General features: G+C 40.8%; 2 protein-coding genes across 3 annotated transcripts; both read left to right on the forward strand.

Moving 5' to 3' along the window:
* Window positions 1-3,111: 3,111 nt before the first annotated feature.
* Window positions 3,112-44,180, forward strand: MTMR12 (myotubularin related protein 12). Its single transcript, XM_070935964.1, has 16 exons — window positions 3,112-3,198; window positions 11,261-11,315; window positions 12,231-12,367; window positions 12,895-12,967; window positions 15,261-15,391; window positions 17,500-17,593; window positions 18,583-18,706; window positions 19,932-20,007; window positions 22,248-22,354; window positions 24,926-25,050; window positions 25,601-25,679; window positions 26,124-26,194; window positions 29,829-30,001; window positions 34,214-34,381; window positions 41,004-41,165; window positions 41,486-44,180. The coding sequence occupies exons 1-16, from the start codon at window positions 3,127-3,129 to the stop codon at window positions 42,059-42,061; spliced, it is 2,223 nt and encodes a 740-aa protein (XP_070792065.1). The 5' UTR covers window positions 3,112-3,126; the 3' UTR covers window positions 42,062-44,180.
* Window positions 44,181-52,014: 7,834 nt separating this feature from the next.
* Window positions 52,015-87,057, forward strand: GOLPH3 (golgi phosphoprotein 3). Of its 2 annotated transcripts, XR_011600089.1 has the most exons (5): window positions 52,015-52,508; window positions 69,645-69,776; window positions 74,654-74,768; window positions 82,490-83,049; window positions 86,942-87,057. XR_011600089.1 is itself a non-coding variant. In XM_070938914.1 (4 exons), exons 1-4 carry the CDS (start codon window positions 52,272-52,274, stop codon window positions 82,912-82,914), a joined length of 909 nt encoding a protein of 302 aa, XP_070795015.1. In that variant the 5' UTR covers window positions 52,015-52,271; the 3' UTR covers window positions 82,915-84,455. The 2 variants fall into 2 exon arrangements, 1 of the variants encoding a protein (XP_070795015.1); XM_070938914.1 differs by lacking the exon at window positions 86,942-87,057 and having other exon boundaries at window positions 82,490-84,455.
* Window positions 87,058-144,179: the final 57,122 nt, after the last annotated feature.

A 144,179-nucleotide genomic window follows, 5' to 3' on the forward strand; every position in this document is an offset into this window, starting at 1 on the left:
AAAGCTTATGTATAAATTTAGATCAAGTAAAGCTTTTTAGCATTTATCTCTTGCATTTTTCACCCCCTCCAATCCCACTTTAAGTGAGAAGTTCTTTAGGAACAAAAGTTATTTATTTATGCTTATTCTGGTGTTGAGTCATGGCAACTGAACTTCTTTTCCTGTTGGTTAGAAACATTTCGCTGCTTATTGTAAACCAACAAGAAAAGGAAGTCCAATTGTCGCGATTCAACTTCCAGACAAGTCTACCAGGATGACTGAGAATCTTCATTGATATATTTTTGCTTAGGTTGTAGTGTCAAGCACAGTACAGAAGGAAAGAAGACCACTTTCTAGGATATCTAACTCTGCCTTCTGCACATGGTTTGCTGGGTTATTGGCTGGGTTATAATGAAATAGATTGCTATCTGCTGAAAAGAGGTGCGGAATAAAGCCTCCCACACATATATCAGTAGATTGCTCTGGCTAGTGATGTATATATTCATACTGTATATAAAAAAAGGACTAGCCTTGAAGTTTTGAATGTGAAGGCCTAAAAATTACGGTAGATTGCAGTTCTATGCAGCCTTGACTGGGAATAAGTTCCACTGAATGAAGTGGGACGTCTCAGTAAACACAAACAAGATTAAGCTGCAATTATACATAGATACAAAATTTTAAAACTTGAATGAGACTTCATTTTCTTCAAAAAACTCAAATACAGGATTATCAACATTTTAGAATTGGGAAATAATGGTGCAAACATTTACTAAATACATATGGACCTACTGTATTGATTACATTTTTTTCTATACTTTAAAAAATCTACAACACATTCAAGATGGGTGCCTTACAAATCTGTACTGTTTTTATTAGTTTAATTGCTGAAGAAATTGGTTCACATACGCTTATATAGATCAAAAGCAAATAAATTATTGCAGGGCTTAGGACAACATGTGAATCAGTTTTCAAATCTTTTAAAACTTTAAATCTCTTTTAAGTCCCAGTCAGCATAACCAGTGATTACGCGGGATGTAATCCAAAATATCTGGGAAGCACCAGATTTCATCAATGATCCATTATGCAATGTTGAAACAGTACTGGAATTGTTTATTTGTACTACAGAACAAACAAAATGTTAGCATGCTTGTTTAACCAAGCAATAATTCAATGTTAGAGACATTGTTCCTAAATTCCAGTGGAATTAGAACACAATTTTCACTTGGATCTAACAATCATATCAGTGAAAAAACATTTTCTTTTGTTAACAATGGCGTGAACTGGCTGCTATCTAGCTAGAAGCAGCTGTTTCACTGGCCTTGCTGGGTCATTTAATATTTAAGCCATATTGAGATATCACTACTGCTTTCTTCCAGGAAATACTGCATTTCTATTAAGCTATAGTTGAGACAGAAAATAAGTTACTGGATTTAGAAACCTCAAGCAACCATTTTCCAAGTCCCCAAACTCCTGAATTTTTAAAAAGGGAAAGCTTTTTGCACATATATTGATGAACGACTTCAACTATTTTAAGAGTCAGCCCAGTGACCCCTTATTTAGACGAAGTTTTATAATTACTATTACCATCAGAGCTATTTGGAAATCAATTGTAAGAGGACTCAAAGAGCACTACTCCTGCCAAGGAATCAGTTATTTCAAGCCCTCTAGAGCTTATTATGCAATAATGAAAAAGCTGCTGGTAAAACAATCATTCCATCTGGACTGTCAGAATTGTTAGGATATTTCCTCCAGTCAGGAAAGCTAACATTTGCTGCAAGATTGCATTTTTAAGGGGGTAAGCAAAAGGAGAGAGGCAACAGTGGTGGAATTCACACCCTACCATAGGCCAAAGTGCCCTAGTGTTTCTGCAAACTCAGCCAACTGTGGGTTATTTGTTAAACCATGGTTAAGACTAGATGTGCACATTAATTCACGGGGAACGTTGCATGTCCATGGGAGTTTCATTCAGATACTGAAGAAGCTTCTTGGATGAGAAATGAAACATTTTCAAGGAAAAAAAGTCCAGTTGTCTTTTGGAAAAGCACCTTTGAGACAATCATGATCTGGATGACTAAGAATCTCCATAGACATTCAGATTCTGAAGAAACTTATAACACCGACACACAAGCACCAAAAAAAAAAAGCACTCAAAAATGAAAGTAAAAAATAATACGTGTTACTGTGTTGGTTCTGGTAAGTCTCCCTGGATATAATCAGCTGGTCTTTAGTGAAATAATTTTCATTATAGTCCAGTCCCAAAGATAAGAATGATTTCCATGTGTCAGCAATAAATGGGATAATCATCACTGGTTTAATTTAGGAAGCAAGTATGCTTTGAACCAGTGGTGAAATCTGTGGGCGTGGCTTGATGGGCGTGGCAGGGGAAGGATACTGCAAAATCCCCATTCCCTCCCCACTCCTGGGGAGGATACTGCAAAATCTCCATTCCCACCCCACTCCAGGGGAAAGATACTACAAAATCTCCATTCCCACCCCACTCCAGGGGAAGGATACTGCAAAATCTCCATTCCCACCCTACTCCTGGGGGAACGATACTGGAAAAAAAGGAACTTCATTTGACCGCATAGTTTACATCGAGATATATATATCGGGCAATCAATTCAAAGTCCAAACTTCCAGCAGAAAAAAAAAGGAGAAGAAGCCAATCAGAGAGCCGCAGAGGCTTTTGCTTCTCTGATTGGACAAAATGACCATCAATCGGAGTTCGTTCTTGAGGCTGTGATTGGTTCCTCTTCTCGCTTTTCCCAACCTTCCAGGATCAGAGCGTAAGCGCCCCCCCCCCCCCATCCTTCATTGCCTCGCGGCCTAGGCGGTCCACCGCCTTGATTGAAGGCGCGCCAGCCCAATGGCGTCGCTGCCTCCGGGGCCCTTCCTCCAGAAATGGGGAGGATCGGGGAGGGGCCGCCGCGAGGCGCGCGGGAGAACAGGCAGAGGCCCGTCGCGGCGATGGGAGGGATCAACTACTTGAGACGGAACAGGGCGGCGTTGGCGGAGGCGGAGGATGTGGAGTCCTCCTGGGAGGAGCTGCCGACACCGCCGACGACGTTGCCGACGCCCCTGCCCGCCGGCACCGGCTGGAGCAGCAGCAGCAGCAGGGCCGCCGGGGGGACTTCGTGGGGGCAAGCCATGCTGGGCGCCGGGGTGGGCGCGGGGGCTAAGCCGGCCAAGCCCTCCTTCGTCTCCTACATCAGCCCTGAGGTGAGGCTTTTGGGGGGGGGGGACAGGCGCGCGCACACGCGCGTTCCGAAGAGTTCCCGCGAGACCGGCGGGCGAAGGCGGCTCAGTCCCCGGGTTTCCTCTCGGGTGGCGCCGGGGCTTCGTCGTCCTGTGAGGGAGGGTGAAAAAAAAAACAAACCCAAAACTTGGCTGCTTTGTGGGCGAGGGGTGCCGTCGTTCCAGCCCCGCCCGCCTCCCCATCCCTAGTCTAGGAAATGGGATCCCTCTTCCTTACTCAAGGGAGCCTTGAGGGGTTTTTTTTGAGGGGTGTGTGTGAGGAAATGGGGTCAAGACCCCTATAAAAAGCATTTTACTCTTGGCAACCGGCGGCGTCCTCCTCTCTCGTTGACGAAACCCTCGGGAGGAAGAGGGGACTTAAACGGGTTTGTGGGGGGGGCAGATTTAAATGTCAAAAAGGGGTGGGGTGGGGGCTTAGGGCGCTGCCAAAACAGGGGATAAAGGGTGCCGTTTTCCCGTCTTTCCCTTTTATTTATTGATTTCTTTCGTCAAGCACGTATTTTATGACAGATACAAGTGTAAACTTAATTATAAATACATGAAAAGGATACGAGGAAAAGAAAACATTACCATCTCATTACCTGAGAGGGTAAAAACGTGGGAAGAAGTTGGATGTGACCCTTTTGAGAGCTGCATGCCACCAAATTTCGTTTTCATGGACTGCCGATTAGTGTAACATCCAAAGTGACAATAAAGTTACTATGTTCTATTCTGTGTGAGAAACGGTATCCCTCTGCTCTTCCCCCTTCCCGGGTGCATCTCTCTCTCTCTCTTTCTCTCTCTCTGAAGGAGCGCAAATTGCCCTTGTCTGGAAGCACCTGCTTCCTCAGGAAAAGCATGCGGTTTTTATATACTTTAATCAGTGTATTATTATGGGATGGGTTTACAGCCAAGCCCGTGTTTTGAGTTTAATTTTAAAAGCTAAAAGGTGTAGGGATGCTGCGGGGTAAGGAAGAAAAAGTAAGTTTGAAGAGAAGGTTTGTTTGTTTATTTATTTATTTAATTTGTATACCGCCCTTCTCCAACAGGACTCAGGGCGGTGAACAGCCATGGTAAAACATAACATATAAAATTTAAAAGCAATTTAAAAACATTAAATAATTTGGCTATCCAATTAAAACAACCTGAGTTAAAACCAATTACAAATTATAAATTAAACTCTTTAGTTTAAACTCTGCTTCAGTTTCAGTTCTTTCAGGAATAAAATTGTGGAAAGCTGTGTCCAGAATTAAAAAAGCAATACTTGGGTGAAGTTATTTCTGGGCATAAGAGTTTCTCCCCCCCACCTTCCAAAAGGATCTTTAAATGCTTCCATTGTACATCGTAGGATTGAACAGGCGGGTGTCTTAATTAATATTTAAGGTGCTATAAGACTCGCTGTAGGTAAGTAGACTAAAAGTGAAACTGCAGTGCTGCAAAGTAAATGTGCCACATTTTAAAAATTGTTATCTTTGTTGCGGTTGTGCTAAGGTCTGTGCCTGCATTCTCCAAAGCCCACTTCAATAAGTTCACTTGAGATTTTAGTAAGCAAATACAGATACACTGTCCTAAGCATTTTCTTCTGGTTATCTGGTGACAATCCTAGTTTACTTTAGATAAAATAGCATAGGGAATCCTAAGTACCATTGGAGTCTGCAAGACTGTATGAGATAGCTTACTCCCCTTGGAGAATCTCTTTTTTCTACTGTAACGTAAATTAACATGAAGAACATTCTAAGAGAGAGATACGTTCCAAAGTATTTTCATTTTTAGACGGTTGCATCATGACAGCTTCCATTAATAACATCAATGTTATGAAAAGCAAATTTCTTACATATTGCTTAACAAAATTGGTTGTATGTGAAAATGTGGGCATTGTAAAAAAAAAATTGTTGATTGGCATTGGGCATGTTGACATAATGGGCTAATCTGCAGCTCAAGGGAAGCAGTTCATTTTGCAGTGCCTGACCAGGTCAGTGCTTCCTGTTTGTTGTTTTCCTGGGAGTTAAGATTTTGGATCCCTCAGGGATAAGTAAATAAAAAGAAACTTATATTTTCTTCAACTCCATTGTGTCCCTGTTTTACTTCCTATATATGAGCTGTAGAGTGTGGAGAATACAGAGGACCTGAAAAGATTGTAAGGATAGTACTTCCTTTCATAAGCACTTGTTTTGGGAGGGGGGGGTGTCCAAAAATATCAAGATAGTGGACATGATTGAAGCACAACTCCTTTTTACATAAATGCAAGGTTTGTGATATGTTTTAAAAAAGATTATCACCTGCATGCTTGTACCTGCTTTTTTGACGCCTCATTCCCTCGTGGATACCTTTTGAGTAGCTTCCTGTTCTATATTGTAGAGCTGGTCTGGACAAAAGAGGGAGCTCAGATTATAAAAGTTAACTTGTTTTAAACTTTGGCTTTAAAAAAACTAGATAATGAATTGTAGTTTAATTGTGGCTTGATCCAGCATCCACGTCTAGATGCATCATATCCATTTATTATGTAGATTAGCAGATCACATGAACAACTGAGAACTGTCGTTTATCAAAAATGGTAGTTAGTTTTGAGACCATCTTATTGGTTTCAAGCACATTTGTTAAACTGGTAGCCATTTATTATTTTAAAAACTGAAATTAGGAGAAATATACCTTTCTACTTTTGAGGTTTGCCATTTATAAATCATATTTACCTAAAAATTTTCATTCTTGGTTCTACTAAAAATGAAGGGGGTTGGAAACGGTGTACTTAAAGTATACATTGCAATATTTCTAATGAATGGTGAAACAAGAAGTGGTAATTTGTCACAGAGCCAGATTGTCAACATTTGGCCAGAATATGAACAAAGGCTGATATAGTGAATGTGTTGGATGATCTAGTCATTGTATGTAGGATGTAAATAATGGCATTGGTTATGCTCACATGACACTCCCATAATTAAATATACCATAGTTTACTCAAGTCAGTTTTTTGGATTTGTGTGACTCACTGAACCATAAACTTTCAGGCAACATGAAGTTGGCTGGCTATGTTCAGTATATCATAATGAGAACACTGTTTTTTGTGGACTCTTTCTTACAGGTTTCTATCCTTTGGTTAGAAATAAAGTAATTGCTGGATCACTAGCAAATTAATTTTTTGTTGGAACAATTAAATTAGCACAACTAAAATCGCTTTGTTTGGATTTTGACCATAAGCTTCTAGTTATCTTAAGATGCTGGCTGTAGTAGGAAGGAAGCTGGAATACAGTGTGATACACAGTGAAGATACATAATCTGCCAATAAACTCATAAGAAAAAATTAGGATATTAGATTATTTGGTATAAAGGAAGAAGCCATTGAAAGCCCAAAATGGGTTTGCTCCTTTATAGCTTTTTTATTAATGCTTGAAGAGAAAATTGCAACTCTGTTCAGAATGTTCTGATTACTTGAATTGGTAATGGTGTAACTAGGAGGATTTTTGGTTAGTAACTTAATAATTATAACTGAGTCTGTGCACATACAGGGAACATCCTGTTGTGGACAGTTGAAATATCATTAAACTGATTCTGGAAACTTAAATCCTAGATGCAACTAACAAATGCAACACGTTATATTTGAAGATGGATACTGTTAATGAAACTGAGAAGTCCTTGGTGCTCTCTGAGCTTGGTTGTTCTCGTGCAGTTACATTATCCAGCTAGGTAACATCTTCAATTCTAAAAGAGAATGGGGTTCTCTATTTTTATATACAGTAAGTTGCCCTGTGAGTGTTGGTGGAGGGTGATGTTTTTTCTTGGTAGGTGCCTGATTGGGCTGTTTACTGCTTGTTTGTTTGTCTGATATTAATCCAAGTGTGAATCTTTGCTTATTTGGGTATAATTGCTGGCCAGGAGGTATTCTGGTCTTTGTTTCCTTTATAGCTTTTTTTATTGTCTCTTTTGAATGGTATGCAAATATTTATGTGCCTGTTGATGGCTGATTTGTGAGTCCCAAGCTTTCCCAAGCATTTTTTGGATTTAGCTTGATCTAGATGCTCACAGATTTTCCAGTTGATATTATGGTTAAATCAGTCTACGTGTTGTGAAATTAAGGGATTTTCATAATCTCTTCTGACAGTTATGTTCTGCTAGTACTCTACTTTTCTGTTGTTAAAAAAAAATTCACTTTACAGTATTACATTTCAAAAAGAGATAAAATGCAAAGTAACAAAAATGGAGGGGTTCAGAAGGGGGGAAATCAAGAAGAAAAATAAGCGAAAAAATGGAAAAAAGAAATACAGAAATATTTCTGCTATTCTTCTGCTTGTCGGTATAGTACTGTAACTGTTTCTTAATAAAGATACTTGAACTTGCCCTTCAGGCCAGTTCCATACTGGTTATACTTGTTTTTTAGTTTCATTATTCCAGCCTTCCTAGAGAGAGACATAACGTAAGTTGAACAATCTGAATTTCATATTTTAAAGTATTATAATGCAGGATGGATTTGATTTAAATCAAGTTGATTTAAATCACAATTTAAATCATGATTTAAATCACTAGTAAAAAGGCTTGATTTAAATCAACTCGATTTAAATCATAATTTTTAAAGAACAACTGTCATCTCTGCTACTCCTTTGACCCACTGTTGACTCACCGATAGTCCCAGTGTTGCAGAATATACAGCCTCATGCTACATAATTAAGCTCCATTTCATGCTGAATAAACTAAATTATTTATGTATCTTAAATAGAAAACTATCTTACGATAGATTTTTACCCCAAAAGTTTTTTATTAAAATAAATTCAATAAAAATAAAAAAAATCCGATTTAAATTTAAAAAAATCTGATTTTTTTTATTTTTTAAAAAAAATCATTGATTTTTATCCACCCTGTTATAATGTGATATTCAAATTGTCTAAATTCTCAGCATCAACATTTAGTATGTGAATTTCTTTAAAGCTTAATCCATTATGGAAGGCAGAGTATTTGGTAAAATAAATTTAGATGGAATTCTCTAATGCTAAGCATAACATTAGTTGTTGCAAAGATAATGTACAAATTTCATTTAAGGAAATGGTAAAAGCATTGGTAAAATGGTAAAATTAAAAAGCTTTGGGGAGCTTGTATTTTTCTCTGGAAAAAAAATATTGAGAACATTAGTGTCCTTTATTTTTTCACAATACAAAACTTGCTGGTATGCAACATTCATGGTTAACTCTGTTTATATTTGGCTGGATTCCTGTTGACAGTTGTCAAAACATTTTTGATGCAAAACGCAACAACCTTTAAAACAAATTAGCTCCTTTCTCTAAGGTTAAAAGGAACAGTCAGTACTGAGATTGTTATGTATTGACCTTAAACATTTATTCATGACATAAATCCAATTCCTGATAACGCATCATTAGTATAAGTATAAATGCCAATATAAGGGACATGGTGGCTCAGTGGCTAAGACGCTGAGCTTCTTGAGCTTCTGCCAACCTAGCAGTTCGAAAGCATGTAAAAAATGCAAGTAAAAAAATAGGGACTACCTTTGGTGGGAAGGTAACAGCGTTCTGTGCGCCTTTGGTGTTTAGTCATGCCAGCCACATGACCACAGAGACATCTTTGGACAGCGCTGGGTCTTCAGCTTTGAAACGGAGATGAACACCACCCCCTAGAGTCGGGAATGACTAGCACATATGTGCAAGGGGAACCTTTACCTTTATTAAATGACAGTAAAATTGTAAGTGGGAGAAATAAATCTGTGCATGGTGTTTCTTTTCTCATTTAGATCATATTGGTTGATATAACAACTTTTAGTTAACCTGAAATATGTAATGAAGGTGCATTGATTTGTTTTCTTGGTTATGCAGACTTTAGGTTGTTATAAGTTTAGACTAAATGTTAAGACTATCTTGTTTGAACTGACATTTGGTGTGGGTGATGGATCTAGAATGAATTTATAATGTAGAAATGGGTTTGCTTTTTTTTTTCATTAACCATCTTGAGCCATTTGAAGAATGCTGAGCGAACTATTTAGAGATTTATATTAGAATGACAGAAATATCACTGTAAACATGAGGTTTATAACTAAATGTTCTGATTGCTGAGGGGTTGAAAGCCAGGTTCAGGGAGCTTGTAACAGCTTGTAACAGCTTGTCCCAATAGAGCAGGAGCCTTGTGGATTGGGCTTTTGCTTTGTGGCTAGTATTGCTGGGATTTCATTCTCCTCTCCCATTCCTGCAAGAGACTAAAAGGAAGAGAACAAAAGCTGGAGGGATGAGTGGTGGCAACAACGTGCCTTCTGGGCAACATCTGCCGATTGCTATTGCATTGTGCAGGACTGATGGCAGCAGCATCAATACACTGTTAGGTAAGTTGAGAATAGAAAAGGAAATTGCAGAAAGAAAGAAAAATTCAGATGAGATCTGAAAAACAAATATAAGAACTAGTAAGCTAATTATTGAAATGATTGAGATTGTTTTGCTTGGAGAGTGGAAGGTTTGAAACTCTGAATATTAGGGCTCTGCAAAGCAACCATAGGGATCTTTACAAAGGATGCTGGTGAAAGCAAAATGCCCTTAAAATATCAAATAAGCCACATCATCTAGGTGACTCGGCCCAGGTGCTTTGTGTCTGATTGGAAAATGGGCTGGATCTGGCTGGGATTTGCTGAGAAAAATCTATTGCATTTTTATATTTCTATGGCAGAGGTGGGGAACAATAGCTTGAAAACTTAATTGAAAGTCTTCCTCCTGGTTGTGTGAACCAAAATGGAACTACTTGGAATCAACTAAAATTCTAGAAGCTGTGATTTTGTTTCCCACTTAATTTGTAGGGAGTCAAATCAATAATTTGTCAGTCTGGTGGCATAGAAGTTTAATACCACATAGCTCCCAGCGACCGGTAAGATCCCATAGAGTCGGTCTCCGGGTCCCGTCAGCTAAACAATGTCGGCTGGCGGGCTCGTGGGGGAGGGCCTTCTCTGTGGCTGCCCCGGCTCTCTGGAACCAATTACCTCCTGAGGTCCGGACCGCCCCCACCCTATTGGCCTTCCGCAAAGCGGTGAAGACCTGGCTCTTCCGGCAGGCCTGGGGCCGTTGATCTCGTTATAATGATCTTGCGAGACTCGGCCACGAATTGGAGTGCATGTGTTTTAACGTTTTTAAAGTTTTAATGTTTTTCTTTTTAACATTTTTTATGGGATTGTTCACATTGTTTTATTCTTTGTTGTAAGCCGCCCAGAGTTCCTTGGGAGTTGGGCGACATAGAAATGCAAATAAATAAATAAATAAATAAATAAATAAATAAATAAATAAATAAATAAATAAATAAATAAATAAATAAATAATAAATAAATTAAATAATAAAGTTTTGATTGCCAGGATTTCTCCCAAATCTGCAAGGACAGGTCTTTCCTAATATTGTTAAGCATCAGATAAAATAGGAAACAATCAAATAAGCTGACTTTGTATAAATATACAAAAGTATGAAGGCTATTGCTTAACGCATTGTAAGCCGCCCTGAGTCTCTGGAGAAGGGCGGCATATAAATTAAAGCAAGCAAAAAAAAAAAAAACTTGGGGCCTTCAGCATACAAGACACATTTTCAGACATTAGAAACCCTTAATTATAATCCTTCTTTTCACCATCAAAACCATGTTTTGCTAGTTCGTTAGGTTTGATTAATGTAATATGTTATATACTAGGTGCTGTGCTTTTCTTGAGTACTTTAGGGCATCATAATGCCTCCCAATGCTTTCTTAACACTAGTTAAAGATTATTAGCAATTTTATTGTTCTTGTTTGGGTTGTGAGCTTTGTTTTCTTTCTTTTAATATTTAATACTAAAAGGAGAGCAGAGGATAGTACATATCAGCAGTAGATTATGGTAACTTTCTTGTAATGGTAATCTGTGCTGTTGCTCTATGCTTATAATTCTCCACATTTTTGTTAAATTGGTTTTAGTTACTGTATAACTTTGGTAAATGTTTTCTACATGCCAATGTAACATAGCAGAAATAATTTGCCTTCAAAGTATGTTTTCAGTCTATTGAATATGTAACTTTTTACTTAAGAACTGAACTAATGCAGTGTCCTTTCTTTTAGGAAGTATATGTGAGGCAACCCATAGAAAAAGAAGTGGAACCTCACTTGTTACCAGGTAATGCTAAAGAAATAATATTGCACAACATTGGATGCTATAGTTGTGCATTACATGATACAATTTAGTAGATGATCTAAATTCCAAGGAATATACGTAAACAAATGAACTAAATACAAATATTTGTATTATTATTATTATTATTGTTATTATCATCTCTTTTATTCATTAAATATGAAACTCAATCAACTGAACATTTAAAAATGTATCACAAATACCATTGATTGGTGATAATGGTTGATACTGGTTGCTTCCAGTATCCTAGGTATCAACCAAGTATCTTCTTAAAATGTATGATGTTCCAAGTAGCTCAGGTTTTTTGCAGTTCTGCTGGTGTCATTGCAGGAAGCTGCAATTTCTTGATGTATTTTATAAAATTCTTGGACATGGTACCAAGTGCCCCGATGACAGTCGGTATCACTGTTACATGTTTCATCCATAATCGTGTAGTTTCGATGGCCAAGTTGCGATATTTCGTGGTTTTTTTCCAGTTGTTGTTGTTATTGTACTTTTCAATTTCTGTAACTTAAAAACTCTCCTTGCTTTAAAAAGATACATGGTGTTACTTTGAAAAATGAACCTATTTGCTTTATATCTATAAAAATAATATAGACTATTGGTTAAATGGATGCCAGGGCAGAAGAGAGGTTCCTTTTTATAATACAGTCCTAATTTAGACGTATTGTACATAATTTCCTTAGAATGTTGTTTTTTATTTCATATTAAGGCTGATTGTGCCCTGTGTTTAACTCTGATCTGATAGTACAGTTTAAAGTGAACAAGTATTTCTCCAGTTTAGAGCAATAACTACCAAAATCCCTTTAATTATGTAGCTCATGTTATATCTACAGTGATAGCATTTGAGCAACTTGGAATTTGAGAATCTAAGTTCATTGCAAATTTTACTTCCATTAGGTGAACTGGTGCTTTGTGAAGCAAACATGGTTCTGAAATTTGTACAAGACGATGGATCAAATCGTGGCACTTTTGGAAAACTTATTTGCACAAACTTCAAGATTTCATTCCTTGGAGAAGAATCCACTTTAGAGGAAGTAAGTGATCAAAGTTAGTTTTTGTCTGCTTTGTGGGCAAATTCTCTCTGTTACATGATGGTTATGTACTTTTTATCTCAGTAATGAATTGGGCATGATGTTTTATAAAAGAATATTGGAAAGTTAAGCTATTGCTCTCTATATAATGCATTTAGTACAATTTTACATCTTATAATTTTGAATGTGTAATCTATTTAAAGACTTTAAGGACGTTTTTGGCAGAAAGTGAAAATATTAAATCCCTGGCAAATTAGAATATTACTTGTGAAAAATAACAGGGTTGGTTTTGGCACAGTTCTGGGAAGGATTAGAATCTTTAAAGAAAAAAAAACCTGTGGTTAAGATTCAGCCGTATTTGGTAATGTTGATGAAATATTCTATTTCATTAGTTCTTAGATGTTTAATACTCTAAAATAAAAAGAGCTAATTAACTTTTTGAATGTATGTTCTATTGTATTGATAGTAAAAGAGAAATCTTATTAAATTGTGTTCTATTAAGCAAATGTTAAAGCATTTTCCTCTTCTAGGAACCGCAGTTCAAAAATAAAATCTTGGAAGAAAATGACATAACCCTTCAATGTGTAGATCAACTTTATGGAGGTAGGTTAGCATTAATAATTGCTTTATCTTAATTACTACACTTGGTTATCAGAAATACATGTTCAGTTTTGTCAAACGTGGGCAATTTAGATATTTTTTAAATTTAATGTTAAATATTTTAATTACATTTTTAATTACAAAATGATGCATATTTGTGATGTAACACATGCAAAGTGAAGAAGAATAAGAAATAATAAGCAAAATCACATTTGGATATAAAAGCAAAGTCTAATTAAATCTAATGTACAGCACTACATTCTCTATACTTCTCCATTCTTACAAAACCTGCTTCTTTCCATTGTGGACTGTATGGGAGATGAGATTCCTGGAGATAATTTGGCTCTGAACCACCCAGAGTGTTTAACAGCGTTGTGAGATCCTTGAATTGCCTTCGAAAGCAAACTCTGATATACTATGATGTACAGGTAGTCCTCAGCTTAAGTGTTGTTTAGTAATTGTTTGAAGTTATAATGGCACTGAAAAAAGTGACTGACAACCAGTTTTCACACTTATGATCATTGCAGAGTGCCCATAATCAAGGGATCAAAATTCAAGTACTTGGCAGTACTTGGAATGTATTTATGACAGTTCCATTGTTCCCAACTCATGTGATCACCATTTATAGCTTGCCCAGTGGCTTCCAACAAACAAAATCAACTGGGAAAGCCAGATTCGCTGAACAACCACACAATTCACTTAACAACTGCAATGATTTGCTTAACTGTAGCAAAAAACATCATAAAATTGGGCACAAGTCATTTAACAACTATCTTGGTTAGCAGTGGAAATTTTGGGCTCCGTTGTGATCGTAAGTCGAGGACTACCTGTACTTGGAAAGGAACAACTCATTATCTGCCCTGATATATTTTTGGCCAGGTGGTTTTCAGATTATTGTCATTGCCTCCTCTGCAAAGACCATATTGCACTAACCCAGCCTTGAGGTTAGCACTGCATGCATGAGTCAACAAAAACAAAAGACTTTCTGTTCTAGTTAAAATTAAATTGAGCAGTAAATTCTCGTGAAGCACGAATTCAAGTATTATTTAAATCTTCAGAAATACAAATATTTGAGGGGTAAAGTTTGGGTATTGTTTGTATTTTCAACAAGAATTGCAGGAGGTAAAGAAGGTAAATTGCAGGTGGTGATTAGGCTAATAGTACCAAAGTAAGGTTGCATTAGCAACAGCCCAAGCACAGATCTGCACATCAATTCTCTTAAATAATATGTTCTTTCACTCATTATGAAACTGTATATATCAGCATTTTAAATTTTTAAATGGTTCTCTAGTCTCTTAAGCAAATTGAAAAAAATGTTTCCCAGTTTCTCATTATGATGGCTATAAATTTAGGAATATTTTTTGGGGCAGGAAGATCTAAGTTTTCAGAGGCCCCATCACTTTTGATAGATGGGGAAAAACTTGCCCCCGTTGATAGGGCTCGCAACTTGGGTGTCCTCCTGGATGCTCGGCTGTCCCTAGAAGACCATCTAACGGCCGTGACCAGGGGGGCCTTCGCACAGGTTCACCTGGTGCGCCAGTTGCGCCCTTTCCTGGACCGAGATGACCTTCGCACAGTCACTCATGCCCTGATTACTTTCCGCTTGGATTACTGCAATTCCCTCTACATGGGCCTGCCCCTGAAATGCACCCGGAGACTCCAGCTGATCCAGAATGCAGCCGCATGGGTTGTTACGGGAGCCCCTCGTTACTCCCATATAATACCCCTCCTGCGTGAGCTACACTGGTTACCAGTGGTTCTCCGGGTCCGCTTCAAGGTGCTAGTTCTCACCTATAAGGCCGTACATTACTTAGGTCCGGGATATTTGCAGGATCTTCTCCTGCCTGCCTCTCATCGTCCTGTTCGCTCACATAGGGCCGCTCTCCTCAGGGTTCCGATGGCGAGCCAATGTCGTCTTGCTATGCCCAGGGGTAGGGCGTTCTCTGTGGGTGCTCCCATCCTCTGGAATGAATTATCTACCGAGCTCCGGACGGCTCCTGATCTCCGTTCCTTCCTTCCGTCGGGACCTGAAGACTTGGCTATTCAAACAAATAGGCTGACTCTGATTCCGGGCTTTATTATTTACTATTAATTAGTTATTTGGTTTAAAATGGGATTTTATTGTACTTGTTTCTTAACTTCAGGGTGTTCACCGCCCTGAGTCCTTCGGGAGAATGGCGGCATATAAATACATGTAATAAATAAATAAATAAATAAGTTTACTGATTTGCTGGATAAATAGTGGTAAGTTGCTTACCTGAATAAATGTTAAAACTAACCTATGTTTTCCTTACAGTTTATGATGAGAAAAAGAAACTTTTAAGTGGTCAATTGAGAAAATATCCAGAAACAATAATAATCTACTGCAAAGACCTTAGAGTGTTTCACTTCTGTTTAAGATATACAAAGGAAGAAGAAGTTAAAAGGGTAATTATGGCCTTACCTATTTCCTTTTTTAAAAACAAAAACCTTTGGAATATGACTAAACATCCACGAAGAGCACTCATGTTACAACTGAATTATATTTTTTAAGAAGGTCCGAAAATTAAATAAGAAAGAAAGTCCTGCCTTGTTGAAGCATCTTTGTCTAGTTGTGGCTTAGCCATGTTTTCAGTTAATCACAAAATACTCAACTATAAACCATTGGTTTACAATCTGGATCCCAAATTAATGGCAAACAAAACCCATTATAAATTAGCACACATTTGAATCCACTTTTTGCCTTCATTCACCTTCATTTGTGAATCCACTTTTGCCTAAAATACCTATACATTTCAGTATAAGGAATAGAGTATATCCTAATTGCTGGATTCCATTTACAAATTAATTGTGCCATGTGAATATTTCTCATTTGATTTAACATACAGTGAAGAAAAATAGGGCGTTGTATGGCGTTGATTTCATAACTATTCCTTAATTTTTTTTTAAATGAGGAATTTTAACTCTGTATAATATGTTATGCTTTTAGGTCCTGTGGCTATTAATAAGTCTTCGGGCTCTGGGTATGATTTGGTTTGAACTCTTACCTGAGTGTTAGAAACCTATTGCAGTTTTGCAGGTTACGTTGACCTAGTTATACCTTCTTTGGTTGTTTAGTTTATTTAGTTTATTTGATTTGTATCCCGCCCTACTCCCGAAGGACTCAGGGCGGTGAACAGCCACAAGATAAAAACACATAAATACAAAATTTAAAAACAGAATAAAACCGAATTAAATAGTTTGGCCAAAGATAGATTTAAAAACACCCCAATAAATTAAAAACAAAATTTGTGTTTTAAAAGGGAAAAAGGGAAAAATTAGGCCAGGCCAGCTTGATGGAATAAAAAGGTTTAAGAGCGCGGCGGAAGGTGCGTAGATCCGGGATCTTCCGTATCTCCGGGGGGAGCTCATTCCAGATAGTAGGTGCCCCCACAGAGAAGGCTCTCCCCCTGGGGGCCGCCAGTCGACATTGTTTGGCCAACGGCACCCGGAGGAAGCCCCTCTCTGAGAGCATACCAGCCGGTGGGAGGCTACTGGTGGCAGCAGGCGGTCCTGTAGATAACCAGGTCCTAAGCCATGGAGCGCTCTAAAGGTGGTAACCAAGACCTTGAAGCGCACACGGAAGACCACCGGGAGCCAGTGCAGCTCGCGCAGGAGAGGTGTTACATGGGAACGCCATGTCGCTCCCATAACCACCCGTGCGGCCGCACTCTGCGCCAGTTGGAACCTCCGGGTGCTCCTCAAAGGGAGCCCCATGTAGAGAGCGTTGCAGTAGTTGTTATGTTTGCTAAGAATAAAGAGAGAGGCTATGAACAAAGATGTAGGAAATGTATGGCCAAATCGTGAAGCTGTGAACACTCTCAATCTTCTCCAAACCTCCTTTTCATAAAAATCATTACCCTTATAACTAGAGATAGCATTAAAGAAGAATCAATTGGAGTCCTAATCTTCAGCCGCCTCATTCATTCATTCCTTTAACCTGATTTCTAGAACTTTCTGCATATGTTTCCATCTGCTATTGTCCTGACTTAATTGTTAACTCCAACACAATTCTACCTACTGACAAATAGCTATGCAGGCCACATGTGAGATTTGTATCCTTTGTACTACAGTATGCTAGACAGCATCTCCTAGTCAGATATTTTAATGCTAATGAGCCATGGTGGCGTAGTGGTTAGAATGCAGTACTGCAGGCTGTTTCTGCTGACTGCCAATAACCTGCAGTTTGGTAGTGCAAATCTCACCAGGCTCAGTCTTCCATTCTTCTGAGGTTGGTAAAATGTGGACCCAGATTGTTGGGAGCAATATGCTGACTTCTGTAAACCGCTTAGAGAGGGCTGTGAAGCATTGTGAAACGGTTTATAACTCAAAGTGCTGTTGCTATTGGTAATAGGGGAAGTCCATATACAGTATTTCAATAGAATTTATATTTAGCCTTTTGAGGTATATATGGTCACTTTAGGAAATTCTTCAGTCTAGGAAAGTTGGAAGGTATTCGGTTCTTCTAACTAACATGAATGACTTACAAATATGATGATTTCTTGTTCCTTTCTTAGATTGTCAGTGGCATAGTTCATCAAACACAGACCCCTAAGCTATTTAAACGCTTGTTTCTGTTCTCTTATGCATCAGCTGCCCCAAATGATTTAGGTAAGCATGCACAATATATCTGCCTTACTATTTTGATTCTAGATAACTATTGTCTTGACAAACTTTCTTTTTTTTAAAAAAAGTTTTTATTAATAATTCAAATTTAAAAAACAATGGACATGGTTTGACATCTCCAGTTACTAACATTTCTGTCTAATCAAATTAATAAATAATATATTCCTTAATCTATACACAAATTTACATATATCTTACTTCATTACATGTCAAGCATACTACATAATTCCTCCTAAACAACTATATCCAATAAATTATATCACACATACAAGTTCAGTATACATTGACATATATATTTCTAGACATTCACTACACCTTCCTTTTGGCATTCTTCCTCTTGTATAACCATTCATAAAATTTAGTCCAGATGTCATAATATGTTGATTCACTTTTATTTTTGAGTTCCAAAGTGAGTCTGTCCATTTCTGCACAATTGAAGATTTTACATAACACTTCTTCTTTTGAAGGTGTTTCTTTACTCTTCCATTTTTTAGCAAATGTTATTCTTGCAGCTGTTAATATATGTAATATTAGGTAGGTTATATTTTTATTATATTTATCATCTTTGACAAACTTTCTTTAAAACAGGCTTGGTAATACTGTTGAGAAATAGATTGTATAATAGCTGCTCATGTTTGATCAAGAGGTGAGCTTCAACAGATTCCTGTAAAAGACTCATCAATATTCTGTATGTAGGAATTTGATTAAAAAATGGCACTGCTACTTCTGTTAAAAATGAAAATATATGCATCCCCTATTAATTATGGTGAATGTGAAACATCTCAGAATGGTAATCGCTCCTTCTAAAATCAAAGCCTACATTAGAATTGTAAAAAAAAAAAAAAAAAACCCAGTGTGTTTATCCTACTAAAAAGCATCTTTCACAAAATCTTGTCAGCTTTTTGGTTAAGATGCAAAATCCATTTGAAAAGTTCAAAATTGTTCCGTCTAAAAAAAAAATTATATTTTAACAGAGAAAGCGAATCAAGTAGTATGGTTTGATTCTATTAAAGACTGGCGTCAAGAATTGGAGCGGACCAAAGGAAATCTAAAATACAAAGCAGTGAGTGCTAATGAAGATTATAAAGTCTCTAAAAAGTAAGAACTCATTGCTTTTTTAAAATTAACATTGTCGACCAAACAATCCATAACTCAAATTGGTTTCCATTTTATGTCTCTTGTCTTCCCTGCTCCCCTGCTCTGCATTCACCTTGCCAACCCTCACAAATCTTCCTTCCGCTGCTGACGAAGCGTGTCCAGATATGGCTGCACCATATCTTCTTCCCAAGGCAACTTGTCCTTCTCGCAATGCTTCAGAAGACTTCTGAGGCCTTCTAAATCCCCACAAGAAGGCTGTACCTACTGTTATCTACATTCTGTGGGCTGTTCTCATGATGTTTCAGAAGGCCTTAGAAGCTTTCCAAAGCATTGGAAGTATAGTGAATGACTGGCACAGCCTTCTTTGGCCTCAGAAGCATCACAAGCAGCCTCAGAAAGAAGGCCTGGCGTAATTCAAGGAGTACCTGTGTTATAAATTAAAATATGAGCAAGTAGATACAGGTTCATGAAATTAACTGTGATGAGTAGATGATAGATTCTAAACTCTTATTTATTTATTGGTTCAATTTATATGCCGCCCTTTTCCGGAGACTCAGGGCGTCTTACAATGCATTAAGCAATAGCCTTCATACTTTTGTATATACCTGCTTAGTAGGGCTTTCGGGGGCCCCCAAGCGGTGTTCTTTTTTATACAAAGTCAGCTTATTGCCCCCACAAACCAGGTCCTCATTTTACCTACCTCGAAAGGATGGAAGGCTGAGTCAACTTTGAGCCTGGTGAGATTTGAACTTGCAGTAATTGCAGGCAGCTGGTATTACTTAAAGCACTCAACAGTGCTTTAGTCTGCTGCGCCACCAAGGCTCTTGTACAGAAATAAAATACATTTTCTTTAGTTCAAGATTCATGATAACTTTTGCTCCTATTTTTCACCATGTTCAAAGGTTGCTTCTGTTACAGGATAATCCATTAGGATAATAATTACAGGATAATCCATTAGGTACCCTACTTATGATAGCCACTGGCTCCCTAGAAAGAATGAGGAATATAAAGCTAGATTTCTATTTAATAGAAAGTTTGAACCCAAGAAAATATAAGATGTGGGCTGCAGTCTTTATTGCCACAAGACAACCAACTGTTTGAAATGACTTCAATCCTCTCTGTACAATAAAAATTCCTAACTAACTGAGCTGTACTGAGAAGCCCCAACTGAGAAATAAGTCTGAACAACTTGCAGATTTTAATTAGTTAAATTAATATTTCTCAGGTTGCCCGCCTATTTTGTTGTTCCAATGGCTGTTTCTGAAGAAAGCATTTTGCAGTATCAAGGAAGAGGAATTCCAGTGAGTATATTTGTTGACAAGTTTGAACAAGGTTTTAGTAAAGATATACACATGTATATTGTATTACACTGTATTACATATGCATATAAATATGCATACACATGTATATACTGTATATATGCACACAAATATATATGGCTTTCTTTATTACTACTAAATGGGTAACATCAAATGAATGCAATTTAATAATATAGTCTTAGCACAGTCAGAAATAAGCAGCTGGTCTCACATATTTATGTAGCTTGATGTATTGTTTGCTTCTGGGAAGTAGGATTAATGCATAAATACAGTTAATAGATCAGTTGAAATAGTCCTTTGATTTGGATGAGTGGAAATGAACTTTGTACTTCTTTTTTCTTTCTTTTTTTGGGGGGGGGCAAATTACCCCTTTTCAGAATAGAACCAATAACCTGATTCAAATTGAGTTTCCAGTTCCAATTTAGCAAACTATAGCTCTGCTTTAGTGTTCTGATACCGTGTTTCCCCAAAAATAAGACCTTGTCTTATATTTTTTTGAACCCTGAAATAAGCGCTTGGCCTTATTGCCATGCGCTTAAAAGCCCGATTGGGCTTATTATCAGGGGATGTCTTATTTTGGGGGAAACAGGGTACATGTAGAGTCAGCTTTGTGTAGGGAGATGGGAATATATCCTAGTTCTACCCCGTTTTGTTTTCCTAGCATGAGTGTTGCTTACCTCTAGGATTTATTTTGTATTACACTCACTATGGTTCATGCAGCAAAGCTATGAATGTGTGATGCGACAAGAAGTTTTACCGTTAGGCCTCTTTGTCGCAGAACCTAGCACTGATATGGACTGAAAGAGAAGGACCGATCCAGGTCACCCAGCTGGCTTCTGCCCCTAAGAAGGACTAGAAATTGGGTTTTCCTGCCCCTAGCCTAACAGCTTAACTGCTACATAGTACTAGCTTTCCTAACAACCCCATTCATTTATATTGATCATATTTATTTCCCATGAACCAATGAAACCATCCCATGGTATCTAGCAGTATCATATAAAAGATACTATGAATAAAAGCCCTGCTAATAACCCCCCAAAATATTGAAATGTAATAATTATTTCATTTACAAATAAGAAATAAGGGATAGAAACTCCTCTCCAAAAGGCATAAAACCCAGACAGCCATCTTCAAATCACACTTGAATATATGTTTTAATTTCTTTTTAAAACAGATTAAGGAGGAGATAATTAGAATTTCTAAAGGGAGTGAAATTTTACAGGCTGATATTGCTAAGAAAATCCTTGCTCCAGTTGTTAGCTAAATGGGCTTTCTTCTGGGTTGGCACACTTAGAAACTCTAGTGATGTTGCATGTGTTAGAAGAAAACAAAGTGTTGGATGAGTGATATCTGTCATTTAGAAACCAGTTTTTTATAGAAATAGTTTGAATTGCTAAAGAAAAGCATATATGCTATATAAACATTTTTCTTCATAAAGGCTGATATTGTAGGAGAGTCATGCTAGCTTATAATGGCAAAAATCCGGAAGAATCCGGAAGCCCCTTTTCCAACCAACACAATTTATTAAAAGGCATACATTTTTGTGAATTGCCCTCCTTTCATCTGATGCATAGAATACTAGATTTAAATTGGGGTGAGATGAAGGGGAAAGGGAGGGGAAGGTGGGTTGATTATGCAAATGCAGGGTACATATGAGACAGGTTACAAGTACCTTATTAATTAACAATTTTAATATTTAAAACCCCCTTGTTTGTTGAAACCGTCTGAGATTGCCCGAAACATTTTGATTTATGCCAGTCCAGCAATTTCTTATTCAACGATGCTTTTAAAATTCCCTTTTTTCAAAACAAAAAGTATGACAGAAAACTTAGCTACTGTTACACAGTTATATATTGATTCTTTTTTTTTTCATTTTAAAAACAAGCTTTATTTAACATAAAAAGATAAAATATCATATCAAATACATACAAAATACAGAATTTATATATTGATTCTTGATGCAAGTAGAAAATCCAGATAGGGTACATGGCTAAATCTAATGGGGAAAAAGCATGGGATCATATTAAGTTAATCCAAATTGTTGTTTGAAGGATTATCCAAACTGTTTCATCCACCTTCACATTAAGTGCTCTGTGGGGCACTGAATTTCATGCATGGTGAGTGGAATACTCTTAACTTGTGTTGTATGACGCCTCTACTACTCCATAACAGAATGAATGTTTCTCATACATAACCAAACCACATGTAAATATCTACTGCAGATTTGGTGTTGGTCTTGCCATAGTGGCACTGCTGTCCTCAAGATGTCAACTTTTGTCAAAGAACAAGATGACAACACTTCCCAACTGCACAAACTATTCTTGGATGGGTAAATAATAGTTCTGTTTCAACTTAGTACATTTGCATTGTCAGCTGCACTAACTCTATGAATACTTAATTCCCAATGGCAAGCTGTCATTTTCTTTCCCATTGATAATATACTAGACATTTGTCCTTTCTGTGGATCACTATTCTGGGTAGTCTGGCACTTTTCTGGAAGCAAATATGAACACAAGCCCTGTGGGGTGTTCTGAATGCTGCAGAAGACTGCTAGACTATTTGTGGAATAACTGGATCAATCTGGTCACGGAAATTTCTCTAGGATTTCCTCTTTCAGGAACTGCAAATTTTGAACAACCTTATAATGTATATTTAATTCCCCATTACTTTAAATCACAGACTCTTGGGCAGTATTTTATTTTTATTTATTTATTAATTTTATTTCTATACCGCCCTTCTCCCGAAGGACTCAAGGCGGTGTACAGCCTGATTAAAAGCACAAAGACAGACAAAATTTAAAAATAATTAAAATTATTAAATAATTGGCTCAATTATAAAACCCCCAATTTTAAAATCCCATATTTAAAACCAGTTAAAATCTTTACATTGATAGCCCGGCCTGGGGGAACAACAAGGTTTTGAGGGCATAGCGAAATACACGGAGATCGGAGATCTTATGCATTTCTGGGGGCAGTTCATTCCAAAGGGCAGGGGCTCCCACACAGAAGGCCCTTCCCCTGGGTGTCGCCAGCCGACATAATTTGACCGATGGCACCCTGAGGAGACCCTCTCTGTGGGAGCGGACTGGCCGGTGGGAGGCTACTGGTGGCAGAAGACGGTCTCGAAGGTACCCAGGTCCAATGCCATGGAGTGCTTTAAAGGTGGCAACCAACACCTTGAATTGCACCCGGAAGACCACTGGGAGCCAGTGCAGCTCGCACAGGAGGGGTGTCACGTGGGCACAACGAATTGCGCCCAGAACCACCCGCGCAGCTGCATTCTGGACCAGTTGGAGCCCCCGGGTGCTTTTCAAGGGGAGCCCCATGTAGAGAGCATTACAGTAGTCCAGTCGGGAGGTGACAAGGGCGTGAGTGACTGTGCACAAGGCATCGCAATCCAGAAAGGGCTGCAACTGGCGAATCAGGCGAACCTGATAAAAAGCCCCCCTGGCCACGGCCGTCATATGTTCTTCTAAAGACAGCCGTGGGTCCAGAGGACACCCAGATTGCGAGCCCTCTCTCTGGGGGGCAAAGACTCCCCCCCCCAATAGTCAGCGATGGCACCAGCTGACTATATCGCGACGCCTGGAACCACAGCCACTCAGTCTTGGAGGGGTTGAGTCTGAGCCTATTTCTCCCCATCCAGACCCGCACAGCCTCCAGGCAGCGAGACATCACATCAAGGGCATCGTTGGGGTGGTCTGGGGTGGAGATGTACAGCTGAGTATCATCAGCGTACAGATTGACTCTCACCCCAAAACCACGGATGATCTCATCCAGCAGCTTCACATAAATGTTGAACAGAAGGGACGAGAGGACCGACCCCTGCGGCACTCCCCATGTGAGGCGCCTCGAAGTCGACCTCTGCCCCCCTGTCAACACAAACTGCGAGCGGTCGGAGAGGAAGGAGGAGAACCACCACAAAACGGTGCCCCCTATTCCTAACCCCCTCAACCACTGCAGCATGATACCATGGTCGATGGTATCAAAAGCCGCTGAGAGATCTAACAGGACTAGGACAGAGGAACAACCCCTGTCCCAAGCCCTCCAGAGATCATCCACCAACGCGACCAATGCCGTTTCTGTGTTGTACCCCTGCCTGAAGCCCGACTGGTACGGGTCCAGATAGATAGCTTCATCCAGGTGCCTGGGCAGTTGTCGTGCCACCACACTCTCAACAACCTTCACCACAAAACGAAGGTTGGAGACCGGACGGTAGTTGGCTAATTCATCCGGGTCCAGGGAAGGCTTCTTGAGGAGGGGCCTCATCACCACCTCTTTCAAGGCAGCAGGAAAGGCACCCTCACTCAGAGAAGCACTTATAATCCCCTGGAGCCAGCCTCGTGTAACCTCCCGGGAGGCCAGTACCAACCAGGAGGAACACGGGTCCAATAAACATGTGGCGGCACTAATCCTACCCAGAACCCTGTCCACATCCTCGATTAATACATTTATCAAACTTATACAACACTCCAAAAAGTAATAACACAGTTCAATAAATGGCAGCTGCAAGAAAGATGTCGGAACTGTAACAATAGTTTATATAGCAAATATTTTCTATTACAAATTCTCTGCTATTCATATATGCTTAATATTTCAGGAAGGTTTAAGTTTCTTCACAATAAGATATACTTTTCTCTATAACAATGCAGAGAAGGAGGTCAGGAAGATTGGCACCCACAGATTCTTTGTTATTTGCAATAAACTTGTATGCTAGCTAAAGAATCCCAGAAACAGAAATATTGTTGCCCTACCCTAGGATTGTATAAAATTAGTGAAATTTGATAATCTCACCATTTTTGTCCCAAAAGTTACTATTCTGCCCTTTTGATGCCAAATAAAGAAGTCTCCATTTAATGCATTCTACTGTGTTCTGAATGTTGTTAATCTGTTCTATTTAGAATGTATAAAACAATTGATAAGCCTCCATATGAAGCCTTGAAAACTGAAGACCTTTCAAGCAGCCTTCCACCTTTGCAAGAAATCCAAGTTGCATATACTAAATTTAAACAGCTGTTTTTAATAGGTATGTAGAAATCACAAGGAAAATTACATTTTACAACTCTAATGTGGAAAAAAGGCATGAAATCTAAAACTGCTAATTACTATTGATACTTGAAAGGCTTGTTTTTAAAGCTGCAGATGCATATTATATCTTAAACCAGGAATCAATGGATCATTTTTCAAGAGAGCCAGATTTTTTTGTCGTCTTTGCTTTTTACTGCTTTTTAAAATTACTTTGGAAGTACATTTTGCAGTAAGAACTGATTAAGAATTAATACTTATCAGTCTTTCAGGGTTTTTTTTATTGTTTAGAGGAGTTTCTACTTCAACTTTATATCAGAAGATTTTCTTAGTCTACTGATTGGTATAAAAATTCAGTTATAGTATGCCTTTCTATAGCTGACCATTCTTTTGAATTGTATTGTTGAAACATTATTTAAATGCAGAGTAAAACAATAAATCCTATACTTTGACTACTTGGGTTGTGCTGATGCAAAAATACATTTGAGAATATAACACAATCATTGGTATTTATTTAAATAGCTAAAATTATTATCTTGTGTTTTTTTCAGATAACAGTGCAGAATTCTGGGATACTGATGTAAAATGGTTTTCACTGTTAGAAAGTACAAATTGGCTAGAAATCATAAGGTAGGTTAACTTCCTAAGTTGTGTTATCTAGATATACTTAGGAAAGCTTAAGCAAACCATCTAGCCTTTAAGATAATACAAGACAACATGATGTATCCTCAAATTTTAACTTCAACAAATTTCATTTTGAGATACTGGCATTTATCCAAGATTCTTGAGCTTCTGCTGGCTGCTGGCAATTTGGCAGTTCGAATCTTACCAGGCTCAAGGTTGACTCAGCCTTCCATCCTTCCGAGATTGGTAAAATGAGGACCAGATTGTTGGGGGCAATAGACTGTAAACTCTGTAAACCACTTAGAGAAGACTGTAAAGCACTGTGAAGCGGTATATAAGTCTAAGTGCTATTGCTATCATGATCCCACTTGATTCCAAAACAGAAATATGACTTTCCAATTCAACTTTCCAGGGATATACTAAAGCTCTAATTTGTCCATGTTCTTGCAGGCGATGTCTGAGAAAAACAATAGATATTATTGAATTGCTTGAAGTACAGAGCACAAATGTTCTTCTTCAAGGTAAGTTCAAGAAAGCATACTTCCCCCTTTCCAGTCAATTATAAGTAGATGAAATAAAATAAAATAAAATAAAATATAGTTCCTTAATCTTTTATTCATGAATTGCTTACCATGTAAATATGTTTAAAACAACTTAAACTTGACAGTTTTCTGACCTTGCTTGTGTATAACCTCAAACTGAAAATTTATTTGAAGAAGCAGAATAGTTCAAAACATACTGCTGAGTCAATGTTCACTTAATTCCTAAAAAATATTCAGAACATCAGTCTTTCAAATTGTATTACGTAATTTCCGCATGCTGCATACATGAAACACAGTCTAACTGTACTTCAAGTATAGCCTGGAATATCCTTCCTCCTCTGAATTATTCAGAGGTAAACCAATATACACATTATCCAAATGGAACTATTTTAGGATGCTTACAGAGGTACTTGAAAATAATTTGCTATGTTTGACAGAAATTTCTAAATTATAAAGCAGCCCTCTTGGGGTGTTAGCCACTCAGTTTTTTGCAGTTTGAACAGGCTATAAATCCATATGAATAAATATTAATCCCTTCTATTTCTAAGGAATAACACATGGGATGTAATTTCATTTTTTAAAAAAAGAAACAAGATTTTATTGTGTTAACTGAAAGATACGCAAATCATTTTTACAAGTAGGTGAATGGTGAACTTGTAGTGATGCATGAAGAATTAAGCTTGTAACATGAATTGTGACAATTGTTAATAAGCTAACCTTTTCTTAAAAATTGATTGGGTCACTACTTGTCTTGTAGATTATTAACTACATCCACTCACATCTTTTGTGTTTCATTGGATAATGTAACTATTTTTCCTGCATGGATGGGTGGGTGGGTGGGTAGGTAGGTAGATAGATTAGACAGACAGACAATTAAAAAATAATAATATACAATAATATGTGCTGCAAAATTAGCTCCAAATAGAAACTACTGTAATTTGTATAATGTGTAAGCACAACAGAAAGGTAGAGTAAAATTCAAGCTGTTACTTCATCTGGATCAGTTCATATCTGTGTTGTCTGTGTTGCATCTCATTTGCCACCAGTTCATTACTGAATCCAAAGTACAAGTTAAAATAAATAAAAATAAAATACAGGTAGCCCTCAGTTAACGACAGCAGTTGGAACTGGAATTACTATAGCTAAGTGGTTTGATCATAAAGCACGATGACATATGAACATGCCACTTAATGGCAGTTCTGGCACTACCGGTTGCCATCATTAAGAAAATCACTGTAAGTCATTAAGCAGGGACATCACATGGTCACTATTTGCAACCTCCCTGCCAGCTTCCCCACTATGCTTGCCAGAAGCTGGCAAAGAAGGCCACAAATGATGACTATGAGAAGCTTTGATGTAGTTGCCAGCTGGGCACCAGAGGACTGGGCATACGCACCACATGTTGAGACCCATCACAAGTTTGAACAGTCACTGAATGAATGGTCGTAACCAAGGACTACCTCTAGCTACAAAAGAAAATTGCCTTTTCAGTATTCAGTTTCTTAAAATTCTCATCCAAGAAGCTGAAGAAGGAGAGCTGAAGAAGCTTCTTGGATGAGAAGCGAAATGTCTTCAAAGATAAAAACCAGAAAGTCCACTTGCCTCTTGAAAAAGCACCTTTGGAAGTAGCATAAATGCTTGACCAATATACAACTGCAATGGAATTGAGCAATAATGCCCAATATCACTTTCTGGAAATGATCTTCCAAATAGAAGTATTATGTCTACTAAACTACTTCTTATACCCAACATAAACTTTAGAAGAATCTCTTGCTAGTTACATTCATTCTGGTTATAAGCCATAGGCTGGTTGGGTGTAATCCATTCCAAAAATATGCCTGAACCCTGATAGAACAGATCTGTTTAACCTGTTTTATCAAAGAGTGTCCAATCAACATCTGCCCACCTTTTGTTCTCTTGATCAGCTTAGCAAAGAAAAGTAGACAATTAATTACAATTATTTGTTTTAATTGCTTTCAAGCTTAGAGGGTTTTTTTCCCAGTGGAATTATGACTACTTGCAAGCAAGTTCTAACCATGTTCCACTATTACTCTTTTTGATTTTGAATAATTCATACTTTATCTATTAAGTTATATATTATAAATGAGGGTTAGAGAATTTGCATTCATTTTACAGAGCATGTCAAGTACTAGCATGCAGGAGTCCTAATGAGATTCCTTTCTTTCCCTCAGTTTCAGAATTCATTTACAGTTACATTAAATGCACAATTCTCTACATCAAGCTCTACATTTCTGCCAACATCATGTACACCTTTCTGTCAGTCACTTGCCTTAAGAACAGCATCAGTGTTTGAATATTGAAAGCCACTTTGAAAAGTTGATTGGCATGCCCTCAGAGAATACTTCTGTTGCTGTTATTCTAATGAAATTTTAAGATTTGTCAATAATACTCCCTCCTCTTATAAATGTGATTTTTTTTTTGCATCTGTCATTTCTTTGAGGAAAATTTATATTCAAACATTGAAAAAAAATGCATCGTGTCATCTTTTATTCTATTCCTAAAAGAGGATTAAGCCTATTTGTTTGATTAATCTTTCCCCCCCTAAATGTAATAGAAATAGAATAGTTAGGAAAGAAATGGGTTTAGTCACTCTTGAGGTGTTTGGGTCTGTATACATTTATACATGACTATAAATTTCTGACTAAGATACACCAAAGAGTTGTCCTATATTTTAAAACATGACCCTTCTAGCATGTTTCTTGGATTCTGGTTTAACACCTGCATCTGTCCTCTGTCTTATCTCCTTGTTTTCCTTTCAGTGAAGACCCTGTCTTCTGCTGTCCCATTTTTCTCCACCTGTGAGTAGTACGGTTGGCTAGCCTGCAGAGGGCTAGTTTAGATGGGTTGGTGTTTAGCATGTCAGTCTTGTAACTCAGCAGGATCAGAACTGGTACAACAAACTTGCTAAGCTCACTCATAATGCAGTTGTGAAATTTGATTTGTTTAATCCTGGCTTACTCTGTGAACTCAGTTGGCTTGGCTTCTGTGTAGGTCATAATTAAATGAACCATGTCTAGTGTGATGAGTGAACCCAGTTACTGGCTTTGATACTTATAAAGGTGTGCTTTTGGACAATACATTACCTTGCTTTTCCTGGAGTCCTGAAACTTGGTCCTGTATTATATTTTGTACCATATGCTTAACTAATCTGTTGTATAGGTTCTTCCACTGTGTTCATGCTCTCTCATTCTGATATAATGCCCAGTAATCTTCTTTGCTTTACACTGCGAAACTCTGCTTCAATGCATGCTGCTTTGGAATATATTTCTTTGGTTTATATGACCATAATCAACAGAGAAATGTTGAATGACATACAGTATTGGATAAATTGATAAATGCTGTGTTTCTGAGAAAGTAATACTATGTTATCTAAATCATTTGCTGCTCTGTATTAATTTTGATCTTTATCTGATTTTAATAGAATAGTACAGATTCAGGATGTTCAGTAAACCCATTACGAGTGCTAACATCCCACTCAGTAGCCATTAATGTTTGCCTGAAAGGGACTGTAATAACACAAACGTCCATTTAAAGTGGCCACAAACACTTTTCTCTCATCTGAAATAGTTCTATTTGTCTCTTTATTTTTTAGAAGAGAATGCGTCTGATCTCTGTTGTGTGATCTCCTGCTTGGTTCAAATTATGATGGATTCATACTGTAGAACAAAACAGGGATTTCAGAGCCTTATTCAGAAAGAATGGATCATGGGAGGACATGCTTTCTTGGATCGCTGTAACCATCTGCGGCAAAGTGATAAAGAAGAGGTATAACTCAAAGTTCTACAAAGATGTTCTGAGCAAAAATATGTCTAGGTAGGAAACTGAGAATCATGAAACTGGAAATGGTGGAGTCTCTGCCTCAATACATAGCTTGTCCAAAAATATGTCAGGGGCAAAAATATTTTAGTGAGGGAACAAGAAAGGCAGGCAAGGCTTTGTCAGCTTTGATCACACTAAGCCAGGGATGTCAAACTCAAAGCCCAGGGACCAGATCTGGTCCGCAGGATGCTTAGATCTGGCCTGTGGACCCACCCTGGAAACAACCCTCTGCCAGTGAAGGATCGGCCCGCGAAAACAGAGCTCAGGAGAGTTGTGTGCGGCCCTCCCGGGCTCCGTTTTGGACCGTGATGGCCCCCTGCAACCCTCTACCAGCGAAAATGAAACACGTGGCCCTCCTGAGCTCCGTTTTCACTGGCAGAGGGCTGCAGAAAGCCATTGTGGCCCAAAACAGAGCCTTGATGAGTGACATTGAGCTGGCCACACCCACCCTTGCCATGCCCCCCCTCCCAACCACCAGAGGTCAAACACAACCCTGATACGGCCCTCAATGAAATCAAGTTTGATACTCCTGCACTAAGCTTTTGGCCTTCAGGGCTTAAGAGATGTATAGCACAAGTAGGCAAGCCATACATGCAAGTGATATAAATTAATGTATTCATATAATACTCAGTAACATTTCAATTTTTAAAAAAAACTTCAAAAGCTATGAATAGGCCCACAGTTTTGGCTTTAAATATAAGTATGAAATCAAATGTCAGGGACATTACTCAGAGTTGTTTTTAATAACAGAAGTTAGGGAAATAGTTGTCTAATACCACTGGATTCAAGGCTGTCTCTGTGACGGGTAAACATACTGGTGCTTCTTTCTGAATTGCTGGAGTCTCCCTTTTCCTCCAAGAAGCATTAACTATTCTGTGGCTCCAACTCCCGTTTCTTTCTCTGGTTGCTTTAACCAGCCAGATGCAGCAAGATCTTAATGCCAGGGCTAGATCACAGAGAACTCTGTCCATTTCGTCAAGATCCAGAGACTCAGAAAACTCCCAGGTACATCACAATACATCACCCCATCCGATTTCTCCATCTTCAAATTTAGAGAATGTGAGTGATTAGCTGCAAATATTTGGCCAGGTAATCACTATGTACTCTAATGGGTTCTTCTTGCCCCTCCTTCCCTAAAAGACTCTAGGACATCTAAGTAGTGTATGTGAGTGACATTTTGCAGGTACTGTGTGAAATAATTCTGCTTTACCATAATTATTGCCATAGTTTCAAGCTTGTATCCATATCTGATTACACCTACTTCTCCTTCTCTGCTAGTATTGCTTCAGACATGTCTTCTTACTTTTTATTTCCTAGAGCAATTCATAGAATTAAGTAGGATTAATAGGCAGGGAGCAGCCACTTCTGCAGTGCTTGGCTTTCTCTGTTTCCCAGAATCTAACAAAGTACCCAGTAAAACTAGCCTTTAGATCTATCTTAAGAAAAATTTCCAGATATATCTGGATATCCTTTGTATCAGATTCTTAGGGCATCTAATCAACCCTACTTCTCCATGGAGGCTTGTACCTCTGTTGTCACAAGGAGTGGTCCACCAATTACAAACCACTGATGGAACAGGTCCCCAGAACCACATCATGTCTCAGGCCAGATTTAATACGTGGTTGGTTGAGGGGTGGGGCCAGAGAGAACCTGGGACAAGCCCATGGTTTTCCTAGGGTTGAAACTAATGCAGTAGGCAAAATCTGGCTGGACAAATTCAGATGACTGGCTAATGAGTAGGGTAAGGGGACCTGAAGTAGAAACTGGAACCAGATTTCTAATCTGCCCTTCCCTGAAATGGCTCACTGCTATCTCCATCCAGAATTCATTATCAGAAGTCAGCTTGAATTTATCAGTAACAAGTTTGGCCATATTGCCTTCTGTCAGTTTTGATTAAGGAATTTCTTTATCAGAACGTGTGGATGAAATATATCTTGATTTTAGCAAAATATCCATGACATTTTGATTGATAAACTAATTAAGCATAAACTGAATGGCATGACAGTTTAGCCATATGCAAAGATGCTCATGTATAGTTTCCCATTAAAATAGAAAGAGTTATTGAGTAGGATTCCACAAGATTCAGGCCAGGGTGTTATACTTCAAAATGCTTTTATGATAATTTGGATGAAGAGGTAAGAAAATCTCATCAGATTGGCAAATGATTTAGAATTGGATGGGACAGCTAATATCCTAAAAGTTAGAAATATCATTTAAAATGTAATCGTTTAGAAAATAAGTTGGAAAAAATTGGAATTAAATTTAACATGAACAAATACAGAGTTCTTCTCTTAGAAAACAAATCAAATGCAGAAGTAAAGAATCAGGTTCCTTGGTAATAATCTTTGTGAAAAGAAATATTGGAATAGTTTTTGATTGAAAGTTGAATGTGATCAATGTGATGCAAAAAATGTGGTTTTTATGTTCTGTCACTAGAATTGTAGTTTCCAAATAACGGGGAATAATAGTTCTACTTTGTTTGTCAGTGGTCAGACACAATCGTGACTGGTGTATCTGGTTTTCACTGTCAAACATAAAAGATTCATAGTAATTAACAGATATTCATAGTAATTAACAGATATGGAAAGACAGTGAGAATGATCAGGAAAGTAGAAATTAAGTAAAGGACTTATAAATGCTGTAGTCTTCTAGAGCGATTACTGGGCGGGTTGTGAAGAATTATCAGGCCCAGAGAATAAAGAATGACAAATGAAATCACTTCTAAGAAGAGATAGTCCTCATCCTATAACCACAAATTAGCTCAAAATTTCCATTGCTAAGCAAGGCAGTTACTAAGTGAGTTTTGCCCCATTTTGCAACCTTTTTTTGTCACCGTTGTTAAGCAAATCACTGCAGTTGTTAAGTGAATCATAGGGTTGTTAAGCGAATCTGGCATCTCATTGAGTTTCCTTGTTGGACGCTGGCTGGGAATATTGCAAATGGTGATCACATGACCCTGGGACAGTGCAATTGTCATAAATACACACCAGTTGCCAAGCTCCCAAATTTTTATCGTGACCCTGGGGATGCTGCAACGATTAAAAGTATGAAAAACACTTGTAAGTCACTTTTTTCAGTACCATTGTAAGTACGGCCACTAAAAAAATGGTTGTAAGTAGAGGACTACCTGTAATTTCTTTATTGTTGTTCACCTGTTTACAGAATCTTGCCAGACTAAGGCAATTATCAGCATAACTGTAGATATACTCTGAATTGCTAGGGAGTGGCTGTTCCAGTCCTTTTCATGCCTACCAGAGATTCCAAGCACTGCCGACTCCCTCCTGGGAGTTTAGAATATATTCCTCCAGAGGGATATATGATAGTATTTTTCATATACCTGAAATGATGTCACATGAATGGAATAATAAATATAAATTACAGAAAGGAAAATTCCTATTAAACGTTTGGGGAACTGTTTTAAACAAAACTCTTCCACCAATTATTCAGGCAAGAGGTGTTAAAATGAAGACTAGAGAGCTCTCGGTTGGAGAATTTTAATTTCCATTCATAATACTGGCCGAGGGATTGGATTAGATTGGATGGCCTAATTGGCTGTTTGTAACCTTTTCATTCTGAGATTCCAGCTATGCCTACAGGCCTTAAAATATTAAAACTCTTTCCCTAACTTATGCTTCTGACTAGAACTGCAGCTCCTTAATGACTTCAGGGCAAGAAGTGATAATAGAAAAAATAAGGATAGTTGCACGACTTGCCTTCATTTGAATGCCATGTAGTAAATGCAACTTACTAAAACTTAATAAAAGCAACTGTGGATCAATTATAACTTTTATGAGCATTTTTTTCTGTGAGATATTTAAAATGGCATAAAAGCAAATATTTATTAAAAAAAATAAAATTAAAAAATTAAAATGTCAGATTTATTATCTTGGCATGCAGTTAAAAAGTATTTTAAATACCGTTTTATAGGGCATTACTAGCATGAAATGGAGGGGTGAAATTCATTTGGTGGAAAGAGATTTTCTCTCCCCTCCCCCCATTTTTTTTTAGCAATGACCTTAGTAGTTCTTATGGAGGGATAGATCTTGATGTGATAGAAGCCTTATTAAGTCAAGTCTTGTTGAATGCAGCACTTCAACTATGGTGATCCTTTTACTGTATCTTGTACTGTTGTAGTTTCCTCATTTTTTTTTTTTATAGGCTCCAGTTTTCTTGCTCTTCCTGGACTGTATTTGGCAACTAGTTCAGCAATATCAACCAGCGTTTGAATTTACAGAAACGTACCTGACTGTTCTGTCTGACAGCCTTTACATCCCCATATTTAGCACCTTCTTCTTCAATTCTCAACACCAGAGAGATACCACTACGGTAAGAGGGAAATAATCTTGATTACCCAAATGCAGCAAATGGAAACAGTATTTTCATGGAAATAAATTGTTTTGGAAGTGGTTAAAAAAGGGCTAAAGGAGGACTGCCTAGTCGAAGGAATTGAATTAAAAATAAAAATGATTCAGTGATCTGGGATGAAACTGAAATGAAAGAATGGTGGAAGGACTATGTCCCAAGATTTGTATGGGAATATTATATTAACAAGTTAATAACATATTAATGAATGTAATTGATTGAATGTTGCAACCAAGTAGAGAAGATACCTGACTTATGACCACAATTGAGCCCAACATTTCTGTTGCTAAGTTAATTTGTTAAATGAATTTTGCCCCATTTTATGACCTTTCTTACCATAGTTGTTAAGCGAATCATTGCAGTTGTTAGTAACGTTGTTAGATGAATCTGGCTTCCCCATTGATTTTGCTCCTCAGAAGGTTGCAAAAGGTGATCCTGGGACCCTGCAGAAATGATTAATGAAATGGATGAAATTTACAGAATCCACACAAATTATGCACGTAGATATAATTTACCTAGAGAAGTGCATATTACATTTGTTAAAAAATCGATGCGTGATGAGATTCTTCATAGGACCAGAGAAGATCCACTAGAATTATGAGGAAGACAACTTGTGGTGCTTAAACAAGTCCCAAGAAGGGTAAGAGACTTAAGACGACCCTACCAAACGCTTACAGCAAAACTAACAAGGAAAAACCTAAATTTTCGGTGGCTGACTCCGGAAGGGATTATGGTATCTTGGGGAGAAAGAAGGTTGAGATTGAAAACGGTTGAGAAAATAGAAGAGTTTTATAGACAAAATTTTGGTACTGAGGTTGAATTGAAGGAAAGAGAAAGAAGGGAAGAAGGAGAACTAGGAGGACAGTCACCAAATAGGGGGGAATCCCAAATCAAGGAAAAAGAGAATGGGAAAGGAGAGAATGTGGACAATGGGAAAGACAACGATGGTGGACGCAAGGAATATAAAGAAGTCAGACAAACGAGGGCAACAAGACCTAAGTATAAGTAGTGGTTTTCAAGAAGAATTAGCAATTCTATCATTAAATGTTAATGGGTTAAATTTTCCAAGCAAAAGGAAAAACGTCTTTAGTAAACTGTATAAGACAAATGTGGATATAATAGTGTTGCAAGAGACACACATAAAAAAACAGCATCAGTATCTATTAAAATGCTCTAAGTTAGGAAAGATGTTCGTATCTTCATCACAACAGAAGAACGGGGGGAATTGTAATATATGTAAAAGAGGGTATTTTGGCCAAATAAATGTATAAGGATGAAGAGGACAGAATATTGATAATAGAATTAACTGTGGATGGGGAAAAACTGATGTTAGTTGGAATATACGCGCCAAATGAGGGCCAAAAACTATAAGAAACTTAGGAAAATTTTTATAAAATGTTTTATAGGTGGCATTTAGATCCTAAGAAATTGTCATGCATGTATCCTAATGTTCAACCAAAATGTTGGAGATGTGATTGTTTGGAAGCTACATATTATCATATATGGTGGACTTGCAAGAAAGTGAAGGCTTTCTGGATAAAAATTTGGTGGGTTATGCAAAATGTTTTGAAGAAAAAACTCCAATTCTCTCCTCAATGGTTTTTATTGGGCATAGTTAAAGGCTTTTCAATGGGTGAAACAAAATTAATATTGTATATGGTGACAGCAGCTAGGTTACTGATTGGTCAATATTGGAAAAGGGATGTTTTGCCTACTATTGAAGAATGGACTTTGAAGGTGGCCAGTTTTGCAGAAATGGCGAAGATATCAGCATACTTAAAAGACCAGACTCAAGAGACTTATGTATGGGAGTGGAAGAAATGGATAGATTATGTGCAGAATAAATACCAAACTAGGAAGTACCAGATAGCTTTTAATTGAATGTTGTGTAGAAATGTATAGTATATAGGGGGTAGAATAGTTCAATGTTATGGAGAAATGTATAGTATACAGGGGGGAGAATAGAAGGGCGGTAAAGTATGATAACATATGATTTGGATTTGGATTTCACCTTGGGGAAGTCATGGGAGGAGGGGAGGGTTAGGGAGGGAAAGGGGGGGGAAATGGGAAAATTTGTATTTGTAAAACTTTTCCAATAATAAAAAAAAGAAACTGTATAACATGATTAGAGACCTAGAATGCGATAATTTGGGTATAATTGGTGATTTTAATGCAATTGTAGATAGAGAATTAGATGATAGAAAAGACAAACAAAAGTAAAGTGTTAGAAGGATATTACCTAATTCATTTTTCAAGATGGTGGAAGAATTAAGCTTAAAGGATTGTTGGAGGGAAAACAATGGGGATAAGAAACAATATATTATTTAGCTAGACATCAATCTTGGTCTCGAATTGATATGGCTTGGGCATCGACAGATTTGAATCTGGGAATTGAGGAAGTTAATATTGACATAAATTTGTGGGCAGATCACAATCCCATTAAAAAAACATATTGTAAGTCACTTTTTTCAGTGTCGTCGTAACTTCAAATGGTCTCTAAATGAACTGTTGTAAGTCAAGGACTACCTGTATGGGCTTAGGCCAGAATTAAACAAGATGTAATATGTGCAGTGATAAATACCCTTACAATATAATTTGTGTATATTAACATTAATTAGCTCTATCTCTTGGTGGTGATCTTAGCAGGCACACCCTTCCAAATACTGACCATAATTTTGCTACCAGATGAGTAGTAAACTCTTACCTGTTTAAAGCCATCTGCTTTAGGGCTTGGTTACTTGATGGAGTTCCTGTTTCTCGTAACATTTCCCTGGCTGATTTGAGAGTTGACATACTCTGGGGTTCCTTTGATTAAACCAGGGGTTGGCAACCTTAAACACTCAAAGAGCCACTTGGACCGGTTTCCTACAGAAAAAAACACACACAGGGAGCCACAAAACCTGGGTAGGCATGGCCAACACGATTTCACTCATTCCCACCCAGTCACATGACCCCTAGCCATGCCTACCCAGCCACAAAACCATTCTCTGTATCTCCTCCTCTCCCCCCTCTGTGTCTCTCTCCCTCTGTATCTCTCTCTCCCCCTCTCTACATATCACTGTGTGTGTGTGTGTGTGTCTATGTCTTTCTCTCTGTATGTATGTGTGTGTCTCTCTCCCCGCTCTCTTCAGGCAACCGTCGTCCTCGCCTCATCTCTCGTAACCCCCTGGCCGGCTGTGGCTGAGCCAGGAGCGTGTGCACGCGTGGGGAGAACCTCCTCAAGCAAGCGCCAAAGTGTAGCAAAGTCGTGCATGGGGTGGGCAGCTGCTTCTTAGGAGGGTCTTAACAGGACGCGGCTTCTCTCCTGCGCTAATGCTCCGGCCATCGTCTTGCCGTGTCATCCCCACCCCCGGCAGCTCTTCAGCTGAGCGTGGAGGGTGCAAACTCCAACCTGAAGCGGCAGGAAGTGAAGGCTGCCTTACGTGCAAATGTGGACCGAAGGCAGGTACAGGACTGCTTCGCTCCTGCATTCTCTGGTGACCCTCTTCCCCGTCCTCCTCTCAGGACGCCTGGGACAGCTATGGCTGAACCGGGAGCGTATGCACGCATGGGAAGACCCTTCTCAAGCAAGCGCAAAGCTCAGGAAAAGCGCACTTGGGGCGGGAAGCACCTTACTTAAGGAGGGTCTTCCTGCGCGTGCACACACTCCCAGCTCAGCCACAGCTGGCCAGGGGGTCATGAGAGGAGGGGGAGAGAGTGCAGGAGCGAAGCGGCCCTGTACCTGCCTTCACGCCACATTTGCGCGTAAGGCAGCCTTCGCTTCCTGCTGTTTCGGGCTGGAGTCCAAAAACTGAGAGGATGAAGGGCGGGGCCAACCAGTGATGGGATAGGGAGCTGCGGCAGAGGGCCCAAAGAGCCACTTGCGGCTCCGGAGCCACGGGTTGCCAACCCCTGGATTAAACCATGTCATCTTTCAGGACTTTATAAGCACTCTGTAGCAGTTACCTGCCCTTTGCAGTGAGATTCCCACCCCCCACGATCTGGATGGCCCCCACTCTGCTGTTTTTTAAAAGAATCTTAAATACCAGGCTCTTCACTGAGGGCTTTGGTGGAAGAGACCCCTCACTTCATTGCACTTACAATTTTTTTTTTATTTTATTGTAATTTCTTTCGTTGTTGGGAGTTGTCATATTGAGTCACTGACAGTCTGGCAGCTTACAAGTCTAATAAATTCTTATTATCTAAATGCCCATGGAAATTCTTAAATGAAGGCAGAAGTAGCATTTGTATTGAATCCGAATAAAATAAAAAAATATGCTCAGCAGATTCAATTTTACTTGTGCCACCTGCAGATAAGCTTTATAGTAGTTTATTATAACTTTGTGATTTTATTAAATCTGCCTCTAAAAGTGTTTATGAGACAATATAATGGGCTTTGGAAACTGCCCACCCACATTTTAAGAATGTGCAAAAGAATATTTTACAAAGGGGGACCTCTGTAACTTGAGGCAATGAATTCTTACATTTTAACTCAGCTAATTCAGAAACTCCTTATCCCCTGGGTGTTGTCTGACAGCATTCTTCATCTTCTCTAACCCTAGAAGTAAAGAAACTCAGATGATACTGTATTAGTGATCCTTAACTACCACTGTGGTGTATAACTGGCCCTTCAAGGTAATGGTAGTAACTCCAAAATGGCTAAATTAAGTCTTTGTATAAGCAGGTATTATTGCTTGCCAAGCTTTAGCCTTCCTTCACATAGAAATTAACAACCACTGACATACCTCCCTCACCCTCATTTCCCCCATTTCCTGCACTGATAATGTTACCTAATATGGAAATTACATGCTGGCAATGCAAATTCTAGCTCAAATATCTACCCTGAGCTCGAGTCTCAATTCTGGGAAGCCCAGCCTCACATTACAGGGCCACATTGCGGCCACGTGTAGGGCTCAAGAAGAAATCCTTTAAACAATATGCTATACTTTCTCATAGAGTCCAAAGTTTGAATGAAGGCACCGTTATGCCCAATATAATAGTGACTATTATAACTATTCCTGTCCAAGAACTAAGAGATGAAAAGGGAGTCAAAAACATTGCAAGAATGTTTTTAAAAATAGTAATGCTGCAAATGTAAATGATTTAACTGGAAAAATGTTTTAAAAACATGCTATGATTTATGGAGTACCTTTGCAGTTTTGTTAACATGTATGTGAAGACTGCATTTATGGAATTGGAAGAATGCTATTATTGTTTCAGTGTATAGCAATAGCACTTAGACTTACATACCACTTCATAATGTTTTACAGCCCTCTCTAAGTGGTTTACAGAGTCAGCATATTGCCCCCAACAATCTGGGTCCTCATTTTACCAACCTTTGAAGGATGGAAGGCTGAGTCCCCCTTGAGCCGTTCAGTATCGAACTCCTGAGGTGAGCAGTGAGTTAGCCTGCAGTACCGCATTCTAACCACTGTGCCACCATGGCTCTGTTTCTCTAAATCAGTGGGTCTCAACCTTCCTAATGCCGTGACCCTTTAATACAGTTCCTCATGTTGTGGTGACCCCCAACCATAAAATTATTCCTAAAACCATTGAAAATATGTGTTTTTGGATGGTCTTAGGCGACCCCTGTGAAAGGGTCGTTCGACCCCCAAAAGGGTCCCGACCCACAGGTTGAGAACCACTGCTCTAAATGGAAAAATAGTGGGAGTGAACAACTTCAGGGGCTGAGCTTCTTAGGAAGTCGTTGAAAGAACTCTGATTCAAAGGGAACAAAAGCAAATTTGTCCTTAGCCAAATTTAGGGCAGAAGGTATAACAGACCAGATGTTTATTTTTCAGCAGGTCACCACAGAGTATATAAATATGAGACATTTCATTATACATCTGTTAATTTGGGGACAATATATAAATTAACAGACAGTATCTATTAATTTGGGGACAGAATAAGCTTGAAATATGAAGTGTTTTACAGAAATCTGGAATTGCTGAAAGCATTAAGAGCAATATTTGATGGCAGTCCAGCACGAGGAGAGTTAACAATTGCCTGTTGTTGTCCCCTTAATTATTTCATGGTCTTACAGATAAATGTATAAGGAACTCTTATGATGAACAATCTAGATTGTTTACTGGGTAAATGGGGAAAATGGGGAAATTTTAAAATCTACAAATGCCAGGTAATTCTTGAATTATAACCATTCAGCAATCATTTGTTCAGTGGCTGTTCAAAGTTAGCATGGTACTGAATGAAGGTGCTCAAAATTCTGGCCGTTGCAGTGTCCACTATGATGACATGATCAAAATTTGGGTGCTTGGCAGCCAGTTCTCACTTATGATCCAGTTGCAGCATCCCAGGGTCTTGGAACCTGACCCAGCATCACCCAGATCGCTTTCATGCTTAAGGCAGGACTAGAACTCACCATTTCTTGTTATGTAGGTCAACACCTTAACTACTATACCAAACTGGCTGTTTGATGGCTAAGGTTTACTTCGTTTAATGGTTTAGGTTAACTCTGCTGGTCAAAGGGTTTGACGACTTTAAACTAAGACATTCCATTCTATTAAAAATTGAAGTATTACAGATTTAAACACTGCTGATTGGAGAAAATGCATTTCTAAATTAATTCCAGACTTTTTTTTTTAAACAGTATGGAGGAAGTCTTGATACAGAAGGCAGCAAACTTAATTTTCTTTCGGTTTGGGATTGGTCTGTGCAGTTTGAACACAAGGCTCAAGCTTTGCTTAACAACCCTCTTTATGCAGAAAAGCCAAAACTAGACAAAACTCCCAAAAAAGCTTCACGATTCAAGGTAAGATATTTGAATATTTCCACTGTAATAACTGGAGGAATGATAGAGATTGGGCTACTAATTCAATATGATAACATTGTTCAATTAGGCTGGAGTATGTGCATTAAAATAACTATAAACAGTGAATCTTGAGTATATAAAAACATTTTCACAAGGACTCCTTACAAAAAGTAAAAAGAATGATTCAAACTTTTATGCATTTTGTTTTAACTTGGATGTCTTTATAGTTCACATTTACTACTTTTGTCTACTTTGCCCAGAAACTAAGCTGGAATTGAGTTCAGATAATTCTAATTTTGTCTTCTAAATTTCTTTTACAGCATCAGAGGCAACTCTCCTTGCCCCTGACACAAGCAAAACCTCCTCCAAGAAGGGGATTTTTTAAGGAAGAAACAGATCAATTAATTAAAAACATCTTGGGCAAAAGAATCAGCAGGCTGATAACTTCTTCCGATGAACTTCAGAATAGTTCCAGAGAATTCTATGACAGTTGGCACAGTAAACCTGTTGACCTTCACGGACTCCTCCTGCCATATCTAGAAGGACCAGAAATCAAAGTATGGGCACAGAGATATTTACGATGGATTCCTGAAGCTCAGCTCCCTGGTGGAGGTGCAGTTGCCACTGCCACAAAAGTCTTAAATGTAATGGAAGATGTACAGGGTTTGCAGAAGAAAATAGACGAAAGACATCATCAGGCTGAATCTCGTGATGATACCGAAGCTTCTCCCTTTATGAGAAATCCTGCTCGTTTGTCATCATTATTTCCCTTTGCTTTGCTTCAGAGACATTCCCTTAAACCAGTTTTGCCTACCAGCATTTGGAAAGACTTGGAAGGTGAAGAAGATTTGGCCAGGAGAGATGATGAGTATGTTGATCTAGGAGGTGGTGATTAATATAATGCTTATTTCAGTTATAGAATTGAACCACATTTCTGTTCAATTATTGGAATAAAATTGGTTTCAGGGAGCCACATAATTTCCTTTGTATTCTGGATAAAGATAATTATAATGAAGTTTTAATACAGAATGATATACAACTGTGCTTGAGAACATGGATGTATTTTCCATAGACATTGGGGAAGAGGGAGGGTTACAACAGCCTTATTCTTAATTAGGTTCTTCTGCCACAGGAAGGAAGATCACTTTTTTTTATCATCAGTGTATAAGAACCTGCTGAGACAGCATGCAGGATAATACCGCAGCAGCAGGATTAAACAAAAATTAATATTTTTTTCTCTAGCAAGAATCTGTTCTATTTCTTACCCCTTCAATAAATGAAAGTTTTATCTCCCTGCCCCCAAAAAGTGATTGTTGAGCAGTCATGGGAAAAATTAAGGTGTTGAAAATATCAAGAAAGATCTATTGGAGCCTGCCTACTTCAGTTTTAATAAGTGGTGGCATCAAATGTTCGTCAGCAATTGGAAAACAGCCTAGTCTGGAAAGATCATCTATTTATTTTATCCTTGATAAAACTGATCTTTGTAACAAGAATCTTATTTTTTTTAAGTAGTTTGAATTTGTTAGTTGTTTTAAATTTGAGCTTGAGAAATAAAGAGTAAAAAAAAGGTCACGAATCCTGCTTGTTCTGATCATCCATCCTCTTTAAGGTTCTAACATTTTCATAAAACAGATGGTCTTGAGTTCATCTCAGCCTTACTACGTAGATGGTCTCTGCTTGTTGTGTGTTTTCTGATCAGTGGTGACTTCAGGTAATTTATTGCCCAGTACAAGAAGCAAAGGAATTTATAAGGTATGAATAAACTAGAATTGTGTTTGTCAAAAATTTTTATAGGGTTCTTATGTTGATCTTTCTCACCAGTACTAGTAGTTTGCACTGAACCTCTAGTCCTTCTGTTAGGAAGGCATTTAAAGAAATGAAACTGGACTTGTCATCCAGTATTTGTGCTTTCTTAAAGCATGGCATTAAAGGTAATAACGAATGTAAAGAGTCTGCACGGTGGAATCTCAGATTACAGAACGTTGCTACAATAATACTGCAGTTACAAAAGCCATACAGAAATGCTCATTAAACCTGGTCTGTTTATTTTTAAGAGATGGACTTGTCAAATTAACTTCAACAACTGTCATAAAAAAAACTAACATAATCCAGAGTTAGAAGTAATGCACAGGATAGAATTGATTCATAAACAGGACTATTTTTGGGAGAATGAGTGATAAATTGATAAAGATAGTACAACTTTCATTAACACTTCCACTTTCTGATTATGCTGATTAAGAGTCTGGGAGAACAGTTGTTTAATCCAGTCAGCTATAGAAAGAGGAAAAAAGATAATGTCTGATTTCTGAATTAGTTCTTCCTAAGTGCATTTTTTGCTTTGGATTATGTTCACTGTAACAAACAGAGTCTGTTGGTTCTTTTAGTTTTGTTGGAATAAAAGATAATGAGTGTTTTATTGGAATATGTGTATACATTGGTGAGGATAAAAGCCAAAGTGCTAAAGTCCCATGTTGCCTTATGAATCTTGTTATTATGAACTCCTTGAGTTTTCAGAATTTTGAAACACATTAAAAATTTATTTGTATGTGAACCTTCCAAAAGCTAACATTTCATATTTTTCCTTGTAACGTCTGCAACATTTGCTGCGGCTCCTCTAGATACTCGAATTTATAGCTGGTTGAATTGTAATTTGAATACTTTTTTAAAAACACTAACATTAAGCTTAAATATTTTTGACAGTACGATTGTAATATATTGATCGTGGAAATGTATTTATATTTAAGCTGTCAAATGTTTATAGAAAAATATATAGAAGAATTTTTATAATAGTTTATGGAATTGCTCCATTCTAGTCTTGATCAGAACACAGCACTGTATGAATGAAAATTATTTAAATGTATTTTTTCAGGTATTGCGTTATTACCTCTCAGTTTTTACACTGAATACAAGCTTAGCTTTAACAGTACTTAAGGATAAATCTTCCTGTAATTCACTGTAGTCTGTTTGGATACCTGTATTTGTTAATAAAATGTACTTTTACTAATAATTTAAAAACTGTTTGAATCATAGTTGTGTTCTTTGTTCTCACATGGGATCCGTTTTGAGTTACTTTTGTATGAATGCAATATGAATAATGGGCCTATAGGGAGCGTACATAGCTGCTTTCTACAGAGAATTCAGAATTCACTTTAGTTTTTGCTATGAAATAAATGAGGCCCCAGATTATTGGGGGCAAATTCTGCATGAGGACATTTGTAAACTGCTTGGAGAATGCTATAAAGCATTATGGAGTATAATATATAAGTCTAAGTGCTATTGGTATTGTGTCTGAGGCATCCACCTCTACTGAGGGAATGATTTTGCATTTTGGCACAGATAGATTCCTTCATTCCCCTTTCAAACCATCTATCTTCCCTGTCCAAAATGTGAACATTATGGTCCACATTTTGCAAATATTTGGCAAACAGCACATGCCTATGTTCTTGAAACCCACTAACACATTGAGACAGAGGCTTATCCATCCTAAAGATCAGACACTAAAACATAAAGAGTAATGTGGTATATGCAGTCCAGTGCTGTGAAGAGTGTTCAAAGCTCTATATTGGGAAAAACCAAGCAGTCTTTACACAAGATGGCCCAGTACAGGAGAAAACTCCCTGGAGGACAGATTGGGGGGGGGGGGAGGTTTGCACCATCAAGAAAAGTCCAGTTGCCATGACTACACTTTTAAACAACTACTGTATTTTCTGTTTTTGTTACTGTAGTAGTACATTAAAACTCAATTTTTAAAAATGTATGGGGCACTGTGTTAAAACTTCTGCAGAGAGTGTTCTTTAAAGAAAGCAGATAGTATTTTAAGTACAGTTACTCTTGCCTTAGGCAAGAAGCCAGCTGGGTGACTTGGAGCCAGTCCCTCCCTCAGCCCTAGAATGCGGGCAATGGTAAGCCACTTATAAAACCTTGCCAAGAAAACAGCAGGAAACTTGTCCACGCAGCCGCCAGGAATGACCACTAACTCAAAGGAACCAGAGGAAAAAGATCTTACTCTGCTTGAATACAGGGTCTGTTGGCTTAGAATTTGCTGGGCTTTTCAAATATACCTCCTCCTCAGCTTAGTGTCAACATGGTTTCACTATGTCACTGCAGGTTTATCAGAAGTCACACTGAGAATGTGGTAATTAGAAGTTCTCCTGGTTGGAGAAAGTTGTCACAGATAAATGTATGTGGTAAATATAAATATAAGAACATGTTTTCTCTTGCTGGATGTGAGAGTTGAAGCATGATCTTTAAATGTGCTATGGTGCTGATGCAATAAGGGAGAAAACAGGCAACATGCAAATAAATTAAGGGCACAGGCTTCCTTGTGCACAAACTCCATTTTTGGGAATGACAAAGACACATCCATGCAACAAAAGGAAAATAGTTTTATAATGTCTTTGGAGATATATATTTTTTTTACCTCCCAGTCTAAACAGGACTTAAATCCAATCCTGCTTAACATTAAGTGCCACCCAAACAGGAACAAGGTAGTTACTTCAGTCTGTTATATCCATCTATACTTATCTTTAGTTCACTGGCCCACTTTAAAAAATAACTTTTGTTCAATGTTGAACTGCTTAAGAGTATGCAGTATGTAGATAAGTAAATGCCTAAAATGTATGCGCATTCTATTTGTTCAGGAACTGCTGATAATTATACTAACATGAAGTAACACTAGAAATTGGTTCTACTCAGATTAGTTTTTCAAAGTGAATGTTTTGGACAATGGAAAGCTGTTTAAATGATAATCTATGAATCTGTCCAGATTGATTTACATGTAGGAATCTTTGAACTTGTCAATAACTCCTGTTGTTGGAGTTATAAAAGATATATTTTGAAGGCATACAGCCGTGGAGCCATATTGGCGGGCACGCGAGCGTTGCCCTAGCTTAGCTCCAGCATGCATGCGTGCGCTGGCCAGCTGATTTTCGGGCCTTCTGGGCCCACCGGAAGTCGGCAAATGGGCTGTTTCCGGCCTCTGGAGGGACTTCAGGGTGGTGGGGAAGGCTGTTTTCGCCCTCCCTAGGCTCATAGAAAGCCTCTGGAGCCAGGGGAGGGCAAAAAACGGGCCTACCAGGTCCACTGTGCCATCACATGCCAAAAGCAGGAGGAGCACGGGGGTGGGGTTGCGCATGCATGCACGGGGGGGCAGGGCGCATAGAATTATGGGTGTGGGCACACACGTGCATGACCACTCCACACTCCCCCGCTTTTGGCACGTGATGGCAAAAAGGTTAGCCATCACTGGCATAGAGACTAAGGTGGAAGTGCATAGAATTACCTAGAATTCTTCTAAAGAATTTTGTTTTTGGACTATGTTAGAACTGTAAATAAATAAGATGGCACCTCATTGTCCACTTGCAATCCAATCAAGTAGGATTAGATTAGGATGGGGGTAAAGGTAGTACAGGTGGCACTGATATTTCTGCCCAATGCTTCATTAGCATTTGGCTCACCTGTCTTGCGGGAACAACCGGGTGGCCATTTGAGATTATTATCTGCCAACTCCAGGAGGTACAACCGCTGAAAAATAATTCATTTTTCTTGATACCAAGGATTGATTAACATTATTTCCAGAATCCTTATAAACCCCTGGGCTTCTCTACTCAGGCCTGACTTTCTCGTGAATCAGACATAATAAATTATTTTAGGCAGCAGAAAATCAGGAGGAACAATGTATTGCATCTGGTGAGCTGAAGTAGCTAGTTTTATAGGTGTTGTGGCCCGCCAGCAGACAGCGGATATGGCAGCAGATTTGGACAGTGAAGAGGTTGGGGAGGAACATGGGCCAGTCCTGGAGTCTGGGGAAGGCTCTGACGAGGGCTCTGCGTCAGAGGCAGAGTTGGGGCCAGAGCCGTCTTGACAGTTGTCAGCTGCCTTCGGAGTCGGACATTAGTGAGGCAGAAGAACAGCTAGATTCTGTTCCCAGTGTCCACATGCGCAGTGTGCACATGCGCAGGAGAAGGGAACAGCTAAGGAACAAGGGTCGACTCAGGAGTAAAGCCACAGGTGGACAGTGAATGGCCCCTCCCATAGGGAATAAAGTGGAGCGAAGGAGAGGAGAGTTTGCAGGAGACAATTAGTTCATTTAGGTGAAGATCTGTTCTTGCATTCTTGCCAAGTATTGTCGGTTACAGTGTGGAATCTGCAAGATATCAGCCTGGCCACTCTCCAAGCCTGATAAAGGTCGGTAATTGTGAACTAACTTGAAAGACTGTGGGAGAGGAAAGACTTTCCTGGAGAGGAATTCACTGTAAATTAAATAAAAGGGGCCTATCGGGACGAGGACTGAGCTTCATATTGCTGGGGAAGCCTAGGTCAGAACAATAGGCAGACAAGGAATTAACTCCTGCATGCGTGTGCACACTGCTAAGATGCTGGAAGGTGTATCAGATAAAGAGCAAGCATCTTTGTGAGAAGATGGAAGGCATCAAAAAACCATCTGTTGCTGGAGGACTCCCTCACCCAGTCGCAGCAGACTTAAATTTCCTGGTGAGGAAAGCCTATGCCTTCTAGCAATGCAGTCTCCCAGAAACCTTTCACGAAGACCTGGAGCTACAAAGGAAATGTACAATTTATATTTATCTCTCTCCTGATCAGATGGTTGTATAAGTGTAGACAGGCAAGATGATACATAACCATGGCAGTGTGTTGACACTGTTCAGGAAAGGAGCAGAATACAATTTGTTACCTGGGAACACCCTATTTTTGCATATGTGTAAGAATTTTGTCATACATACAAAGGAAGTGATACTTTTACAAAGAATCTGAAAGAAAATATATAGGACAAGAGAAAATGTAAAATGCTTGCTCTCTTAGCAAATTGCCAATTATGGTGAGGAACAAGGATAAGGGGAGAAATGATAAGTTTTATTTCAACTCTGAGACTCCTAAAAGTCTCAGGGCTCTTTGTAAATTTTCTAGCTTTTATCACAATTACTTTAGATTTTTTCCCGCCAAAGAAAATCAGTAAAGAAGAATATTGGTTATATTGTGAGTATATTGTCCTGATGTATTAGAAATATCCCTTGTGGAGAAAGAAACTAGATTCTCCTTTAGACCAATGTCTTCTAAGGAAACAATCTACTTTTAGAAAGGTTTCATTACCAGAAATTGCACTGGTAAATATAATTGCTAGTTGAAACTGATCATTTCTGGCTGAAACAGAGATTAAAACTTGCACAAGTGTATATTCCAGATTTGGAATCATTCCCAATTAACCAAATAAAACATATCTTCTTGCCTCTGACAGAGAAAAGGAATATACTGATAATATATTCATTTTTTTTCTCTGAAAGTGCTGACACTAAGCATTTTAGCTTTTATATATTGTGGTGTCAAATAAGGCAATAAGAATGTATCTTGATGATAAAATCCTTCAGCAAGCTAATAAATTGTAAGGATCTTTGCTCCCTAGCAATAAATCTCATTAAGTTACCCTACCATTTCTTGGGTTATTTTGGAATACGCTTTGCTTCTGACATCTTGAAACTAGACTATATATCACAATGTGTTAAATACCAAAAGAACCATCTTGCATTTTTGTTGCAACAAACTTCTAGAAACATTATTAGCAAACGCAGTTCACAGAACAACAGCTCTGAAGCTTACATTGTATAAACATATTCAAAGGTTGGAGAGTCACTGTTTCTGAGATAAACCATCAGTGGCTAATAAAGATCACTTGTTTGATGGACCTGCAGTAACATTATTCCACATTCTTGACACTGACCTTACAATCATTTATATACTGTAGGTGTGCAGATATAGACAGCAGAGTTATGCGTGCTTCAGAAATCATTTGGAAGAAATGCTAGCACAGCCTTTCTCAGCTATTCACTTAAGCAGCCCCTCTTTCATCAGGCTGTTCCCACAAGGTTCAAAGTTTTCACAGTGCTCATAAATAGTACTTTATATATAACATATAATGCAATCATAATTATTACGGTTTGTTACTTAGCCAGCTGTTTAGACATTTTTGTTTAAATGTTTGGCATTTTTATCCACTTATAGAATTCTTCTCAATGACATAGGATAGGCAGATGTTGTTTTGTAGTGTTAAAGATAGTGTCACAGGATGTAAGCTGTTCTAAGTAAAGCTGCTTTTTGCAATTGATTGATGGTGATTTTGTCAATGCCAGTGGTATATTATCACTTATTTCCCAAGTAAATGGACATCTGCATGAAATGCAGGATATAAATCAAATAAATGAATCTAATTAATAACCTAAATAAATAATAAATACCTAAATAAAAGCATATCCATATGCGAATCTTCTGCATGGCCAAACACAATCCTCAGATGTTTCAATTGAGTTTATCAATAAGTACATGTTGATATTTATTTTTAAGCACCTTTTGTAGCACCTAAATTCAATTTTTTTCCTGTTTTTCAGCTGCTAGAAAACCTGTATATAAATCCTAATTTTGGAGTAATTTTGGAGTAATTATTAACCTATTACTATATATATATATATTGTCCTGATGTATTATAGTATATAATACTTTTCAAAGCTGCTAGGACAAAGGTGATAGATGGAACTAAATGCAGCACGAGATGAACCCAATCTGTCTTCAATGAACTCAAGCTCCATCTTTAGACTGTAATTAACTGGAAATGCTTTTATCCTCTTTCCAGAAAACATCATGGTAAACTCAGAAGCATGCATGCTATTTTTGTAACAAGGGCTCTGAAATTTTTCTTTGCATTTTTTGGACAGTATCATAATTTTCACTTAAGTCAGTCTTCTCTGTGAAGTAACCTGCCACCTATTTCTATCCTGGAACCCACAATGGTGGTGCTTGTGTACAAATCAACTTAGTTCCATGAGTGTCTGTGTATTCTTGAGAATATAAGCATATACATGTAAGCACCAGTGGTGGGTTTCAAATTTTTTTACTACCGGTTCTGTGGGTGTGGCTTGGTGGGCGTGGCATGGCTTGGTGGGTGTGGCAGGGAAAGGATACTGTAAAATCTCCATTCCCTCCCCACTCCAGGGGAAGGTTACTACAAAATCCACATTTCCTCCCAATCAGCTGGAACTCGGGAGGCAGAGAATAGATGGGGGTTGGCCAGTCAGAATTTTTACTACCAGTTCTCCGAACTACTCAAAATTTCCGCTACCGGTTCTCCAGAACTGGTCAGAACCTGCTGAAACCCACCTCTGGTAAGCACATATGCAGGAAGGGTTGTAATTTTGTTTATGCACTGAATGACGTATTAGTGTCTAGATGACATTATTTTACATATGTAGATAAAGGTATCTCCTGTCCAGTCATGTCTGACTCTAAGGGATGTCATTTCAGTTTCTTAGCCGAGGGAGTCAGCATTGTTCAAAAATGCTTCTGTGGTCATGTGGCCAGCAGGATTATACGTATTTTCTATTCACATTTTTATTAACTGCTACATGGACAGGAACTGGGGCAGGAACAGGAACTCACCCCATCGTGCGGTGTTTGGGTCTCGTACTGGGCTGTCACGGGGTGGTTTTCACTTACCTTTGCTACTGGTTCGCGCACGCGTGCCACTTCTGCACATACACAGAAGCTTCTGCGCATGCCCAGAGTGTATTTGATGATGTCCGGGCAGGTGGGCGGAGCCTCCCGCCACCGCTGCTACCGCTTCACCCGAACCGGGCGAACCGGTAGCAACCCACCACTGGGCTGTCAGCTGATAAACTCAAGTGTCTTAACTACTGAACCCATTGTGCCCCTCTATTTTATACGCATAGAAGTATTCAAAATGAAGCACAAACTCTTTATATGAAAAGGGCTTGCAAAGATATAAAAATTATAATCAATTTTCTGAGCGTGTTCAGGAACAGGGAAAAATCAGTTGTGACACCAATTGTTAGTTGTAAAGTTCTTCTAGAACAGAAGTACAGAATTTAAGAAATAAAGAAGTCAAACAATTTGACTATTGTTCTATTTGTTTGTCCATTGGCTTCTGTCTGAGGGAATAATCTTCCTTTCCCTTTCCTTTTTCTTAATAGGTAACCTCAAGGCAGCAAATACACTCCTCCTTTTCCCCTCACAACAATTCTCAGTTTGGATAACTGAGAACTGCGTCGCTTGCGCTCAGACCTAGCTGTTGCATACAAAATTATACCTAGTAACCTTTTACCTGTAAATGACATTTTTTTTTTGCTTTAATCGCAATAATACGCGCGCTAACAACCGCTTAACCTCAATGTAAAACGTTTTAAACTTGACTGTAAAAAAATAGGATTTCTGTCATAGTTGTCAACGTCTGGAATGCTCTACCAGTTGTCTCAGCTACAAATTTTCACAATTTTTCAGTCACAAATTGACTTCCGTGGAACCTTACTTCATACTTTAATTGTGGGATTTTAATTGTGGGATTTTAAATTTGGGGGTTTTATAATTGAGCCAATTATTTAATAATTTTAATTATTTTTAAATTTTGTCTGTCTTTGTGCTTTTAATCAGGCTGTACACCGCCCTGAGTCCTTCGGGAGAAGGGCGGTATAGAAATAAAATAAATAAATAAATAAATAATAAATAAATACTTAAGTGGTCAGGAGAGGGAGGGGCCTATCGTCCCTGTCGTTGCATTTTTATTCTCTTATTCTTGCTCTCGGTTTTTGTTTGACAAATTCTAATAAATAAATAAGAAGCCCACGTTTTCCACAGCCCCTCAAGCAGCCCCTCTCCCGCCGAGGAAGGGCGGAGCGACCCGGCCACGTCGGCCGTGCAGGGCCGGCGGCCGAACGAGCGGGCGGGCGGGCTCTAGAGAAGCCGGCCTGCCTCCCTTCCCTTCTCCCTCCGCCTATTATGCCACATCCTCCGCCTCCGCCGCCGTCGCTGCTGGCGTCAGCCGAGGGAGCCCGCGCCGCCATATTGGAGGAGACGCCGCCGAAGTCGCCCCCGCCGCCCCGGCCGTCGCCGCTTTGAGTGCCGCAACAGGCGGAACCGGCCCGCCCATTCCGTCTCTGGCCTACAGACGACGGCGGGCCTGCGCCCTGCCTGCGGGAGCGGAGGGAGAAGGCTGCGGCCTCCCGGGGCTCCTGCCGCTTTCCGCCCGCCGAGCGGGGTCCTCCGGGGTCGCAGGCTCCGTTCTCTTGTCGCCGCTGCCGCCGCCGCGTCATGACTTCGCTGACCCAGCGCAGCTCGGGCCTGGTGCAACGCCGCACGGAGGCTTCGCGCAGCGCGGCCGACAAAGACCGGGGGGCCGGCGGCGGCAGCGGCGGGGGAGGCGGCGGCGGTGGGCCGGAGGAGGAAGACCGGCGAGACGAGCAGGGGGAAGAGGAGAAGGGGGACTCCAAGGAAACGCGGCTCACGCTCATGGAGGAGGTGTTGCTGCTGGGCCTCAAGGACCGGGAGGTGAGGGACGGCGAGCGGATTATGAGGGAACAAGGGGCGAGGTGCGGGGGAAGGATTTGAAGAGGCCGTGGGGTGGACATTCCCGGCATAGCGCCGGCCCGATGTGTTTGGACGAAAGCCTAGCTTCCGCAGCCAGCCTAGTTGGGAAGAGTGGGTTTTAGAGCCTCCTGGAGCCTTAAATGGGGGAAGGGGATCTTGAGAGAGCCATTGAAGAAGCAAGAGATTGATATTGCAGGAGGAAGAGGAATCCTCACCCAGAGTTATTGGGGTAACAGTAACAAGAGTTGGAAGGGACCTTGGAGGTCATCTAGTCCAACCCCTTGCTCACACAGGGTACTCGGGATTCGAACCGCCCGACCATTCTGATCGACAAGCTTGGTGTCTTAGCCACTAAGTCAGGGTAGTGAAGAGAAACCATTCATTATAGGTGGAATACTGGGTTAGTCTACCCTAGCAAGTCATCTGGAATCTGGTAGCCTTTTTCCAGATTTTTTTTTTTTTTTTTACTTTTGGGGGGCTGCAGCTGCCTTCCTCTGATGCTCTACAAGTCTACACAGCCTTTAAGGAAGTCAACCCACAAAAGGGGCTCTCTTTTAATTACTAAAAAAAAAAGTGCTATTTTCTTGATTTTTCAGGGTAAAGGCTCAGGATTTAGAAGTCCATGGGTTCAGGTTGTTTCAGTTTGCGCAACGCAAACTGACCAAGTTGTTTCCCTGTTTTACGCTTCATTGGGCCATAGATTGGTGGAGTTCATGCTGTGCCACAAACTGGCCACTTTTTAGCCACTGAGTTGTGGGAGCCCAGCTGACTTGAGTCCCCTTCTCCTTGCAAAGCCTTCCCCCTTTATTGCTCGTTACAGCAGAAATCATTCAAGAGATGATTCACAGGTTTAAAGAAATGAAGAATAATTATAATGAATGTGTGTGTGTGTGTGTGTGTGTAGAACGGAGGAGTTGATTGAAGATAGCAGGAAAATGGGCATTCTTGTTCAAGCTTTTTTTCAAGCAGCTATAATTGGCTGGAATTGAGAAAGCCAGCAATTTAGAAACGTTATTTACAATGGGAATAAATATGTGTTTACCATTACATTGGGGAAGGGGATCCCAGCTCTAAGCTTTGAAAATATACTATATAACAGGAAAATTCAACAGGCCTGTAATTAGAAAGTAATTTAGCCTCAAATTTCCTCAGAAAAGTGTTTGCTTGTGTATGTGAGAGAGAGGAGGGGAGATGATTATTTTGTTTCTTATTTGAGTTGTCTTACAGTATGCAAAATTAACATACCAGTTTTTGCTCTGACATGCTAGTGCAAGCCATAACACTGAGACCATAATTTCACTATTTGTATATTCCTTTCCTACTCCCTCTCTTTTACTTGTATTGGTCCCTTAGAATTGTGGGCTAGAAGTTGACACTTTTTGTTACACTAACGTAATTAGTGTGCCTAAGAAAAAGAACAGAAGAGTTGGAAATTACATGAGCAAACTTATCCATTAAACATGGCTATTTTATGTAGAAAATGCCACAAACCTCATATAAACACATGTTTTTCCTAGAAAGGAAAGATTTATTAAGTATGTTTACAAATTAAAATTACCTTTGAGAAAACAAATCTGGAACCTGTTGCATTAAGCCCAACTTGATAATAATGTCGTGTGGTATTTTTATAATAGATTTTTAATGGTACAAGCTTCATGGATAAGAATCAACTTCTTGTGATGAGGTAGGGTGTAGGCTGCAGTTTTATGCTGTGATATCACTTGTTGTTAGGAAATTCAATTCCACTTAAATAAAGTCAAACAGTATGTCTTGCCATGTCACGTTGACTTAAAGATGGTAAAGATTTCCAAATCTTTAATTGTCTCCTCTGAGTTACTTCTTTAACAATTGATTCATATTCTGTAGCTACCAAATGATAATCCTGATGGAAAGAGGCATTCATATTTCTTAGATAAGGTACAAATTGAAGTAAATACAAAAAACATTACCTTCAAAGAGCTGTTACTGTCTTGCTTAAAAGATGACTGACTCAGTAATAGTTGCTTCTTACAGATATTCTCAAAAGATAGGTAACTATAAACCAGGGGTCTGCAACCTTAAACACTCAGAGGCATTTGGATCCATTTCCTGCAGAAAAGAAAACACCGGGAGCCACAAAACCTGGTTGGGAATGGCCAACTTGACATCACTCACTCCTACCCAGTCACATAACACCCCCAGCCATGCCTACCCAGGTTTTGTGGCTCCCGGTATTTTCTTTTCTCTGGGAAACAGGTATCTCTCTCTCTCTCTCTCTCTCTCTCTCTCTCTCTCTCTCTCTCTCTCTCTCTCTCTCTCTCTTTCTATTTCTATTTCTCTCTCTCTCTCTCATCTCTCTCTGTCTCTTTCTCCCTCTCTGTCTCTTTCTCTCATCTCTTTCTTTCTCCCCCCTTTTTTTTCTGCTGATGTTGTTCTTTCTTCTTTGGGTGCTTTTTACCATATGATTTAAATCAAGAATCATTTCAGGTTCCCAGATAAATGAAGCTCTTTCATCCCCCTGCTGTGGCTTTCTGCCAGCTGAACTCACCACTGGCTGGCCCCGCCCCTTGTCCTCCCCTCCCAGTCATTCCTTGCCTGAGAAGGTAAGGGCGGCGGCGGCGGATGGAGACTCACTCCATATTCCAGAGCGGAAGCGAAGCGGCCCTGTACTTGCTTCTTTTTCCGGCCCTTGTTGGTGCTGTGCACACTTCGATCACTCAGGGAGACATGCGACTTTCTCTCCACCCCAATCCGCCGCCATCGCCCTTACTGTCTAAGGCGAGGAGTGACAGAGGGGAGGGCGAGGGGCCGGGCCAGCCAGTGGTGGGATCATCTGACAGGGAATCATAGCAAAGGGCCCAAAGAGCTGCATGTGGCTCCGGAGCCATGAGTTGCCGACACCCGCTATAAACCATTGATACTCATCAGAATTTATAACGAATTAATGTGCGATAAAGCTGTCCTCTTTACAGTTCTCATATGAGTATTTAATTTTATTTCTGATCTGTTGATTTGCAGTATTAGCAGCAGTACCATTAATAACAAAGATTCACAAAGGCAGTCTTGGCTGCAGAGTTTTTATCCAGGTGTGATAGAAGGATTCCTGGCATTAGCCTTCCGTACCTATGATGAGTTTAGCAGTAATTCTGAATATGGAATCAGAATGTGATGCTATTTGGTTAAAAATTCTGATATAGTATTGATATACTGATACGTATCTTTTGGAATGGAGAACAATTTTTGTTTTTTTGTCAACTTTTGTGCAGGCAGGGTAGTGTTTAACATTCTGCATCATATATATAAAGTTGTTAGTACACTTTTGCCTCAAAACGAATTGCTTTGCAAGCTTTTAATATTGAATTACATTTAATATTTAAATGTAAAGGCTCCTTCTCTATCACTTTTCTCACAGTAAATAATAATTATAAAGAACAGTTAAATATTCTGGAGTTGAGAATTTTAAAAGCATTTGTAAATGAAAATTTTCAATAGGTATATTTTTAAGTACAGCTAGTCTCACTAAGCTCTCTTGGGATATAGATTCTATTATTGTTTGAAGTCGCTATAGAAATCTAACTTCCATAATTTGGAGTAACCCTGAAATGGCAAGTAGTCAAGCAGATAGTCATTGACTCACGACTGTAATTGATCCGAAAATTATAGTTATATATTGTTCCAGTTGTTAAGAAGTCACCATGTGACTATATCCACTTTTATGACTTTGCAGGAGTTGTTAGCAAATGCTCAATTAAACCAGTAACATGTCTGCAGATCCATTGTTTGCAATGTGCATTCTTTTCTGGAAACTGGAAGTAAATGCTAGTCGTGTGACTGCAGGACACTTGCAAACAGCCATAAATATGGGTTGGTTGCTGAGCACCCAAAATGCAATCATATACCTGGGGCGGGGGGACGGGACAACGGACTGTGGAACTTAGAATCCAGGTCTTTAAGTACCCCTGAGGAGTCCATTGTAAATTTGAACATTTACTGAACAGCTGATCATAAGTTAAGGACTACTGTAATGAAAAATAAGTATCATTTAGTTTATAGACTTATTTTTTTCAAACCTGAAGATCATGCTGCAACTGAGGAATTTTCAATTTCAGGCTACGGCAAGTCAGCTATACACTTTCAGAATCATTGTCTGTTAATAGGTGTGGGAAGTAACAAAATGTTTTAAAGTAAGTGCTTGCACATAATCCAGAAAATAATAGAATCTTAATTTGCGTCTAAGGCAAACCAATCAGTATTACACTGATAGTTCAATCACAGATTCTGGAAAAGTAAAAACCAAATAGTTCTGAGATGACTTGAAACACTTTGCTAACACAACAGTCAAAAAAGATGTTATATAAGATGGAAATGCTACAGTGGAAGTAGAATAGCATCTGGACTAAGGAACCTCTGTACAAAACCAATAGAATTTGCCAAAAAAAAAAAAAAATCAGTGTTACAGCAAATGCCTTTTTTCAGAAACACTGCTGAAATCAGATTGACTATTTACTATGAAAGCAAAGATAAAGGAAGCTCTATTTAGTCAGCAGAAAGACACTCAGATTATGAAATCCCTCTTACAAAATTACAGCTAAAAAAAGACCCTAAGAAGATGCAACTTCAGCAAATTATCAATTGAAGGTAAAGAATAGATTTAATGGATTAGATATGACACATTAAGTACTTGAACAACTCTATACTGCAAATTAAAGCATAATTAAAAATGAAACGAACAAAAATATCCCAAAGGTGGGGGAGGAAGAGTGGAAATTGCTGTCTGGTGGGGAGTTGAAAATTGCTGCAAAAGACAATAAAATTTGTGTAACAACTGAGTTTCAAAGAAAAGCAACATGAGAAGATGTTACATTTAAATATGTAATGTACAGTAATAAAAATAGCAACCAAAGGGGAAGAACAAGAACTTTTTAAAAAGACTACAGAAATGAAAGAAAGCAAAAATCTACTGGAAATGGTATAAAAAAATACATGGTATTAATATAAGGATTAAATAAATGTAAAGTTTTATACACTGACTAAAACCAGATATTGATTGTAATTAGAAAATATTGCTACCATCAAAACAACTGATGAAATACCAGGATATTTGTTTAAAATCCTACAGTATGATGCAGCTGGTACTTGATGTTTTCTAGCATGTATGGAAAACAGATGTTTATTCCAGTTACAAAAAAGGACAGCATGAAATGTTAATCCTTTATTGTTTATATGTAGGGTTTTGATTCTGTCAATCACAACAAATTGTGGACCAGGCTTTATTATATTTCATATAAAATTAAATAATTTGTTCTTGAAGTATGAAATATTCACAATTTTCTCCATCATTACTAAAAAGCTATCAATACACCTGTTAATGTTATTTCTCTGCACTAAATATTTTGTCTAGACCTGTCATAGCCTTTCTCCCACATAGAAAAATCTCCCATTGAAGATCCCTTGTGAATCTGTAGTTTAGGAAGATAAAAGCCTAGAATAAATTCATCTTCTCTGCCTATTTGGATTATGTTGACACTTCCTGTTGATATTATCTTAGTTTGTTAACATTAAACAGCACAGTGACTTTTGTACTTGCTGATGTAATTTTGGTTCTAATTATTTATTCTAGCCCAGTATTGTATGATATGCTTCCTGACTATCACATAAATTATCAGTATGAAGATGCAATAGCTCAGTATACCCATTTCTTATCACCTAAATGGGGTTCAGAACCCAGAGGGCTTCTGGGAGAGGAAGTTTGAGATGTCCAACCTTAGAGTTTCAGGCATTCTGCTACCTTCCTTGTTTATAGACCCTGATAAATTCCTAGGATATGGACAGTGGAAAAGTAGTATGAAGGTTTGCTTGGGAGAAAATCTAAGTATGAAACAAAAATTAGTGAATAGCTATAGCAGGCCTGTCAAACTCCGCCCCATGGGGCAGATGCATCACACACTGGCCACACCCATGCCCGGTTTAGCAAAGGGGGAAAAACCCGATACATCACGTGATGATGTGAGTTTGACACCCCTGAGCAATAGGGATGTAAGCTCTCCTTGCCAATGTATTGGCTAAAGGTTCAGTGATAATGTAGGACAGTTTCCAAGCAAGGGAGTCAAGTCAACAGAGACAAATAGTAAGGAAAAAAATTAAGTTATAAAATGAAAAATAATTCAATCTCCAGCCCTATAAAATATCTATCCAAGGATTCTTAAAAGAATTAAAATGTAAAATTGGAAATATGCAACTTTTAAGATCTGAATTTGTTCCTGAGAAGTGGAAAAGAGCTGGTACGATTTTGATTTAAAAATCAAGGAAGGTAATGGGAAATTATAGTTCAGTTAGCTTAACATCTTTTTAGATAGTATGGTAGAAAATATTATTAAAGAGAAAATAGTCAAAACATACAAAGGGACAAGTCTTACTGAAAGAGAATCAACATTTTTGCAAAAGTAAGCCTCGTTTCACTAATTCTAAACTTTTTTGAGGAGTCAATGAGTATGTAGACTAGGATGAACCCATAAACAGTACATAGTTGAACTTTGAAAAATCTTTGATGAACCGTTCGGATGTATGTCCAAAAGATGGGTGAGAGAAAGTCTGTCAAATAAGTAAAAGGGCACCAAGCCATAGAGAGTTTTATCAGTGATTGCTAGCAATTTAAATTAACATGGGATGCCAGTTAGCATCTCTGCAATGACTGAAGAACAGGTGCAATTCTATTAAATCTAACCCTTTGTGTTAATAGCTGGGCTACTATATTTTGGGCAAATTGTAGCTTGCAATTCATTTTCAAGGGCAATAATCTAAATATGTCCTTTTAAGTCTAGTGACTACACTACATGGGTGCAGCCATGAAATTTTCCTGGTAACAGTACATTCATGGTTTTCCATTGCTTTTCACTGGATATTTCTTCAGTTTCCCAGTGTAGCCTAAAGCCCTGGAATTGTATGGTGTTTTCCAGTCAAATCTTAACCAAGCCTTTCCTTGCAGATCAGTCAGGTTCTGCAGTAATTTCATAGGTGGTGTCATTTGAAGTAGAGTACTTTGAAACTTTTAGACTGATCATTCATAAATAAGTTTATGGTACTGTCATGTTTTTGTAACAATATATAATTGCTGAATTGTCATATTTTCCATGCAAGATATACCAGTTCGTTTTTGGGGTGTAATACAGTATTACATATAGGTTTATGTGCTCTGCGTTTTTTTACATCAGAGAAGGATTTAAAAGTTTGTTTTGCAAAGTTGTAAAATGGAGTTTCAGTAGAAAGGGAAAGCTCACTCATCCATTTAGTTTTCATAGAAACAATACAAAAATTAATTATGGCTGCTTTCTAGTAGACTTTTGACACTCAAGTGTGCAGCTTTGCTATTCCCTGGTGGTCTCCCGTAGAGGTACTAACAACTTCCTTAGTTCTCAAACCCAGACAAAATCATTCAGGTGGGATATAGATATAAAATTATGCAATAACATCTGTTGCATTTTTACTATTTTGGCTTGTTTCTTTTTTACATATGCAAGAAAATGTTTCTCATGTAGTTTTATATCAGGGGTTTCAAATTCGATTTCATTGAGGGCCGCATTTGATCTCAAGGGGCTGGGGTCGTGGCCAGGGTGGGCATGGCCAGCTCAATGTCACTTGTGTTGGGGATGCCTGGGTGGGGCTGGGGGAATCCATTTTTGGCTGCCACGGCCTCCTCCAGCACTCTGCCAACGAAAACAGAGCTTGGGAGGGGCGCGTACAGCCTTCCTGAGCTCTGTTTTCGGCTGCCCCAGCCTCCTACAGCATGCTGCCAGCCACCACCAGGTTGTAGATCAGTGCCCGGTCGGCCTGGGATGGGATAAGGCACCGCTGGCCAGTCCTTCCCTCTTTCCAGGGTGGTCCCACGGGCCAAATCTAAGTTTGATACTCCTGCTTTATATTATAACATTTGTGGAGAAAAACGAAAGAGTAAATATACTTTATTTTAGAGATGAATGATTTATGTAAAGGAGTTTTTTCACCCCTCCCCAATAGGTTATGATTATATCTACTTGAAATAAAAGCATCTTTCTTGGTTTGTTTTTAGCATCAAATTAAAACTTGCCTTTAGATATCTTAGGTATCTTCAGATTCAGTTTATTAATATTCAGTGCTGTGGAGTCGGAGTCGGAGTCGAGGAGTCGGAGTCGGAGGAAATTTTGGGTACCTGGAGTCGGAGTCGGAGTCGGCAAACAATGCACTGACTCCGACTCCGACTCCTACTAAATTTAGATTGGAATTTTAAAAAAAGCAAGTTTAAATGTCCCAATTCACAAAAAGTTATAATTAATGACTTCTCTACTGTAAGAATAAAGACCAATGCATGCAGTGCCTCACGTAACCGCAAAATGAACACGTTAAGTGACCGTGAAGAAGCATGCTTTTCATGTGCTTCACTATAAGGCACGCAACGCACAATTAGGAGTGGCAATACTTATACTTTCCATAGTGTTGTGTTCTGCTGTTACAGGGAACGCAGCGCCCATGGGTAACCTAGCCTCTCACTGATAAGGGATTAAGTAAATATGTTTTTTGCAGGACTAGAGACACTTGCATAAGTGAAGGGAATGGAGGGTCAATAGTTCAAGACTGAAGCTGTAAACCATTGGAAAAACTGCTGTCATTCAGCTAAGGCTATAAAAACTTGTAACTCTGATTGTTAGCTTAAACTTTAAACATGACTAAACACTGTTTAAATTTATGAACCGGCCAAATACTCTGTTCAAAGAAAATACATTGTATGTTTGTATGTGTGTTTCTAATTATTGTTATTTATTCATATTTGTTCTCTTTTATTCTTTAAAGTTTAACAATTCATTCTTTATCTTAATATCTTTATATTTGTTTGGGGTTGGCTTTCTTCCCTTTCATCTTTTTTATTGTACAGCAATCTTTCTCCTCAAACCTACCACCTCTCTCTTTTCTTTCCTTCTTATTTTCTCTTCCTCACCCTCTTCTTCTCCTCCCTACTTCCTCTTCCTTTCTCCTTCTCCTCCTCTCTTCCTCCCTCTCTTACCCTCACTCCTACTCTAATTTCCCTTCCCTTCCTTCATCCCTCTCTATTGCTGTATCCTTTTATGTATATGGACTACTCAGAGGGCTGAAAAAGTTATTTCTGACTGGTCCTCTCCCTTTTGACCAGTCCTCGAACTTACGACTGTCCTCACATTTTACGTTTTTGCCCTATCTTGTCACCATGGTGAAGAGAAGCAGTTGTGAAATGAGTGACATGGTTGTTAAAAATGCTGCACGGGCATAAATGTGAGGATGGTCATAAGTGTGAGGACCAGTCAAAAGTGCGAGGACCTGTCAGAAATGACTTTTTTCAGCCCTCTATACACATAGCCATGGCCACCCGGTCACATGACCAGCTAGCCACACCCACCCAGTCACATAACCTCCAAGCCATGCCCACAAAATAAGCCACGCCCACAGAACCGGTAGTAAAAAAATTTAGAACCCACCCCTGGTTGGGGGTCACCACAACATGAGGAACTGTATTAAAGGGTCACGGCATTAGGAAGGTTGAGAACCACTGGCTTAGAAGAACTTGGTGGAACAGCTTCTTGGATTCAACTGTAAGTGTTTATATTGTATAGGACAAATCATGTCTAGGTTTAGTGCTGGGATATATAGCTTATTTGTTTGTATAAAGCCATGTACGTACAACTTACAAGACTGTGTATGTTGATATTAAAAATCTAATTATATGCCAGTTAGTATAACATATTTTATATTTTAGGGAAAGAGGCATCCTAAACAATGGCAAAAAGACTGCTAACAACAAACACAACAAAGTCTACTGTTTATGAGCACTTTGCATTATCAAGTGATGGAAAACATTACGTGTGCCAATGTATTAGAAAAGATGATGATGGTGAAAAACAATGTGATGCAAAAATTAGCAGTTTCAGTGGGCCTGATAAAAATGCACCTACAAGAGCATCAAATTTGAAAAGACACTTACAGCGTTTTCATCCCAAAGTGTTAGAAGCCGTGAATGAGAAAGATAGCAATGAAAACATTGCATCTACTTCTGTGACAAAAAACGTTCAGAAATCTACTGGAGAACAATCACAAATAAGAAAATTCTTTATATCTGACAAAGTTACCATAAGGATGACACCAGAAAAATTCAAACACCACATTATTGAAATGGTAGTAAAGAATAGTGTACCACTATCCTTCTTTTCACAGACAGCCTTTTTAGGCCTAAATGGAGAAATGGCAAAAAAAACTTGGTGTTTCTCTGGAAAGAGAAAGTATAAGGAAACTTATAATTGAGGAGGCCAAATGTAAAAAGGAAGAACTACAGAAAGTTATGAAAGGACGTTTTGTCTTCCTTAAAATGGATGCATGCACACGTCACAGAGTCAATTATTTCGCTATTAATGTTAGATTTGTGGATGAAAATAACAAAACAATAACACGGACCCTCGGAGTAAAGGACACTCAGGCACATCACACCAGTGATTACCTTCAGAAGTTAGTGGAGGGTGTTCTAGAAGATTTTGAAATTAAAAAGGAACAGATTTTATGTGTTGTGACAGATAACGCTTCTAACATGTTGAGCACAATTGAGAAGATGAAGGCAGATGAAGAAGGTATCAAACAGATATTAGACTTAGAGGAAGACAGCTCTGCAAGTATTAGAGAAAGTTTAGAAACTGAAGAGAATGCTGACATTTTTTTAGACAACTTTGTTGAAGAAGCATTGAAGCTTGCTACTATTCATCATATGCGATGTGCTGTTCATACACTGCAACTTGCCATAAGAGATGGATTAAAAGATCGCCATGCAGTTACATTAATTGGCAAATTACGGCAAGTAACTGTTGCAGCCAGGGCCCCAAAAACAGATGCAATTTTGAAAAGACGTGCAGGAAAAGGAGCCATTTTGGATCAAACAACTCGCTGGGGAAGCACTTATTTAATGGTGAAGCGTTTGCTTGAACTTAAAGACTTCATAGAAGAAATGGACAATGAAAATCTTGCATTAACTGCAAGCCAGTGGACACAAACAAAAGAGCTGGAGAACCTTCTTTCTCACCCCTTCACTGTCACCAAGAGGTTGCAATGTGATGATCTAACCCCGGGTAAATTCCTCTTGGAATGGAAGAGCCTGTTATATCGCCTGAACAAAAATGGAGGGTTAATAGCTGAGGGCATTGCATCTTCAATGATGAAAAGAGAGAGTCTTTTGCTGGAAAATGAAATCTTGTTAGCGGCTATTTATGTCGACCCAATGAGCCGACTTTTATTGAACAGTAAACAGATTGCTACTGGGAAAAAGGCCCTCTATGATGTAGCAGTTCGCATGAAGGGATTACGACCTGAAATACCTCCACAGGAGGATGGAGTTCTTTTAAGCAATAGTGGTAACTCAGAATCATCTTCTTCAAACGAAGAATTAGACTTTGATTCCTTCTTAGACAAAATGGAAGTTGCTAAAGGAAAGCGACGTCGCATAAGCGTTACAGAACCAGTAAATGTCCAAATAAAAAAATTCCAACAGGAGTTTTATAAAGCACTAAAAGAAGTTGAAAAGTATGATCGCTCATCAAAACTTACTGTTGAAGAAGCCATCCTTGTTTATCCAGAGATCGTTAGTGATGTGGCCAGAATAGTTACTGCAATGCCACCCACCCAAGTCAGTGTCGAAAGATTATTTTCAGCCCTAAAAATAATAAAGTCTGACTTAAGAGCCTCTATGAAAGAGGATCTGGCAGAGGCAATTCTCTTCCTTAGAACTCTACATTGAATTGATTTGCATTTGCTAAGCCTATAACTACATTTCAAGATTAATATAAACCATTTCTAGGTTTTACAGATTTTGTTTTTGGTTCATATAGATAAGCTTTGTTTTTGTTCTAAAACAACCAAATAATGTGGTTTGTATTTTTGAACTGGTAAAGTTCCTGTTCCTGATGTTTATGCCTGCTGCTACTATCCAGCAACTTGATTAATTAAATTAATAAAAAAAAATTAATAAAACTTTGTTGTTTTCATTGTGTTTGTCTTTTGCTTAAACTGTTCAATACAGTAGACTGTTGGCTTCCCAGCCAGTAGTCCTGTGGTAATGACATGTATGTTGCCTTTCTTTCCTTCAAGGAATGTATAAAATACATTCGCATATTAATACAGAGGAGTCGGAGTCGGAGTCGGAGTCGGAACATTTATCTCCCGACTCCACAGCTCTGTTAATATTATTTCAGTAGTAATGGGCTATTTGTTTCTAATACAAACAAATTCTGTTCTTTTGTGCATTAAAGCCCTGTTTTGAGTTCAAAATATAAATGAACACTGTTATATTTAAGATAGTTTTATATTACTAGCTGTTACTGTCATGTCAGTATGTGAAAAGTTGAAATGCTTGTTCCCAAACTGAGGACTTAATATTCGTACGTACGTATTGTATCAAAATGAAGCTTCTAATGTCTTGTCAGTTCACAGCAGGAAGTAGGACTAAAGTTGGAAGATGAAACTTTGTAACGTATTAATAAGTACAGGTAGCTCTCTGATTACAACAGCATTTGGGGCTGGAATTCCTGAAGATAAGTGATGAAGTAATGGTTGTAAAGTTTGGTGGTTGTAAAGTCTTATGTGCTTATCAAGAGCAATCCTTGCACTCCTGGCCGTCATTGTAATCCTCAAATTGTGCAGGTTGCTAAATGGGAAGAGGTGGGAGTCCCAGGCAAGGAGTGAGGAGGTAAATGTGGGTGCTGCAGGAGGGTCTTTCAGGCAGACACTATGGAGCTCAAGGGATGCTGTGAGCAGGTGCTAGGAGGTACAGGTGGACTGGGTAGCCTCAGGTGAGTGCTAGGCAGCATGGACTGGCGAGGGGGCACTGAAGGCAGGCACGCACTAAGGAAGGGGTCCTCGAACTTTTTAAACAGGTCAGTTCACAGTCCCTCAGACTGTTGGGGGGACTAGACCGGCTGGGTGGGTGTGGCTAGGTGGTCATGTGACTGGGTGGGCATGGCCAATTTAGCAGTCCATTAAACAATACACACAAATTAAACTTTAATTTGTTATGCTCCTGGGGGTGGAAAGCAGGTTAGTGAAGAGATGTGGCTGTCTTTGGGGCAGATGAGGGACTTCGGTTTCTGTGTGTGTGTGTGTGTGTGTCTCCTTCCCCCCTCCCCCCTGTGTGTGTGTCCCTCCCTCCCTCCCTCCCTTTCCCTGGAGGCTGGGGAGGGTAACAATACTACTCCAGTACCACTCTGCTGCCCAAAATGGGCCTGTTTTTGGCCTCCTGAGGCCTCCACGTGTGCTATTTTTGGCCTTGGCCTCCAGAAGGCAGGTGGGGGCTGGCGGGTAGGTGGGTTGATGTGGGCAGGGCAGCCTCATGGTCCTGCCTGGGCTGGATTAATGGCTTTGGCGGGCCATATCTGGCCCCCGGGCCGTAGTTTGAGTATACCTGCACTAAGGGGTACAGATGACCACTAGCAAATGCATATCAGCAGGAGTTGTTACAGAGTACAAGCTCCCTGGGATCATATATTGTAGTGGGTCTCCTCAGGAGGAAAAGTGACAAAATCAACTTGCAACCTGCTGGCTTCCCTGTTGATGTTGCTTGTGGAAAAGTGGCAGGGAAAGTCGCAAATGGTGATCAGGTGACCAACGGATACTGAAACCTGTCAAAAATGAGGACCAGTTGCCAGGCACCCAGATCATGAGCACATGGCCAGGGGTTAATGCAACAGATGGAAATTTGAGGATTGGTCATAAGTATCACTTGTTCAGTGCTGTTGTAACTTTGGATGATTGCTGAACCCGAGGACTGCCTGTAGTGTGTTTGCTTTCAGGACCATGGCAAAAAAATCCACCTTGATTATGCATTAATTTGTCATGTGTTTCCTGTGTGTTGTAGAATTCTAAGTTTGCTTAAAATTAGTTTTAGAATTTATGACAATACTTGTGGTATTATTGAGTCAGGTCCTCTTTTTTTTTTCTTCTGATGGCTTTATTTTTTCTGAGAAAAAAAACCCGGTCATCAATCAGATAGCTACTGTTCTGCAGTGTAAACATGCTTAATAAATATTAAAGACTTAGGTTTCTTTCATTCCTGTATGAATGATATTAATTAATAGGTACATTTGTTTTATGAACCAGTTTATCCCTTATTGTATTAATTCTTTGTCCAATTATCTGAGAGGAAACTACCTGATTGGACTTATTTCCATATTACATGTACATGTACAGGAGAGCACTGTAAATCACCGACCATAAGGGGAGACAAATTAAATGGAATTCCTGGGTCTCATTATTTATCTTCAGAATATATATATCTCCCTCTCAGTTTTCCCTACTTTATGTTCAAATATTAGATTTTAAAATGTAGTATAAAACATTTAACAGCAAATCATCTACAAACTGACTTCTAGCTTTATATTTTTTAGACATTTAGGGTTTTTTATACCTTTATGTATTGTATTACAATTTTATTGTTATTTGTAAGCAAATTAGGTGATTTCTAACTTCATTCAAATTGTAATTTGGCCTTTGTTCAACTTTATGTTGCTTGCCACCTATACCCTTTTTTGGATAGCTCTTTGCTTACTCACTCACTCCCTGGTTACCTTCCATCTAGACCAGGGCTGTCAAACTTGCGGCCCATGGGCTGGACGTGTCACGCGCTGTCACGCCCACACCTGATTTAGCGAAGGGTGAAAAAGTCACGATATGTCATGTGTTGATGCCATGATGACGCAAGTTTGACACCCCTGATCTAGATTATTGTAATGCACTCTTCATGGGGCTACCCTTGAAAAATATCCAAAAGCTTCAGCTGGTACAGAATGCGGCCACACAAGCAATCTTGGGCACCCCAAGGACAATGCATGTAACACCTCTGCTGCACAATCTGCATTTGCTTCTGGTCCCAATTCAAGGTGTTGGCTATGTCTTTTAAAGCCCTACCATCTTTGCCCCATTACATCGGCCTGTCCCATTCGGTGAGGAAGGAAATGTATTACCCCCCTCCCCGTTAAAGAATTTGCCTGGTGGGGTCTAGAAAGGAGCCTTCTCTGTAGATGTCCCCACTGTACGTAAGATTACCTCCCCATCATGGATCTGCCCCTGGACCCCTCTCCAGATGCGAGTTCAGAGGAGGAGGGTGAGTTTGAGTCTGCAGAAGAAAGTTTGGAGCTGAGAATTGGTCAGGATCGGGGCTCAAAGAATGCTAGCCTGATGGAGCAGCCTCAGCTGAGTCAATTGGAGGAGCGACAGCTGAGTGAGGTTGGCCAAGTCTCCAGACAAGGACCGGGAGCAGCTGCCACCCGATAGCAATGAGGAGGAGGTGGAGTCCACACCTCCTCCTCCTGATCCAAGGACACAGAGAGGAGGCACGCACAATGCCGGTCAGCTAGACTACTCGCAAAGAGGCCACCTCACCTCATGAAGAGCTTGCCTACTTAACCCTTTCCAGAGGACTTGAGTGTTGCTGGAGCAATGTGCCCAGTTCTGTGCCTTGTGTGCTCATGCTGTGTTTCCTGGCCTGCTCTCCTTGGACTCAGTTACCCAGTGACTCTTGCTGTACTGAGCTCGGAGTCTGGACCTTCGCAACAGGGATGCTTTCTGAGGACCTGTTTGTGGGGTTTGAATAAACACCTGTAGAACTCTTGCCGTACATGGACATGGGGGGGAGCAGGGCCGCATGCCCCCAGAAGTGAGGCAGGCCCCCACTTTCTTGACCTTGGAAGTGTCTGAATACCTTGCTCTGTTGACTTGTTTGGGGCTCACAGAGGAGCACGCAGTCATGAGACTGGTTAGGCCTTGAAGGCTCTCCCCTGACTTTTTAATGTTTAATTTTCATTATTCTATTCTTGTTTTAATTGCCTACTAATATAAAATTTATATATAACTTTTTATGTTTTTATCTCTTTTACACTACCCAGAGTCATTCTATGAGGGGCTTGGGTGATTTCTAAATGTGATGTGCAATATAATTCAGTTAATATTGTGTTTCCCCGAAAATAAGACCCTGTCTTACATTTTTTTTGAACCCTGAAATAAGCGCTTGGCCTTATTGCCATGCGCTCAAAAGCCCGATTGGGCTTATTATCAGGGGATGTCTTATTTTGGGGGAAACAGGATAGAAGAGGCATACATATGTTTATTATTGAAGCATTCTTTTGAAAATATATGAGCAAGTAGTAAAGTTATTTCCAGAGTTAGTCTATAGTGCTCAAAGAAAGACTATACTGTATTTAATATTTTCCATTCCATTTCTTTTTAATGCCTCAGAACCAAAATAGCTTTGCATGTTCTTAATTAAAACTAATGATAATTTTATTTGGTGAGTAAAGATCGGTGTCCTAATTTTATTTTTTTAAATTCCTTTTGCCTGGGTTTGCCCTTATGTAGAAGAAAGGGCTTCCTCCATTTGTGGAAGAGCCTGCGATTTTTTATATTCACTACAAGTTGGAGTAACTTTTCAGAAGCAGAGAAATTGGTACAGGTGAATCTATGACAATTATCTTGTCTCTTCTTTTAGCAGTTACAGGCTAAATATGATTAGACATATGCTTTACACAAATATAAATATTTATAAAGCTTACTTAATAGTTATATAATGAATAATTATGAATGGAGATATAAAAACTGCATTTTCAGTTCTAAATTAGAAAAAAGAAAAAGCTTTTTCAGCAGTATTCCTCTAAAATAAAGATAATATAGAACAAACTAGGGAATAAGGAAAAAAGTGGAAACGTTTGTTATATAAGGAAGTAAGAAAATTATCTAGAAATTGTTGATGAGATTAGCCTTTTTACTGTTTAATAATCTGTTTAATTAATTTATGGGAACACATACATGCGTGGAAACCTCAATATACATGTAATTGTAACAAGAGAGGATTTTGTATGTATCACAGACCCAACTTAAGAACATTCCTGTAAAATTCTCAACTCTCCAAATTAAAAAAAATGGAAAGTAAAATGAAAGAAAATACTTCTTCATTAGTATTTAATTTATTTTTGTTGCAACTATTTTGTTTCAGAAAACAACAGAATTTTTTTATCTCGGGGTTGTATATATGTACTTATTCTTGTAATGCATTTACAAAAAAAAAATCAGCTATACATTTTCCCCCTTTAGGGTTATACATCATTTTGGAATGATTGCATTTCATCTGGGCTCCGTGGTTGCATGTTAATTGAATTGGCACTGAGGGGGCGTCTTCAGCTTGAAGCATTTGGAATGAGACGTAAAAGTTTGCTAACTAGAAAGGTAAGTGCAGTGAAGTAAACCTCTGTACTTTTCTAAAATCTTTTTCCCTTACATTTTTACATATGGTAATATTTATAAATCTACATATTTATATCAGCATTTCTAAAGACACTGCAAGAAGACCAGTGGCTAATCAGCAAGTTTGGTACTTTAATTTGCATACCTCAAAAATTTGGGCAATCTTATAAAATTTACTTAAATTTGTTAAATCCAAGGCCTAGTTAGGGAATGAATCACTCAGTGTTGCTCTTTCAGTTTGATTTTATTGGCATTATATAAAGGCAGTTTTCTCCCCTTCTTCCTGGAGAGATTTTGTGAATAACACCCGCTTCATTCTCTACCACAAATCTGGTTGCATGGGCAAACTGTTCTGTCAATATAACATTTGAGTCGCCTATGTGAAAAGCAAGTTTGAAAAATTTCCACACTGTTCCACTGTTCAGAATTAAGCTTTGCACAGCAAAGACATATTACTTATGTACAGCTGTGCTTAGTTGTGATTAATTTTAAATGTATTTCCTTTCTCCTTTACAGAACACAAAGAATTGATAGATTTGCCAAAAATGCAGGAATGTTCCTTGAAATTCAACAGCTGTACAGGAATAATTTAGATGTTATTTTCTTTTTTTATTTTGATACTACATCCAAGGAAGATTTGATGTTTAGACAATATGCGCAAATAACTTGGTTCAGAGATAGTAGAGTAGAAACCTGTGGCCTACAAATACTTTTAAATTATACCTCTGTAGATGCCTAATTATTGGCTGTGCTAGTTGGGCCTGACAATTGTACTTTAGCAATACTTTGGTTTCTAAAAGATTAGGTCTTTACAGTCATTAAGTATTTATGGGCTTCAACCTAGTGTTTGTTATTTGAACTTTTAATTGCAGTTAGAAATTATTTAAAATTAACCATTTCCTGAAAGTTGTAAAGTACTTACTAATCTGGTAGCTCTTAATATAATATTAAACTAGGAATGGGCAATGACAGAAGTGGGGTAGAAATCAGGCTCTCCTTTTTCAAAAATAAGTCCTTGGTTGAAAAAGGACTTGGGCAAGAATGTAATCTTAAGATTTTCTTTATTTTTTTACTTTTTCACTTTGGGGAGCTTTTAAAGAACTATTCTAGGTGTATTAATTGTACCCATGAAATAATTCATAATTCTGATTTTTCCAGTAGCCAAAATTGGTTATAAGATGGGCAGCTATATAAATGTTTTAAATCAGGTTCGCTTGATACGCCAGTTGCGTCCCTTTCTAGATCGGGACTCCCTACGCACGGTCACTCAAGCACTCGTCATTTCCCGTCTGGACTACTGCAATGCTCTCTACATGGGGCTCCCCTTGGGGTGCACCCGGAGGCTCCAGTTGGTCCAGAATGCGGCCACGCGGGGGATTATGGGAGCGACGGGGCGCTCCCATGTGACACCTCCTGCGCGAGCTGCACTGGCTTCCTGTGGTCTTCAGGGTGCGCTTCAAGGTGTTGGTGACCACCTTTAAAGCGCTCCATGGCTTAGGGCCGGGGTATTTACGAGACCGCCTTCTGCCGCCAATAGCCTCCCACCGCCCAGTATGCTCCCACAGAGAGGGACTCCTCAGGGTGCCGTCGGCCAGACAATGTCGGCTGGCGACCCCCAGGGGGAGAGCCTTCTCTGTGGCGGCACCTGCCCTCTGGAACGACCTATCCCCAGAGATACGCACGATACCAGACCTCCGGACTTTTCGTCGGGCCCTGAAAACACATCTTTTTCACCTAGCCAGGCTGGCTTGATCCCATTCCTTCGATTTTAATTTGTAATTGGTTTTAACCCAGGTTGTTTTAAATGGATAGCCAAAATTATTTAATGTTTTTTAAATTGCTTTTAAATTTTATATGTTTACCATGGCTGTTTACCGCCCTGAGTCCTGTTGGAGAAGGGCGGTGTACAAATTAAATAAAATAAATAAAATTAAAATAAAAATAAATAAAACAAATGAATATTTGTGTCTGATACCAACATTCAGAGGAAATTTTTGAACAGCCAAAGTTGCTCACCCTTAAAAACTATTTGTTTTAATCATGATTTCAATTAACCATTGCCTCAAGGATCAAATTTACATATAATAAAGTATAAAGAGGCGGTTTACACATTATAATCAAACAATGAACACCTATATTAGGAGTATTCCATTATTTGTCCGTTAGTTTTAAAATGGGCACCCAACTTTGATGTTGAGCTGATAAGAATTATTGTAGTGTTTAAAGTGTTCAAATTCAGTTACTGTCCCCATTCCTTCTTTCTTTTTAACACCCAGTGCTGTTTGAAGTGCCTGCAGTCTTGGCTGCATTTGGTCTGATTGCTCAAAGTTCCATCTTAAACAGTTACTCCACTCTTTACAACAATCTGTTGTTCTGGGATCCTCAGTGGATCTGCCTCCTACTTGATTATCATTTACAACTGTAATCATTTATCTGTTCATGTAAACTTGCCTTTGGTTGTAATGTAATATTGAGTCTCACATTTTTTATTCCCTTGTGAGCATTTACAATATTCTATTCATATTTGGTTCATTTAGTATGGCCTGAATCTGTTCTGGTAAGCCCAGGAGGAAAAGTGACTATGCAATGGACAGTAATTGTTTTAATTATACAGTAAATTGTTGAGAGACCTCAATAGTCAGCAATATTTTTAATCAAACTATTATCTAAAGCACCTGAGGGTAGAGCAAGAAGCAATGGGTAGAAACTAATCAAGGAGAGACGCAACTTAGAACTAAGGATAAATTTCCTGACAGTTAGAACAATTAATCAGTGGAAAAACTTGCCTCCAGAAGTTGTGAATGCTTCCAACACTGGAAATTTTTAAGATGTTGGATACGTTTTGTCTGAAGTAGTGTAAGGTTTCCTGCCTAAGCAGGGGATTGGACTAGAAGACCTCCAAGGTCCCTTCTAACTCTGTTATTCTATTCTAAATGCCATGCATTTTCATAGAATCTCTAAAAGTGTGTGAAATATACCAACCTTGAAGCAGGTCTTTCAGATGCTGCAATTCTATTTTGTTCCAATCTCAGAACAAAGTTTGATCATTTCAAGTGTTTCATCTTGAGGATTGGAATTAAACTTTTGTGTTGAAGTTTTTTTTAAAAAAATACTAATCTAAAAATATAATAGGAGTTTTCTTTTTCTAATCAAACTTCAGTGTCTGCTCTAATACTGATGTATGTTTAATGTATTCTAAAATAATCCCCTCACTTAATTTGGAGCAAGTTGTTTAGTGCCTGCTAAATAGCAACCCAGATTGTGAGCTCACTTACCTTGGTGGCTCTGGAATAAAGGACAAAATACTTGTTTTGAATTCTCTGTTTTTTTTCTATAGCTGGAATACTTAAAATATTTTGAATTTTATTTAGCTGGAATGCAGTTTCAAAAATCTTCAGGTATTATTGCTTTGGTTTTGTGTTTGAAGCAAAATGTTTTGTTTGGTGTGTACTTTCTCATATATCCATGCATTCCGTTCATGCCCTCAATTTAATAATCCCTCAATAGCTCCAGCTGATGTTGCAGTTTGCTTTTTAAATTTCTCCGCTTGTATCCATTTTTTTGTATTAAAAAAAAAAAACCCACCTTCTGTTTGTAGTGAGGGTACATCTTCTTGTGCTGAAGGGGAAGATAAATTCTTCCTTCCCCAGTTTTTGCCATCCTGAGAAATATTCTGCCTACCTCACTTTCTGCTTTTTAGAAGTTTAGCTCAACTTTTTTAGAAGTACTTTTAAGTGTGATTATAGAATGTGAAATCAGTAACTCACCAGATACAACAGGGGTGTCAAACCTGCAGTGTCATGGCGGTGTCACGTGACATATTGTGACTTCCCCCTCTTTGCTAAATCAGGCATGGGCGTAGCCAGCGCGTGATGGATCAGGCCCGCTGGCCACAGGTTTGACAGCCCTGAGGTACAAGATATTTTCTTTATTTAGGAAGAAGGATTGGCCCCAGCAAGAATGTTTATGAACTCTATTGGGATCTCTTGGATCCTATTCACCCTGTTAGAACTGTACATCCTCCATATTTGGTGTAATAGTATGAGAAAGAGAATTATAAGAATGAAAATTACCTTAGAAGACAGGCGGAAAAGCTGTAGATTAGATAGGACAATCATTATGCAAAAGGTGTTGGACTCTACAGAAGAGGTGGGGGAAGCATCTTAGAAGAGACTCCCCCCTCCCAATTTTTTGGAAATTAAAAGTAAAGGAGGGGAGAAGGGCTTTCGGACGCGCAAGATTCTGTTACTGTAATCTTCTAATAAAGATAGTGTTGGTAATCGTGATTGGTACTTCTTTTATGGACTATCTTGAAGGGTTGACACCTGGTCTAATATCAAAAAGAGAGTGAGTTTGGCATTGAACAGATTAAGAAACAGCCATTATCCATAGTTGCTTTTTTGTATTTATTGCTAATGTGCTCTGCTTTTTAAAAAAATCTGTGCTGACTAGATAGCAGTGGCTTTAATTACTTTGCTTCCTGACACCTTTTTTATTTGATCAATATTGGGATATATTTGGAAGAATCATACTGAGTTTAATTATCCTAGCCATTCTTTTCAATGTCTCTGCATTGACATGGATTTCTGTTTCTCTGTAATTGTTAATACCACACGCTAGTAATCTGGAATAATTATTCTTCATTTAAATTCTTCATGTGATCTACAGAACTGGGTCATGAATAGCTCACAGAAGATACTGAGTTTTGATTGTGAAAAGTAAAAAGACACTTGTCACAATCTGCTGTGTTTAACCCTTTCATTGTAAAATGTCATATGGTGTCTAGCCATGTTCTCTGTACTTGATGTTAAGAAAGTAAAATTTGAAGTGCTCATTTTAACTGCTGTATTTCCAATCAGGTGATCTGCAAATCAGATGCTCCTACAGGAGATGTTCTACTTGACGAAGCTTTGAAGCACATTAAAGAAACTCAGCCTCCAGAAACAGTGCAAAACTGGATAGAACTGCTTAGTGGTAAGAAATTTCTGTGAAAAATTAACCTCTCTGAATGCTTTCAAATCTCTTTGGGCTGCTATTAATTACATACTAGTGTTTAAGGCACAAAAAATGTATAGAGGTAGTCCCCAGTTTAAGAACAAGTTCTTAAGTTCTGAAGGTTGTCCTTTAAATTGGATTTGTATGTAAACTGGAATAATATCACTTATGCTGTATAAGTAGAACTGTGTAATGAACCTGAACCATTGTGTATTTAACTTGAATTTTGCTATGATAAGCCATGTTCTTAACTATGGGTAATCCTTCAATCAAAGCATACTTAACCTGGGACATCCTATATTCCAGTTATATTGGTATATGCGCGATTAATTCCTAGTAAGTGAGAGACACCAGGTTAGAAACCCAAATTAGAGATGGACCAGTCATTATACAGGCCAGAGTTCTCATTCTTCTAAATTAATTAATTAATTAATTTCTATTGCAGCCTATTTGCCCATGGCGACTCAAGACGGTTTACAGAATATAAAACCATATTTAAAACAATAAAAGCTAACAAAAAGAATAAACAAATTGATATAGTACAATATAACAAAATCACCTCCCACCTCACGCCCCAGCAACAGCAGATCACATGAGCCATTTAATGGGCTCCATCCTGCTCTGGGTTCCCCAGGCCCGCTGGCAGAACCAGGTCTTCAGCACCTTCCGGAAGAGTATTAGAGTGGGGGCCATTCTAATCTCTGGGGGAATGATGTTCCAGACAGAGGGGGACACTACAGAGAAGGCCCTTCTTCTGGGTCCCACCAGGTGTATCTCCCTGGTGGGACCCAGGGAGATACACCTGGTGTATCCACCCTAACCCTAACCCGCAACATTCCGTGTCTCCCCACTCTGATGGGTCGGGTAGATGTGCAAGAGACAAGAGACGGTCCCTCAGATAACCTGGTCCCAAGCCATGAAGGGTTTTAAAAGTGACAAACAGTACCTTGAATTGCACCCGGAAACAAATCGGTAACCAATGCAGCTCCCGCAGGAGAGGTGATACATGTGCACACCGAAGTCTGCACAAAACCATGTGGGCTGCTGAATTTTGCACCAACTGGAGCTTCCGGATGCTCTTCAAGGACAGCCCCATGTAGAGCGCGTTGCAATAATCAAGACGGGAAGTGACTAGGGCATGAGTGACTGAGTAGGGATTGTCGGTCCAGGAAATGGCATAACTGGAGCACAACTTGCAGTTGCGCAAAGGCCCTCCTGGCCACGACCGCCACCTGCTTTTTGAGCAGGAGTCATGAGTCCAGGGAAGCCCCTAGATTACGCACAGGATCTGTTTGGGGTAGTGCCACCCCATCCAAGACCAAAAGTGGCAATTCTCCCTGAGCCAATGAACCCCAAACCCAGAGCCACTTGGTCTTGCAAGGGTTTAGTTTCAATCTGTTACTCCCCTAACAGCCTCTAGGCACTGCGAGAGGAAGGACATGGCATCACTTAACTCACAGGCCCAGACATACAGCTGAGTATCATCAGCATATTGGTGATACCTCAGTCCATGGTGACGGATGATCTCACCCAGCGGTTTCATATACCATATTTTTCGGAGTATAAGATGCACTTCTGCACCCCTAAAATTGGGTGAAAATTTTGGTGCGTTTTATACAGCAAATGTTGCGGCAGGGGGAGGGAGTTGGTGTGGCGCTGATCAGCTGTTCTAAAATGGGCTGCGGTGGCCGCACTGAACGGGCTGCGGCAAATGGGCTGCAGTGAACAGGTCGTGGTAGCAGCAAACGGGCCGGGATGGCGGCGAATGGGCTGTGACGGTGAATGGATGGTGGAAATGGGCTGCAGCGGCAAACAGGTGATGGTAGCGAATGGGCCGCAGCAGCGAATGGGTGGCTGTGAACAGGCCATGGCGAATAGGTCACAGTGACGGTGAATGGGTGGCAGCAAACGGGCCGCGGCTGTGAATGGGTCATGGCAAACGGGCCAGATGAATACTGGATGGATGCTGGGAGGCCGAGGCAGATTTTTTTTCTTGTTTTCCTCCCCAAAACCGATAGGTGTTTCTTATAACCCAGAGCATCTTATACTCTGAAAAATACGGTAAATGTTGAACAGGAGCGGAGAGAGTACCGAGCCTTGCGGAACCCCGTAAAGCAGTGGGCAAGGGCTGGATCTCTCCCCTCCTATCAACACTCACAGAGTGGCCGCAGAGGAAGGAAGTGAACCAGGATAACACAAGGCCTCCCATTCCCATCCCTCGAAGCTGTCCCAAGAGAATACCTTGGTCGATGGTATCAAAAGCCACCGAGAAGTCAAGTAGAGCAAGGATGGATGCATTACCCCCATCCCGCTCCGCCAGAGATCATCCAAAAGTGTGACCAATGCCATTTCGGTCCCAAACCCAGGCCTGAATCCTGATTGGTAGGGGTCATCCGTTTCATCCAGAAACCTCTTGAGCTGCTCTGCGACCACCTTCTCAACAGCTTTCCCAAAAAGCCTTGATGGTACAGTGGTCTAAGCACCCTGTTATTAACACAGCTGCTTGCAATTACTGCTGGTTCGAATCTCTCCAAGGCTCAAGGTTGACTCAGCCTTCCATCCTTTCTAAGGTAGGTGAAATGAGGACCCAGTTTGTGGGGGCAATAAGCTGACTTTGTATAAAATATACAAAAGTATGAAGGCTATTGCTTAACGCATTGTAAGCCGCCCTGAGTCTCCGGAGAAGGGCGGCATATAAATCAAATTTAAAAAAAAGAAAAGAAAAAAAGGGAAGATTGGAGACATGTCAGAAATTATCCAAGTGGGTGGAGTCCAGGGGTCCTCTCCTTAAAGTGCTGTGGCATCGCCCCCTCCTGTGGGGAAGCATTAATCACCGCCAAAGTCCACCTGCCTGTCACCTCCTGGGAAGCTTTCACAAGCCAGGGGGGAGATGGGTCTAAACACAGGTGCTTGCGCGCATACTCCCTAGGATCCTGTCCACTTCCTCGGGAGCAACAGGGTCAAACTAAATTACTCCCAAAGACAACCCTCTCTTTTAATCTAATACTTGTTCAGGCTGTTGCATTCACACAGGATTCTTGGTAGTGTGTATTTCTAATAAAAAGAAAGGGTTTCCATTATTGAACTATAATTTTTAAATTATAGTTTTCTTTGCCTCTTGAAAATGAAAACTTTATTATGCTTGGTGCTAATATGTTTTTCCTCTATGAAGTAATAATATGTTGCTATTTCTGAACAAAATAATATATATATATGAGTTCCAAATATGTAGTTTAGTCATACATACACTATAATAGAACATTTTAATCTACTTCTGCTTCATAGTTCAATGCAACATGGCTTCCAATTTTGTTTTTCTTTCAGTCTGCTTATTAACTTTCTCTACCTTAAGTGTCTTTCACAAGCAGCATAATGTTTATTCATAGTTCCAGTGAAATCAGGGGAGTTAATCCCTTGTAAATAGTAGACTTAAATCTTAATAACGTGTGTCTGCATTATTTCCTTTTATCCTTGCTGTGCGCTAACAGGAAGGAAAAACTAGTGTTGAACATGAGACAAATGCAGAGCTTTTCTTGCTAATATAATAAACAATGTTTTAAGTTTCCAGAAAAATGTTTAGGGATTCAGAAAGCAAAATAAGCCTTAGAAAACTGCTTCTAACTGAAATACCAGTTGAGTCAGGTGCCCTTCTTTTCAGTCCTCCAAGCTGCAAATTGGCTAATATTTTATTTGTTTTTTTTTCTTTTTATTAAATTTTTATACCGCCCTTCTCCTGCTGGACTCAGGGCGGTGCACAGCCTAAAATAAAAACATCCCAATACAAAATTTTAAATTTTAAAAGAATTAAACAAGTTTTGGCCCAAAATTTAAAACCTCCCGACTAAAAACCATTTACAACTAAAAATATCTAAAGTAATATTAATTACTCTGTTAATATTCATCAGGTATATTAAATGCTTAAAGGAAAGCATATTAAAATGCTATTTATATGCATATAGATGTAATTTTGGTTAAGTAAATGAAAGCAAAAAAATAACATATCACTCTTATTTGTGCAGTGGTTGTTGGCCAAGAAAACCAATTTGGAAAAGAAGCAGGAAGTTGCCTTAGATTGTAAGGCTCCAGCTGTGACTGTTGGCATCATATATACTGTATTTTTCAGACTATAAGACAAACCTAGATTTAGAGGAGGAAAACAAGAACGAAGATAGTTTTTTGCCTCTCTGCATCCCGTTTTCGCCCTCCCCCGGCCCCCAGAAGCACTTTGCAGGCCAAAAACAGGCTCCCAAACCCTCCGCGCATCCCATTTTTGCCAAAAACACACCCATTTTTTTTTTTTTTTTTAAATTTGATTTATATGCCGCCCTTCTCCGGAGACTCAGGGCAGCTTACAATGCGTTAAGCAATAGCCTTCATACTTTTGTATATTCATACAAAGTCAGCTTATTGCCCCCACAAACTGGGTCCTCATTTCACCTACCTTAGAAAGGATGGAAGGCTGAGTCAACCTTGAGCCTGGTAAGATTTGAACCTGCAGTAATTGCAGGCAGCTGTGTTAATAACGGTGCTTTAAACCACTGTGCTACCAAGGCTCTTTTGGCCTACAGAGTGCTTCTGGGGGCCGGGGGAGAGCGAAAAAGGGATGCGTGGAGGGTATGGGAGGCCAAAAACAAGCCTATATTCGGTCTATATGATGCACCAAAATTTTCACCCACTTTTAGGGGTGGGGTGGGGGGAAGTGTGTCTTATACTCTGAAAAATTTGGTAGTTTTGTGATGGTTTCTAACACAGATGGTTTCTACTACTCTGCTGGCTTTCCAACCTGTCTACTTCTGTTTGTGTTAAAATTACAACTCCCAGAATTCCCAAGTCAGCATGATTTGCAGCACAAATGGAGAGGGGAGACAGATTGGGGAAAGCTATTTTATACATCGTTACATTTTTCCCCATAAGCACATTGTTTAAAAACTGCACTTCCAAAGTTTCGCAAGTTGTATAATATTTCCACGTGTATACCCAAAATAGACCTGTAACTTACAGGCAGTCTTTACTTAACAACGTAATTAGAACTGGCAATTCTGTTGCTAAGTGATGCAGTCATGAAGTGTGACATTAGATGACTGTGCAACTTAAGTCAGCAATTGTGGCATTTCTGGTTGTAGTGTTAAGCGAAATCTGTGCAACATCATATCATTAAGTGCCACTTGCAGCTTCCTGCTAGCTTCCCCATTGACTTTGCTTGTCAGAAGTTGACAATGACGGTCACAAATGATGATCACGTGACCATAGGACACTGCAACAGCCACAATGTCAAGGATCTATTGTAAGTCTTTTCATACGGTGCAATTGTAACTTTGAATGGCACCGAACAAGATGTCCTTAACTGTATTTCTATTTCTTTGTATGTAATAAATTCCCAGCCATAGCATGTAAAGTACATTCTTTGGCTAGAATGCAATGCTAATTCCTCCAATGTGATAGATTTACATCTCTGTGTATCACCTTTGAATGAGGCCTAGCCTAGCCTCCTCCTTGGATCTTTTAGTTTGGGGCAATAATTTGTTTTAAATTATTGGTATTCAGTATGTTCAGTCATGTGAGGAGGAGACCCAGCTTCTAATCTGAAGTACTGCATTTCATTTATAGTTTTGAAAAGAAATATGCATTAAAATCTCCTTCTCATTCTAAGATACAACAGAGATTCAGATTACTTCGATTGCATTGTGAACTCATTCATAAGGAAAGTTGCAAAATATTCATAAGTCTGCAAAGAGCTCTGATATAGGAACACATGGTAAAATAATTGTCAACTTAGAAGTACCGTATTTTTCAGAGTATAAGATGCACCTTTTTTCCCCCTAAAAGGGGGTGAAAATTTAGGTGCGTCTTATACACTGAATGTAGCCCTGCCCACCCACTGGCCCCCACCCTTTGGCCTCAGCCTTGCAGCAGTTATCTTCTTGAAAGCAAACAGCAAGAAAAAAACAGCTCCTTTCAGCTTCAGCACAGCCTAATTAGCACAAGTTGATTGAATCGGCCTCCTGACTCTCAGCTGATTTGCTCTCAGCTGTTTTGCACAGGGCTCTGCTGCTTGCTGCAAAGAGGTAAATTGCTGGAGCAGATTTTTTTTTCCTTGTGCTAATCAAGCTATGCTGAAAACGAAAATGAAAGTAAAGCAGGCTGTTTGCTGCAATGAGGCAAAATTGCTCAGAGGCAGAGGGAGATTTCTTTTTCTTCTTTTCCTCACCAAAAAAGGTAGGTGCGTCTTATACTCTGAAAAATACGGTAACTTAACTTCTTCAGAATTCCTTGTAGTTTGAGGGTTTGGTCACAAGGTGTCACCAATATACCAAGAAAAATAATCTAATTAAATGGTCACACAAAAGAAGGGTTCTCTCCCCCCCCTCCTTTCATACTTGTTTGATAAGGCTTGTAAGAGTGAAATCTATGTATGTTCAGCATATTTTGAGGGTCCTGTAAATATTTTATTAATAAGAGAGGCAGTAGACTTTGCCTACAGTAGATTTTAAGCAGATACAGGCAATGCCTGAGAACAGTAATGAGCTACACAGGGTTATCAATATATAGTTATAACTAATGGTCAAGTTATTCAAGAACCAGTCTTTAAATGCATGCAGTTATCTACAAAATACCTGAAGAGAGAAGGGCATCGCTTTCTCTTTTTCTCTTACTCAATTTTAAATGTCAGTTGCCTTTACAGGTAGTCCTGGACTTACAACAGTTCATTTAGTGACCATTCAGAGTTACAACGGCACTGAAAAAAGTGACATGTGACCTTTTTTCGCACTTACGATTGTTGCAGCATCTCCATGGTTCCATTATCAAAATTCAGATGCTTGGCAACTGACTCGTACTTATGACAGTTGCAGCGTTCCTGGGTCATGTGATCCCCTTTTGCAACCTTCTGACAAACAAAGTCAACGGGGAAGCCAGACTCACTTAACAACAGTGTTACTAATTTAACACCTACAGTGATTCACTCAACAACTGTGGCAAGAAGGGTTGTAAAATGGGACAAAATTCACTTAACAAATGTTTCACTCAGCAACAAAAATGTTGGCCTTAATTGTGATCATAGGTTGAGGACTACCTGTACTTTCTTTAGGGTAAGGGTTAATTAGTCAACATGTGTTACAAGGCTTACTCAGTTATTTGGTTTATCTTCTTGTAGAAAGTTTCATATTTTTATACCCCGCTCCCCAAAAAATGCATGTGGCCTCATCCAGTGGAATATTTTTGAGGTTCACTTGGAAAGAGGTTCAGAGAGGGAGATTGTGCTTCTAGAGGGTGTTTGTGTGATCCAGAGGTACTATCCTGTTTCCCTGAAAATAAGACATCCCCTGATAATAAGCCCAATTGGGCTTTTGAGTGCATGTGCTAAAATAAGTCTCCCCCTGAAAATAAACCCTCCCCAAAAATATTTAAACGCAAAACTGGAAATCAGGTAAAATGGCAAGAGGAGCCCATCTTGCTCCACGCACCCCAAAATAATAAGACCTCCCTGAAAATAAGGCCAAGCGCTTATTTTGGGGTTCAAAAAAATATAAGACAGGGTCTTATTTTCGGGGAAACATGGTAAGTATATCATTATGAAATGGATGATTAACCATTCAGATGTGGGGGGGGGGGAAACCATTGTATAGTTTTGGAGTGATGATGTTTACCAAAATATCTGCTAAATGCTTAGGAACCTTTTTTTTTCTGGGTTTTTTTTCCAGGTGAGACATGGAATCCATTAAAATTGCATTACCAGTTAAGAAACGTCCGCGAACGGTTAGCCAAAAACCTAGTTGAAAAGGGGGTTTTGACTACGGAGAAACAGAACTTTCTCCTTTTTGACATGACCACGCACCCCCTCACCAACAACAACATTAAGCAGCGCCTCATCAAGAAAGTTCAAGAAGCTGTGCTTGACCGATGGGTGAATGACCCCCACCGCATGGACAAGCGCTTGCTGGCTCTCATTTACTTAGCCCACGCGTCGGACGTCCTGGAGAACGCTTTTGCCCCCCTTCTGGATGAGCAGTATGACCTTGCCACAAAGAGGGTGCGGCAGCTCCTGGATTTAGACCCTGAAGTCGAATGTATGAAGGCCAACACAAACGAGGTCCTGTGGGCTGTTGTAGCAGCCTTCACGAAATAAGTACAATCAGACTGCTCAAACACTTCCCCCCCCTTCATTTCATGTAAATCGGTTAATCTTCTCTCGATGAGTCATATTTTCTGTCATCTGTACCTCCCCTTTTGTGATGAAAATCGGTTCCTGTTCATAAGAATGGTAGGTAATGTGTTCTGGGTCCCCATACTCCTGCTGCCCCCCCACTGCTGCTTCCCCCCCCTTCCCAATGTGTGTCTACTATAGGATTCTGCTGGTGCAAGAAAGCTACTTCCTGTTCTTAAACTGGTGGGCTGTCATATTGTCATTCTGTTTTATATCCAATTTAAGTTACTTTAGATTTCTATTGTGTACTTCCTTTTCTCCCTCCGGAATGCTGTTGTACAAAGAGAAACCACTTCCCAGGAGAGAAGCAAGAACCTAAGTTTCCAGCGGATTTAGCTCTATATTGTGCCTCAGCAGCAGAACATTATGGACTAAAATCATAGAAGGATTTTGACATCCCAAAGTTTAGCTACATTGAAATCTGGAGAAAGTGGTTTTTGCAGGCACTGTTAAACCATGAACACTTGTGGTGGGAAATTCATAGAACTAGCTTAGCTGAATGAATCTGAGATAAGCGTCAAAGCAATACTTGGTGAAATATATTTTCTTTCTTCGTTGAAGTTTGGATGTGTTCAAATCATTCTAAAACCTGGAATATCCCAAGATGGGCTCAGTAACGTTTGCATATTGCTGCCCATGAAAAACTATATTAACTTTATGCTTTGGGGTCCCCTCCCCCCCTTGCAAAACAACACTCTTGAAATCTCAGATTAGTACAGAAAGGCCCAGTTGTTTCACAAAAAGCTTTTATGATGGGATACATTCCAATGTAGCCTGTACATAGTAAGAATTGTATATTAACACACGAGCACATTAAATGATTTTAGTTAAATTCCAATGTCAATGGATGATACACCTGGCATTCCATTATTTGCTTTTTTTCAGCTACTGCCTTCCCTTCTCCCCCCCCCCCCGCCCTTTTTTGGGAAGCTGGGCCTCCTATAAGTGAGTGAGTGAACATGTGTGATTCTTTTCTGAACCTGCCTGGGCTTTGTGCCATCCAGGTACAATCTGCCTATGCATTGCCTTGATAGTATTTGTAGTATGATAAAACTACGTTATTATGATTTTTTTAAAAAAAATCTTATTTTCAGAAGAGGCTTGTGACCAGTAAAATTCTTTGTGCAGTTTTCAGTTTTAGTTTATTCACAACCTAATACTGTACTATGTCTCATGTCATTAATCTACTTAACACTTCAAAAAAAAAAATCAGCTGTCAATCTTAGCAAGTATTGCATGTAAATTGTTAGCAGGTGAATACTACAGTTAAACCAATTAAGAGTTCTGTAGTAGGACACTCTACTATGTTTTAATTTTTATATACAATTATGCTGATTAGCACATTATTGTAAAAATATATAAACTGGCTTTTTAAAGTTTATTACCTCTTTACTGTTGCTTGTCCTTGCTTCACAATGTAAATATTATGCGTTGAACAAATTAAAAACTGGCTTTTTCCCCCCCTTTTTGGTTCAAATAACAGAACACATTAATATGGGGCTGGTATCTAGAGATTTTTCTTTTAACACTGAAAACAGAGAGTACTAAATGACGCATATAACTGTAGTTGGAAGTAAAGGGATTCCCAATCTGTATACTAGCTTTTTACCTATGGTAAATAAACCTATGATCTTGAAAGTGCCTGAAACAGAGCAAGCATATAATTTTGTATTTTGTGTTTTTAATTCTAATTATACAGTAATCTGTCCTACATAGTGTTGGAAACTGCTGTAATCCTTTATGGTCTGGGGATTTCTTGCAAACGAAGAATGGATGCATCAGCTTTTTATCTTGCAAGGATGAAACTTGTCTCTGATTAGATCAGATCCAGCTTGATGATAAATAGAAACATTTTTATGAACTGAAATTTTCTATTAGCAGTAAGAAATAATCTAAGTTTTCTGGAGTGTTTCTTTAATTGAACCAGAAGATGGTGTCTCTTCCTTCCACAAATATTATGGTACAAGAAGCTGACAGTTATGGACTGTGTTATAGGATTAAATTCCTAGCATCTAAAAAAGACGGATTAGAATCCAATGCTGTGAAATGTTTTCATTTGTTCTACAGTTTTGAGACAAAATTGTATATATCACAGTTTTGAGGCTTTTTTGCACATCCATAGTCTAAACTGAATGAACAACATTTGCATTTGATAATTATTTAGCTTTTGCAAAATGTTTTCTAGCTGATGAAGTTACAAAAGTGGCTCAGAACTTCATCACTTTTCGGGAAAGTTGGTCCAAGAAGGAGAAGAGTAACTTAACTAAGCCCAATGCAGATAATAGCCCTCATGGATAGCAATGGTTGATGATGTCACAACTATGAATAAGTTTGCATAAAAATTGGAATTACAATCTCCATAATCAATTCCAGTGAATGTCATATAGGTTAAATTGGTTTTGGACTAAATTTAAAAAAAGTTTTTGCTAAAGTCACCTAGAATAAGAAACCATCATTTGCAACAATTCCAATAGGAAGGATTCGAGAATGGTTAGTTCAGGTTCATAGAATAATTTTTCTTTCCTGAGGCCAAGAGGAATTACATGCTCTGTTAGAAAAGCATTTTTTGGTGAGCAAAGGACAGTGAACGTGTAATTCTGAGTATCTAAACTTGTCCACTGTCTCCAATTATACAAACTGAAAACTCTGGTGGGACTATAAATGATTTCAATAAGTTTTCGGGAAATACACCACCCTTTGCTTTCCTATAGAAAATCTTTTTATTATCCAGAACAGCTCTAATGGTTGGTTTTGTGCAGCTCTTATTGTAGTGCTAAAGCAAAGGTTATGTCTGCGACCAACATAGAGTAAGTACAAAGATGATTTCTCACCTGCATATAGTCATATTTACAGCATTAATTATTAGGATTCATATAGTCCCCCTTGTTGAATATTGAAATTATTTCACAGGGTTTTTTTTAATTAAAAGCGCTACGTAGTTAATTAGTGATACTTTAATCGTGTCAAAATATTTTTAAACATTGGAAATAAGCCAGTTGACTAAATCTTAGTCCATTTGCGATAAGCTGAAATGTTGTTAATTGGTGGCTAGTTGCTAGACTTTTGAGAGCTGACTGCAAGTTGAAATGCCTGCTCAGACATGTATTTCGCAGGTGAGTGGGCTGTGTGAATGACCTTGTGAGTCTCACTAATAATGATCTAATCTTAGAGGTTTCATGATAGTTGCTGAGATAGAGAACTGGTCTCTTGTGCTAAGCCCTATATATTTAATGGTGAATATTGAAGATTTCACACATGCCCTAAGACTATTCACCCAATGAATAAGAGTTGGATACCCACCATAATGTAGGTCATTGAATAATACTATACATCATATTTCTCAGGAGATTAGAACTAAACTGAATGTAGATGCAGAAATATCCTATTTTTCACACGTGAGTTGAAAGTGTGTTGCTTATTGTTAGGTTTCCTTGTGATGGTTTTTGCAATAAGGGAAAAACAAATCTTGTATAAAACACAAGTTTGATGGATCTTCAAAGCATGTTGCTTTCCAATTGCTCAAGTGAAGCATTTTTTCCTGGTCCTAGTTTTTCAGTTGTCTTTGGTAATAATTCAGATAAATCACACAGGAGTTTGAAATTCCTTGCGCACAAACCATTTTCTGCTGATCTACATTGTAGCACAAATCTGAACTAATAAAATCTGGACACTTACCCGTCCAGCAAGGAAAGATGCATATTTACATTAAACATGTTTTGTAATTTATAAACGTGAATTAAAATAATTACTTAAAATTTAAACTAGCCTTCCTCGACCAGGTTTCTTCTAGCTTTAAAGATTAGGATGCAAAAAGCTAGTTTATAGTTGATCATACTGAAAAAGACTATTAACATTACACTGAATTTGGATAAGATAATCCTTTAACTAGAAGGAATGCCTTCAAATAGAGAGTTAAACTGAGTAATTGTTATGTGTTTCCCTTGTTCAGGGAGCATTGAGGCAGCAAGAAAGAAGAAGAAACAGAGTAAGCCTGGGGCAGAAATAGAATGCAGACTCTCTCAAGACTAGCTTACATGAAGAGGATGGCGGAAATGAATCAGTCCAGAGACCCAGTTAGAAGGAGGTACTGATGGGGAGAGCAGCTCCAATGTATTGACACAAGGCTTGTTCGTAGAAATTGAGAGAGAAAAAGAGAGAGGTTGCCACTCAAGATTAGACCTCCACTCTTAACCTGGATCCTTGGAGGTCCTGTGATGGGGCAACCCAACATTTGTAGCCTGCAAGGTGTTTCAAGATGCTTGTTTGAGCAAAACTAATGCGGCATCCTGCTCGTTCTAAGCCTTCATCTTTGCTATCTTGTTGGGTTCTTGGCCCAACATGGAACCAAGAAGAGTTGTCTCTGCACCTTCCGGAACAGGAGTCTCCAACCTTGGCAACTTTCTGGGAGCTGAAGTCCACAAGTCTTAAAGTTGCCAAGGTTGGAGACCCCTGTTCTGGAAGGCAGAAGTAAAAATAGAAAGAAAGAGGTTTCTTCCATGGGAATGGAAGAAAATATCTTCTTTCTAACCAAAAATAATGTGAAGTTAACCCCTTTCCTCTCACTCCACCTTCCGTGACTGAGAAGGGCCAGAGTTTGTTTTTTTTTAAACAAGGAGTTTGAATATTTTCCCCAAATTTAGTGGCAGGCTCATGTGAGGCCTATTTGAATAATCTCCAATGTTTCCTGATTGCTGCTGTTATTAAATGGGTGGCTGCTTCCAGCAGCAACTGCAGGGGAGCCCGTCAAAACAAGCAACATGGCAGTCAAAAGTTTTATCCTTTTTCTATGTGGCCCAGCATTATATTTGCATATAAAGGAGCAGAATCTCAACTGTGATGCAGCGATTCACATATTTCCTGTTTCGCTTCCTCTGCAGACGACACTGGCTAGATGTGTTCTCTGTTCAATTTAAAATTGAATAAGACATTTTACATTTTAATTGGAAATCCATGTTCCCCAGAAGAAAAAAGAAAGCGCCAAACCCTGGCTGAAACGAAAGAAAGCTTTTCAAAACTAAAAACATTGGCAGCACTTGGTATGAAAAGACTTTGAAAAGGCTCCTTTCCAAATAAACACGGGTGAAACAAAATACTTAGGATTTATAGCACTTTGATATTCCTCGGATATTGTAAGTGGGTCATAATTTGCCCCTGGTTAAGTGAAATCGCATAGCAAACACTGAGGAAGCCCTGGAGATTTTCTCTATGAAAGTAGCATGCAAATAAATTCCCTGATTAAAGGTGGCCCTCGACTTAACACCACAATTGGGATCAAAATGTCTGTTGCTGAGTAGGGTGGTAGTTAATTGCCCAGTTTTGTGACCCTTTTTTGGCCATGCTTGTTAAGCAAATCATCTGCAGTTGTTAAGCGAGCCACTTTAAGTGAAATTATTGAGGAAGTCCAGCTGATCCAATTCACTTTGCTTCTTGGAAACTCGCCGGAAAGGTTGGAAATGGCGATCGCATAACCCGCCAGGATGCTGCCATAAATACACGCCAGGTACCAAGTGCCCCACTTTTGATCATGTGAGCCTGGAGAAGCTGCAACATAAGTGTGAGGATCTGCCATATGTCATTTTTTTTTACAGTGCTGTTGTAAATTCAAGGATCTATAAACAAATGGTTGTGAGTCAAGGACTACCTGAATCATCAATCTTATCCTGAATCATCTTCCTGAACTGTAAAATAGATGAAAAAAATGTAGTTGGAGTTTTGGATGCTTCATCTTCCAGCCTCCTATTGAATGGATAATTTTTAACACTGGAAGCAAAGCTACTTTTCTGGGCTGTTTCTCCACTGAAACTCCAGAATTCCAAGACAGTACACACCCAGAGAAACATTTGATTTAATTCCAGCAACAAGAAAAAAAAATCTGTTTGTTTCATGGTTCAGTAATTTGGATCCTTAAGAAGTTTCTCCAAACGTGTTATGCTTGGTTCCAGTTCTTGGGCCACTAAGAAACGTATCCTGTGTTAATTATCTGGGTAAGAGCCCTTCAGCTAGTTTAAGATTATTATTATGATCTTCTTTTATCTTCCAGATGAAACACATCCAGCTCTTTCCAGTGTTTGTTACGTAATTTAGATTTATGCCTCCATCCCACCCACTATTCTGGCCACTTCTTGTAACGAAAGTCCTGCTTTTAGCCATCTTTAACATTTAGAACCAACAACTACATCCATCAGCCACAGCCTGTCAACAGGAGGCTACAATGAAATTTTAGATTCTCTAGGTTTTTTTGACACAATGCTTCTGCTAATATAGTTAAGAACGTCTTTGTCTTTTAGAAGCTGTATTCTACATCTGACTCATGTTCAGCTTTGGTTCAGTTATCAGTGTTCCGTTTGGACATAGAGTGCTGGGTTAGCCTCCCTCATCCTTCATCTCAGCATACAATCTAAATGGAATTGATGCAGTTATTATTTAAAGCTTGAGTGTTTGTAAGGACTGGTCATGTCTTATTCCCTTCTGGCTAGCTAGTCTGATCAGCAAGAGAAGCCTTCTTCTAAATTCCATCCTACCCTGTTTCCCTGAAAATAAGACCTAACCAGAAAATAAGCTATAATGCATCTTGGAGCAAAAAATAATCTAAGACCGGTTTTATTTTGGGGAAAACATGGTATTTGGAAGCCTAGAAGAAGCACAACCTTTTCAGTTGTGACCCTACTTCTGAGAAAGACCTTCCTGTGGCAGATTAGAATAGCCCCATCCTTATTGTCTTTTCAAAGGGGCTCCAAACTCCAGAAAGTGTCCCCTATAATGAAGCCAGCAGTGACGGTTGCATGTATGAGTGTATTGAAACAAATGTTTTGTTCCATTTGTTTCAATATTTTCGAGCAGGCTGGCTTTAAGCTTTTGAAGCGGTCGTTTTTAGAATTAGGTGCATGGTTGTGGCAGTGTAATTGAAAAGAATCTTTTGCACAAAATGTTAAATTCTGCAGCACAAAATGTATGATGCCCAGTGGTGGAATTCAGCCGGTTCGTGCAAACCGGTAGTTATATTTCTGACTGGCCCCGCCTCTTCCTGCCCCGCCCCTTCCAGAAGTCCCCACACACGCCATTTTGACTCACAGGAGGCTTCAGGGAGGCCTCCTAGGCCCAAAATGGGGCGCAGGGGCAGCGTGTTCCCCCCCTGCGGCCCGTTTTTGCTCTCAGCAGGAGGCTGACTGCTGCCTGTCACACACCTTGGCCACGCCCACAGAACCGGTAGTAAAAATTTTTGAATCCCACCACTGATTTATGCCTATTTTGCAGACTTTATGTCTTGATGTAAAGATAGATAGATCTTGCTTATTACTCTTAACCCAGATATCAAAATTAGAGCTGGATGTTAATTAGAAGAGTGTCTCTTAGGAATTATACATCTGCCCTCACCTTGTTAATTATAATTTAAAGGTGGTTCAAAATGGCGGCTCTTATAATTAGCAGTTCAGCAACTATTGTTACCGAGCTTTGTACTTGAAGAAAGACTTTTATTCTTTTCTCAGATCTTTTAAAATTGTTGCAATACACTGTATTACCTCATCTAAACAGTTCTGGTTCCTTGCAAAAATACTTGGATTAGCTGATACTTGCACAAAGGGAGGATTGTTCACAAAGAAGGAGTTTGATAAAAAAAAAATCTACCTGGAGGACACAAAAAGGTGTTCGGCTAATGAAGAATGATAAAGATAATACAAATAGAAGCTGATTGATTTTAATGCAGTGTGACATCAGGTTTGCCAACAGGAATTTATTTTTATTCGGGTGTAATGGAATTTTTTACAGGCTGTCTTCATCCTGTAATGCAAGGGTGTCAAACTCGATTTCATTGAGGGCCACATCAGGGTTGTGTTTGATCTCGGGGGCTGGGGTGGGTGTGGTCAGGGTGAGCGTGGCCAGCTTGACATCACTCGTGTCGGGGGTGTCTGGTGGCCTGAGTGCTCTGCCAGTGAAAACGGGCTCCCGAGCTCTGTTTTCAGCCATGGCGGCCTCCTGCCACCCCCTGCCAGCAAAAATGGCGCGGGGGGGGCATGAAGAACCTGTGAGGGTCGTGGGTGGCCCTCCTGAGCTCCATTTTCACTGGCAGAGGCACCGCGGGGCAGTCCTTTGCTGTTTCTAGAGCGGCCCCCGAGACAGATCTAACTACCCCGTGGGCTGCATCTGGCTCCCAGGCCTTGAGTTTGATACCCCTGCTGTAATAGGATAGGCACCAAAATCTTAACAGGTTTTATTGGGAATAGAGAAATTTAGGATTTAAAAGTAGGTGATAGTTTATATGAGCCATGATGGCGCAGTGCCCTACTGCAGGCTACTTCTGCTGACTGCCAATTGCCAGCAGTTCAGCAGTTTGAATTTCACCAGGCTCAAAGTTGACTCAGCCTTCCATCCTTCCAAGGTTGGTAAAATGAGGATCCAGATTGTTGGGGGCAATATGAAGCGGTATATAAGTCTAAGTGCTATTGCTATATTTTTGGGGGTCAAATGTGTTTTGTTTTGTTTTGCACCCACAAGACTTCATTGATTGATGTGATTTGTCAGCCCTTTGAATTTTTAATGTTTTTTATACTAGACTTTGCCTTCCCTCAAGTAGAAGTAACAGCATTCCTTTTTTTTTTAATCTTCACATTTTCAAACCACAACTCCACTCCACACCAAGAATTGTTGGCCAGTATGTATTTACACTTCATGCTTGTATTTTAAAAGATGGGCAGAGTTTTGTTTTTTGTTTTGCTTTAATTTATATGCCGCCCTTCTCCGGAGACTCAGGGCGGCTTACAATGCGTTAAGCAATAGCCTTCATACTTTTGTATATTTTATACAAAGTCACCTTATTGCCCCCACAACCGGGTCCTCATTTTACCTATTTTAGAAAGGATGGAAGGCTGAGTCAACCTTGAGCCTGGTGAGAATTGAACTCGCAGTAATTGCAAGCAGCAGATGTTAATAACAGTGTGCTTTAGCCCACTGTACTACCAAGGCTCCCACTAATGAGTTCTGCATTCATACAGATTTCTTAGGAAGGGCAAAGCAGTCTTCTGTAATTTTGGGGTTGAAGTGTTGGGATTGGTTAATAATATATTATCAAAAAGTTTGGGGGACTGCGACCCAACAAATTTGAATGGTGTTGGATGATTAGAGGAGATGGATGGATGACGACATCTATGAAACCAAGAGAAAAAGAAGCCCTGTATTAGAAGTCATACCATCCCAAAGGTATAACCAATTGTAATATTCAATGCCTTTGATTAATACTTCAATGCCTTTGATTAATACATCACTCCAGAGTGTTTAATAAAACATAATAGAATTCACACATCCCGCTAAATCAAAACCAAACCATATCATGACTGAATACAATATGTGAGCCTAATAATTTGATTAAAGTGGGATGGGTGAACGCGTGGGGTCCTTGAAGTCCCCCATTTTCATGACTCATAAAGCTGCTATTCTATCTTAACAATTGGTCAAAATCAACATAAATCATTTATGGTACTTTCTGGTGTTCTATTCTGAAATGGGAAACCCCAAAATAATAATAATAATAATAATAATAATAATAATAATAATAATAATAATAATAATAATAATAATAATAATAATAATTTTATTTCTATACCGCCCTTCTCCCGAAGGACTCAGGGCGGTGTACAGCCTATTTAAAAACACAAAAAACACAACAACAATTTAAAATTTAAAATCATTAAATAATTAGGCTCCAATTAAAATCCCAGAAATTTAAAATACCCCAATTTAAAACGTTATGTTAATAGCCCTGCCTGGCGGAACAACAGGGTCTTCAGAGCGCAGCGAAACACCCGGAGGTCGGAAATCTTTCGTATTTCGGGGGGCAGTTCATTCCACAGGGCTGGGGCTCCCACAGAGAAGGCCCTCCCCCTGGGTGTCGCCAGCCGACATAACTTGGCTGATGGCACCCGGAGGAGACCCTCTCTGTGGGAGCGGACTGGTCGGTGGGAGGCTATTGGTGGCAGAAGTCGGTCTCGAAGGTACCCGGGTCCTATGCCATGGAGCGCTTTAAAGGTGGTAACCAACACCTTGAATCGCACCCGGAAGACCACTGGGAGCCAGTGCAGCTCGCGCAGGAGGGGTGTCACGTGGGCGCAACGAGTTGCACCCATAACCACCCGCGCGGCCGCATTCTGGACCAGTTGGAGCCTCCGAGTGCTCTTCAAGGGGAGCCCCATGTAGAGAGCATTACAATAGTCCAACCGGGAGGTGACAAGGGCGTGAGTGACCGTGCGCAAGGCGTCCCGATCCAGAAAGGGCTGCAACTGGCGAATCAGGCGAACCTGATAAAAGGCCCCCCTGGCCACGGCCGTCATGTGCTCTTCTAAAGACAGCCGTGCGTCCAGGAGGACACCCAGATTGCGAGCCCTCTCTGTGGGGGGCAAAGATTCACCCCCAATAGTCAGCGATGGCACCTGCTGACTATATCGGGGCGCCGGAAGCCACAGCCACTCGGTCTTGGAGGGGTTGAGTCTGAGCCTGTTCCTCCCCATCCAGGCCCGCACGGCCTCCAGGCAGCGGGACATCACATCAAGGGCATCGTTGGGGTGGTCTGGGGTGGAGATGTACAGCTGAGTATCGTCAGCGTACAGATGACACTTCACCCCGAAACCACGGATGATCTCACCCAGCGGCTTCACATAAATGTTGAACAGGAGAGGCGAGAGGACCGACCCTTGCGGCACTCCCCATGCGAGATGCCTCGAGGACGACCTCTGTCCCCCTGCCAACACAAACTGCGTACACTTTGAAGTAATACACTTTGAAGTAATATCATCCTCATCCTCCTCTTTTAATTCCTCATAATCCCTTGTGGGTGGAGTCTGGGCAACTGAATGGAGCTGAGTGTTTACTGGCCGGATGCCCTTCCTGTCGCCAATGCAGAGCTTTATTCAACAGATATATTCACAGTGTGCCCAGAGAGAGAAATATCTGCCTCTACCTAGGATCAAACTCACAGCCTCCTGATTGTCAGGCGAGAGCTCCACCTCTAGGCCACCACACCACCCACACTTCGAAGTAATATGTCTCCTACAAAAGAGAAAAAACCCCCACAATACTGACTCCTACCCCTGCCCTATCCTGTCCCCCAATATTAAATACAAAAGCATGGCTGCTTCTTACTTGATGGCCTCATGGGGTACAAGAACCCAGCCAATTATTCAACCAAGAATGGGGTTTAGTGTAGCTGAACGAGCATAACGTCATGGCTTACACAGTGATGGAATTCAAATTTTTTTACTACTGGTTCTGTGGGCGTGGCTTGATGGGTGTAGTGTAGCTTGGTGGGCGTGGCAGTGGGATACTGCAAAATCTCCATTCCCACCCCACTCCTGGGGGAAAGATACTGCAAAATCTCCATTCCTATCCCACTCTGGGGCCAGCCATAGGTGGTATTTGCAGGCTCTCCAAACTGCTCAAAATTTCCGCTACCAGTTCTCCAGAATCTGTCAGAACCTGCTGAATAGCACCCCTGGGCTGACATTAGTCGATTGTGCTAATGCTCTTCAGTGCTTCTGTGACTCTAATCATAGCATGGGGATGGCATTGTTTATTGATTGCAAACAGCTAAGAATGTTGACTTCTCAAAAACTTTGATATCTGTGCATAAGCACCTGTATGCTTACTGAAGTCCCCGGTCGGAGCCCATAAACTGAATGCATTATTCATGCAATGTGCTGACGATCTCTGCCACCTATATATTAGAGATCTTGTCCATTAACTGGAGAAGGAATAGGCTTAAAAGCTCAATATGTGCTTTGCATGGTATTTCTTATAAAGAATGCGTGCAGTCTTGAATGTGGTTGCAGCAGCGGGACACTGTCCATATTGAACTAAATTAAACTGGTATCAAAAGACATGCGACACCTTCATTTCCATATGTCCCTGTTGCTTTGAATGCCAGATAGAGTTCTCCTGGTAGAGGGTTCTCCATGCTGGCCGTTATCAAAATTCGTTTCCTCATGTCCTGGAGAAGGAATTTAGATTGGTTACATTTATGACAATGATCATTTTTTAAAATATATTTAACAAGTGAAAACGATAACGTATCTGAGAATATTGGAACTGCTTTTTTTGGGCAGTTGATTAAATAACCACAGACCTATAATTTGGGAATCTGTGATTGAGATATATGACACTTAGCCCCTAAATTTGATGAGCATAATCTTTTACGTTATGCCTTCGGTTAAGGGATTTTATTTAGAAGCGTGTACTATTGATTTCTATGGATTGGATCAGTGTGCTTTAGTGCCTCTTTCTTAATAAAAACCAATGGAGTGATTATCCTTTTCCCAATGGAGGAATAATTAAAATAGATTTTAATGCTATCTGCAGATCAATGAGGGGCTTTCTACTTTTAAGGATTATGTAAAACAGACCATTATTCCCTTTGGAGTCCTTGGTGCTCTCTGAGCTTAGTTGTTTGCTTGCTAAGATGGGTAATGAAATGTCCACAAGCAAACAAACCTACTCAGAGAGCACCAAGGACTCCATAGTTCAATCTGAGCTACAGATATTCTCTTTTATTAGATAAAGGTTCCCCTTGCACATATGTGCTAGTCATTCCCAACTCTAGGGGGTGGTGCTCATCTCCATTTCAAAGCCGAAGAGCCAGCGCTGTCCGAAGACATCTCCGTGGTCATGTGGCTGGCATGACCAAATGTCAAAAGTGCACGGAACACTGTTACCTTCCCACCAAAGGTGGTCCCTATTTTTCTACTTGCATTTTTTACGTGCTTTTGAACTGCTAGGTTGGCAGAAGCGGGGACAAGTAACGGGAGCTCACCCCATTACGCAGCACTAGGGATTTGAACTGCTGAACTACCAACCTTTCAATCGACAAGCTCAGCATCTTAGCCACTGAGCCACTGAGCCAAAGTATTCCCTTTGCCTGTTTCCCATAGGCTAACCTTGGGAAAGGAAGCACATTTTAACAGAGAGCTGGTAGGTTTAGCCATATGTCAAAACCTGGTACTAAGGCAGTTGATGAATGGAGTAGCAGAGGCTGTTTGGTGAAACAAAAGGGATTTTGTAGTGGTCAGTTCTCCAGCTGATGATGGATACAGGGATGGTTTTTTAATGACTGCTGGTTTATAGAGAGACATTAAACTGGAACTGAACACACTCAAAACTGTAGAAATGGTGGCAGACTTTAGGAGAAACCCTTCCATACTTCCACCTCTTATAATATTAGACAACACAGTATCAACAGTAGAGACCTTCAAATTTCTAGGTTCTACCATATCTCAAGATCTAAAATGGACACCTAACATCAAAAATGTCATCAAAAAAGCACAACAAAGAATGTTCTTTACGCACCAACTCAGAAAGCTCAAACTGCCAAAGGAGCTGCTGATCCAGTTCTACAGAGGAATTATTGAGTCTGTCATCTGCACCTCCATAACTGTCTGGTTTGGCTCTGCAACCCAACAAGATAGACACCAACTTCAGAGGATAATTAGAACTGCAGAAAAACAATTACTACCAACTTGCCTTCCATTGAGGACCTGTATACTGCACGAGTCAAAAAGAGGGCTGTGAAAATATTTACAGGCCCCTCACATCCTGGACATAAACTGTTTCAACTCCTACCCTCAAAATGACACTATAGAGCACTGCACACCAGAACAACTAGACGCAAGGGCAGTTTTTTCCTGAACGCCATCACTCTGCTAAACAAATAATTCCCTCAACACTGTCAAACTATTCACTAAATCTGCATTACTATTAATCTTCTCATCATTCCTATCACCCATCTCCTCCCACTTATGACTGTATGACTGTAATTTACTGCTGTATCCTTACAATTTATATTAATTGTTTCCTAGTATGATTTGATTGTTTATTTGTACCCTATGACTATCATTAAGTGCTGTGCCTTATGATTCTTATGATGACGAATGTATCTTCTTTTTATGTACACTGAGAGCGTATGAACCAAAGACAAATTCCTTGGGTGTCCAATCACATTTGGCCAATAAAGAATTCTACTCTACTCTACTCTACTCTACTCTACTCTACTCTACTCTACTCTACTCTACTCTACTCTACTCTACTCTACTCTACTCTATTCTATTCTATTCTATTCTATTGAAACAAAACAAGAAAGATTTTGCCATACAGGTAGTCATTGACTGACAACCGCAATTAAGGTCAGACGTTACTAAGCAAGACAGTTGTCAAGTGACTTACATCAAATTTTACAATTTTTTTTGCCATGGTGGTTAAGCAAATCACTGCAGTTGCTAAGTGAATCACACTGTCATTAAGTGAATCCAGCTTTCCCTATTGACTTTGCTTGGTGGAGGCCAGTTGGGAACGTCACAAATGGCAATCACATGACTCCAGGATCCTGCAGCTGTCATATATATCTGCATGTTTCCGAGTCCCCAAATTTTTGATTGTGTGACTGTGGGGATGTGATGTCAGTTTTAAGTGTGAAGACCAGTCATAAGTCATTTTCCCCCCATTGCTGTTGTTACTTCGAACAGTTGCTACATGAATGGTTTTAAGTTGAGAACAACCTGTAATCAGTGGTGGGTTCGGCCCGGTTCAGCCCGGTTCGGACGAGCTGGTAGCAGTGACGATATGACGTCACCAAACTGGTTCTCTTTGTTCGGGAGCTGGGCCCTCCCGCCCCGCCCACATTATTCTTACCTTTTATTTGGCCCCGCCCCCAATCTATTCACTGCCTCCTGAGTCCCAGCTGATGTCTAGAAAGAAAAAAAACTGTTTAAACTCTTGCTTCAAAGGGCCGCCAAATGGGTAGACCGGTACAGCTCTGCAAGCAGTTAAAAGCCTGGTAGACCAGTACATCTGCTAAATTCTAAAGAATTGTCACATGACCATCAAGCCATGCCCACAAAATAAGCCACACCCACAGAACCGGTAGTAAAAAAATTTAGAACCCACCCCTGCCTGTAATGTATGTTGGGTAAATGTTGATGCAGATAGGAAATTCAGTTTAGTTGCTGGAATTCCTATACCTGCACCATTCTTAAAAATCTTGCCAAAGAGGGATATGTAAGGGTTATCTTGGAAAAGGAATTGTTTTTGGTTTTAGGTAGGTACCAAAAGCCCAACAATTCTCCTGCCTGACTATGCAGTCCCATCGCTAGGGGGTGGTAGAAATTGCTCCACTTCTTACCTAGGTATGGCAATAACTTTTGACATCCCAAATACTGAACTCAATAATTAGAAACTTGCCTACAGCAGAAGTTTCAAGGATGTGGCAAAGCCAGATAAGTTGCTTTATTGCAGAAAAAGAAGTCAGAGGCATGAAAGGCAGCTGGGTGATTTTGGGCTAGTCATTCTCTTTTGGCCCAACAGGGTTGTTGTGGGGAAAATACCCTGTTTTCCACTAAATAAGACATTTCCTGATAATAACCCCAATCAGGCTTTTGAGCACATGGCAATAAGACCAAGTGCTTATTTCAAGGTTCAAAAAAATATAAGACAGGGTCTTATTTTTGAGGAAACACGGTAGGATGAAGAAGAAGGAAGAGGAAGAAGAGGAGGAAGAAGAAGAAGAGGAGGAGGAGGAGGAGGAGGAGGAGGAGAAGGAGAAGGAGAAGAAGAAGAAGAAGAAAGAAGAAGAAGAAGAAGAAGAAGAAGAAGAAGAAGAAGAAGAAGAAGAAGAAGAAGAAGAAGAAGAAGAAGAAGAAGAAGAAAAGGAGGAGAAGGAGGCCAGCTAAAGAACTGGTAGCTATTAACTCACATTGTTGTGAACAGAAAATAATAATACCCAGGAGATCCTATTAAAGAAAAAATAATCAAGCCACATATTCCCATCTCTACCTATCTATTTTAGAGTTTAAATTCTTTGGAATTTAAGCTTTGGAATTAATTTTTTTCCTTCATTTTAGACCTTGGATCATTCTTTTTCTCCACTTGAGAATTGGAGATCTTGGCTGAATCTTTACATCAAAGACATAGGACTGGGCTCCTGGCAGGTAGATATCCATCTCTTCTGACTTCTGCTGCCCCTCCCAGCCCTGGCAACTTATTGCACTGCTAGGAGCGATAGTAAGCATGAAACTGAGCTACCAGCACCTGTTGGCCATCCCTGAAAACAGCTGACAGGTGTGAGGAGGCTTATATGTTGAAACAGGAGAAATCTTATTTCACATGGTTCCCCAGCTTCTGTCTTGGTCTTTTATGGGCTACATGGGAGATGGGTTTATGGTTCTTCTGAAAGACCACTAAGTTTGCATTCAGCCTGCTTCAGAACAAGGATCTATTGCACTTTTAGACAAGGGTTGAGCGTATGCTGAAGAATGTCCTAACACCTGTCAAGGGTGACATGGTTGCTTGACACAACGGAACAGCCAACTTCTAATTCACCTTGCAACTGCTGACTCGTGTTTCTCAATTGTTTTTTACGTTATTTTAAAGCAGGGGTTTAAGACTTTTCTGAAAGTGCACTAAAACCTAGGCCAAAAGCAGATCAAACAAAGGCTGACGGGGTCAGGAAGTGCTGTGCATAAAGAGGTAACAAGAAAACCAACTTATTCACTGTGCAGTTCCCTGCCACCACGGGTTAGCTGTCATTCATGTTGATCCTCTGAGCCTGGGATCAGCCTGGAGACTTGCCAGATGGATGAGAAAGGCTGCTTTTAAGGAACCAGACCCTCCTGCTGCACAGGTGCCCAGGGCCAGAAGGCAAAGGGCATGCTCATGCCAGCTAAAACAGAAAAATTGCTGGGCTGCAATGGTATGTGGGAAAGACCTTGGGAGATGGGACAAAGAGATGCTGCCTAGGGAATGGGTAGATAAGAAATAGCATATTCCCCAGCTTTATAACGGGTAGGGCAAGACAAGAGACTCAGTAGAGAGACTCCCTTAATTTATTAGCAGTCAAGGAGAGGCAGGAGTCCCACAAAGGTGCTTTTTCAAAAGGCAACTTGACTTTGTTTTTCCTTAAAGATTGTTGGAAGGAATGTCCATCTGGGTTCAGTTCCAAGTGGGGAAAAAGACACTGGAAACATGGAGACTGCTTGGAAAGATGGTGTTTTTAATGGTGGACAGGATCACATGCCTTGATGATGTTCGGTGAAGAAGAAAAAGGGGCAGAGATGCTGAGAGTGCCTGAGTATTATACCCTCTCTAGGCTTTTGAATTTGATCTTATATTCCGATTGGTTCTCAGACTCCCATGGGGCCATGCAGGGGTAACTTTGTAGGTTGTCTTTTTGACTCCCAGGCTTGGTTGAGTCTTGCTGGGTGATGCAATCTCCCCAGGTGCCATGTGGTGAGTTCTGTTGCTAGATGGGTAGAGGGCAGGGGTGAAATCCAGCAGGTTCAAACAGGTTCTGGAGAACCGGTAGCAGAAATTTTGAGTAGTTCGGAGAACCGGCAAATACCACCTCTGGCTGGCCCCAGAGTGGGGTAGGAATGGAGATTTTGCAATATCCTTCCCCCAAGAGTGGGGAGGGAATGGGGATTTTGCAGTATCCTTCCCCTGCCACGCCCACCAAGCCATGCCCACAGAACCGGTTGGGGAAAATTTTGAATTTCACCCCTAGTAGAGGGCTAATCCTACCTTTGTTGGATCTTGGGTGAGGTCATTTGCTTATGAATAGACCTAGCTATCTCTTTATCTCTTAAGTGCTGACATCTGTTGTGGGCTATTGAGGAGGGTGAGGGCTATTAAGAGTGAGTCTGCTTCCTGCTTCCAGTATTTTGTCAACGAAGCATGTCACATTGTATCCCCAAATAAAATTGTTTTGGAATAAAAGAGTAGATAGATCAAAATATTAAATAAGGACAATGTTAAGCTGATTCAGGGTTGGGAATGAGATGTCTGAAGCATGACGAAAGAGAAGTTCCCAGATACATTTGTGCCATGGTTAGGCCAAAGGAAAGGCCTAGACAGGAATGTGGAAGTAATGGCCTCCATTCAGTTACTAGTAGTCAGTAATATTATTTACTATTCCTAGTATTCCTTGGTATTGACTGAATTGGGAACTGCCATTCAGCAATTAATCCGGGGACCAAAAGTTCTTGTGCACCTAAGAAATGAAAATAAATCGTACCTGCTGGATGAAGGAATTCCTAATTTCCTACATTTTTGTTTCATAGCATAGAACTCAGTTATGCTGTTATTTTTCATTCCAGAAAGTTAAATATAAATTAATCCAAAGTTTACTGCCTGGAATGAAGCCATGGGGGATAAATTTAGTGTGCAATTCTGAATTGGAAGCAAATTAATAATTGATCAGCTGTTTTGAAGCCAACGAAGAACCATATATCTTTTCAGTCAAAGCCTTTCAGATCTTGAATGTAGCAGCATCGGAGAGTTGACTGTATTTCTACCAGATAATAAACCAGTCTTCCGTAATTCATGTTTATTTAGACTAAGTGAATCCTAATGGTGATCCAGCTTATATCTTCTGGTGTCAAGGGAATAGTAAATTTTACTAAGATCTGAAATATGTCTATTGTTAAATGCCATTTTTTTAAAGAGATGGCTTCTCTGAAAGTTGCTGGACTATAGATTTCATCAGCCAAGACCACATATTGGGACAAAGCTGAGAATCCAGAGTCCAAGAATTTCTCATTGCTGTGTTGAACAACGGTTTTTAAATTCTTGTCAGAAGCTCATCTGAGATTCTTCCATGAGATGAAGAATAGGTAAAGGTAAAGGTTCCCGTCACAGATATGTGCTAGTTGTTCCCGATTGTAGGGGGCGTTTCAAAGCCGAAGAGCCAGCACTGTCCAAAGACGTCTCTGTGGTCATTTGGCCGGCATGACTAAATGCCAAAGGCACATGGAACGCAGTTACCTTCCCACCAAAGGTGGTCCATATTTTTCTACTTGCATTTTTTATGTGCTTTCAAACTGCTAGGTTGGCAGAAGTGGGGACAATTAATGGGAGCTCACCCCGTTACACGGCACTAGGGATTCGAACCGCTGAACTGCCGACCTTTCTATTGACAAGCTCAGCGTCTTAGCCACTAAGCCACCACGTCCCTTAAACATGGGTAAACATGGTAATAGATGGCAGAAAAGTATAGAAAGTTTTATTTGATGCCAGCTAGTGGTCATCTGGATTTTTGCAGCGCCTGTCTGGTAGACCTGCCAATGTTTCACAAAAATTCCATACAGCAGAAGTATCATTCATGTATTTTGGTGGGTCACCATCTACTCCAAAAGTCCCAGCCAGCTGGCATTGTAAGGTCTCATTAAGAAAAAAAAAATACCAGAAATACGACAAATTGTTTACCCAGGCTATAAGAGTCAGCAGATACTGTTCTATTTCACCATGGATCAGACAAAATGAAAGTATTCTTCAGAGATAAAAATCCTTTAAGCACTTGGTAGAATAGACATGAAGACTTTGAAAAAGATTGTCAAGATTGAATCGCTTTGCTTCTTTCAAACCTTATCGCTATTCAACTTGCCAATGAACTGGAGAGAGGGAAGGGTGGAATGGAGTGCTGAGAACTTGTGCGCGGAGCTTGAGAGCCTGGAAATCATCAAGGTCATCACTGCAGGTGCTTGAGAAGGAGGTGGACTGTTCCCATAACAAAAGGACATCTCATAATTGGATAATGTGATCACCCAAGGGGGCGGGAAGAAAGGGAAGCTATTGTTTAACTAGGCAAGCATTTGTGCGGGAAAACAAAAGCTGCTTTTGATCCTTCAGTACCAAAATGGTGTATCCAATAAAGTTTTACTTTTGGGAATTCAAAGATCCCGAGAGTGTTTGCTTGTTTTGGGTGCATTAGTCAGACAGTTAGCAAAGATATTCAAATGCCATAATGTGTGAATACCTATAAAAAGCAGACTTATACAAGCCATAGTATTCACTGTAACACTCCAGGGAAGTAAAAGTTGGACTCTTCAAGCAGGATAAGAAGAATATTCATGCTTTTGAACTTTGATGTTGGAGAAGACTCCTGAGAATACCGTGGACAGCCAAGAAAACCAACAAATGGGTCACTGAACAAATCAATCCAAAGTTCTCCTTCAAGCCACAAATAACCAGACTCAAATTATCCTACTTCAGACATATTATGGGAAAATCCAGCTCTCCAGAGAACACTCTTAACTACCCATAGTTGCAGAAGTCAGTATTACATACATATACAGATTAACAGAGTTGGAAGGGACCTTGTAGGTCATCTAGTCCTACCCCCCACCCAAGCAGACCCTACACCATTTCTGACAGATGGCAGTCCAGTCTCCTCTTGAAAGCTTCCAGTGATGAAGCTCCCACAACTTCTGAAGGCAACTTTTGTTCCATTGGTTGATTGCTTGCACTGTCAGTCAGATGTTTAGACTGGATTTGGCATTTTGTGGACCTTTTAAATCCTTCCAAAGAACTCGGGATAGGCAGATGTTATATAATGTTAAAGATATCATCACAAGATGTAAACTAGTCCAAGTAAAGCTATTTTTTGCAATTGACTGATGGTATTTTGTCAATGCTGATGGCATTAAAGTGGAGCTCCAGATGTTTTGGAATTTCATCTAGGGCTCCTATTGCTATTGGTAGTATCTTTGCTTTCTTTTGCCACAGCCGTTCTACTTTTATTTGCATCTCTTTATAGTTTGTGTGTATAAGGGACATGGTGGCTCAGTGGCTAAGACACTGAGCTTGTCGATCAAAAGGTTGGCAGTTCAGCGGTTCGAATCCCTAGTGCCGCATAACGGGATGAGCTCCCGTTACTTGTCCCAGCTTCTGCCATCTAAGCAGTTTGAAAGCATGTAAAAAAAATGCAAGTAGAAAAACAGGGACCACCTTTGGTGGGAAGGTAACAGCGTTCTGTGCACCTTTGGCGTTTAGTCATGCCGGCCACGTGACCACGGAGATGTCTTTGGACAGCGCTGGCTCTTCGGCTTGAAACGGAGATGAGCACTGCCCCCTAGAGTCAGGAACGACTAGCACATATGTGCGAGGGGAATCTTTACCTTATAATTTTGTTATTTTCTTCAGTTCTTTCTCTTCTGTTCTGCTGTTTCCCGGTATTGCAATGTCTATTTGCCATTTTTTTTTATCTTTCTTAACAACAATGTTTAAGTCTGATGTGCTGTGTGGCAGGTGCTTGTCTGTTTGAATTCTAAAGTCACGGAACAATTTAGCCTCTTCATTTTCTATTAACTTTTTCTGTATTGTGGTCCCACCAGTTCTTGCTTGGGAGCAAGTGGTATTTTTGCATCATTGTTGCTGCTTTGTCATTCTGCTTTTTGTAATCAGTCTGTGTGATCTTCTTGCAAGATTAGGTGGCCAACTGTTTCTTCAATTTCTTTGCAGAGACATACTTTGCATTTGCTGTCTTTCGCTATCTTTTCAATTCTGGCTTTGTATGCATCTATTCTTAAAGCTTAATCTTGTGCATTAAACCCCTCTGGATCTTTCTTCAACTTTCCTGCTCTTAGCCATGGCCAGATCTTGTTGCTATCTGCTTTGTCTGCTAAATTTTTTATGTACTGGCCATGTAATATTTTGCCTTGCCATGTTTCTTTTCCTTTCTTCCTTTGGTCTTTTTTAATAGGCTTCTTTGATATTCAGTCAGCCTTCATAGTGTACTAGATTCAGTGCATTTCTTCTTCACTGTCCTTCAGATAGCCTTCCAATATCCTTTTGTCTTCTTCAATTGTCTGGTATATTTGCCACATTCCAAGTCTGTAGATGTCACTGTTTGGATAAAGGCCATGATTCATTATTTTTCTGGTTTTCCTATCCAAGACTTGAATCCAGTCTACTATTTCAGCTATATATCTAATAACTAGAATTGCTCAGTATTAATTGTCTTACTGCTTCTGAATTTGGACTTTAAGATCTTCTTCACTCTTATGATGTATTCACTACTAACCTTCTTTTTGTGCACCTGAAGGATGCTCAGGTATTTATAGTGATCATCTTCATCCAGTCTCTTCATGTTCTTTCCATAGGGCATCTTGATTCCTTCAGTTCTCACTGTTTTCCCCATTTGATGGTGAGGGTGGCATATTTGTTCAGTTAAACCTCCACTGCAATATCTTGGCTGCATATATCTACAATGTTGAGCAGGTACTCTATTTCAGGTGGTGTTTTTCCATATAGCTTCAGTGTATATAGCTGCCATTCGGGTGGGGGAGGAGTGGACATGCACGCGTGCACAGCTGGCAATGGCCAGGCCACCATGGAGCCGCCACCCGAGAGACCCACCACCTGAGAAACCCACCGTTGTCCACGGGCTGCCGCCTGGCTAGGGAGCCCCAGACTTTGCCTGGCTGATCACTCCTGCATCCACGGAGCTGCCGCCTGACTAGCGGAACCCTGGCTGTACCTGGCTCAGTGAAAAACAGCTGTTCGTCCAATCGGGAAAACAGCTGATCGTCGGATTCCTGCGGCAGCAGGAAACGGGGCAGGATAAGCTGGGATGGGCAGCTAGGGCCATGGGCAGACTGCGGAGGCTGTCTAAGCGGTTGGTGGGAGGGGTGGAATATACACACAGGGAAGGTGGGGCACAATATAAGGGGCAGGTGAGCTAACCACAGTAGAACACAAACTTTGATTCCTTTTGGATGGTTGCTTCGTGCCGGGTCCAAGTTTCCAGATAAACAATCTAACACCAACTTGTGTTGCTGGCTTTTTTTACGCGGGACACTGGAACATGACATTCAGATTGTCTGTGTAAAGGAAGAGGTTTAGCCTGGCAGATGTTTGACAGCCGTGACCTGGATTGCTGAGTATTGCTGACGGAAAAATCGGTGGCATGTAGTAATAGTGGTAGTAGTGGTGCAGTAGTACCGGTAGTGATAGTAAGCCTCTTCGAAAGATTCCTCTCTTAACCTTTCCCATTCTATCACTATTGACAAGCAGCTTATTGTATTTATTGTATTTAAAACATTTATATAGCTCCCCATCTTCTAACCAAATCTGGGCAGCTCCCAATCAATAATTAAAACAACATAAAAAAACAGTTTATAAAACTATAAAACCAAACAGATTAGAACATTAAAACAACAAAGCGCCAACCCAACCTTTTAATGTGAAATTATCCAATCTTATCCCAGCGCTTAGGGGAACAACTAGGTCTTCAAAGCTTCACAGAAGGCCAAGAGAGTAGAGAGTCCTGCACAAAGTTTCTAGTGATTCCTATTATTTCTAAGCACTTGATTATCCAGTCATGGGGCCGGAGGTCAAATGCCTCCTTGTAATCAATCCAAACTACATTCAGGTTGGCCTTCCTTCTCTTACGGTTTTCCAGAATTGACTTGTCAATGAAGAACTGATCTTACGCGCCTCTGATGTTTGGGTGATTTCCTTTCTGCTCAGTTGGAAAGAACTTGTTTTCAACCAGATGCTGCATCAGCTATCCTACTAATTAGCAATTTAAAGAAAATTGTTGGTAAGCAGGTAATTGGTAATTGTAGTTGCCTGGTACTGCCTTTTGGTTGGCTCTCTCATTATCATGCAGGTTTTGCCAGAGGTTAACCAATCTTCAATTTCACTTCCTTGTAGTATATTGTTAAACTGCTTGGCAGTGAGTCGACCAGCCACATGTTTCAACCAAAAACCAGCAGTTCATTTTCACCTGCTGTTGACTAATTCCTCATCGTCCTTGCCCTTTTCCTGGTACTGTTCTTGCAGCTGAACATTGAGTTGAAGCATTGTGTTATATGCTTTTTTTATTTTTATTTGTCGAGTACGTATTAGATAATATATACAAGTATAAGCATGAATTGAATACATAAAATGAGTACAATTAAAGCAGTGTTTCTCAACCTTGTAGCTTGAAGATGGGTGGAGGATTCTGGGAGTTGAAGTCCACCCATCTGCAAGCTACCAAGGTTGAGAAACACTGACTTAAAGGGAACATTAGGAACATTAGGAATACATAAAATGAGTACAGTTAAAGGGAACATTAGATAGGCAAATTGGTGCTCTTATGCACGCCCCTTACAGACCTCTTAGGAATGGGGTGAGGTCAACAGTAGACAATCTAAGGTTAAAATTTGGGGGGTTTCGGGATGAAACCACAGAATACAGGTAGTGCATTCCAGGCATAGACCACTCTGTTGCTGAAGTCATATTTTCTGCAATCGAGTTTGGAGCGGTTCACTTTAAGTTTGTATCTACCCCGTTCTCCCAAAATAAGACATCCCCTGATAATAAACCCAATCAGGCTTTTGAGTGCATGGCAATAAGGCCAAGTGCTTATTTCAGGATTCCCAAAAATATAAGACAGGGTCTTATTTTCAGGGAAACACGGTATTGTGTGCTTGTGTATTGTGGTGGTTGAAGCTGAAGTAGTCATTGACAGGTAGGACATTGTAGCAGATGATTTTATGAGCTACGCTTAGGTCATACCGAAGGCGGCGTAGTTCTAAATTTTCTAAGCCCAAAATTTCAAGTCTGGTGGCATAAGGTATTTTCTTGCGAGTGGAGGAGTGGAGGACTCTTCATGTGAAATATTTCTGGACTCATTCAATTGTATTAATGTCTGATATGCAGTGCGGGTTCCAGACAGATGAGCTGTATTCGAGAATTGGTCTAGCAAATGTTTTGCCTGCTCTGGTTAGTAGTGTAATATTACCAGAGAATATTATAATATTATCTGGCATACTGCTCCAAATATGCAATAAACAAATATCCTAAATAAAAGATAAAGACACAATCCCAATCAGTACCATCAAGTATTCTGGAGATGTCAGGATCCTGACTTCTGCGCGTTCTCCAAGGAGCAGGTGGAGGGGCTTGTGGGGTGTGGGATGTTGTATTTGATGATTGATCCATCAAGTTTATATGAGGGTTCTTAGGAGACTTTACTCTGATCTGAAGGAAGATCTGAAAATGAAAAAAACCGTCTCCTGCCTCTGCACTTCTCCAGAAAGATAAATTGATTAAAAGTGACAGGATCTTATAAAAAAAAAACCTGCTTTCCCACTCACACGAGTTTTACTGCTCTGCAGCAGGGCTGTTTCTACCCTTTTATTTTCCAAACGTCACAAGCAAATCAAGTTCTTCCATTATTCCAATCATTCCTGTTCCATTCCTCTCAGGAAGCAGCAATAGTGTAAGTCCAGACCTTCATCTCTGACAGTTTATCAGGAATTATGGTTGAGCTGAACATAGGAGAGCGGCTAAAGAAATCATAATGAGACATTGGAAATGTGATATTATTCCAGTGTTGGAAGAAATGTCCATCTGGGTTCAGTTCCAAGTGGTGAGAAAGACACTGGAAAATATGGTGGCTGATTGGAAAGATGGTTTTTAATGGTGGACAGGACCACATGGTTTTGAGGTCCTGGGGGAAAAGGGGAGAGATGCTGAGAGTGCCTGGGTTTTATGCCCTCTGTGGGCTTTTGAATTTGAACTTGTATTCTGATTGGTTGTCAGACTCCCATGGGGCCATGCAGGGGTAACTTTGTAGGTTGTCTTTTGTGTCCCAGGTTTGGTTGACTCTTGCTGGATGATGATGTAATGAAAGGGCTTTTGGCAATTCCTACTATGGCTCTGCCTGAAGGAGGTAGATTTTTATTATGTAGAATAGACTGGCCCAGGCCTTAATGGCCCATTGACCAAGGTGGGGGGAGGGGGGCTGAGTTTCTGCCTCCCTTTTAGGAGAAATATTCTGCCCTTTTAATATTTCCTAAAACATTTCATTTTTCTAGGAGAGGGGTGGGTTTTAACTTCCTATACCAGGTATTAAGGAATGATTGTCAGAAGTGTGTTATTTATCTGTTTTGGAAAAGGCAATATTTTCTACTAATCAAAGGACCCAGCCATATGGGTTACCGTGGTGGAGATTTTGTGATATTTTAAAATAATAGTACTCTATTTATTAGTAAACTAGTGACGCTTGATTAAAAAATGTATTTTTTTTTCTTTCTCTTAATTTATATTTTTAATTTGTTTGCAGTTTTTAAGTTTGTTTTTTTAAAATTTGTTAATTGTACATGTATAATTTTTTTCTAAAAATTAAAAATGAGTAACTTCATTGATTTTTTTTTTCATTAAGTCCAAGCCATTGGTGGTAATTGATACACCCAGCATTTTAGCTTTCTTTGTCTTTTCTTGGAGAGTAGCTATTATACACTCAAAGATTCTCACCCCTCCAATTATTTTAAGTGTAATTTGTTACTAAGTTGACACAAACTCATTGGTGTGCCTAAACAAACATAAGAAGGGCAGTTTTTACAACTGATGTGGAATTTAACACTTGTTTTGTAACTTGCATAACATGTTAACCTACTTTTTATTTAAACAATTTGGAGACTACTTGACTCAAGATGACTTTGGGTGGCTTACATTAATTTAGGTAATAAAAATAAAATTGAAAGAGATCATAAACAGCCAACAGGCAAACTCTGTACAGGTAATCCTCGGCTTACGACCACAATTGAGCCCAAAATGTCTTCCGAGACATTTGTTAAGTGAGTTTTGCCCCATTTCATTTTGCGACCTTTCTTGCCACAGTTGTTAAGTGAATCTCTGCAGTTGATAAGTTGGTAACCTGGTTGTTAAGTGAATCTGGCTTCCCCATTGACTTTGATTGTCAGAAGGTCGCAAAAGGTGATCACATACACAGCAACAGTCGTAAGTATGAACCAGTTGCCAAGCATTTGAAATTTGATCACATGAGGTTTTCTTTGGATGGGGAAAACCTGGAAGGTTTCAGATTCGGGTTTTCCCAGATGTGCCAATATGACATCTCTAATAAAATGGAACTTTGAGAAAACTCAAGCCTCGGACTTTTCTTTCATTGGGGGTGTTACTTTGAACCTTGACATTATGCTTCAAAGGTTTTAACTGTGAAAAATGGTTGTAAGTCACTTTTGTCAGTGCTGTTGTAACTTTGAACAGTCACTAAAAGAACTGTTGTAAGATGAGGACTAGCTGTATAACAACAAAAAACATCCCATAGGGGCTCCATCACCTCCCTACTCCAGGGCCTGAGAGAACAGCCATATTTTAAGTTGCTTCCTGAACACCTTCTGGATGGGAGCTGTATAATTTCTGGGAGAGACATCATATAATCTCTTAAGAAGGATCTAGGACAGGGGTCTGCAACCTTAAACACTCAAAGAGCCATTTGGACCCGTTTCCCACAGAAAAGAAAACACTGGGAACCACAAAACCCTTCCCATGCCTGACTATTTCTTGAGCGGTCACAAGACTAGCATATGTAGTTGAATTAAACATTTTGTTTTCTTCTGAAACTTTTCTTTTCTTGGATTTATCCATGGTTGGCCTACCTGGGGTTGAAAAGCTCAATAAATCATTTGCTGGTGGGTATCACACATTGGCGGTTGTGACTCATATTTTGATTGACAGGGAGCCGCAGCAGAGGGGTGAAAGAGCCACATGCGGCTCCAGAGCCGCAGGTTGCTGACCCCTGATCTAGGACAACTTGCCACAGCTAATTCATCTCAGCTAGCTCTCCACGGCCAATTCACCATGGGACAATTTGCCATGGCCAACTCGCCATGGGGCAACTTGCCACGGGACGAAAGTTACCTAATATCAAAGAAATTGTGAGATAGAATCATTAAAATAAAGGATGCAAAAAAGGGGACAAAACGAAATGTGAATGACAAAAATTAAAAGAGTTTTAAAATTATTTTAAACAATTAAATAACATTATTGAATTGTGCTGCAGCTAATTTTCCCGATTATGAATTGACCATGGTGAGTTGGCTGTGGCGAGCTGGCCAAAATGAATTGGTTGCAGCAAGTTGTCCCATTTCATCTTAAGAAGGTAGCTGTTGTGACCCCGGACCCGGAGGCTGATTTATCTTCGCATGCTGATTCGGAGGATGATATGGAGGTGGAGGAAGCTGTCACGAGCTATGTGCCGGAGGGGCCGTCTTCACTGGTGAGTCAGCAAGAACTGACAGTTGCTGATGTGCCTATGGACCCCAACCAAATTGAGGAGGAAACAGAGGCCGGTAACGACAAGGGAGCGCCCCTATTGGAAGCAAGAGAGAGACGTAGGAGACGTAGAGAACAGCTATTGCCATGTCCTAAGAGGTGTGATCAGGAGAGGTAGGGCCACACCCTACAAAGTATAAAAGGGGTGTGACTGGGCTGGAAAGGTGTGGTGAACAATTTGTTGGCGTTTTGGATGCAGTGGAGTTACAACTGTTAGTTTGGAGTTTTTGACAAGAGTCTGCATTCCTGCATTAGCCTGCTGGCTGTCTGCCAAGACCTTTGGAACATTGCCCGGTAACTATTGGACTGATATACGCTTTGGAAGAGAACTATTTATTAAAGGGCCAGCTTCAGTCTCTCTAGCCTGCGTTTGTTACTGCCGGGCTATTTGAGCCTCTGCAAGGCCACTCGTGGGAGGCGACAGAACAGTGGTTTATAGTCCTTCCCTTGATGGACAGAAAGAAAGCCTGAGCTGTGAAGGACAGGGCTGAGTAATAATACAATTCCCAACCTGGGAGCAAACGAAGCAAAACAAAGTAGACTAAAGTTAAAGTTTGTGTATCCAAGGAATGAACCATTCCATTGCCATTTTCTCCATGTTGCTGTCAAGAATGTAGAGCTTTCTAATGTTCTCCACCTTGCCTCCAGTGAAATGGTGTGCCAGGCAGCCTAAGCTGGCCCAACAGCTTTTTAGACATGCTGTTTTTTTAACGTGCAGGGAGTTTTTCTTTAAAAAATAATAATGGAATATGTATAACACTTCCTGTCATTTGGAGGGGCCCAATCTAGGACAGGTTTTCCTACTTGATTTCTGCTGAGTATGTCAAGAAGATGTCCCTCAAACCTTCCCACAGAAAGTGTCCTGTATGTGCTACAATGAGAGGGCTCACCTATCACATTCAGCCATCATTTGCTTAACTATGGTCATCAAATAATTGCAAAACATGTTTAAGGGGTGAGGCATCCATCCCTAGGTGGCCTGGACAGGAGTGAAATGCTCCTGGTTTGGACCGGATCGCCTGATCCGGTAGCGATGGTGGTGGGTGGTTCGGAGAACCGGTAGCAAAAATCCCTGCACCCCTCCTCTCCCACCCAACTGAGTTGCGCGATCATCAGAGGCTTTTTTTTTTTTTTTTTACTTTTAATAGCATTTTTTCTTCGGCCAAAAAAATGCTTTTAAAAGTTTTTTGAAAAAAGCCTCTGATGATTGCGTTGCTCAGCTGGGATCGTCAGAGCCTTTTAAAAGCATTTTTTCTACAACCTCTTCGGCTGAAGAGGTTGTAAAAAAATGCTTTTAAAAGGCTCTGACGATCCCAGCTGAGTTGCCTGATTGTCAGAGCCTTCGGTAGAAAAAATGCTTTTAAAAGTTAAAAAAGAGTTGGCCATGCCCACCCAGTCACATTACACCCCCCCCAAGCCACGCCCGCAGAACCAATAGTAACAAATTTTACATTTCAACACTGGGCCTGGAGCATCAAGTCCTCTTTGTATATTCAAAAGTTCATTGACTGAGTGGCACTGTTTTGACAATTTTGCAAATTGCATTTACAGGTAATCCTCGCAGAGGTGGTATTCAGCAGGTTCTGACCAGTTCTGGAGAACCGGTAGCAGAAATTTTGAGTAGTTCAGAGAACCGGTAAATACCACCTCTGACTGCCTCTGCCCCCGTCTATTCTCTGCCTCCCGAGTCCTAGCTGATCAGGAGGAAATGGGGATTTTGCAGTAACCTTCCCCTGGAGTGGAGAGGGAATGGAGATTTTACAGTATCCTTCCCTGCCATACCCACCAAGCCACGCCCACCAAGCCACGCCCACAGAACTGGTAGTAAAATTTTTTGAATCCCACCACTGAATCCTCCTCTTACAACCACAATCGGGCCCAAAATTGAGCAAGACAGTTGTTAAGTGGATTTGCCCCATTTTGCGACCTTTATTGCCACAGTTGTTGAGTAAATCACTGCAGTTGTTAAGTTAGTAGCTTGGTGTTAAGTAAATCTGGCTTTCCCATTTGACTTTGCTTGTCAGAAGGTCACAAAAGGGGATCACATGACCCCGAGACACTACAACTGTCATACATGTGAAAAACAGTCAAAAGTCAACTTTTTTCAATTCTGTTGTAACTTTGAACAGTCACTAAATGAATGGTTATAAGTTGAATAAATACCTGTAATAACTGCTCATATGTGTCTTTAGTACTGGTTACACCGTCCATTTTTGTGCAAGTGGGTATTTTATCCATAAATACTCCAAATATTTGTGCTGGCTTTTGGAGATAACATTTCCATCCCAACTCCTTCAAAAAATTGGCTTAACATTTGCAGCGACGTTGCCACATCATCACCACTGCCGTGCTCCTGAGGTACTATTACGACGACTACTATTATTAAAGGGAAATAAAGTGTACCCTGAAGGGGTGAGAACTGCCCATTTTCGTGCTACACTGTACATTTGGGATTTACAAACCCCAAATGAGTGGTTCACAAAGTCAAAACTAAACAAAACCCATCATAAGTATGGTTAATATAGCATGAAATAATCAGGTCAAATAATTATTTTCAGACCATACGTTTTCTTATCTTAAGTTCAAAAGGATGGTTGGATGAATTGTACTCCAAAAAATAATAATAATCAAAAAAAATAAAAAAACCTCTGGTTTTTAAAAAATTATTATTTTATCCATGTCTTAATTTCGGGGGGAATACCAAAGGAATGTCCAGAAAGTATGTATTGCCCCCAGAGATACGTATGATCCCTGACCTACGTACCTTTCGCCGGGCCCTCAAGACACTATTATTTCATCAAGCTGGGCTGGCCTAAATACTAAATTTTAACGGGTTGTTTCTGTTTTTAACACGTGGCGGCCAGATTATTTAATATGTTTTTTAAACTGTTTTTTTAACTTTTATATATTTGTTGGTTTTATTTTTTGGCTGTGCACCGCCCTGAGTCCTTCGGGAGAAGGGTGGTATAAAAATTTAATAAATAATAATAATAAAAATAATAATAATAATGTAAAGATAAGGTGTCCAACTTTTTTACAATGAGAAGGAGGACACGTGTGTGTGTGTGCCGTGTCTTGTTTCGGTTAGAAGTAAACAAAGCCACTTGTGTGCGGTGCACTCTTGCACACGGCGCACTCTCTCAAAACAATTCTCCTGTGCGGAGCGCATGCGTCTCAAAATCGCATCTCGCCATACTGTACCGAGCTTTGACGAATCATCATGTCAAATACAAATACGTCACATCACATGCAATGGATCGGATTGGCATCGATCGAATACGGAGATTTACAGATTACTCTTCAAATATCGAAAAGGAGGACATGTAGGAGGACACTTTTCGAGAGAGGACAGAACTTACAAAAGAAGGACTGTCCTCCCTAAAGGAGGACGATTGGTCACCTTAGTAACGAAAAAGTCAAGATTGTAGAATCATGGCTGTCATCTTTACTTTTTCAGCCTTAGCCATGTATATTGTTTACTTTATGAAATTGGATTCTATTTTATTGTTATGATTGTAACCAGGGGTGGGTTCTAAATTTTTTTACTACTGGTTCTGTGGCAGTGGCTTATTTTGTGGGTGTGGCTTAATGGTCATGTGACAATTCTTTAGGATTTAGCAGAGGTACTGGTCTACCAGGCTTTTAACTGCTTGCAGAGCTGTACCGGTCTACCCATTTGTTTTTGCAGGCACTGATCTACTCATGTATTTTTGCAGTCTACTCATTTGTTTTCTTTTAACACTGATCAGCTGTAGGGTGGCCCTTTGAAGCCCCTGGCAAGAGTTTAAACAGTTTTTTTCCCTCTAGCCATCAGCTGGGTGGGACTCAGGAGGCAGCAATAGATTGGGGTGGGACCAAATAAAAGGTAAGAATAATGCGGGGGGCGGCGGGGGCAGAACCGGTTCGGTGATGTCATATCGTCACCGCTACTGGCTCGGCGGAACCGGGAGGAACCCACCACTGATTGTAACCTGTCAAGGATCTCTTGCTTGCTGTGGACAAAATAAAAATAAATTGATAGTAACAACAGTAATCCATAAATTTCACAGGTGGGAAACCCTCATTAGCTGAGTCTCTGTTGGGCTGGAAAACTAGAAGAAGAGAATCAAGGATGGAGAGAAACTTCACAAAGTTATTTGAGGAAATGGCCTCTGCCTTTATACAGTTATATTCCTGTTGAAGACCCCTGATTACGTGAATCGTGGGCATGTCTAATCCAGGATTTTTTAATCCTTGGCAAGTTTAAGATGAGTGGACTTCAACTCCCAATATTCCCAGCCAGCATGCTGAAGTTGAAGTCTACCTGTCTTAAAAGTTGCTAAGCTTGAGAAATACTAGCTTAACTTAGTTTATTTTTATATATTAAATTTATACATTGCACATCTCACCGTCAGGCGGCTCTGGGAGGCTTAATACAGTTGGCAAATTTAGGGTTGTGGAAAATGTTTCCACGTAGTCAGGGCCTGATTAAGGCCAACTGCTGCGCCAAGCAGAGCATCACGGTCTCTCCCAATGGAAGCAAAATGATTACGTCATGAGACAGAAACAAAGGTGATATCTGATGACACTCATACCAAACTTTTCAACTTCAAACAGCACCCCAAAAGAAATGCTTTTTTTTATCAATGCAGTTTAAAGTTGAAGAGGGGAGATGCAATGCTAAGGGGGAGCATAGCAGTGAAAACCTTAAGAGCACGATCATTAGCAGTGGTGGGATTCAGCCGATTCAGGCCTGTTCAGGCGAACCAGTAGTTAAATTGCTGACTGGCCCCGTCCCTTCCTGCCCTGCCCCTTCCAGGAGTCCCCACGCATCCCATTTTGGCTCCCAGATATGTGCAGGGAGGCTTCCTAGGCCCAAAACAGGGTGCGGGGGTGTGTGCGGTGCCCCCCCCGCGGCCCGTTTTTGCTCCTGGGAGGCTTCAGGGAGGCTTCCTAGGCCCAAAATGGGGGCAGACGGCTGCGGCGCCCCCCCCCATGGCCCGTTTTTGCTCCCAGGAGGCTTCAGGGAGGCTTCCTAGGCCCAAAACAGGGTGCAGGGGGATCCGCGCTGCACCCCCCCATAGCCCATTTCTGTTCCCAGGCCTACTAGGCCCAAATCGGTGCACGGGGAGGCGGTGCACCCCCCTGGTCCGTTTTCACTTCCAGGGGGCTGCAGGAGGCCGAGTGCTGCCTGTCACACCCCCTGGCCATGCCCACCATGGCCACGCCCACCCAGCCAGGCATTAGGGCAGAGAACCAGTTGTTAAATTATTTGAATCCCACCACTGATCATTAGGGATAAATCATAAAACCTCTGTGGTGCCCCCTTTCTATCTTTGGAGCCATAAACAAGTGTTTATTTTGCCCTGTGGTTAATCCAGGGCTGCATGGACTAGCCCAGCACTGATGTTAGAATGGCAGACACCCCCCCAACCCCCTGGCGTGAATAAAGTGCTGGACAAGTGTGAGGCTGATTCTAATTTGAGCCAGATTTCTACAATGCCGCCATTCATTTTCCTCTTTCTCGGGGGGAGTCCCCGCTGCCAGGGCAGTAGCCAAACAAGGGGATGGATACCCACGGAGGTCTTAAGGCTGCCTGGCCCATGGGATGGGGATGAGAGGAAGGCATCCTCATGAAGACACCACAATGGAAGGTTCTTCCGTCGGGCCTGCTGATGACCAGCTGCTCTTTCCAGCATTCTTCCAGAAGAGGCCCGACCTCAGTGAAAAGACTTATAGACTTAGAAAAACTTTATTGTCACTTCGAATGTACGCAAATCAGCATGCACGAAAATGAAATTTCACTTCATGCTGCTCTCAAACGGTTCCACCTCCAATATACACTATACATAAACATGACAAAAGCATAAATAAATAAATAAATAATTATGCCATATATTATACGCAGTGGTGGGTTTCAAATTTTATACCTACCAGTTCTGTGGTGGGTGTGGCATGGCTTGGTGGGTGTGGCTTGGTGGGCGTGGCAAGGGAAGGATACTGTAAAATCTCCATTCCCACCTCACTCCAGGGGAAAGATACTGCAAAATCCCCATTTCCTCTCAATCAGCTGGGACTTGGGAGGCAGAGAATAGATGGGGGCGGGGCCAGTCAGAATTATTACTACCGGTTCTCTGAACTACTCAAAATTTCCACTACCAGTTCTCCAGAACTGGTCAGAACCTGCTGAAACCCACCTCTGATTATAGGATACGGAGAAACAACACGCCTTAGGAGGTATACATGTCACATGGCCAGAAAAACACAAATCTTGCGAGTTTACCAGAGGGATGGCAGAGGGAACAAAAAAGCAATGACCACAAATCAGGATCTGGACTGCTCGCTTAGCGGACAACCGCCCCACAACTGCGGTGGTGAGTCCGACAGTTTGGCTGCGAGCAGAGCAACCAAGTGATCTTGGGAAATGGGGACAGTGGCTTCTCTCTCGCATGCTAAGGGGTCTCCAACCTTGGCAACTTTAAGCCTGGCGGATTTCAACTCCCAGAATTCTGGGAGTTGAAGTCCGCCAGGCTTAAAGTTGCCAGGGTTGGAGACCCCTGTGCTAAAGGACGGATTGAAAGCCTTCAGCTCTTTGCTCCCGTTGCACCCACTTCTTAGCAGCCTTTTTTCCTTCCCCTCCCAGGTCCCCCACTTTCTCACACACAAATATTATTTCTAGGCCCCTAAAAGAAGGGTTTGCTTTGGGGAGGCGAGAGGGGGGGCAAGGAGATCCCCAGCGTGTTCCTCTTGCCATCTTTTCCGTTTGTGGCAATCGCTCTTTTTTTTTTTTTCTTTTCGCAGCCCAGATTTTCACCTCTCTCGCCTTCAAGAAGTTGCAGCCACAGCCCATCGCCGGAGGCTTAATTTAGACTAGACTAGAGCTGCTGGAAGGGACCTCGGAGGTCTTCTAGTCCAGCCTCCTTAAATCGAGCAGGAGAACCAGGGGTGAAATCCAGCAGGTTCTGACAGGTTCTGGAGAACCGGTAGCAGAAATTTTGAGTAGTTCGGAGAACTGGCAGATACGACCTCTGGCTGGCCCCAGAGTGGGGTGGGAATGGGGATTTTGCAGTATCCTTCCCCCAGGAGTAGGAGTGGGGAGGGAATGGGAATTTTGCAGTATCCTTCCCCCAGGAATAGGAGTGGGGAGGGAATGGGGATTTTGCTGTATCCTTCCCCCAGGAGTGGGGAGGGAATGAGGATTTTGCAGTATCCTTCCCCTGCCACGTCCACCAAGTCACGCCCACAGAACCGATAGTAAAAAAATTTGGATATGACCACTGAGGAGAACCCTCCCGCTACCGTCTCAAGACCAGCGACGGCTGCCCAGTCGTCTTCTTTAAAACGAGGGAGCGCCTTATTCAAGACGAGACCGCCCCGCCGCTTGTCTGCCACGGTAGAAGAAGGGGGTCTCCTTGCTCGAGCAGGGGGTCGGACTAGATGACCTCCGAGGTCCCTTCCGACTATCAAGAGTAGATAGTCGGAAGGGACTAGTAGATAGTCACTCCAGGCTGAACGTACAATCTCATTCTACGCTCAGCTTGGAATGAAGCGCCGGCCGCAGCCGCTCATCCCTCTCTTCACTCGAGAGATGGAACCGCGCGAGTGTCCGGCGCGGCCGGAGTGGGTGGGTGGGTGAGTGGGTGGGCTGAAGCCTCGCTCCGGCGTGTCACTCAAAGAGGGTTTCTCCGCCCCACCAATGAGGACTCTTCTCTACTTCTCTCCCCCCCCCCGTCCGCCTCCCGCCTCGGCGAGCGCCCGGCGACGTCCCCGCCCCCTCTTCGCTGGGGCAGGCGGGCCGCTCTCGCCTTGAATGAACGCCGGAGGGAAGGCGGGCGAGCGAGCGAGCGGGGGAGCCCCGGATCGGCTGCGGGAGAAGCGAAGCGAAGCGAAGTGCGAGAGGTGGGGAGGAGGGCGGAGGAACTCGGCGCTCCCAAGCTGGGCTGCCCTTTCCCCTCGCCCACCTTTCGCTCGGGAGGAAGAGGAGGAGGAGGAGGAGGAGGAGGAAGGCTGGGCGGCCGCCACAGAGCCTTGCCCTCCCGAGGAAGGGCGCGCGCGCGCCGTGCGGCCAAACTGACGGGGGGTCTCGCGGCTTTATCCCGGCTTGGAAGGCGCCAATCTCCGGGTTCCACACCCCCCACAACCCCCGCCCCGCACCCCGGCTGTGAGGAGCAGGTGAGAGAGAGAGAGAGAGAGAGAAAGAGGCCGCCCGGGGCTCTGCGAAGGAGTCGGGACACGGGAGGCGAGGACGCCGGTAAGCCTTGGGACCGGTCGGGCTGGGAGAAGCGGCTGCGACGGGTCGGGGCACCGGAACGCTGGGCTGGCTGGCCCCGAGTCGTTTGCCTCCCTCCCTCCCTCCCTGCGCCCGGTTGGGACTGGGATGACTGGAGCCCCCCTGGGTGGCGAAGGGAGGGAGGGAGGCAAGGAGGTCCTGGCCGGGCCCCCTCCGCGCCCTCGCTTGGAATCTGCCCCGGCTGTCAAGTTCGGGAGCGGGTGAAAAACCCGGCGAGGGCTGGGCAAGGCTGGACGGCGTGATCGCCTTTTATTCTTGAAAACTAGTTTTGAGTTGCGCGCCAAAGAACCGGGCCGCCTCTGGGAGGAAGGAGAAGCCCCCGTCCCGGGAAAGGAGGGTTCCTGCCTCAAAATGATCGTGGCTCCCCTTCACCTTCTCCGGCCGAATTGGGCTGCATGCAGAGTCTCCCGCCGTTTCCCGGACGCGTTTTAAACTTTCGAGGTCAGAAACCCACGATGAGCCAGGGGGCTGGCTGGGGATGATGGGAGATGAGGTCCGATCCAGCGGCGGGATGTGGGGAGAGAGACAGAGAGAGAGAGAGAGGTCTCTGCGCTGATCCAGAAAGAGCTTTCCCAGCTGGAGCATCGCCGCTGACTCCGAAGGGACCAAAAGGCACACTTGTTCTGCCGGCTGCGAGTGATGGGCATTGTAGTCCGGCATCTAAGGGGCACGTGGGGTTGGGAAAAGAGGGGCAGCCCGCTTTCCCACCCACCGCCCTTCGGCTCCCACCCAGGCCAGGGTGTGTGAGCGGCCAGCGGCTGGCCGAGAGGAGAAAAGCAGCTGCTGCAACTTGTCAGGATCCGAAGCGAAGGCTTGGCTCCCTCCCTCCTTCCCCCTCCTTCCCTCCAGAAGAGCGGCAGCTGCCAGCGGCTCTTTGCCCTTCTTTGCCCACCCGGCTGCCAGCTGCCACGGGGAGAAAAAAAAACTGGGTTGCCTAGTTGAGCGTGGAAGGGGACTTGCGCTTCGGCTGTGCGGCTCTGCAAGGAAGAAGGGTGGGCAGAGATTTAATGGGGTGGGGGGGTGGGAGAACCTGCTCTTCTCTAAGCAGATTGTGGGCTTAGCCAGTGCAACTCACACTCCCTGAGCTGGCATGTTTTCTAGCAGAACTGAAAGTCTGTAGAGATTTATCTATCTATCTATCTATCTATCTATCTATCTATCTATCTATCTATCTATCTATCTGTTTATTGAATTTCTATACCGCCCTTCTCCCGAAGGACTCAGGGCGGTGAACAGATTAAGATTTCATATACATATAATATATATATATATATATATATATATATATATATATATATATATATATATATATATATATATATACACATACATATATATACATATACACACACACACACACACACACACACATTCTTACTTCTTCGTAGGGTTTATGTGTGTTTTTTTTTCTTCTAGCCAGGTTTTCCCTACGTAACCAAGGTTTTTTGTAGCTCCAGCTCAGTAGAATCACATCTACTCGGTTCTGGGCTTTTTTCCTTTCTAACAGCTAGCATGCTGTAACTGCTAGGTGGGAGACCTAAATAGATCCATTTCTAGCTCGTTTGCTTTCATCAGTAGGCCACACCCATATCTTATATATCCTCCCTGTAAAGGTACAGTATCAATTTTCTTACTTCTTCGTAGGGTTTATGTGTGATGAAAGCAAACGAGCTAGAAATGGATCTATTTAGGTCTCCCACCTAGCAGTTAGAGCATGCTAGCTGTTAGAAAGGAAAAAAGCCCAGAACCGAGTAGATGTGATTCTACTGAGCTGGAGCTACAAAAAACCTTGGTTACGTAGGGAAAACCTGGCTAGAAGGAAAAAACCAAAACAAAACATATATATATATATTTATAAACAGTAAATAATAAATTGAGTCAACTTGGTGTATCTGCTAAGACCTTGGCATAGAATTTAGATGTTTATGCTAGCCCTGCTTGTTGAAACAGAAAGGTCTTCAGGGCACGTCGGAAAGTGCGAAGATCTGGGATTATTCGTATTCCAGGGGGTATTTTGTTCCAAAGAGTAGGTGCCCCCACAGAGAAGGCTCTCTCCCTTGGAACTACTAGACAACATTGTTTTAATGATGGTACTATGAGTAGGCCTACTCTGTGAGAGCGTATTGGTTGGTGGGAGGTTATCGGTTGCAGCAGATTCTCAGTCATCCAGGTCATGGGTGTCCCAAAGGTGTTTTTTTTTCCCAGGAGGCAACTGTGCTTCCTTGGTTTTTTCTTCTTTTTCTTTGAGGACGTTTTGCTTCTCGTCCAAGAAGCTTCTTCAGCTCTGACTTGGATGGTGGGGAATGGAAGGATTTATATTCCTTGCAGATCGCTGGTCATTTGCATCCTTTTAGAGGGTAGTTGAAGCTCTTGGAGGGTTATCTGTGTCTTTAGGGTTAGCTGAGTAGTGCTTTATTTATTTATTTTATTTATTGGTTCGATTTATATGCTGCCCTTCTCTGGAGACTCAGGGCGGCTTACAATGCGTTAAGCAATAGCCTTCATACTTTTGTATATACCTGCTTAGTAGGGCTTTCGCCCCCCCCCCAAGCGGTGTTCTTTTTATACAAAGTCAGTTTATTGCCCCCACAATCCGGGTCCTCATTTTACCCACCTCGGAAGGATGGAAGCCTGAGTCAACCTTGAGCCTGGTGAGATTTGAACTTGTAGTAATTGCAGGCAGCTGGCAGCTAAGTGCTACTTAACAGCACTTTAGTCCGCTGCGCCACCAAGGCTCCTTAATGGTCCCTGTAGTCTGCAATTTGCCCATCTAGCACTGATGATGTTACTTAGTTTGGGTAATAATGGAACGTCTGCAAGAAACGACCAACCTCAGAAAGCAGAGGGTTGGACTAGATGACCCAACTCTGTTATTCTAAATTCTATTCTTAAATTTTGTCTAGTGCTTATGACAAGTAAGCATCAAGGACCCCTCATTTCAACCCTGACCCACAAATATTCTCCTTTATTGGAACTCACACACCCTTTCTGGGACTTCTTTTAAGCTCCATGGGATGCCAGGAATGGAGTTCCCGACTGGGAAAATCCCATCTGCTCATTAAAGCACTGAATAAATCTTTAGTCCAACTGTTCTTGTAGGAGGCTCATTCTCCATGATCCCAAATGAGTCTTCTTCTGAACCCAGTTGGGGGTTTACCTCTTTCCTTTCATAGCTGTTCAGGAGATGGGCCAGTTTTAGGACTTCACCAGGTACACTTGGGCGGCCAAATGAGGAGAGACCCACCAGATATCATGTGACTACATTTTTTTTCTTCCTGGTGTTTCCTGAAAGTTCCGGGTCTGCTTTTTTGGGGTGTGTGTGTCAACCCAGAGTTGATCCATTGGTTGCCACAGGAATTGATTGACCAGCTTGTCATCCAGCTTAAACTCCTGGGCTGAAAGAGCAGGAGAGGCCCAACCAGCTCTCATGCCTAAGGCGGGACTAGAACTCTCAGTCTCCTGGTTTTTAGCCTGATGCCTCAACCACTAGACCTGTGATGGTGAACCTATGGCACGTGTGCCAGAGGTTGCATGCAGCGCCCTTTCTGTGGGCATGCGAGCTGTCACCCCAGTTCAGTTCCGCCACTCATGTACGCATGCCTCCTGCTGGCCAGCTGGTCTTTGGGTCTCTGCCGCGCATGCATGGGGGGGGGCATGTGCGGGGTGTGTGTGCATGCACAGGGGGTGGCGGGGATGTGTGGGGCATGCGTGGGGTGCATGTGCGCATGCGTGGGAGGCTGGGTGTGTGTGGGGGGCATGTGTGCAAGTGCGGGGGCATGCAGGGGGCACGTGCATGTACAGGGGGCAGGGCGCATGCATGGGGGCCGCACACACTTTGCATTTTGGGGGTTCGGGTGCGTGCTTTTTGCATTCGGTTTGGAAAAGGTTAGCCATTACTGCAGTAGACCAAAGTGGCTTTCTGCCATTGTATTACAATACAGATAGAAATATGCAGGCTCCTTGTTTAGCCAACGGGGGTGGGGGGGAAAAGAGGTCAGGAACCAGTGATTCCATTATCTGTGAAACAGAGGGGCTCCCTTGTTGCTGTGCCTCTCAGGAAGTTGTGCAATGACTCTGAAACGCCCCTCCACTCAAGGTGGGAGGGGGCTTTGCATTAACGTGTTTATTTCTGTGCTGCAGATAAATCAGTACCAGACCACAGTATATGCAAGCTGCCGATGAAGCAGGTTTGGCTTATTGAAACTGGCCCTGTTATTACTACATTCTTAATGCAATGGTATGTGAGAATGACCTTGGGAAACGGGGCAAGGAGATGCAACCAAGGAAACAATTGGATAAAAGGCAGCTGCAGTAGGAATGTAGGTGGGACAAGAGGCTCAGAGGAGACCCTCCTAGTTTTGGGGCTGCAAAGAAGAAGGAGGGGGAGAGAGAGAGAGAGAGAGAGAGAGAGAGAGAGAGAGAGAGAGAGAGAGAGAGAGAGAGAGAGAAAGAGAAGTGCTTCAGTCTTGCAAAATTCTGTTAATGTAACCCTACAATAAAGTAGAATTAGCTAATCTGCTCATGTTTCCTGTCTAGTCTACCTCCTAAGGTGGACTTTTAATGAGTACATAAAGTAGAAGTGGTTGGTGTAGTAGATTGTGCAAACACTCTCTTAAGCCAGGCAGACAATCCTACAAACTATATTTATTTATTTATTTGTATCCTGCCTTTACAAATACAAATATGTGGAAAACATATTTAATACATCGTCCTCCTCCTGTTTTCCCTACAACAACAACAACGTCCCTGCAAGGTGCATTGGGCTGAGAAAGAATGACTGGCCCGAGATCACTCAACTGGCTTTCATGGCTAAGAAGAAGGATTAAACTCACAGTCTCCCACTTTCTAGCCGGGTATCTTAATGACTAGACCAAACTGGCTCTGTATAAAAATACAAACTGTAATTTCCCGGTGGTGATGATAATGATCCTGGTTGCTTCAGTATGGGACTTTTGGTTTTATTTTTAAAATCTATTTATGAATCAAATTTGCATGCCACCCCGACTTCCAGCAACTTTGATTGTGGCTGTCCTGAAAGAGAGAAGAGAATGGCAGGGATTTGGAGAGTTCTTTGCGGTGACTCTGGGCATTCAAAATATGGCTGCTTCAGCAGTGATTGCTGAGTGTCTGCAGTTGTGTTGCTGAGGCACAAAGCTGTCCCATGCCCAGAAGAGCACGAGACTTGGTCAATGGTGTTACCAAACATAAACAGTATTTGCTTGATGTACCTTGATTGACTGATTTATTATTTCTATTAAGGCATTGGTATTTTAATGGAGGGATATGTGCAGAGGTGGTATTCAGCTGGTTCGGGAGAATTGGTAGCGGAAATTGCAGGTGGGCCCGCCCCCTGGCTCTATGCATCCTATTTAGGCACATTTTTGAGGCATGCGCTCACATCTGCGAACTGGTAGGGAAAGTAAGTGAATACCACCCCTGGATATTTGGAGAAGCAGCATAAGGTATGGAATAGCTTATTAAACTATAACTTAAAATGCATGCTTACTGCTCTGTATCAGGGTCGATGGAAAGATTCATTTTGTTCATTTTGTTGCAATTGTGGTGCAGATATGCACCATATTATTAATCACATTGTCCAAAATTTCCCATGATGTGCGTTCTCTGGTTCCCTATAACAGGGCTGTCAAACTCAAGGCCTGGGGGCCGGATCTGGCCTGCAGGGTGCTTAGATCTGGCCCACAGGGCCAACCTGGAAACAGCGAAGGACCAGCCCACGGTGCCTCTGCCAGCAGAAACGGAGCTCGCGAGGGCCATGTGTGTTCCTCCTGAACTCTGTTTTCGCTGACAAAAGAGTTGCAGGCAGTGGTGGAATTCAAATTGTTTTACACTGGTTCTGTGGGCATGGCTTGGTGGGTGTGGTGTGGCTTGGTGGGCATGGCAGGGCAAGGATACTGCAAAACCTCCATTCCCACCCCACTCCAGGGGGAAGGATACTGCAAAATCTCCCTTCTTACCCCACTCAGGGCCCAGCCAGAGGTGGTATTTGTTGGTGCTCCAAACTACTCAAAATTTCTGCTACTGGTTCTACACAACCTGTCAGAACCTGCTGAATAGCATCTCTGGTTGCAGGAGGCTGTCGCAGCTGAAAACGGAGCTTGGGAGCTCGTTTTCACTGACAGAGAGCTCAGGCCTCACAGGTGCCCCCAACATGAGTGATGTCGAGCTGGCCACGCCCCCCCTGCCCCCCCCTGAGATCAAACACAACCCTAATGCGGCCCTCAATGAAATCAAGTTTGACACCCCTGCCCTAGGAGATCTGCACAAAGCTATGCCAGAGGCGATCACCTGGATAGCTGAATTGCACATCCAGCTGTGAAGCCATTGCCGTAGCCCTGTAGAAGTTTTGCATATAATTACGTAGATTGTGTATATATGCTTCTGTTCTGTCATGTTCTCATCATATGTTAAATAATAACTGCTGAACTTTAGAAAGTATTGAATGCATGTTTTCCTTTTCGAATTACCTGTAGATATACTGTATGTTCTTCATATCGAGTTCCCACAACATGAATTTATACTGCAGCCCTGCGTGCCCCATTTTGTACAGGTAGTCCTCAACGTATGACCGTAACTGAGCCCAAAATTTCTGTTGTTAAGTCAGACATGTGTTAAGTGAGTTTTGCCCCATTTTATGACATTTCTTGCCACAGTTGTTAAGTGAATCACTGCAGTTAAGTTAGTAACCCGGTTATTAAGTGAATCTGGCTTCCTCATGGATTTTGCTTGTCGGAAGGTCACCAAGGAGGAGTCACATGACTGTGGGACACAGCAACCGTCATAAATATGAAGTATCTGAATTTGGATCACATGATCATGGGATTGTGGCAAAGGTCGTAATTTTGAAAAACGGTCATAAGCAGGGGTGAAATGCTACCGGTTCGCACCGGTTCAGGTGAACCAGTAGTGATAAAAGCTACCGGTTCAGGCAATCAGGTAGTAAAAAAAAAAGCTACGGTTCAGACGAATCAGTATTTCTGACAATCAGCTGTGCCGCACAATTTATATTATATTTATATTACAAACCCATGCTTCGCATGGAGAAAGGACTCATTTGAAGGTAAGTAGAACAGCGAGGGGGGAGGGAACAGCTGTGCCGCACGATTTACAGTATATTCGCTAGAAAGCAGGAAATCCTGCTTTCTAGTGAATCTAAATCACGCGGCACAGCTATTCCCTCCCCCCTCGCTGTTCTGCTCACCTTCTTAAGCCTCTTTTTTCCACGTGAAGCGCGTGTTTTGTGTGCACTGTGCATGTGCGCGTGTGTAGCGTGCATTTGGTGTGGACTGCGCATACGTGTTTACGCAATGTGCATTTGGCACACTGCATGTGCAGCATGTATTTGACATGCACTGTGCATATGTGCACACGGCATGCATTTGATCTGCACTGCATGCGCATGTGCAGCATGCATTTGGCGCACACTGCGCACTTCAGGCAGCAAACCGGTGGCAAATTGTGGAGGATTTCACCACTGGTCATAAGTCACATTATTTCAGTGCCCTTGTAACTTTGAACGGTCATTAAACAAACTGTTGTAAGTTGAGGACTGCTTATACTTCTTGAAAAGTTCAGAAATTGCTGTTAAAAGCACTGAGGCTGGATCAGTCACAGGAGTTCAGCACCAGTTATATTTAAAGATGCCGTGAATTCACTTTCCTAGACTATAAAACTTCAGTTGGGACTCGAGGTCAGATTAGTGAAGCTTCCAGTCACAGAACCGGGTGAGTTACAAAACTGTCCAGATGTGCTTCTCCCTTGAACTGAGAAGCACAAGAGAGAAAATTACAACTAAAGACCGCATGCAAAATAATAATAATAATAGGAGAACATAAATCTGACATCAATCTATTGATGTGATGTCTGGAAAATACTTCAAAGGCCCAAACACTCTGTGTCTGACCTGATTCTTTAACAAAGAGTCACAGAGGGACACCCAGCAGCAAACTTGCTGAAACAAATTGCTATCAACCAACTTGATTCTTTTATCAGGAAGGAACTGCTCTCCCATTAAAAGTGCCAGATTAGCATAGCAAAGTATGAAAGATCGTTATCACAAAGTTATGAATGTTCTTATCTTATCCATAATTTCGTTTTCCGGTCCCTGGATAACTTCTATCTTTTACATTTGATGCACTTTTTACCTTGCGTTTACAGTATTGCCCCCCAAGCCCATAGAAACAGTCATTAGCTTTTTGCCCAATTTTAAAGATTAACAAATAAACAACCCATTTTTACCAGAAGGTCAAAACTTGGGCTCCGTTCTCCCCAAAACGCACGACAGAGAATAACAAGCTTAAGTTAGATTCTGAAAGAATGCTTAGAAAAACTTTGTACATAGTAAATTAGTTTCATGATTTAACCAATCTAAGTGCCAGAGCCCACTGTAACAACATTGCCAAAAACATTGCATTAAGAGTTGTTAACCTAATCTTGCGTAGCTTCGTCTCTGGTAATATTGTACTACTAACTAGAGCATACAAAACATTTGCTAGACCAATTCTCGAATACAGCTCATCTCTCTGGAACCCGGACTGCATATCGCACATTAATACAATTGAACGAGTCCAGAAATATTTCACAAGAAGAGTCCTCCACTCCTCTGCTTGCAACAGAATACCTTATGCACCAGGTTTGAAATTTTGGGCTTAGACAATTTAGAACTATAACGCCTTCGGTCTGACCTAAGCATGGTACATAAAATTATCTGCTACAATGTCCTACCTGTCAATGACTTCCTCAGCGTCAGTCGCAACAATACACCAGCACACAATAGATACAAACTTAAGGTAAACTGCTCCAAACTCAATTGCAGAAAATACGACTTCAGCAACAGAGTGGTCAATGCCTGGAATGCACTACCTGACTCTGTGGTTTCTTCCCCAAACCCCCCATAATTTTAACCTTAGACTGTCTACTGTTGACCTTACCCCATTCCTAAGAGGTCTGTAAGGGGCGTGCATAAGCACACCAACGTGCCTACCGTCCCTCTCCTACTGTCCTTTTTTATTCGTATTCCTTTTATGTATTCATAATCATATTTATATATTTCATGTATTCATAATCATGTTTATACTTTTATCTGTAATCTTATATATGCGTGACAAAACAAACAAACAAACAAACGAAACACAAACAAACAAAAGTTACCCAGAGAGAGAGAGGATGGGCTTCACAGAATGTGTTCAGGCAGAGGATATCGGCCATCTGTAAGAGATTTAATTTGGATTTTCATAGGAGACAGGGAGATAGACTCCGTGCACCTAAATGCTCCTTCCAACTCTATACAGATAGCCCTTGAGTTATATCTGTCATTGAGCCTGGCAATTATGGCAGTCAGTTGTGATGGTCATAAAGCAGGTCACTTACATGACTGGACCCAATTTTACGATCTTTGTCACTGTGGTCATTAAGCAAACCCATTGTTTGCGATGGACCAGGTTTTGCTGGAAACCAAAAATAAATGTCAGTGTCTTGCAAATTGCAGTGATGTGACTTGGGGGACACGGCAAATGACCGTAAATGCAGACTGGTTGCCAAGAGCCCAAAATCAGTCATTTGAAACTGGCTCAGAAATAGCTTTCTTTGGGGTGGGGGAGCGTCTGCCATAACTTTGAATGGTTGCTTAGTAACTGGTCAAGAGTCAAGGACTACCTAGTATGTCTCTGTGGTATATACTGCAGACATAAGGGAGTATAACCTGGTCCATGGTGTGTTCTAACATCACAGGGTTGGTTGGTTGCAGCTTGGTCTCTTGTGCAAACCCTGCCAATTGTGATTTAATAAATCACAATGAAGTAAACCATGGCTTAACATGAAGCATGAACCTCCTCTGTCTGTCTGACTGGGTGAGTTCAGAGGAATAGGAAGGGCAGAACGATTTTCTGATCTGACCTACTAAAAATGTTTGCATTGAGTACATTATGAATGAGCATTATGAATGAAGTCATTTTCCATGTCTGTCATTCTAGATTTCTTCTTCACGGTACCATCGCTGAAGTGATACATATCCTCTCTTTATTTTGGTATAATAAAAGGGCTCAAGTAGAACAGAGTGGCAGAAGTTAATGGGGAAATGACACAAGCCTTCATGACTATGGAAAGCTCCCAAGCTTCTTTTGTAGTGTTTCTCAACCTTGGGAACTTTAAGGCATGTGGACTTCAGCTTCCAGAATTCCTCAACTAGCATGAGTCCACATGCCTTAATAGAATAAAATAGAATAGAATAGAATTTTTATTGGCCAAGTGTGATTGGACACACAAGGAATTTGTCTCGGTGCATATGCTCTCAGTGTACATAAAATAAAAGATACGTTCATCAGGAATCATAAGGTACAACACTTAAAGTTCCCAAGGTTGAGAAATATTGCTCTATTATTGCAAGGCAAGACACCCACTCATCCCTTTCAATTATCACTTCTTAGCAACCAGTATTTAAGACTCTCTGCTTATGATTCCAGCTATTCCTATTTGTATACATTAATAGCCTAATTCTGCATGATCCAGCACAGTCGTTTTTAAAACCATCCAGACTAGTTGCTGTCACTACCACTACTAGAAGTGAATTTGAACAGTTAAACTATTCAATAAAATACAGACTGAATTCAGGACTAGTTTGTAGCTTTGCATACATCGTGTTAGGGTATAGTTTCCTCTGTGGTGCATATAAAAGCAAAGGGATTCATTAAGTAACTCTTTAGTCATTTAACCAGTGATTAACCCCATTGGCATGGATGTAACTAATGTGTTCAGTGGGATTTACGCTCAGGTAACAACATTGAGGATTATGGTATTATGCCATCTTAAGCCAGAGGCATCTAATTTACAATTCATCTTTTTTAAACAACATACATTATACTAACACATGCTTCTTTATAGTTAAGATACATATATTAATTTGCAAGTGGTCATAGTTTGCATTCCTTGCTCACAACTTCAATAGAATAGAATAGAATGGAATGGAATGGAATAGAATAGAAAATGCTGCTATCCTTCCTTCTTTTCTAGTTCTTAAAGTCTCAGATCTTCAAATCACTTTTGTTGTTGTATGTGTGTACACTGAGAGCTTATACACCGGAGACAAATGTCCCATCACACTTGTCTATTCTATTCTATTCTATTCTATTCTATTCTATTCTATTCTATTCTATTCTATTCTATTCTATTCTATTCTATTCTATTCTATTCTATTCTATTCTATTCTATTCTATTTCATTTGAAATACCCAGTAGCTGCAGGGATGGCATTTGTAGACTATTAATTTCTTTTGATCAGTTAAGCTGGGATTGTAATTATTGCTTGCTGTATTGATGTTCTGAAATGTTGCTTTCATTTAGAGCAAGACTCCAAGTTCATTTTTTTCTTCTTTCTCTGTTTATAAATATTGAAGCAAATAAATACCTTTAATACCTTTGTTACCCCTTGCTCTAGAACTGTGATGGCGAACCTAAGGCACACGTGCCACAGCTGGCACGCAGACCCCTCTCTGCGGGCACGTGAGCTGTCGCCCAGCTCAGCTCCACTGCGCATGCATGCGCACGCTTCCTGCTGGCCAGCTGATTTTTGGGATGCCCGGGGGGTGGGGCGCAAGTGGGAGACGCGTGTGGATGCACAGGGAGGGATCACGTACAGATGTGCGGGGGGCAGGGGTCATGTGGATGCGTGGGGGGTGGGGGACCGTGGGGGGGCAGCGCGCCCAGGAGGCTGCAAGGAGGCCTGCTAGGCCCAAAATTGGATGCAGGGGGGGAAGGAACATGGGGGTCATGTGCGCATGCGCAGGGGGGATGGAGGGAGCATGGGGGAGTCGTGCGTGCATGCACGGGGGGCGCATTGCATTATGGGTGCCGGCACGCACGCATGCTGTCACGCTCATACGTGCACTTTCGGCACACAACAAGAAAAATGTTAGCCATCACTGCTCTAGGATAAAATCTAGGAAAGTTAAAACTGGGAGATTTTTTTCTCCTTTCTAATTGTGCATTTGACTTGACTCATTCCCCTACGTTTGGGGGAGGGGGTTTCTTCCCAACAAGTACAGCTTGACACAGGTTTAAATTTGGAGTTATGCAGTTATTTATACCAGACATTCCTGCAACACATTGGCAAATACATGCCACGTGAAGAGATATCATGAATTCTAAAGTAAGGTTAAGAGGTCGTGATTGGGAATTATGATAACAGCACCCAGACTGGATAACAGCCACTTTCATAACTCTCTGACCTTTTTGGTTGTTACTTTTCCCGTCTTGACTGAACGTGGCTCAGAGGCCTTTGGCATAAGCCAGAGTCCAAACTCTGGTTTTGTGTTTTGTTCTGATTAATGAATGGCTGGTTTATGCACAACAACTGTTAGTTCTTCAAGAAAATGTGGTTGGCTACACATGTAATTGCAAAATGTTGCTGATTTGCAGCATCTGAGCTGTTCTGTGCTGCCTTGATGGTAGGCTGGTGGACATGCAAAGGAGTTCTTTGAAAAACAAGGAGGCTGGGAAAATCTTAGCTCCAGGCACAGAGACTGGAACTGAAATTGGTACCAGGTTTTTGCATTTTAGTTTGGAAATTTACCTGATGGTGAGTGTAGTCTAGCAGGTTGTGTGAATGTGCTCAGTTAGTGATGCCAGTATTCAGAATTTACGTCATTTGATCCACTGAAGCCAAAAGCTTGTCTATCACTTTTTTTTTTTAATTGTTGGGATTGGACATTTTTGTGAATCTGTGTTACATTCCAAATACACAATCTGCACAGGGAGTTTAATGATACTACACATGAATGGTCCTGAGCACCTGTATGCTGCATGAGTCAAAAAGAGGGCTGTGAAAATATCTAGAGACCCCTCACATCTTGGACGTAAATTGTTTCAACTTCTACCCTCAAAACGACACTATAGGGCACTGCACACCAGAACAACTAGACACAAGGACAGTTTCCCCTCACATGCCATCACTCTGCTAAACAACTAATTCCCACAACACTGTCAAACTAATTAGTAAGGCTGTATTACTATTCTTCTTCTTATCTTTCCTATTACCAATCACCGTTTGGTAGCTATATGACTATAACTTTGTTGCTTGTATCTTTATGATTTATATTGTTTTATTTAGTTTCCTAGTATGATTTATGTTGATTGTTTATTTAGTCTCCTATGACTATCACTAAGTGTTGCATCTTATGATTCATGATGAATGTATTTTTATGATGACTATGATCACGGTTTATCACTTATAGCTTTTATGTGCACTGAGAGCTTATGCACCGAAGACAAATTCCTTGTGTGTCCAGTCACACTTGGCCAATAAACCTATTCTATTCTATTCTATTCTATTCTATTCTATTCTATTCTATTCTATTCTATTCTATTCTATTCTATTCTATTCTATTCTATTCTATTCTATTCTATTCCATTCCATTCCATTCCATTCCATTCCATTCCATTCCATTCCATTCCATTCCATTCTATTCTATTCTATTCTACCTATCTAGGAAAATCAACTCCCATAAACCCAATCCAAAGAACCAATGGACTAGGATGATAGGTTCCCCAGTCCTTTAATTCAACTGAGTTTGGCTCATGTCCAATTCACTGCACGCTGCAAGATTCACTATACCAGAGGTCTCCAAACTTGGCAACTTTAAGACTTGTGGACTTCAACTCTCACAATTCTTCAGCCAACCATTGTTTGAAAACTTCCAATTAATGGGAAGAAGCCTCTCTATGTGGTAACCTATTTCACTGATTGGCAGCTCTTGTTGTCAAGAGGTTCTTCCTAAGGTCTAATCTCTATCTACATCCTTGAAGTTTCACTCCATTAGTGCTAGTCTTACAGGTAGTCCTTGATTTACAACCATTCATTTAATGACCATTCAAAGTTATCACTTGAAAAAAGTGATTTACAAACCGGTCCTTGCACTTAAGACTCTTGCAGCATCCCCACAGTCACATGATCAAAATTTGGGTGCTTGGCAACCAGTATGTATTTACAACGGTTGCAGCATCTCGGGGGTCATGTGACCATTATTTGTGACTTTCCCAGCCAACTTCCAACAAGAGAGGCAACAGAGAAAAGTGGATTTGCTTAACAACTGCAGGAATTAACTTCACTGTGGCAAAAAGCTTGTAAAACGGGCACTTCATAACTGCCTTGCTTAGCAATGGAAGTTTTGGTCCTACTTGTGATCATATATCAAGGATTACCTGTACTTTCTGGAGCAAATCTAAATAAATCTGCACCTTCTACAACATGTTACCCCTTCAGATATTTGAAAACAGCTACCATATCCTTTCTCAACTTCTCTTCAACAGACTAAATATACCTAGGTCTTTTAACTGTTCCTTGTAGGACTTGGTTTCCACGTCTTTCCCAAGTTCTTCATTCATATTCTCATAATACCGTATTTTTCAGAGTATAAGACGCACCTTTCCCCCCCCAGAAAGAGAGTGAAAATCTGGGTGCGTCTTATACTCTGAATGTAGCCCCGCCCAGCCTCTCACACGGAGGTTTCAGAGAGTGAAAAAAGCATCAGAAATGAAGCTTCAGAAAAAAAGCCTCCAAACAGAGCTTCAGAAAAAAAGCCTCAGAAACAGAGCTTCAGAGGCTTTTTTTCTGAAGTTCTGTTTCAGAGGCTTTCAGAGGCAGAAAAAAAAGCTTTTTCTGTAACAGAGTTTCAGAAGTTTCAGAGGCAGAAAAATAAGCAAAAAAAAAAAAAAAAAAGCAAGGCACAGAGCTCACAACCAACAAACCTGTTGCTAAAATTCACCTGTGGGAACAGCTGATTGGGGGTATTCCGGGAGGCCGATCCACCCGCCAATCAGCTTTTTTCTTATTTTCCTCCCCAAAAACTAAGGTGCGTATTATACTCCAGTGTGTCTTATACTCCGAAAAATACAGTAGATTTCTGATGGATCCCCTGTTCCTGTTGATCTGGCTGGTGACAATTTAAAGCTTAACTCCACTCTCCAAGCCGCGATAAAGTTAAACTTTCCAGGTTTGAAATTTCTCCTGGCTTTAATGATGGTGGTAATTTTAAAATTGCTCTCAGGACTATCAACTCTACTTGGAGAAGTGGAGGAGGCTGGGGAAATGTAACCAGACAGAAAATGAACTCTTTTTTTAAAAAAAATAAGGGATGATATGTATACTTCTTTCTGTAGCTGGCTAATAAAATCAGACAGCATGAAACATCTGGCAGCTTTTTCATGGGAGAAATATATTCAATGTATTATTAAATTCATCCACTTTTATAAGGCTTGATATACAAGGCCGTAAGCTTAAGAAGAAGGGGAAAAGAAAAGTTGCCAACAAACCACCAAAAACACCTTACTATCTAAAACCAAAATAAATACTCCTGAACTTCAAATGCATTAAATTAAATCCATGGGAAGAAGAGGTTATATTAAGGCTCTGAAAGGCAATGATCTGGTTCAGAGTCTATTGTAAACCACGATTTGTAAATCTGGGTCACATTTACTGAATTCACACGTTTTATTACACCATTGTTTTTCAAACTTGACAACTTTGCTTCGATTGGCTGGGGAATTCTGGGTGTTGAAGTCCACACACCTTAAAAGTTGTCAAGTTTGAAAAAAACTGCTTTAAAAACCAGAGCACGACTCACAAACCGCAAAATCAGGGTTGATGGGGTTGCAAAAACAGCAAATGTGTCTACAAAAATAGCCACATCCATCATTTTAGTATGGTTTGGCCAATTGACTGAGTAAAACTGAATTTGTTACGCCTCCAGAGACGGATTGGGACAATTTGCCATAGCCAACTCACCATGGCCAACTCATTGCGGAGCAATGTAACAATTCTATTTAAATATTTACAATAAAGTTAAAAATATTTTAATTTTTGCCATTCGCATTTCATTCTGTCCTTCCTTTTGCATCCTTTCTTTAATGATTCTATTCCAGTGTTTCTTTAATATTATTGTAACTTTTGTCCTGCAGCAAGTTGACCATGGTGTGTTGCTCATAGTCCCCTCAGAGATGTCAGCAATGTCTTGAAATTTAAGTTGCTCCTCAAAAATAAAATATTCCTATCCATGTGAGAAGAATTCAAAGTTCTGAGTTCATTTTCTATCATGAATTATTCCCTGTCCTAAAGTTTCCTCTATTCGAATCTATTTTTTTTATTCAGTTCATGCTTATACTTATATATATTACCTAATACATTCTTGACAAATAAAATAAAAATAATAAAAAATAACAAAAGAAAAGGTTAGTTCTTTATATCTGCCTAAGACGCTTGGCTTTTATTTCATACTGAGACATAATCTATTTTTGTGGCTAGAAAGAGTAGCAAAATTAAGAAAAAAAAGTTTGTCTTGCCAGATTGGCTTTATTCTCTGACAAGGTGGATTTGATCTAAATCGAGTTGATTTAAATCACAATTTAAATCATGATTTAAATCACTAGTAAAAAGGCTTGATTTAAATCAACTTGATTTAAATCATAATTTTTAAAGAGCAACTGTCATCTCTGCTACTCCTTTGACCCACTGTTGACTCACCGATAGTCCCAGTGTTGCAGAATATACAGCCTCATGCTACATAACTAAGCTCCATTTCATGCTGAATAAACTAAATTATTTATGTATCTTAAATAGAAAACTATCTTATGATAGATTTTTACCCCAAAAGTTTTTTATTAAAATAAATTAGATAAAAATCAAAAAAATCCGATTTAAATCAAAAAAATCTGTTTTTTTTTATTTTTTTAAAAAAATCATTGATTTTTATCCATCCTGTTCTCTGAACTGATGACAACTCTTAGACTCTGTGGATTCTGTAATTTAGGAAGTTGATTATGCTACCTCAAAGTGTACTTTGAGGGCCTGTGAAGGCCGGAGTATGAGTGTTTGTGTAGATTACTGGTGACATTCAAATTTTTTCCCTCCTGGTTCTGTGGGCATGGTTTGGTGGTGGGGTCCTGTGACTGAGTGAGCACGGCCAACTCGATGTCACTCATGGCCATGCCCACTCGGTCACATGACCCCACCACCACCAAGCCACACCCACAAATGTCTGTATGAGCACCAGAAGCTGTTCACCGCCCTGAGTCCTTGGGAGTAGGGCGGTATACAAATATGAAAAATAAATAAATAAATAAATAAATAAATAGTGAATGCTGTGGCAAAGAGAATCTGAACTTTTCTCCCTCCATTCACAGCAGAACTGCTGCTACCTTTATGGTCCCCCCTGGCTCCCTCCCTCCTGGGGGTCGAAGTACCTTAAAGGGATAGGCTGCAGCAGCTCCGCTGTGAATGGAGGGAGAAAAGTTTGATTCTCTCTGCTGCAGCTTTTAACGTTGAATGGGTTGACTGGCCAGAAGAGGTGAGCAGCGAGCAGGAGGGTGTGGGCGTGGCCAATGAGAGGTGGTTTTTACTGGTTCAGCGAACCGATTCAAATCGTCCCTACCGGTTTGCCCGAGCCGGTCCGAACCGGTTGAATTTCACCCTTGGTGTGGATGTGTCCTTGTTTAAAATGCTGACTTACATTAAAGCTTCTCTGCACTGGGAATAATCTTTAATCTATCGCTGGCTTTGCTGAAACTACTTGCATGTATTAAAAATTAAAATAAATTCTGGAAAATCTTTTTTTTAAAAAAAAAAATAGTAATCCTCACATCTGAAGCTTGAAGCAGAAAAACATATTCATAAGTTTATGCCTGGGTCTTAATATGCAAATATTAAGCAGACATACTTTGGAAACTGTTAACTTGAAAGCAATCCAGTTTGGATATTTCTAGCCCAATTCACGGGAAGAATTTTTTCCTAGGACTTTTGCTCCAGGAGGAGGTGATCTTCTTGTGGTGGAATGTGGATGAATAAGACAAGCAGTCTTAGTCACAATAAATGACTCTGAATCAAAGGTGAATTTTTCCAGCCCCCCCTTTGGTTCCACAGTGAATCTGTTGCATCTCACAGTAATCCAACTATCTTCTCTGAAGGCTTTAAGAAATAGAATAACAGAGTTAGAAGGGACCTTGGAGGTCTTCTAGTCCAACCCCTTGCTTAGGCAGGAAACCCTACACCACTTCAGACGAATCCAGCATCTTCTTAAAATTTTCCAGTGTTGGAGCATTCACAACTTCTGGAGGCAAGTTGTTCCACTGATTAATTGTTGTAACTGTCAGGAAATTTCTCCTAAGTTGCTTTTCTCCTTGATTAGTTTCCACCCATTGCTTCCTATCCTGCCCTCAGGTGCTTTGGAGAATAGCTTGACTCTGTAGTCAATAGCCTGTACAATAGCTTGACTTTGTATCATGTCTTATTCTTTCTGGGAGACTTCACATAAAGGAGATGTCTGCTTGTATTTGATCATGGTCAGAACCTCCGTTGATTTTTCTTTTGTTATATTTGGTTTCTTCATGGGTGGTTGAAACGTGCTTCATCCTCCTACTTTTTTGCCCTGTAACCTAACTTTATAACCTGACATTTATGTAAAAGATTTCCTGCCTTTCCTTAAGTGCGTTAACCATAGAAAGTCTAATTTCCTGTCATTATGATCCTATAAACACAACAGGTAGTTCTTGACTTGCAACAGTCATTTAGGTTGCTGAGAAATTTGTTAAGTGGGTTTCCCTCCCAGCCATTTTGCGACTTTTCTTGCCACATTTGTTAAGTGAATCACAGCAGTTGTTAAATTAGTAACACTATTGTTAAGTGAATCTGACTTCCCCATTGACTTTGCTTGTCAGAAGGTCACAAAATGTAATCCCATGACCCCCGGGACACTGCAACCGTCATAAATATGAACCAGTTGTCAAGCATCCAAATGCAAATCACATGACTATGTGGATGCTTCAATGGTCATAAGTGTGAAAAACGGTTGTAAGTCACTTTTTTCAGTGCCGTTCTAACTTCAAGTGATCACTAAATGAACTGTTGTAAGTCGCGAACTACCTTTATTTGTTTGAATGCAAATTCTAGTGAAACTCCCTGGGATTTTTGGTGGGCGAAATGAGGAAACTAGAGACTGCCAATCCTGATCTGCAGGGTTCAGAAAAATCCTCCAGATGTGTGTGATTTCACTGCCCATAAAGGGATGGAGCCAGTGGTAGGATTCAAATAATTTAACAACTGGTTTCCTGCCCTAATGACCAGTTGGGTGGGCGTGGCCATGGTGGGCGTGGCTATGGGGTGTGACAGGCAGCACTCGGCCTCCTGCACCGCCCTGAGAGCAAAAATGAGCTGCAGGGGGACACGCTGCCCCACTGTGCCCCATTTTGGGCTAAGTAGGACTCCCTACAGCCTCCTGGGAGTGAAAACGGGCCATGTAGGGGGAACCACACTTGCCCGTACCTGGTTTTGGGCCTAGTAGGCCTCCTGAAGCCTCCTGGGAGCAAAAATGGGCTGCAGAGGGCCGCACTGCACCCCCACACCCCATTTTGGGCCTAGTAGACCTCGCTGCACTTACCTGGGAGCCAAAATGGGGTGCGTGGGGACTCCTGGAAGGGGCGGGGTGGGGAGGGGCCAGCCAGCAATTTAACTACTGGTTTGTCCGAACCGGCCTGAACCAGCTGAATCCCACCACTGGGTGGAGCTTCAACCTTGTTGTTGTGGCAACTATCCTGACTTTTTTGACCTATGGCCTCTCCAGGGGGCTCCCGCTCTCTCCTTTGCATGGACAATGGGACCAACTTGAGCAAGGTTGTTTTTACAGCCTACTTCAAAGGTGTAATATTACCCGTGAACAATTATGTTAAATGTTGGTAGGCTAACTTTTAGCTTTCTCAGCATGAAGGCCGGTGGGATGCTCAAGTCCACAACAGGACAAAATAACTACTTCAGCACTTTAGGAACCTGTCCAAAATAATTAATAACTTCAAATTGGTGAATAAGTCATATTGACATTATGCTGGAGAGAACGGTGCGGAGCTAGAATCTTGCTGACTAATCATGTCACATGGATTGTTAGGGCAGAGGTAGAGTGGCAGTTTGGAAAGTAATTTTATTTGGAACATGAGAGAGGATCCTTGAGGAATGGCCCACAGGCTACTTGGCTTCCTGGTTGAACCTGACAGTTTTTGTTTCATCTGCCTTCCTAAGGAAAGAAGGACAAATGAAGGAAGTTCTATAAGTTTTTTTCCCCACTCCATAACGTTTTAGGATTCTTTTAATTCAGGGTTGAGATCAGGGGTGAAATCCAGCAGGTTCTGACAGGTTCTGGAGAACCAGTAGTGGAAATTTTGAGTAGTTCGGAGAACCGGCAAATACCAACTCTGGCTGGCCCCAGAGTGGGGTGGGAATGGAGATTTTGCAATATTCTTTCCCCAGGAGTGGGGAGGGAATGGGGATTTTGCAATATCCTTCCTCTGGAGTGGGGAGGGAATGGGGATTTTGCAATATCCTTCCCTCAGGAGTGGGGAGGGAATGGGGATTTTGCAATATCCTTTCCTCAGGAGTGGGGAGGGATTGGGGATTTTGCAGTATCCTTCCCCTGCCACGTCCACCAAGCCACACCACGCCCACCAGGACACACCACACCCACCAAACCACGCCCACAGAACCGGTAGTAAAAAAAAAATGAATTCCACCACTGGTTGAGATGCTTTCGTTATTTATGCCTTCATGGATTCTTATTTTCCAGCACGTGCCTGTTCCTCCCTTCCTATTTGTACAAGCAAAGGAAATGTGTAAACTTTCCCTGATAGTGTGAGATTTTGCATAAACATCATTGAAGTATGACATATAGCATGCACTAGTCTTGCTCTGTGTTTTTTTTTAAGTTCCTAAAGATTTGTTTATTCTATAACTGGGATCTGCCCAGATCATGTATGAAGCTTTTCTACTATTAAATATAAACAGGAGCTGAAGTTTAATTGTTTTGATATTTTATCTATTAACACGCTTAAGGTAATTATTCTGTTAAGAGTAAAAGATGTAGCTCAATGAATATATTTGAGTACTCAAATATATTCATTGAGCTACATCTTTTATTCTTAATAGAATAACAGAGTTGGAAAGGACCTTGGAGGTCTTCTAATTCAGGCAGGAAACCCTATACCATTTCAGACAAATGTTTGTCCAATCTCTTCTTAAATACGTCCAATGTTGAAGCAACCACAACTTCTGGAGGCAGGTCATTCCACCCTTAACCACCACCTTGCTTAGCAACAGAACTTTTGGTCCCAAATCTGGTCATAGGTTGAGGAGTACCTATAGAGCAGAGGTGTGAAAATCAAGGCTTGCAGGCTGGATCTGGCCCATGGGTGCTTAGATCTGGTCTATGGGGCTGCCCTGGAAACAGCGAAGGACTAGCTCGCGTTGCCTCTGCCAGTGAAAACAGCTCAGGAGGGGCCTTGTGCAACCCTCCCAGCTTTCATTTTCGGCTGTGATGGCGCACACAACCCCCTGAGCTCCATTTTCACTGGCAGGGGGTGGAAGGAGGCCATCATGGATGAAAACGGAGCTCGGGAGCCTGTTTTCACTGGTAGAGCACTCGGGCCACCACAGATGCCCCCGACATGAGTGACATCAAGCTGGCCACACCCACCCTGGCCATGGCCACCCTGGCCCCCGAGGTCAGACACAACCCTGATGCAGCCCTCAAATGAAATCGAGTTTGACATCCCTGCTATAGAGCATGGGTGTCAAACTTGCAGCATCACGTTGCCATCACGTGTCACATCCAGCCTGCGGGCTGCCAGTTTGACACCCCTGCTATAGAGCTTCCATCCACGAGAACAGAAATACATTTCATGGGCTCGGGAGTGAGTTTACTTGAATTTAGTGGAACATCTGAGTAAATATGCATAGCACTGCACCACATATTTTCTACAGTCTGAACTTGTGGTTTTATAATGACAGCGATGACATCACGCTGAAATTAATTTTCTGAGGTGTTTTTTTTTTCCCCCTTCTGGAAGCAATCCTCTTTTTTTTTTCATTCTGTAAACTTCCTCTGCTTTTGTGTATTTGAATTACATACAAAGAAATCATTCTTATGTCACTTTTTTATTCGCAGTAAAAATAAAAGCAAGAGCATCCCTGTCTGGAGCTCCTTTTTGATCAACACTGAAACACTGGCGTAGATAGCTCTGGAGTGGTCTTCATTTTTAAAATACGTTCATGCCTCGCTCCTTCCATGCTTTGTTTTCTGAAAGATCCTTATCCATCCAAAGCCTAAAAGTTTTAATAATGAAAAAGTTTGCATGGGCTGCTTGGCAGGGACTCCTGCTTTGCGAAGTAGATTCTTGATTTCTGTAGAAAGGGGAAAAGACTTGGCACGGAGTGAAAGGCATAGATTTATGTCAATTATTAAAATAAATATCAGGTGATGGAAGTAGAGGAAGTGGGGATAGGACAGGTGAGTCACATCTTCCTTTACAACATTTTATTAATATTTAAACTTTCCCTTATGTCTTCTTCTGAAATTTGTGACAGGTTTCTCAAAATGATCTAAAGAAATTTTATACAGGAAATTATGTTGATACATAATTTGTACTAGAAATAAAAAGGGGATCACTAAATTTTTAATAAGAACTTAACTGAATTTTAAAAGACACTACTTATAGAAAGTACTACTATTTAAGGAAAAATACAGATAAGAATACAGGTAGGTGGATCTCAACTCACGATCATCACTGAATCCAAAATTTCTGTTGCTAAGCAAGGCGGTTGTTAAATGCGTTTTGCGTCATTTTATCACCTTTTTTTGCCACAGTTGTTATGCAGTTGTTAAGTGAATCATGTAGTCCAGGGGTGGGCAAATGTGGCCCTTTTATAACCTGTGGACTTCAACTCCCAGAATTCCTGAGACAGCCATGCTGGCTCAGGAATTCTGGGAGTTGAAGTCCACAGGTCATAAAGGGGACATATTTGCCCACCCCTGATGTAGTCATTAAGAAAATCTGTCTTTCCCATTGACTTTGCTTGACATGTTGCCAAGGACCTGAATTTCGATCACTTGACCATGGGGATGCTACAACAGTCTTAAGTGCGAAAAATAGTCACAAGTCACTTTTTCAGTGCCATTATAACTGTGAATGGTCACTAAATGATCGGTTGTAAATCAAGGACGGTCTGTAATTGAGGAAAGAGCAATAGATCTATGGCAGAGCACTTGCGTTGCATGAAGACGGCTGGGATTTTTATGTATCAGCTTCTTCTATCTATAACAGTGTTTCTCAACCTTGGTAGATTGAAGATGGGTGGACTTCAACTCCCAGAATCCCCCAGCCAGCAGCACTGGCTGGGGGATTCTGGGAGTTGAAGTCTACACATCTTCAAGCTACCAAGGTTGAGAAACACTGATCTATAAAGTATTCAAGTTATGGACAAGTAATGTTGTTGGCACCATACACTGGTCACTGTTCACACAACCTCTTTGCACTTCATTGGAAAGGAGATACACCAACTTGCTAGGCAGGATAATTTTGTTTTACCTGAACTACCAATGAATAATTTGGCTGGGTTCACATAGCCATGATTTATTTAATTGCGATATATTGAACGATCTGTAATTGGTGGGATTTATGCAACATCGATCAGTTGAGTATGTGCCAAAAACTGACTCTCAGTGGCCACATAGATTTTCTTCCATGGTGATCTGTCCTCAGTTTGATCCTTCAGGTCATCCAACATTGAACCCATTCCCACTTGCAACTGACTCTGTTCACCTCGCTGCTAGCTGTTGTCTTCTTCTTTCTTTCCACTTTCCCCAGTATTACAGTCTTTTCCAGAGAACTGAGTCTTCACATGATGTGTCTGAAGTAGGATAATTTGAGTCTGGTCATTTTTGTGTCTCTATTGAGAACGTTGGGTTGATTTGTTCCACACTCCATTTCGTTTATTTTCTTCACGGTCCATGGTATTCTCTGAAGTCTTCTCCAATACCAAGGTGTAAGGAACATGCTGAGCCATATACAATGATTTGCAAAGTCTGGAAGCTGAATTCCCGCAATCTAACCAAGCTTCATTAATATTATTTGCATATCCTTCCAGGCCGCATAGCTTGTCTAGTTTTGGGCTGAATGATGTCTAAGTCCATACTAAGTCATATTTAGTCAAAGTTAGAAAGTTCTATGAACCAAAGCCATGGTTGAAATTCTGGTTAAAGTACTGTTCCTTAACCCACAAATTGTAACCGGTTTAATGTAGAATCATCACTTTGATCTAGGATAAATTAATCATAGAACAATTTATAATTTCAACTTTGACTAATTGATAGCTTTCGGTTTAGTAGACTTTAGCTGTCAGGAAATGCAGATGTTGTGTAGGAGTGGATGCAAAATGCACTTGTGGGAATATCTTTATTTTTTTATTTTTGCTTCATTTTTCAGCCCCTCCTTTCAAAAAAAAAAAAACCCTTCATCAATTATTTCCTAAAAACAAACATGTTCTTTCCAATCACAAAAGAAGCATGGTGGGCTTCTTAGTTTATTTGCCCCAAAGGTGCTTTTTCAGGAGTCAACTGGATTTTCTTGTTTTTTCTTCTTTGAAGACGTTTTGCTTCCCATCCAAGAAACTTCTTCAACTCTGACTGGATGGTGGGGAATGGAAGGATTTATATTCCTTGCAGACAGCTGGTCATTCATACTACTGCAAGGAATATAAATCCTTCCATTCCCCAGCATCCAGTCCTGAAGTGATGTGAAAACCTTTTGCGACCTCCTGACAAGCAAAGCAGAGATGGGTTTCAGCAGATTCTGACCAGTTCTGAAGAACTGGTAGCGGAAATTTTGAGTAGTTTGGAGAACCGGTAGTAAAAATTCTGACTGGCCTCACCCCCATCTATTCTTTGCCTCCCAAGTCCCAGCTGATTGGGAAGAAATGGAGATTTTGCAGTATCCTTCCCCTGCTATGCCCACCAAGCCATGCCACGCCCACCGAGCCACACCCACAGAACCGGTAGTAAAAATTTTTGAAACCCACCACTGAAGCAAAGCCAATGGGGCAACCAGATTCACTTTACAACCGTGTTACTAATTTAAGAGCTGCACTTAACAAGTGTTGTGAGAAAAGTCATAAAATGGGGCACAGCTCACTTAACAAACTTCTCACTTAGCAAGTTGAGGACTACTGT

Source organism: Pituophis catenifer, unplaced genomic scaffold (genome assembly GCF_029215685.1).
Source record: "Pituophis catenifer annectens isolate HBS135680 unplaced genomic scaffold, rPitCat1.0.hap2 SCAF_2, whole genome shotgun sequence".
NCBI lineage: Eukaryota > Metazoa > Chordata > Lepidosauria > Squamata > Colubridae > Pituophis > Pituophis catenifer.

Excerpts from the sequence above, each read along its gene's own strand:
- MTMR12 (XM_070935964.1), top strand. The coding sequence starts at position 3,127 with ATGCTGGGCGCCGGGGTGGGCGCGGGGGCTAAGCCGGCCAAGCCCTCC. Across the intron at positions 12,968-15,260 it reads TGTAGATCAACTTTATGGAG|TTTATGATGAGAAAAAGAAA; the intron begins GTAGGTTAGCAT and ends TTTTCCTTACAG. Across the intron at positions 17,594-18,582 it reads AGCTGCCCCAAATGATTTAG|AGAAAGCGAATCAAGTAGTA; the intron begins GTAAGCATGCAC and ends ATATTTTAACAG.
- GOLPH3 (XM_070938914.1), top strand. The coding sequence starts at position 52,272 with ATGACTTCGCTGACCCAGCGCAGCTCGGGCCTGGTGCAACGCCGCACG. Across the intron at positions 52,509-69,644 it reads TGGGCCTCAAGGACCGGGAG|GGTTATACATCATTTTGGAA; the intron begins GTGAGGGACGGC and ends TTCCCCCTTTAG. Across the intron at positions 74,769-82,489 it reads CTGGATAGAACTGCTTAGTG|GTGAGACATGGAATCCATTA; the intron begins GTAAGAAATTTC and ends TTTTTTTTCCAG.